The sequence below is a fragment of the Fistularia commersonii genome, chromosome 12, assembly GCF_037954325.1.
Source record: "Fistularia commersonii isolate RoL2024-O1a breed Wild chromosome 12, RoL_Fcom_v1.0, whole genome shotgun sequence".
In the NCBI taxonomy this organism is placed as follows: Eukaryota; Metazoa; Chordata; class Actinopteri; order Syngnathiformes; family Fistulariidae; genus Fistularia; species Fistularia commersonii.
The window spans coordinates 3563517-3706652 of NC_141295.1; the positions used below are offsets into that span (position 1 = coordinate 3563517).

Sequence of the window (143136 nt, forward strand, 5' to 3'; positions counted from 1 at the left end):
GATTTATTTTCTTGCAAACCTGGTTTGGGTGTATGGGTTTGTTTTTTTTTTTTTTTGTCCGGATTAATTTATGCTTTTTCAAGCAAAACCAGCCGCTTAATATGCAGAACCTGTTTTGGCCACAAAACAAATACGCGCCTTTTTATTTGTTTCTCATCCTCGGTCGACTTGCCGACGCTCGGCTCTTGCAGATTATTATTGTTAGGATTTTTTTTTTTTTTTTTTTTTTTTTTGCCTGCATCGGTGTAATCTTGCTAAAATCTGCGATTCTTCTAACAAGATTTTATGGCGACGGTCGCGATCAATTTGTTCGCTTGTGATCGGCATTGCTGATAAAGAGAGAAAACCTTTGAACTTGACCCGACTGATAAACGAGACCTTTGATTTATAATTTGAACTTCACGCGACACACATGCAGACGGGGTTGCTGGTCATTTGGTTTTATTGAAATATTCCCAATTTTAATACGGCTATAGTTTTTAATTTTAGTTAGTGGATGAGGCAGCGCCCTAAGTGTTTGGTATTTGATCATGTATTTTTTTTTTTTATTTTTTTTTTTTTGTAATTTCACCCCTGTAAACAATCAATATAATATAGCTTTGAATCTGCACAACAGCACTTTCATTACACGGTAATTCATCTTTACGTTCAATGGAGATTCAACCATTTCCTCTGTTTTCTGGCTTTTCAATGAACCCATACAGATACGTATCAATATACAAAAGACCTTTGCCTGATTGTCACTTTGACTGGGCCTCTTATCACAAAGAAGACCTTTCCACTGTCTATACAGATGAAATAAACGACTCAGATAGGAACATATACACTTATCTGTAGCACAATTATACTCCTGGTTTTTGTTGCAACAGGTATATTACATTCAACATGATAAGACCAGTTGAAGCTGCAGTGATGTAATAGTAACTGGTGTAGGCGTATGCATGAAAGCATGTTAGATTTTTTTTAAAGAGGCAATTCTGCTCTATGAATTCATTTTTTGAATCTTTTGTTTTTATCGTTGGGATTTCGTTTCTAGTGTGTGTGGCGCGCTTGACGACCAGAACTGGATCACCAACCCTCTAGTTGGGGGGGGATGCCAATCTACCAACTCAGCCTCAGACGGCATACAAGTCACGAACGGGTCATTATTTTTTCAATTTACAATTCTTATTATTGTAACTGTTTTTGTCGTTGTTGTAATTGTTGTTCCACCAGTTTCTGGTTGAGCACCTCGGATTTGGAGGCGACGTTCCAGTGAGAGCTGGAGATCATGGCCTGATGAAGCCACGTCATCTGCAAAAAGCAGGGACTCGATCTTGCAGCTACCAAACCGGATCCCCTCGGCGTCCCTGGCTGCTCCCAGAAATTCTGTCCATAAAAGTTATGACTAGAATTGGTGACAAAGGGCAGCCTTGGCGGAGTCCAACTCTCGCCGGAAACAACACATGTAGACTGGTCTGGCAAACTCCAATGCCCCCTCGAGGAGCCTGCCTAGAGCTAGAGCTAGAAACTTCCACAACCAAGACAAAAACCACATTGCTCCTCCTGGAACCGAGGTTCAACAACCCGGCGGACCCTCTTCTCCTGCACCGCTGAACAAACCCGACCAGGGAGGCTGAGGAGTGTGATCCCCCTGTAGTTGGAGCACACCTTCTGATCCCCGTTTTTGGAAAGGTGGATCACCAACCCGGTCTGCCAGACAGCATCCAGAGCCTTGAGGAACCCAGGGCGGTCCTCATCCACCCCCTGGTCCTGAAGAGCTTTTTGACTGCTTCGGCAACTTCAGCCCTGGAAAAAGGTGTGTCCTCTCCAGAGTCCCCCTGCTCTGCCTCCTCATAGGAAGGTGTTTAAACTGGGTCGAAGGAGGTCTCGGAAATATTCCTGCCACCGATCTACCTCGAGTTGAGGTCAGTGGCGCCCCGCCCCAACTGTACGGTGTTGACGGAACACTGTTTCCCCCTCTTGAGCCGCCGGATGGTGGACCAGATTCTCCTTGACCCCTGAGTTTTTGCCTCGGTAGCCACCGAAGCCGCATGCCGCATGACCTGTCAGCTGCCTCCGGAGTCCCGAAGGCCAGAAAGGCCCGACAGGACTCCTCCTTTTGTTTGACGGCATCCCTCATCGCTGGAATCCACAAGCGGGTTCGGAGGTTGCCGCCTCGACAAGCGGCAACTGCCTTCTTGCCCGCAGATTCGGTCTGCAGCCGCAAGTGCGACGGCACAATCACAAGGTCGATCATAACTGTGGCCTAAGGTACGTTGGTGCCAAGTGCACATATGGACACTCTTATGCCTGAGCATGGTGTTTGTTATGGACAAACCGTGATGAGCACAGAAGTCCAATAACAAAACACAGCTCAGATTCAGATCTGGGGGCCGTTCCTCCCGATCTCACCCTTCCGAGCTGTACTGTCGTTGCTCACGCGAGCGTTGGAGTCTCCAAGTAGAACGAGGGAGTCCCCTGTAGGAGTGATCTCTTACAGCCCGTCTGGGGACCCCAAGAACATTCGGAAAACTGAGCTGTTGCTTGGTGTACCTGGAGGCGGAGGGAGGCTACCCTCTCATCTAACGGGTTGAACCCCAACGGCAGGTGCCGAGAAGGGGGGAGGATCAACACACCTGCCCTCTCACCGAGGGCAACTCCGGTAAGAGAGCAAAAAAGAGTCGAGCCCCTCCCGAGAGGCCCGGTTCCAGACCCCAAGCTGGGCGTCCAGGTGAGTCCAACTGCATCTCTCAGCCTCGCGCACCAGCTCGGGCTTTTTCCCCGCCAGAGAGGTGACATTCCATGTTCCAAGAGCAAGCTTCTGCTGTCGAGGATCGGACTACCAAAGTCCCCCTCTCCGGCCGCCGCCCGGCTCACACCTTTCCTGACCCCTTAGCCCTGAGGAGGAGGGACCCATGTAAATCCGTAGGGCTGTGCCCGGCCGAGCCCCATGGGTGAAGGCCAAGCCACCAAAGAGGAACCTCGGTAACCCACGTCCGGGCAAGGGAAAACTGGGTCCAATGGTTTTCTTCTTCATGAGGGTGACCCTTCGTTGTGACCCTTCCAGGGCCACAAAGCCCCTAACAATTTAGCATCCAGGGTTGCTAGGATGCGCAAACCCCTCCATCACGGTAAGGTGGCAGCTCATGGAGGGGCATTTCAGTTCCACACATTGTCACGTTTTCCGGTTTGATTTTGGATGTCTTACTTGTACGCAGGAGTGCAGTCATCGTACCGGCCACTAGAGGGAGCGCTCGGTACGAGGCCGCAGTTCAACATCATGTGGAACAGGGAACTAAAATTAGGTTTGTCGCAGATAATGCAAATAACTCTTTCAAGTCTTCATCGCCACTGTTTAAAGTCATGAAATGAACAGAAATAGTCGAAATCTGAATTTCTTCTCATCTTGCGGTTTAGTAGTGGCAACATTTCTATGTGCGTTGATCATAAATATCATGAAGCCATATGTTTTTTCTGTAATACATAAAGTTTATTGTTTTCTCACAATAGATTCTTTTTTTCTCATAGGTCACATCTGACAACATCCTTAGAACAAAGAGAAACATGATGTTAACACGAATAGTAAAATCTAAAACATCACCTGGAAAAGTGCTCTTTATAAAAAAGTATCTATAATGGGAGTGCTTAAATAATTTATAGATAAATACACATTTCTTTTTTTTTTTTTCTGGTGATGAAAATAAATCTAATGAGACATCTGTAATTCTCAATATGTCAAACTAGTTGGCACGGTACACTTTGTGACAAAGGACTTTTGGACAAAGCGGTAAACGGTAAATCTGTGGAAATACCGAAAGCTCTAATTTCTAAATTCATGTTTCCGAACAACAAACTCACTGTACGCCAAATATATCTCACATCCACTAAAGCCAAAGATACCTTTCGGACACTTGCTCTCACATAATATCAAAAATGTAATTTCAGCTTCTACGGATACGGGACGGATCGTCTTACCTGCCGACGTTTCGGCCTTTCAAATGCTCATATGACATTTTTTTTTTTTAAATATTATCTATGTATTTTTACAATCATTACTTTTCACACATATAGTAATGTTTTTTTTTTTTTTTTGTTCGTTTGCTCACGGGGCGATTCAACGTGTTCATTATCAAAATCCTAATCAGTGAAATACGATAAGACTATCAGTAATATATAGATCATTACTTTTATATAGATCTATATATATATATATAATATATATATAGATCTATATATCTATAATATATAGATCATTACTTTTATATAGATCTATATATATATATATAATATATATGATATATATATAGATCTATATATCTATAATATATAGATCATTACTTTTTATATAGATCTATATATATAATATATATATAGATCTATATATCTATAATATATAGATCATTACTTTTATATAGATCTATATATATATAATATATATGATATATATAGATCTATATATCTATAATATATAGATCATTACTTTTTATATAGATCTATATATATATAATATATATATATAGATCTATATATATATATATCTATAATATATAGATCATTACTTTTATATAGATCTATATATATATATATAGATCTATATATCTATATAGATTTATATAGATCTATATAGATCTATATATCTATATATCTATAATATATAGATCATTACTTTTATATATATGTATATATATATATATATTTATATAGATCTATATATACTTTTATATATAGATCATTATAATCATTACTTTTCACACATATAGTAATGTTTTTTTTGTTTGTTTGCTCACGGGGCGATTCAACGTGTTCATTATCAAAATCCTAATCAGTGAAATACGATAAGACTGTCAGTAATATATAGATATATAGATATATATCTATGTAGTTAAAAATCATATCATTTAAACACATCTTTCATCGCTCGCTGGATCTAGTCAAGAGAAAAAAAAAAAAACACCGCGCTTAACACGGGTCTTAAGATTCGACGTGGCCGTGACAAATCGCAGCCAGGCGGAGCGACGACGGCGCAGCTTTTGGATAAACAACTCTTGGTCGTATTAAAAATATCCGCGCGGCTGTGGATTGCGTTATCACTTTTTCCTTTCGTTCACCCCGATCCCGCCGTCGAACCGCGGCTGGCGGAGACCCACACTCGGCTTCCGTTTTCGTCACACGTCGGCGTTGAAGAGGTGGCGAGTGTGAATTTTATGAAGCCCTGGCTGCGGCGGGCTCCCGGTCGGTGGGCTTCCTGGACAGAAACCACACCTTCATCGGCTCCTTCTTTCCTTTCATGGAGATGGGACCGCGGTACTCCAGGCGGAACTGGGGATCGGCGTTCTCGGCCGACTGCAGACACCTGGAACATGACGCCGATGTCACAAGAAACTCCGCATTTTGAAATGATCATTTATAGCGCGATGAAATCGGTCATTTTTGGGCGGATTTGATCCATTTCCTGGCAGTTGGAAAGTCTTAGCTGAGCGCGACCTGATGGTCTTACGGTCTTAGCGCAGTCTTGGGGCTAACGACGCTAAGATAAGATAAGAACAACTTTATTTATCCCGAAGGAAATTGTTGTGCCAGAGTTACAGAAAATATAACAGTAATAGACAATAAAAAGAAAAAGGCAGAATTAGAAATAAAAATAAACTATAGACTATAAAGTGTCTCAGTGAAAATATACCGCTCAAAAAAATAAAGGGAACACTTGAACAACACAATGTAACTCCAAGTCGATCACACTTGTGTGAAATCATAGTGTCCACTCAGGAAGCAACACAGATTCATTTTGACTTGTTTTAAGGACATTACATCAAAGTTGGATCCGCCTGGAGTTTGTTTTTACACTTTAATTTGGAGTGTGATTCCTAATCCAGACCTCCATGGGTTGATACAATTGATTTCCATGGATCATTTTTGTGTGATTTTGTTGTCAGCACATTCAACTGTGTAAAAGAGCAAAGTATTTCATAAGAATATTTCATTCATTTAGATCTAGGGTGTGTTTTTTTTAAGTGTTCCCTTTGTGTCTATCGAAGGTCCTCGGGTTACGTTACCGTATAGGCTTGATCAACAACCAATAGATGAGCTCCGACGAAACCGTAAAAGGAAACCCGTTGGACAAACATTCGCCAGAGCGGTATTGGCGTTACAGACGGTATTTGTTTGCTGTACGGATGAACAGGGACGGTGAGGGGCGAGAGAGAGGAGCAAATGTTGGGAGCTGTGGGCAGAACAGCCACGTTTGTACCACGTCAATTCTCCACGCATCATGACCGAATGGAGAAGGAAAAGGGATAGTAGTAATAATAATAACAATCCATTTTTTTACATTACATTACATTGCATTTGGCAGACGCTTTTATCCAAAGCGACTTACAATAGAGGACATAGGAAATACACGATGCACATTTTATATTAAGGTGCCTCATTGATATTGGACTTTGCTTTCTTTTATCTAATTCCTATTTTATCTTTATTTTATATATTCAGTGGTGGGCAGCGGTTAGCATTTCGTGTTTTCTCCGGGTTTCTCCCAAAGTCCAAAAACATGCAGAATTTGCCCCGGAAAAATTCTGATAATCGGGCTGAGCTAGCATAGGCTACGCAAATACTCGCTGAAAACACTGAATGCATTCTTAAGTCTTAGCGTAGTCATACGACGCTTAAAACTAGCTTTAAGCTGTGAGCTGATAGTCTTGCACGGGTCTTTTCGAAACCTTGAGTCTCTAGACTAAATAGCGCTTGCAAACCGGCGCAAACCAAAGTCGTATCCGACGCTAGGTGTTAGCGTCGGTGCCCAAGTACGCTTCAAACAAGGGGAGCCGGGAATCGAGCCGCCGACCTTTCGATCGGTGATAGACTATAAAACCGACAAGAGCAGCGAAAACCTCCCCTTACCTGTAAGTATATTCCGAAACATTAATTTTCCCCTTTTCTCCGGTGGTTTCCGTACGACTTGTGAGGTTGACCGTGTTCCCAAAAAGGCAGTATCTGGGCATCCTCTGGCCGATCACCCCGGTCACCACTTCGCCGGTGTGGATCCCGATAGTAATCTGGAAGGGAAAGTAGGAAAAAAACAAAAAAAAAAAAAAAAAAAAGAGACTTTGTGTTTCGACAAGGGTGTAACAGCAGCTGACCTTTGACCCCTGCGGAGATTGTGCTTCAACACACACTGAGAAGATATTTACCCCTAAATCAAGGACTTAACAAATGAGTATTATCAATAACAAAGTAAACACAAAGTATTATCAGCTTGGCTATAGATACATTCACTAAGGTTCACCCAGTTCTTTTGTTAAAATAGTAATATGTAATAATGTAATGTAATAATCGGATGCCGCCGCACTCGACGATACTTAAAAATTGATTACATGTTAATGTCAAGTCAGATTTTATTTACATAGTTTTACACCAGGGGTGGGCAATTATTTCGTCAAGCGGGCCACATTTTATATTTAACTTCTATATCATGTAAATTGAACGATATAAAAACTGTAATTTCAATATTTACATTTTTCGGCATTTTATTTCAACTTAATCGTTAATGATCATATAAACGCACCGACACTCTTTTGAATGCAATCATCCATACAAAATCAAACAAAAGGAAAAATATAGGGAGTTTCTGAATTTACCATTGATTGAAAATATTTGTTAAAAATATTCAAAGAAAATTGTTTGGCGGGCCGTAAAGTGCCCAGGTCTGTTGTACACCGTTGTCTCACGACACTTTCCACTCTTTAAAACTATTTACGAAAACATGACGAAATAAAAAGCACCCTTTATCGGGCAGAAACGTCGGATTCAGCTTTCTGTCTCGACCAGAACGCCGCAAACCAAACGCTGTGATTTCTGCGGGGTTTCTGCAGGTATCGGCTACTTTAAATGCAACTTGAAACAAATTTAATGCCCGTGTCCGACTGCGGATACAATTATTTCTAATTATGCAATCTGGATATGTACACGCGACCTTCTTAGTGATAATGGAACTTTAAATTGTGTATGATTTTTAGTGCATATTTCTTAGGTTTGTTTCCTTTTTTGCTGCAACTGCGGTGTCGTAATTAAAGGGTTAACGGGTTCCGCTTGTCGATCATCACACTATTCCTATCAGAATTATAAAATGTTGATATCGCCTGATCAAAATAAATGGCAAAAAAAAAAATGTTTTTTTCCCCATTTAGTGTATTTAGACATGGAATTTCTTTAACGTTATTTAAAGGCCTTAATTTTGGCAACATCTTTTTAATGACGGAAACATAAACACACCCTACGCAGGATTTTGCTCGCAGTAAAAGTACCCTAACCCCAACTTTAACTTTAAAAAATATCATTATCGAATATCCACAGCTCTGATCATGACCAGAATGAAGATTTCTGCTCTCGGATCTGTATTTTTATCGTCAGAGAGAGAGAGAGAGACGGTCGTCGTGTTGAGAATTCTTGTGTTAAACAGCAGACACTCTCCGGCTGAGCGCTTCACTTCGACTTGGCACAAAATCTTCCAGCTTTCAACTGAGAAGGTGCAACTTTCAGTGGGTGGATATAAAAGCAGAGCTTTTGCCAGGAATCCTTAGGAGTACCAAATTAGATTTTTTTTTTTTTAATTCCCAATAAATTCCCGTTCAATCTACAGACCAATATTTGCACTTGTAGGCACTTCGGTGGCTTTTCGTCTCCGGAGCGCGAACACACTGTGAGTGTCGAGGACAAATGAGAATCTATTTTTAGCCGCGGGACCGTGAGATGATTCGAGTCTGTTTCTTGCTACTAATCTGAACTCTTCAGCCTGTGCCACGGCCCAAAATAAACAACCTTTTGTTAACCAGACGTGAATTTCCAAAGTTAGGTCTTAACAGTCATTGATACAATAACAATCTCATGCGGTCAGTTAAACAAAAGTCGGCTGTTTTTTATCGAACTTTTCACTACTTATTACTTAGGCATGGAAATATGTCCGGACGCGCGGGTATAACTATAATCAATGGGCCAAATCCCCGCGTTTAAAGTCATGAGTTTGAGCGCTTTTTAATACTATTTGTCAGCTACAGACGTCTAATTGTTAAAATGATATCAAACCTTGTACAAAGAGAATAAATCCCTACATTTTTTGACAGACGCGTCGCCAAAAAAAAGCAAAATAATTTGGTAGGCTAAAATCCAGATGGCGGGTGGAAAACAAAGCTGAGACTGAGCTCGAAATCAGGAAAACAAAAAATAAAGAAAATCCATTGTGGTTTTTATGATATACTCATATACGTCACCATAAAGTGCATTCATTTCAATTGAGGTTTCACAGAAAGCACTCAAGATTACTAGCTTATTTAGTGGACAAAACATTGATATGTGACTTTTAAAGTAGGCAATGAAAACTTACATTTCTAAAAAAAAAAAAAAAAGGCTAAATTTGGGCTATTTTTTTTTTTTTTTTTGGAATGACCGGGCAGTTTGATCATACGCTAATTTTTGCTTTCAGTTAATATCAAGCTGATATTAGACGTGATGCCGTGGCAGCAGAGCGGCAAAGCGGTTTCGAAAGCGATTCGATTCCGACGGGAACGGAGTTTGCGTGGGTTTCCTCCGGGTTTTTCCACTCCGAACCCGTTCGGTACGTTTCCCGGACACTCCCCAGATGTGTGAATGAGGGAGTGACTGGTTGTATGTGTCTAAACAAAGTGTGAATGGTCGTGTTTGTTTACGCTCGGCTCAACCAGTCGAACCACGAAGGCGCCGGTTTCCAAGCAACCCCGAGCGCGAGAAAAGCAGTATAGATAATGAATAATAGATATGAATGTAATATAGGAAAGTATGACCTAAATACTAAACAGAAATAATTTGTTATTCCATCTGGAAAATCTGATTAAAAATGCTTTATTAATTTATCCCTTATCCTGTGAAGAACGTAATCAAGCGCCTGTGTGTGATATAAACCCGAGACGTACGATTATATACATCGGGGGCATAAAGCTAATTTTTTCCGGAAAGGAATATTTCTGTTACCGTTTACCCGGATCGCCTGATTGTAAATAAATCCGAATTGTCTAAAATGAGTATAACACATTATTAAATTGTAATAACTTGTAAAGCGTCTTTGAGTACCATGAAAAGCGCTGTACGAATCCTATGTATTATTATTATTATTATTGACAACAGATTCACGTCGCACCTGCACGGGCTCGCCGTCCACTTTGACTTGTCCCGCGATCTCCAACATATCCAGGGCGAGATGGCAGATGGACTTGGCGTGGTGGGTGCACGGCTCCGGCAAGCCGCTCACCGTCATGTATTTATCTCCCACTGTTTCCACCTGCGTATAGAAACCACGCCGTCATTCCATCGCGCCGTCACGCGACCGATGTGATTTATTTGATTTGCGTCGAAGCGTGCCATCCTACTGTGCTGTGCGCCGGAGGGAGTTTTCTTTTTTTTTTTTTTTTTTTTTTTTTTTTTTTAAATACTAAAGCACGGCCAGAAATAAAGCGAAGCACCCTGAGATAAACACTTAAACACTTACATCAGCTTCAAGACATTCGGGGGCCTCCTCGAGCTCGGCTAAAACACCGGGACCACCTAGCCATTCAGCTTGTAGAGTAAATATTACTTCTTTTGGTGACCCAGTGCCTGAAGCCGATCCCCTGGAAGTACCGAGGTCTGTTTGACATCTCAAAGTGCATTCTTGTCTGAAAGCCTGGAGTGTAAATCTGCGGCAGGAGGCCTATAAATTGGTGTAGCCCATCTGTAAAACTACACTGTGTTTGGAACTTACTACAAGCCTCATGGTGAAAAACTCGTCGGTGGATATAAATACACTCTTACGTACTTGTATGGGCATAATTGCATAACATTATTCACCAAGAGAGTCAAGACGCTTCACTTGTGCGTTTAACCAGAGGCCAAGATGGCAGTTTCCAGAAGTCACGGTCCATATCGAGGACCGTTGAATCGTTTTGGGTTTGTTTGTTTTTGATATTACCTCCCGTTTTGTTTTTTTGCCGCTAAACGCGCAAATCCCGACCTTGTAAACGTAAGGGTTCTTCCGAGAGTCCGTCAAGATGTCGAAGCGGGTGTAAACGTCGTTGAGCAGGTTGACTATCTTGATGGCGCCTTCGGCCGACGCGTGCTTGCTGCAGAAGGCGTTGAATCCCACGATGCCGCTGAAGAGGATGGTCACGTTGTCGTAGCGTTTGGCCGGAACGGGCCGTTTGTGACGCAGCTCGTTGGCGACAGATGGCGGCAGGACGGAATAGAGCAATCTGAAAGCAAAGGATGGCGTTGACATTTTCGGGGGAAAAAAAAAAAAATACAGCCGTACGGCGCTCGAGCGGCGGAGCGATGGGCTGTAGCCGTAAGTCCATCGTTTGGATAAGCGTTAAATCCGCTCACCCACCACCTTTTGGTCATTTCGCTATGCAGGCTGCTCCCGGATGGGAGAGGTGGTGTTTCTATGGTTACTAGTTAGATCATGGTAGCCAGTTAAAAGCATAAAAACCTTGTTTGATGCACGTTACCGGAGGACAAATAATACGTACGGACAGATGTCACCGGACGAAAAAAAAAAACCCGTTTATGCAAAATTCGACACGCTTTACCCCGGAGGTACCTTTTTGTCGCCTCGACGGGGATTTTACGGGCGCCCGTTTTTATTTTCCGAACAACGGCGGTGAAAGAAAAAAAAAAAAAAAGAAAACAACATGAAAAAGGGCTATTTTCAGTCTCATTTTGTAAATCCCAGAACACCGATGCGGCGGCGGCTCTCTTAAATATTTAGAGAGGAGACATGAATTCTAATCAATGTTCACAGCCTGAGGCAGGGCTCAGACGAGAGAATGGCAAGAATAATAAAATAGACGGCGGAGTGAAAGTCCTCTCCTATGAGAACGGCAGTTTTAAAGAAAACTGTGCATCATTTCTGTGATCCTTGACAGAAGTTAGCCAGTGATCTGCCAAATTATTATTACAGGCACTTTTTGCATGAAAGACAAATTGCAGCAGCGTCTGAAGAGTAGCTTTGACAGATATTGAAATAGATGTTAAAACCAAGGTGGTCTGACATTTACTGAGCTTGGACGTCATTTTTTTTTTTTTTTCTTTTTAGAGCTGTTAGCGTCAATAGTTCTTAAGATCATTTAAAAGCCGCGCATGGCTATAAAAAAATCAGCAAGTATATCAAAACAAGTAAAGCCACACTGTTCCGCCGAAGAGAAACACAATGCTGTGCCAAAGCGATTTGGCTGCGCTCGGTATAGATCAGCGTCTCTACAGAGAAATGTAATCTTCCTCCAAATGTTCCGCCTCCTCATCAGCCAAGAAGCGGCGGCTCGAAGCAGTCGGTCTAACTGAGAAAATTCGGCTGATTTTACCAAAATCTTTAGCGTGCGTGTGACGGGACGGAGTAGATTCCCCCTCGTTTTGCAGGTTCATCCCAGGGGGTGTGGCTTGGTTTACTGCAGCTGTTCTGCCAGGTGTCCACGATTATGTGTTTTATGAATAATAAAGCTATCAGAACAGTTAGTACCATGTAAATCTCATAAGTCTCCCTTTATCGTACTCTTGCTTTCTATCTCAATCCTTGTCGCTAGCGCTGTCTCGGCGGAGACAGAAGGCCGCCCGTATTGGGCTCGGATCCGTCCGACGTTTCTTGTTTTTTCTGAAAATCATTTAAGAGCGCACGAAAAGTGTCACGAGACAACTCGGTTGTAATTTGGCGAATCTGTCCTGACTTGAGTAAATGGTGAGAACGCGGGACCGAGCGCTAAGGAAGTTAGCGTCGACATTTAGCAAAACACGCTACCAGTTCCTGATTTCTGAAAATCATTTAAGAGCGCACGAAAAGTGTCACGAGACAACTCGGTTGTAATTTGGCGAATCTGTCCTGACTTGAGTAAATGGTGAGAACGCGGGACCGAGCGCTAAGGAAGTTAGCGTCGACCTTTAGCAAAACACGCTACCAGTTCCTGATTTCTGAAAATCATTTAAGAGCGCATGAAAAGTGTCACGAGACAACTCGGTTGTAATTTGGCGAATCTGTCCTGACTTGAAAAAATGGTGAGAACGCGGGACCGAGCGCTAAGGAAGTTAGCGTCGACATTTAGCAAAACACGCTACCAGTTCCTGATTTCTGAAAATGATTTAAGAGCGCATGAAAAGTGTCACGAGACAACTCGGTTGTAATTTGGCGAATCTGTCCTGACTTGAGTAAATGGTGAGAACGCGGGACCGAGCGCTAAGGAAGTTAGCGTCGACCTTTAGCAAAACACGCTACCAGTTCCTGATTTCTGAAAATTATTTAAGAGCGCATGAAAAGTGTCACGAGACAACTCGGTTGCAATTTGGCGAATCTGTCCTGACTTGAAAAAATGGTGAGAACGCGGGACCGAGCGCGAAGGAAGTTAGCATTGACCTTTAGCATAACACGCTACCAGTTCCTGGCCCCGGTCCGACTTAAGGCGTAATCCCGACGCTAATTCCGCGATTCTTTCACTGACCGTCTCTGACGGTTGTGTTTGTTGCCGATACCATCCGACGCCTCGCCTTTCGCTTCAAACATTCTCCCACCGACACGCGGCCGATTTCTCAGCGACATCGATGTTCAGAGGCGTTTGAACATCTAAAGGGAGCAGGCGAGGAACGGAGACTTGACGGCCGACAGGCGGCATGTGTCAGCTCCGACAGAAACAAGGTCGTCGGCTAAGTTCACGGATGATGTCATCACGCTGCATAATATATGGGGAGAGGTCGCGAGAAAAGGAGGGGTGGGGTATTTATGAGCAGCTTTATTATGACGTGTCTGGGCTCAAACTATTCGGAATGCTCAAAAAGCGGCGTTATCGCAGATGCATTAAGTTAAGGTTCAGTTTCCACGACTGGGATGCACTTTGGACAGTTTGAGAATGAACGCATTAGCGCCATAAACATTCCTTTCTTCTTCTTCTTCTCTTTTCGGCTTTTCCCTTCAGCGGTCGCCGCGGCGAATCAACCTTCTCCATCTGACCCTTTTCTCCGTATCCTCCTCTCTCACACCAGCAGCGCCATAAACATTCCTTTGTCGTATTGATTTACTCAATAACCGGCTTCTGTCACACATAGGCGGGATTCGGTTCTGTCGAATCGCGACGAAAACGTTTTGAAGCGATGATAAAAACGACCTCGCAATGTTGCGTAATCTTCTGCGGCAAATGCGGTGAATTATACACTGCTCAAAAAAATAAAGGGAACACTTAAAAAACACATCCTGGATCTAAATGAATGAAATATTCTTATGAAATACTTTGCTCTATTACACAGTTGAATGTGCTGACAACAAAATCACACAAAAATGATCCATGGAAATCAATTGTATCAACCCATGGAGGTCTGGATTAGGAATCACACTCAAAATTAAAGTGTAAAAACAAACTCCAGGCGGATCCAACTTTGATGTAATGTCCTTAAAACAAGTCAAAATGAATCTGTGTTGCTTCCTGAGTGGACACTATGATTTCACACAAGTGTGATCGACTTGGAGTTACATTGTGTTGTTCAAGTGTTCCCTTTATTTTTTTTGAGCAGTGTATTAACCGAATATATTTGTCGCGTTTTGACTTGGATCAACTTATAATTAGGACATGCTTGTGCGCGTCTATTATCGGCTCAGCTACTTTTATCCGTCAAAACCCGGGAAACGACGAGAAGCCGCGGTTCGGATCGCTCTCGATAGCTGCGGTTTTGTTCGGTTGCATATTTTGTTGTGGATAAATAAAAAAAAAAAGCACCAAAACAAAGTCCTGGATTTGGCTTGTTGTCACCGTTGCGACTGACGATCGAAAGAATACTTTGGAAAAGACGATCCCACCTGTCCGTTTTCTTCTTCTCGTCTTCGAGGGCGCGAAGCGTATGTTGCAGGCGGTCTGTCAAGATTTCCAGCTCTTGAGTCAGCTTGTACTCCTCGCGAAACTGCTCGCCCAGCAGGACCAGGTCCCGCGTGGCGTCGTGCAGCGGGATGTCGCTCAGGTACAGACCCCTTCGCGTAAGATCGTCTAGGTTCATAACACTGGAGGGAGGAAAAAAGAAAACAAAAGCGGGAAGCTGCCGGTGTTGAATATCTGACGCGTGTCTGTGTGAAAGAGGAAAAGTGATGACTTGTTCTTGCTCATGTCGGGATTAAGATAAGCTAAACATAGCATTAGGACCGAGCCTCCGGCGGCAAGATCACAATCCTCCCGACGTTGCCGAGCCTTCCGCCTCAAGATAAATATTCCTCTGCTGGTGTGAAGTCACTGCGTCGGCTCTGCGAGGCTCCTCCGGTCACACCAGAGCGGCCTTCGCTGATTTAGTTATTTCCTGTTCGGCGGCGAACTTACATAAAAACACTTATCCTGTCTTCTGCAGCGTGTCTTCGATATGTAGGACAAGCACTCTGTTCCCTGTATCCAGCTTTTTCTCAAGAAATGTATCATCAGTTATACAACGGTTACAAAGGATTATACATTACTTGGGGGTCAATAGAATCACCAGCTTGCTGTGCTTTCTTGCGTTTTCAAAGGCTGCCGGCAAAAAAAATGCATCACGATTTACTCGCTAACCGCGTGAAAGCGGCGATCGGACGACCCTTATTTGGATTTCGGGCGAATTCCGCACGACAAACAAAATGGAGGAGGGTGTCACGTTATCATATCGCCGCTTCTTCTCTGCCGGAGATCGTCGTTTAGATACTCAAATGGAAAAGATATCCACGTAAAATACACAGCCGAAAAAAGAAATACCACCACATATTTCGGCCAACTGAGCCACTACTAATTTACACTACTAGCTACTAGTTTTGGAGGAAACATTAGATTTTGAGGAAATTAGATTTTTAGATTATTATTTAGATTATTATTATTATTTAGATTATTATTATTTTTAGATTATTATTATTTAGATTATTATTATTTTTAGATTATTATTATTTAGATTATTAGATTTGGAGGAAACATTTACTTTCATAAAGAAAGTAAATGTATTTTGTTATAAATATGATAAATACAATAAAAAAAAAAAAACTTTTTTTTTTTTTTTAAAGAATTCATGGTGTTTGCCATAACATATGCATGTGTTATTAATGTACCATAAACAAAAACTGACAAAGTGTTTTTGAGCAAGAAAATTACAACACCTACATATTGGTATATGTATATATTGGAAAAAAAAAAAAAAAAAAAAATCTTACATTAACACAGTTTTCTGTATCCTCTTCCTTCCGTTTTCACGTTAAAAATCATCATTTTAGGAATTGATACATCAGAATTTTGATACATTTTGATACATTTTGATACATTTTGATACAATTTTGATACATGCGCTCTACATCCCTGCACAAGATTCGGTGACGGAGAGCGATTCTCACGGTTTCTCACCTGGGCGAGCAAAGGAAAAGAATGTTCTCCGCCTCCGGCAGGTAAATCATCTGTCCTTTCAGTCTCAGACAGCTGATCTCCACCCCCGTCAGCTCATCTTCGTTCTCCACGGTCTCCACGTTCAGCAGGCCCTCCTGCCAGGATCACATCGCATTTAACGAATTCATCGCGCGTTCTCCCCTGAACACGCGTTTAAAAAGCACCCGTTCGGATCGCTCGTCCCTTTTTTTTTTTTTTGAAATCTCTGCGTTTCTTCTGCTTATCCCTTTTTGAAGAAAAGTTTTTTTCCGCATCCCTCGTTCATTTGTGAGACTCGTCTTTTCGTAGGACGACCCGGATCTACAAGCCGCTGTCGATTTTACGTCATTATTATTGTGTTTTTCCTTCATTTTCCACAAACACAATTGTCCCGCTCTCGATTATTTATCGCGTCGGGCGCGATAAGGAGACCTTTCGATCGTCCGTGTGTGTGTGTGTTCTGCGTCTACCTTGCTTCGCAGGACAAAGACGGTGTTGATGTGCGACAGGATGCCGTGAAAACTGAAGTCGATATGCGGGCGGACCAACGAGAAAACCGAAGGTAGGATGCAGGTGCCGGGCTGGAGCTGTGGTGAAAAACGCACAATATGGTCAGGTAGGCAGTTTATATGGTAAGAATGACTTCATTTTTTGTTGTAACAAGAGGTCAAAATAAGCAGCCGCCCTCTTAAAGAGACGAAAAAAAATCGGGGCCAGACCGAGTCAGATGTCAAAGTGTGTGATCGGCACCTGGGGAAGAACTCGATAGATGGCGTTCCCGCACTGCGTGAGCATCAGGTCTTTGTCGAACATGAGGTGGAACGGAAAGGCCTTGCAGAACGTGTACGGGCTGATGCGCGTCTCCTGAGTGCTGTTCTCCTCGAAGCCGTCCAGGTCCTCGTAGAACGCCTCCTCCTCCGAGTCCTTCTCCTCGATCAGAAACTTGATGTGGTCGCACTCCTCGCTTTTCGGTTGTATCATCTGCGACGGCGTTACAAAAATAAAGCGCGCCGTTACGTAACCCACAAAACGCGGTCGCTCTCCCCGACTTTGTTATCCGTTTTGCATTTTGCGCTATTCGTTTGATTCATATTATCGCGACGGCGACACTGTTAAACCCGAGTACGTTATTACAGAATTACGAGCGTGCAAAATAACCCTGTTCAGTTTGGTCTATGGCCATAAGGCATGCTGACGTCAGGCAGCTGTCTCTGCACCCTGTTTCCACAGCAACCCTGGCTAATATATCCAGAAATTGGGTGTCACATTTAGAGCGTCTGCCATTTTCTTTTTCTTTCATTACACTCATAGTCACTGCAAAAATATTATCCCCTATGTACAATACGACAATATGATTAGATTTGGAGGAAAACGTCACCCAAGAGAGAATCCCCCAGCACAAATAGTTCGTGGAACTGTTTAGCATCCCTTTAAAATGGACAGATCGTGAGCGTAAAATGGAAATGAAAATACAGTTGTCGGCCCCTAGCTGTATTGTCCACTTTAAATAAAGTGATTTTATTAGCTATAATGTTGCCTTTTATTGCTGTTTTTCTCAGGAACAATCTGAAAAGGAAGATGGTAATGGACATATTTTAACTCGGCGGATTAACGCTGGAAGGAATAAGAAAGACTCCCAACATTTCAGAGCAGGAGACTCTATAACTTAGATCTAAAAATATCCTCTGACTCAGAGACATTAGCCAAAAAACTCACCGCCGAACTGCCGTTGTCACAGTGCAGAGCACTTTTCACTGAGCTATTCTAGTAACTTTGTGTTGTTGAACCATTTCAACTATACAAGACGAGAGTATTAAACGGATTTACGGACGTCGGTGAAATGACGAAGGGGACGGGGGGGGGGAAAAATGGCTTCGCGGCGTTCGAAACAATAAAAAAAACAACGAAAACAGCAAAGCAGACCTTCATCTCTATCTCCGTCCCGTGGATTTGCTGAGCGACGGTTTTAATGATGCCGATCACAATGTCTTGCAGGCCTTCCCTCTCTGAGTAATAGTGCAGAATCAGATTGTTCCCTTTCTCTGCATCGGTGCAGCGAAATGACGGCGCCCTCATCCCGGGATAAATAGTCCCGAGGTGGTCATGAAGAGCGTCCAAATTCTGGAGATCGGCATAAAAAAAAACAGGCGGGGACATGAAGAGGATATAAGTCGGGAAGTTTGCAGAGAGTTTTTCCAGTGGAAAAAATAAAAATACAAACAGAATCGTGTTCACCCGCTCGCATCCTCGTCCTCTTACCTGGAGGAATTCGCGAACGTTTGACCCCAGCACTCGCAGGATGGTGTCGTAGCCCGACTCCTGGCAAAATTCGAAGAACATCTTCCCGAACATCTGCAAGATGTCGCCGGCATCGATCTCTGGAACGTGCGAGAGGAGGATCTCCTTTTAACACTGATCGATGAGGAATGTTTGACAGGCGCGTGTGTGTGTGAGTCGGTGTGAGTATCTAACCGCTGCGGTTGCTACGAACGGGTTTATGTATCGCGCGATAGCGTAGCGATAGTGATCGATAGATTTGGGGCAGGTGGCTCAGAAAGTTGGCATTTTCAGCCTCCTTCCGTGTGCTTGTCGGAGCGTCTCTGGACGAGACGCCGAGCCCCAAGTTGCTCCAGATGGTCCAGTTAGCGCCTTGTATGGCAGCTCTGCTGCCATTTGCGTGGGAGTGTGTGTTTGTGTGAACGGGTAAATGCTTTTTAAAAGGGGGGGGAAGCCCTCTATAAGCTCGGATCATTCGCTATCCATTGAAACGTTTCGGTCAATTCCTCTCAGCGGAGGTTTTACACTGAGGAATATACACTGCTCAAAAAAATAAAGGGAACACTTAAAAAAACACATCCTGGATCTAAATGAATGAAATATTCTTATGAAATACTTTGCTCTTTACACAGTTGAATGTGCTGACAACAAAATCACACAAAAATGATCCATGGAAATCAATTGTATCAACCCATGGAGGTCTGGATTAGGAATCACACTCAAAATTAAAGTGTAAAAACAAACTCCAGGCGGATCCAACTTTGATGTAATGTCCTTAAAACAAGTCAAAATGAATCTGTGTTGCTTCCTGAGTGGACACTATGATTTCACACAAGTGTGATTGACTTGGAGTTACATTGTGTTGTTCAAGTGTTCCCTCTATTTTTTTGAGCAGTATATAAATCCAATCCATGTATGAAATCCAACAAAGGATCTTTAACTCACTTAGAAGAACAAACAATATGAGATAATGAATGATGTAAAAAAAAAATCAAAAAGGAAGCAGGGAAAAAACATGACGACACAAACACGCACATAAATATATTACATTAACCCTCGTGTGATCTTAATATTGTGTTTACTCCCCTTGTCCTACGGGTCAATATGACCCATAAGACAATCTTTGTACCCTGGTGGTGTACAGCCCACATGGAAACATAAACAAAAAAGAAGTATCACTTTTTCTAATTATGGGGTCTCTTTAGGAAAAGTCATAAAATTTCAAGTTGGAAAAAAAATAGGTTAAGGTGCTTTTTCTAAAGCTAAACATGGTAGTGGGTCACTTTTGACCCGCGAGACAACACAAGGGTTGAATATTGAGCAATTTTCATCTTGCGGATTCTCCTATGATGCATATAATGTATAGTAATCTACATAAAGACTCCATTACATTGTCGTGTCACATACAAATATCATGTGACAGTGAAACCCTTGCAATATGGCGCACGACAATTTTATTTATTTCGATTCATTTGGGGGGGGGGGGGGGGGGGGGGGGGCGGTCACTTACTGAGAACTTTACTTGCGGCGGCGACCAGATCGTATGTTTTGGCGTCTTCATAAATGATTCTCACGAGGAACTGACCCTCAATATCGAGCTGAGCCTCCCTCCTGAAAACAAAGCGGAGCTGTTACTCATGAGACACAGCAAATGTCACAGCAGAAGTAAACAGTCACTGTGGACTCAGGCGGCTGAGAGCTTCTCCGTTGCAGCCTAAATTACAGAATGTCTGTTTGGAGGAAACAAATCGGCCAAAAGGAGCCTTATGTGTAACATAATTATTAGTATTATTATTATTATTGTTATTATTAAACGTTTTCCACGTTACTTTGAAGCGGTTGCGTAACCATTACTGACGTTCTCTATTTAGAAATGTGACAGTGTATTTAGCGCCGGCTCTTATTATATCGTAATGAGGTTCTGATTCACATAATTTATCGAAGAAAACAAACAAAAAAGATTTTCGAGGAGGGCCGGCAATCGCCGTTTGAGTAGAACGAGACAAAGCTGTAAAAACATACCAAGCCACATGCTGAGAGCATAACAATTTCACAAAATAAATGAGAAATGGCGAAGTTGATCCGGGTTTTTTTTTCTTTATAACTGATAAACTCTGCATTAAATAGCACTGACTTTCAGAAACCCTCCAGAGTGCATGGTATGATTTCTGTTTGTTTTTGTGTTTTTGATGGCCGGCGAATGACCACTTCGAAAACATTTACACAAGACAGCTGATGTTTTTTTTTCCGTTCTGTTCTCTCTTGTGCGTCGGCGCAGGTTCAGGCCATTTAGGCCTTTGGGGGAAAATAAAATAAACTGAGGCGCATATTTCAACATGTTAAAAAAACTTTCATGTTACTGTTAACATATTGTTGGACCGATAAAGGCTGACACGTTTACATTAATCACGACCAAAAGGAAAATAAGAAAATCAAGTTATTTGAGAAAAACACATTTTAAAGCTTTTCTTCTACCTAAGTTCTCGTGTAAAATGCTTCTTATTATGTTTGGCAGCAATAACTCTGCTATAAGCTTTGCCACAGTGCATCCTTCAGAAAGCAGCGTGCTCTCACATTGTTGTCTCGACGAAGCATATGAAGCTAAATTCCCCGTAACTTCAAATTATTTGCACCAGCCATATGCTTATCTGGAGCACCAAATAAGGACGTGCTTTCCCTGAACAGCGGCAAAAAAGCAGCAGCACACTGCGTTACATAATATCTTTATGACCCCACAAAGAGTCAGCCGGTAATGGCGCAACACAGATGAGTAAATTTTATTCATAATTCAGTGTGACTGCATCTTAACAAGTGGTAATTTAAAATTGGGGGTATTTACCCTATTTCCCTTTTTCCTTTTCCAAACCCAAGCCTGTGTTTTATTGTGCATTGCACTGATTTTATAAATGTTTTGCTTACAGCAGGCGCATAAGATAATGTAAGATACTTTAGACAGTTGATTACTACTAACAAAGAGGTCGCAGAATATAAATGTGAAGGTATTTGGTGTGAGAGAGGAGGATACAGAGAATAGGGTTATATGGAGAAGGTTGATTTGCTTTCCCCTGAAGGGAAAAGCCCAAAGGAGAAGAAGATTGCTACGAACTAAAAATGCTTTTTATAACAGTTTATCTAAAATCGAATCAGTACGAGCCAACTCCCGGTCTCACCACATTAAAACAAAAATGAAACGACAATCAATTTGGGATAAGAATAATGAAATAAGAGCATAAAAGGATAAATATAACAGCTATTTGTAACTAAATATGTTAACAATTATTGGAAACGTACTCAAATGGCATTTAGTTACTAAGTGCTATTAGTCATCATTAGTTAATCACTGTTACAAGTAGTCCTATTAAGGGTTTTTGAACTTTAAATGGTATGCTTTTGAAAAAAATAATTTATGTATTTAGATATATGAGTTGAAGGAGACATAAAGAATCATATTTTGAATAACATGAGACTGCAAGACCTGTATGGGGGGGTGGATACCAAAAATATTGCTGCAACCTGCGCAAACTGTAGGAAATGTTTTAACACTTAAGTGCTAATCCCTGTTCTGACATGAGCCTTTTTGTTCAACTGGTACGAAGGCTCCTGAAAAGCACCTATTTGAAATAATATGAGGTAGTTTCAGGATAATGTGCTCACTTTTAAATTGCAGAGAAGTGCATATGCATGAAAGTTTTATGACTGAGTTCTTTAAAGAAACAGGAAATCAAATATCATGGATAACCTGACAGCCCATTTGTTTCAGTATCAGTGTCTGTATTTGGCCTACAAGTACAAAAAAAAAATCCATTTAACAATTTACTGGGCAACCTAACCAGTGCAATTTACTACAATACTGAATTTTAAATGTGATTTTTGGTAATAGTTTCAATGTGGCACCTCAGAGAGATGAGGTTAATTATTGATAAAGCAGCAGTAGTCTGCTACTGTGTGTGTGTGTGTGTGTGTGTGTGTGTGTGTGTGTGTGTGTGTGTGTGTGTTGGAAAGAGAGAAAGAGAGAGAGAGAGCTGTGCTGTGTGTGCATTACACTATTAATAACACTATTTTTCCTTCTGTTTGGAAACAAAAACAATGTAAACACAAGATAGAGAAACTCACTTGATGTCTTCCCACACTTCCGGTCCGTAGTTCCTCAAAACAAGGAGCTCCAGAGCGTGATTTACAAAACCATACTGAAAATATATAGGGGAACAGAACACATGGATGTTTAGCAGATATTTATTTTTAAAAGCTTGTACCGGGAAACTCACCTTTCGGCGTAATAACTGCGGGTTTTATTTGTGCCGAATGTCAACATGTAAAAATTGAGTTCACCTGTTCATACGCTGATTAGAATGTGATAACTAATATTGTATAACAGCCGGGGCAGCGGTCTCCGAGCAGGAAACGTCAAAAACACATCGTCGCCAACCGAAAAGCTTATTTTACCGGCACGAAAGCATAAAGAAGAATCTATAGTTACATACCATGGTGTCGGCTGTTCTCCGTTGCACCTCTTTTTAAGCGAAATCCCTCGATTCTGACACAACCGCCATCGTTTGGTACAGATGCTGACAGCCTCTGCTACCGTACCACCTTTTTTTCATCGGTACGTGATTGACAACAAGCTCGACCAATGGCGTGCGAGATGTTGCATTACGTCAGATATTCTCGACCATAACAAGGCTGACGCTCTGGAACCTGAACTCTCAATTAGCTGCAGAGGGAATTCTTCAACAAATTTAACTGCAAAACATGGAATTTTCAATGTCTTTTGCAAATAAACTGTCACATTATGGTGTGTTATAATATTTAGCATATAGCGTAATGTGTTTTTCACCCTTTAGTGGTTCCTGAGGGGCAGTTTCATTACACCTCTGTCAAAATAACCCAACCCTATTGCGTGATTGCATTCATACATGGTCATATATTTGGAGAAATAATGAAGAGTAAAGGTGATTTCTAAATTAAAAGAAAATGCACTTTAAACATAATTGCATCGTTTTGTATTTGGCAACTCCAATTTTGTTCAAACAATGTTTTTCAAGTAATACAGCTACCGAGTACCCCGCCACATGACGACTGGAAATTATGATTATAATGATCATTATCATCATCATAGCAACCATTAGGTTACAAGTCATACTCCCATCTCCATGGAATTATTATTTTAATAAGATATATGAAACAAATTTTGGTCCTCAAAATTGACGTCTTTTAAAACCATAAGTCCACGCCACATAATCAGCTCTAAATCCATCTCTATGCTAGATTCAGACCTGCAAGTCGGTTTAAATTCATATTTATTGAGCTTTGAACTTGTTACATTAACAATTGAAGCACATCATTATGAGTGACAATAGAACATTCATTGTATTCTCGTGTCGTATTCCCAGTCTATGGGAAATAGGTGATATGAAACCGATGTAATAAATATAGTATAAATATGTGCACAGTGAAAAAAAAAGTAAAAATGCATTACCTATGTAAGGAGAACATGATTATGGAATGCATCATGTCTAAAGATGTCCAAGTTATATATAATTGCAAATACATACTGAGCTGGAATCACAAAACCCAGAAAGCATTTTTAGTCTTTTTTTTTTTTTTTTTTTTTCTAGTGTCTGGAAGAAATTCTCGACAAATACTTACTATTAATGAATGAGAATCAAAATTAAAAACAGGTGATTACAAAATTTACATAAATGGATACTTTGACAACCAGCATCCAGCCAGTATTGTTCTCATAAGGCACCAACATTTGTGCTCCATTTTTTGGGGGGGAAAAGAGTGACTGGTAGGCTGAAGATCCGTCTCCGCTCTTCGTTGCTTATTTCACCCTTCATAAAATGTCAAATTTGCGGCAGAAATGCACAATTGCAATTTAGTTTTGACATCTAGATTTTCCCAAATTAGAAAGTCGAGGTTTTTTTTACAGGTGTCCACCCAATTATGGAAGCATATAAAATGGACCGCCCCAATATTTACAAAAATAAAATGGAAATAGCGTCACATTGGAACATCAAATGCCTGAATGAAATTCTGTATCACGTCTCCATGACGCATGGTGATGTAATAAAATGCAAACTGCTAGTGTCTTTTTTTTTTTTTTTGTATCCATTGCCTCTTAAATATTCAAAATAAATGGATACTTCATAATCCTTCAGCGGTGATGTATGAACATATCAATACAAGGGCTACAAAGTATGTCGCTGTTATTTTTCACTTTACAGGGATGTCTCATTCTGTGAGGTAAACGGAAGAACTGATTATTTTTCCCGACTACAGCAGTACAAATGGACAATTGCACATGTACACGAATCATCATGTTGACAAAGTGACATCTCTGTAGTTAAAAATACAATTTACACAAATCCAAACAAGCTAATGCTGGTTCATCTGATGACAAAACTTTCTGCAGGGGTCAAGCACACAGGGAACATCTGTGACCTCCGCCCTTTACCCCAAAGAGCCGATGACAGCATCAGAGGTCTGGAAATGAAGTGACTTTTTCGTAACTATGGAGTTCTTCCCCTTCCAGGTTATTGTATTTGTTCCTTATTGCCTTCCGTCGGTTGGAAGGGGGAATTTTCGAGTAACGATTGGCTACATGCGTGGAAAAAGGGACTTTAGGGGTTGACAAAATAACCCCCGTTTCTGTTAAAATGCTACCGTTGCATTCGTATGCAATATTTTGAGCCCAAATCATCGACGCGGCGTCGCTGCCGCAACTCCCCGAGATTTTTTTAATGTGTATTTAGAGTTAAGCTACGGTATAAAATGCTAACAGGCCATCCCTACTGAGGATGCTGGAATAATGGATTACACAGTGTATCACTAAAAGTGTAACAACGTACTATTACTGCGATTTAACCGTTTCCTTCTTGTAACCACTGCTTTTTTTATTCTTTTTTTTTTTTTTGCTAACAAAAAAATTGTCTTAGCAGCAATGAGCATTCCCGTTCGGATTGTGGAAGATGGCTTGTTAGCTTGTTTTGATTCGCATAAATCGCAAGATAGACAGACACCCACAGACATCAGTTAAAACAACCTCAAGTAAAGAAGGTTTTTTTTTTGTTTTTTTTTTTAAATCGCTAAGCTTCTTCATATGTAACATTTAAGGGCTCGGCAGCAGCTTGACTTCATTTTGGATTTAGTTGGGAAGTTTTGAATGATGCCTCCAAAAAGTAACAAACACCAGGGACGTCTTCTGGGAAGTTGGCCGGAAGCTCTTGTCGGCTCCTGGGAACGAACACAAACTCCGGCCGATCCTTCAGCAATCTGGGACAGGGAGCGCACAAATAAAACATTAATTTAACAACAATGTGGCAAATTATTTGACACGAGAGGAAACACAGCGCCGCTCTAAAACAGAAGTTTCCTGTCCAGAACACTCGTCTCTCTGAACCTCGGAAAATGACTCGGTTCAGATCAGCGGGGTGAGAGTACTGCATATTGTAAATGAACAACATGTCCTTATCCTTCGTTTTTTTTCCGTCTGCAAGAGGTTAGCGCGGCGCTGCTTCGAAAATTAGCAGCATTATATCACCTGTGAGTTGTGGGACTAATGTTGATTTTTCTCGGTTGGCTGCAGGACTCAAACCTATTGGCCAACGTGACGTTATTCCCAAACAGGCAGTATCGTGGCATCTTCACACCGACAACGCCTGCCAACACCGAACCGGTATGCAGGCCGATACGCATCTGGAAGAAAAAAAAAAGAGGAATATAGTGGTTAAAAAAAAAAAAAAAAAAATGCAAATCTGTATTTTTTGCTATTTCACGTAAATGCGAGTTGCTATTCTTATTTTTTCAGGTCAATAGCACAAACCGGTGCAAATGTACTAATGTGCAAAAGTTAATTCAGACCGCTCATCGGATTTATTTATACCATTGGTCCCCAAACTACGGCCCGGGGGCCGGATACGGCCCGCCTCCGCATTTTGCCCGGCCCCTGAACAATACCAGAGATGCCTTATGATTTTATAATCATAATGCCAATAATAATACAAATATAATCATAATGAAATCTACTGGGATAAAATCCGTTGAAATGTGTTGTGTTGGTATCAGTTTGGTTTCATAGCCTGCTTGCTTTCTGGATTTCACAGTGAATGTTAATGTTCCTTGTTTTGTTTTTTTTCTGTGAAATACTTGAAATGGGTTATTTGGTTATTGTTTATATCATTAATAATGTTATTTTTTATTTTCTGATTTTTTTTTTTCCTGTCAAGATCCCAGAAAGGGTTCATTTGTGGTGGCTTTCTGGAAAATGATAAATGTTTACGTTTAGACACCTATGCGATCGTCACACTTTTTGTCACAAACTGGCCTCCCGTCAGAGAAGGGAAAAGTTATTTGGCCCTTGCAGGAAAAAGTTTGGGGACCCCTGATTTATACACTTATTCATTTTGATATTTTGTCCAAATTTGGATGCCATTGAATTTGGCATTTGTATACATACATATAAATTATATTTGTATTACGGCTCAAAGAGCCACAAACCAATGATGCAAACATCGATGAGTTGTCAATAATAAACCAGCAATGAGCAATTTCACACATTTTTCCAGTCTAATAAACAACACGGTGCGTTGTTAAACGTTAAAAGTTATACATTTCTTTCCATTTGGTTCTTAGTTGAGTAGATCTACATGAATCGTTCTCACCATTGAAGCTCTGAGCCTCAATGTCAACATCTTTCATTCACTTTCATTCATTATTTCGCTTCTTCGCTTACTAAACTACCTCTTCTATGTTACTAATGCATTGTCGTATCGTGTTTGCTTGCTGCGCGTATGACAATAAACGCTTTGAATTGAAATAGAGGTCGATTCGACCGATAAGGAAAAAATTGCAAGAGCAGAAACGAAGCAATTCACTTACCTTACATGGTCGCAACTCTTTTAATGTTAGTAGTTTGAGTAATTCATTTCAGAATAGGAGATACTTCCCTGCGAATGACTAATCCCTATACACGAGACCTATTAATATCGTTTATTTCGAACTTTTTTTAACTTCATCATCGAGTTAACGGCAGTAAATAGCGATTGACCTGTATCGGTTCTCCAGTTGGCGTCGTCACTTCGTCCGAAAGCTCCATCATCTTTAAGGCCATTAATGCAATTTGGACGGCGTGAGTCTCGCTTTCCTTATGTAATCCGCCGGCTACGCAATAAGCGTCCCCAATGGTCTCCACCTGTAGCGGAGAGTCACAAAAAATATCAATAAAAAAGGCTTCCAGTGACTTTTTGTACCTCCTCCCTTCTAAACCCAAGGCGTTACCAAATAATCTGACCGAAGATCGTCGTTTGACCTAAATGATGAAATATGAATATTCAACAAAATGATAAATACGGGCTTACATCCATCTGACAGTGGAGGACAAACGTGCAAAAAAAAAAAAAAAATTGCACGACAGCGTCATCCCTTGCCATTTTCGAAAGTTTGGTGGTACTTTTCTAAATCCAAGACGTAAATCTGGAGTCGAGAGCCCTCGGCGGCTTTTTGGCGGAGACTATTTTTAGGGGCCTTTACATGTGGAGTGGAAACAGGGTCCCGTTGGAACTTCCTCGCGTTTTACGAGATATTTGTCAAACACGCCGCTCTCTCTTTGTAATACTTCGGTGACACTTTGATTATATTATCCAACTTCCCCGCAGATTAGGGACCTCTGGCAGACATTATGGTAGCCGCATGATCTACAGTACAAAGTTATTCGTCGAGAACCCCCTCCTCGCCACCTCCGCGTTAATCTTACACAACTCGCCGAGGTACTTGACGGTTCATATGTTGACAAAAAGAAGAGTGTCATTTTAAATTTCTGTTAGCTACTGTAAATGTTTCAATAATTTCCTCTCAAAATGTTCATTACCCGAGAAGGGTTGGCGATTATACTCAAGACGCAGAAAAATGCTGAGTGTCTAAAATCAAAATGCTGTGTTTACATGATGAAGTTGAAGTGAGCATCTTCTATTTATCATCCATTTAATTTTTCATGATTTATAAAGAACCCGGGGGCTGACTGATACACACTGCTACGGGTTCAAGAATAAGAATAAGATAAGAATAAGAGCAACTTTATTAATCCCGAAGGAAATTGCTGTGCCAGAGTTACAGAAAATATAACAGTAATAAATAATAAAAGAAAAGGCAGAATTAGAAAAAAAAATAAACTATAAACTATAAAGTGTCTCAGTGAAACTATAAAGTGTCTTAGTAAACAGTGATAAAACTATAAGTGTCTTAGTAACAAGTGAGGTAAGGAGTGCACAATAGTATGATAAAAGGGAAAATTGTCGTGTAGCTGTTATGAGATGAGATGAAATATTGCACAGTTTCTGAAAATTACACAGTTCAATAGTTCAAGTTTAAAAAAATATAGCTTTTAAATCTGCAGAGAAAAAGCAATGCACTGAGGCGCAACAAATACAAAATGAATTGAAATCCCAAACTGGCGAAAATGTAATTTTCTTACAGCGTGTAGGTGCTGTATTTATTCAAGACCCGATGCATGTCAAATATCATTTAAATAAGATATTGTGGCAACCACATCCTGCCTACACAGGCTTAAGAGACATATCGGATCGGTCGTGATTCGCGGAAAAATTCCACTATAATCCCGTCGATACGAAATTTCCGAACCCACCTTGTAAACATCCAGCTCTCCGCACTGATGGTCAAACCTGGTGTAGAGCTCATTGAGCATGGTGATCACTTGCATCGGGGTGCAAAGCGAGCAGACCGCCGTGAAGCCGACCAGGTCCGAAAAGAGCATCGTGACTCGGTCGAACTTCTTGGCCTGAACCGTTTGGCCCTGCCACAGCTGCTGAGCCACGGTTCCGGGGAAAATGGAAAACAGGAGGTCCACCGTCTTCTTCTTCTCCTCCTCCAGCGCTTGGTGAGCGTGCTCCAGGGCCGCTTTGGCTTTTCCCAACCGCTTCTTCAAACCGTCCTGCGCTTTGGCCTGTTCGCCGACCAGGACGACGTCGCGAAGAGCGTTGTGAATAGGGATGTCTGACAAATACAGGCCGCGGCCCGTCAGCTCCTCCAGCTTGTCGACGCGCGGGGAGCCCAGGAACAAGATGACGTTGGACTCGGAAACGTAGATCATTTGGCCCTTGAGGTCCATGAGCTGAGAAACAAAGCGGCGGAGGGTCAATTCCCATGGAAACGGGACCAAATTTTACCTAAAATCCTCATCGCTAACTGACCGAAATGTATCGATCGCCGTACGAGACGATCGTTGCGGTTGTTTTTTTTTTTTTAATAATATGAGAAAAGAAATACACATTCAGTCAGAACATGCAGATCTTTGCACTTAAGACCTTAAAACACTTTATAGCCTTGACTTTGACACTTTATAGTGTTTTTTGTATTTCTTATTCCCCCCCCCTTTGTTTTTTTTTTTTTGTTTTTTTTTTTTTACTGTTTATAAAATCTCCTACTATTATTTATTATTGTTATGTTTCACTTAAAACTCTGGCACAACAATTTCCTTCGCGATAAATAAAGTTGTTCTTATTCTTATTCTTATTCTTATTCTTATTCTTATTCTTATTCTTATTCTTATTCTTATTCTTATTCTTATTCTTATTCTTATGAGAGTCAGACACTTAAAACTCTGGCACAACAATTTCCTTCGCGATAAATAAAGTTGTTCTTATTCTTATTCTTATTCTTATTCTTATTCTTATTCTTATTCTTATTCTTATTCTTATTCTTATTCTTATTCTTATTCTTATGAGTCAGACACTTAAAACTCTGGCACAACAATTTCCTTTGCGATAAATAAAGTTGTTCTTATTCTTATTCTTATTCTTATTCTTATTCTTATTCTTATTCTTATTCTTATTCTTATTCTTATTCTTATTCTTATTCTTATTCTTATTCTTGTGAGAGTCAGACTGAGATATCAATATACATAATACTGGCAAGAGAAAATGACTTTAAAAAAAAGGAAAATTTGCAATTATAGCAATATAGGAAAAATCCCATGGGTACATGTTAATTTGCCTTACTCAGGGGCGAAACTATTTTCGGCGCAGACTAAAATACCTCGACAAATATGGAAAAAATGTCAAGAAAGCGCATAGGTTTTTATGGCGATATGTTCTAACGGCGATACCCTTTTCATTCGGGTCAAAACAGGTTCTACGTTTTACTCTAAACGGTCAAATAGTCTCAAAATCAACAGCGTTCCGATCAAATGCACATTATATCACCGCAATAAATGTTTAAGGAAAACATTTGCAAAGTCATAACAAAATAAATCGTGCCGAGCTTTTACGATTTCCAAATTCATACCCGGCGTTTTTTTAATTTGTACACAAGCTAACAGATCTATAAAAACGTTTATTCGCTTATTTCGTAGATCGGCTCGCGTGAAAGGGATTTATTTACATCGTCGTCGCTTAAAATATACTGCTCGAAAAAATAAAGGGAACACTTGAACAACACAATGTAACTCCAAGTCAATCACACTTGTGTGAAATCATAGTGTCCACTCAGGAAGCAACACAGATTCATTTTGACTTGTTTTAAGGACATTACATCAAAGTTGGATCAGCCTGGAGTTTGTTTTTACACTTTAATTTGGAGTGTGATTCCTAATCCAGACCTCCATGGGTTGATACAATTGATTTCCATGGATCATTTTTGTGTGATTTTGTTGTCAGCACATTCAACTGTGTAAAAGAGCAAAGTATTTCATAAGAATATTTCATTCATTTAGATCCAGGATGTGTTTTTTAAGTGTTCCCTTTATTTTTTTTTTGAGCGGCGTATACACCTCCGACCGTAAAGCTAGTCGTAAACGTCGTTAGTCATTATACCGCTGACGTGTTTACTCTCCGAGACTCTTCTTTGCTCGTCATGGCGACTCGTTACATAAATAGCACGAGCACGGCTGCGCCGCTGACGGATAAAACGATGTGACATTTGCTTCTGATCGCCACTGGGGGGGTCCAACGTTGATCTCCACCTCGGGCACCACAAGTAAAGGCGGTAATAAGCTCGGCTGCTCGGCACGTTTTCTCCGTTTTACTCGATTCGATATCAAAAACCGTCGAGCGGAAGACCTTTTCCGTCACGGGAGTCGTTTTTAAATGACGTACCTTCCCGGTGCGATCGGCGCCGGACGCTCCGTGCTTGATCCGGATGATGAACTGGGTGTTGAGCATGGTCAGGATACCTTGAAAGGTACATTTGATCTGAGGGGAGACGATCGAGAAGTGTTCTTGAAAGGTAGCCGACCGCCGAGGTCCGTCCTTCCTCGTCAGTCTCTTCCTGAGCCCGTGTCCGATTTGTACCAGAACCAAATCCTGGTCCAGGATCAGATGGAAAGGGAAGATGGTGGAGAACAGAGAGGTAGGAAGCGTCCCGGTCGAGGTCGCCCGTAGAGGACTGGGACTCAGGTTTTTATCGTCCTTCACCACGACCGTGTACAGAAGACTGGGCTGCGGACCGGATTGCAAGATGCTGTCTTTGGCGCCGGGCGGGTCCGTCAACACGTCCACCGTGGTGCGATACAGCAGACGGGCGGCCGCTTTGATAACTCCCGGGAAAAAGAGCTCGGTGGTCAGGCGGGGGTTGAAGAAGTAGACAGTGAGCAGACCCGGATCCTTGTCGAAGCAAAGCACCGACGGTTCGTTTACGCAATCGTCCCCGTCCGGTTTGCTCAGCGCGCTGCTCTGTTTCAACAAGACGTTGAAGCTGTTGAGGAAGTTGTGGAGCGCGCCCCCCACCACCCTCAAAATGTGTCCGTCCTCCTCGTAGCACATGTTGAAAAGCTCCTCGCCGAGGGAGATCTTCAGAGCCTCCAAGGGTACAGCTGCGGGAGTCACGACGACAAACAGGCGGAGGTTTTGTTTTTTTTTTTCCAGAGCCGAATTCGCCATTTTAAACGCGCGATCGGGTTCTACGTACCTGTTTCGGTCGAATAGATGTTCATCATCTCCACTAGATGTTCCGGTTTATCGCTACAAGGCTGATGATCCGCGCAGCATCGGACCAAACTAGAAATACAACGCATAAACCACGGATCAGCAGTCCATATTTTACGATTCGACCCGTAACATAAATCTAGACGGACTCGGAACGGATTGACGCGACAACCAAGATTTTACATCTCGACGGCGATAAAAGTTGAATCCTTAACAAAATACAAAAAGTACCGTCCAAGAGTTCTTTAAGCACCCACCGGCACACCTCTTGTTTGGCTTTTCGTTGAAGTCGTGGCGACATATGTACCGTCATTTCCCCGACGATTGAGCGAACCCCAATATTAGCCGCACCGGCTAGCCGGTCGCTATCTTGGGCTTCCTCCTCCGCACGAAAACCGCCAAAATCGGAGTCGAACGGACTCAGAATTTCCTTTCATCGGTCCGACGTGAGGAGGATAAATGTTTTAGCGGCGTGAAGCAAAAAAAAAAAAAAACCATCCATATATCAGCCGTATCGTTGTTCAAGTGAGAAAAGTACTTTTCGGAGGTTTTCTTAATCTTCTATCACCCGATAGAATCCGACAAAACGGTAAAACAAGCTGACGGATTCATCCCGACTTGCGGATCCTTTTCTATTTTTCTTATTCTTTCCGCACAGATCCGTCCGAAACGCTTTAAAAAACGATTTTTTGATCATTAAATCAATCCCCGGATTAACCCGGCTATTCGACTAATCATTTACCGGTGGTTCGTCACACCGAGGGCGCTTGAGAGAAACAAATGCTCGATTATTCTTTGTCTACTTGCGGTTGCGCGGGTTTTTTTAGACGAGTACCTCATCTCTGTCTGGGAGGGTAGGAGACGTGAAGGCCATGTGAATAAAATTCAGAGCTACGCTGCCGCTCTAGGTGTCGTCGTTGCTAAGGCGGCGTAGTGACAAAATAAATACATAAATAAATAAAGCAAAGGTAGACGGAACGGGTGGGAGGTCAGGAGGGTACCTCGCCGAATCCCTGGCTTGGACCGACAGCCTGATCATCCTCTGGAAGGCAGCGTGCAGCCTGTGGAACTGAGCGATAAAAAAGTGTCCGGTGAGTCTGACTGGAATTGAAAGCATCTTGAATTACAGGGACGTCCATAAATGTGAGGGGAAAACAGAATAGGAATAAAATTAAATTAAAAAAAAAAAGAAAAGGGGGAGAAATTTTTTTCACTTAATTTTTTTTTTTTTTTTTTTTTTTACATATCTGCACATGAATGCAGAGAGTGACAGATGCCAAAATAAAAACATTAAAAAATAAATAAGATTAGATTAAAAAAAAAAAAGGGGGAGCAATTTTGAGTGGAAAAGGGAGGCAAGGGGGGTCTTTTTTTTTTTTTTTTTTTTTTTTTTTTACATATCTGCACATGAATGCAGAGAGTGACAGACGCCAAAATAAAAACATTAAAAAATAAATTAAATTAAATTAAAAAAAAAAAGGGGGAGCAATTTTGAGTGGAAAAGGGAGGCAAGGGGGGTCTTTTTTTTTTTTTTTTTTTTTTTTTACATATCTGCACATGAATGCAGAGAGCGACAGACGCCAAAAAAAAAACATTTAAAAAAAATAAAATAAAATAAAATAAAAAAAAAACGCATGTTCCCTCTCACTCTTTCTCTCACCTTAGGGCACGCCAGTTTGCGGATGCTTTCCCCGAGTGTGTGCAGATTAACTTTGGCTCTGCTCGCCTTGAACCGAGGCGGTTCCCCTCCGTCTCTCTTTCGATGCACGTCCTTAAAAACGGGTGAAAAATCCCCGGCGTCCTCCTCGTCCTCCTCCTCCTCCTCCTCCTCCTTCTCCTTCTTCTCCACCGCTGCAGCTGCAGCCGCGGTGCGCTCCAAAAAGTCCCCTTGCTCGCTTCTCCTACCGGAGAACGGACACTCTCCAGATATCTTAAGTTCTTTGAGCTTTGCGCAGAACATCTTGATAATACTCTCAATTTTTTTTTTAATTTTTTTATCTAATTTCAGAGGGAGACAGTCGTGCAGCCGTGCTCTCAGAGAGAAATTCCATCATCTGGAGCTGCTCATCCACTATATTTACCTTCCTCCTCCTCTTCCTCCTCCTCCTCCTCCTCCTCCTCCTCCTCCTCGTCGTCGATTCCAACGCTTCAGCACCAAAAACGAGACTGCATGCAATATTCACCCAACCTGCATGGGCAAACGATGGCTGGGAACTATCATCAAACCAAAAGCCAATGAGAAACTAAGGTGGGGGAGAGAGAGAAAAAGCACCAATCCATGCACAAGTAGGGCTGGTGTAGCTCGACGACCTATCAGAGATGAGAAATTATTTCCAGTCGACTCCACGCATGCAATGGACTGGTTTATTTTTATTTATTTTTTTTTTGTTTTAGTGCAGGGTTTAGACTGAATAAACTGGTCCTTTTTTATTTTTTTGTATTTTTTTTTCTTCACTACACATACAACCCCTGCTGCTTGGAAACACTGCCATGAACCTGCATGTTTTATTCCTGCTGCAGCCGTTTGGTTTTAGGTCATCGCATATGTGTGTGTGTGTGTGTGTGTGTGTGTGTGTGTTGCGTTGCAAGAACTTGAGAAGTTACCAAGTGTCACAGGAAGCGATCCGTCAGGATGAGGACACGCCGATGATTGGATGTCATTTATAAAAATGGGGCTGCGGCGTTGCAGAAGAAGAAAAATATATAATTGTTTAACATAGTAAACCCATTTCAGAGCTTTAAATAATAAATCGTGTTGTCACGTGGGAGGCGTCGCACCTCTTTCGGAGATATCTCCGGACCGGAAAACTGCTTTTATTGGCCGATGTTGCTCTCAAAGAACAACTGAGGGTTTGTTTATTGGGTAGAAAGATTTTCTTAAACTCGCCCCTTAAGAAGGGACGGTTTTGCGTTGAAAAAAGACACGAGGCCTCTGGTCGAACTCGCGCACTTGACATTCTTTTCCACCCTCATTTGTTTCTTTGACAGCATCTCTTTTTTTTAATCATAGTGACCCGATTTGCAAAAAAACGTAATCGAGATATTACAAACTCTCCCGGCGGGTGTTGAAAATACCACCAAAAAAAACCCTCTCGATGAAAATGCAGCAAAAAAAACACTAAACTAAATCCATTAAATCCTATAAAATCCTACAAAATTGTAAAGAAACCCCATACAAACTCGTCGAGACATTGCTTTTTTTTTTAATGGTCACTTAAATAGCCTCGGAAATAACGTCCGATCGTCCAAGATGGGTGAGAAATCTTTAAAAAGAATAAGAAAAATGAAAGAATTCTTTTTGGTGTCGAACAAAATGCAACGATGTCTCCAAGCAGATCTTGCAGGAAAACCCATCGTGCATCCGCTGTGGGGAGAAACAGATGTTCCTGCCGCTTCTAACCGGAACCCGGAGGAGGCAACGCCAGCTGCGGTGATGCTACCGACTTATTTGTCGTGATTATCTACGACATGGATTCTCAGGGAAAAGACGAATCAATCTCAGAGCGGTTCGCTTTGGATTGCCGGACGTCACGGCTCTACTTTTGGTCAACGCTGCTGCAAAAACTGGGAAAATTGGAAAAAAAAAATGTCGTTTGCAGGGAAAAGCGTAAAATCGAGAAAGTATGCTTTCGGCAACGCCTTCTGAAACGCTTTGTTAATCCTACTCGTTATTTTGCATGATCGTAATGTTTTCTGACATTCCTATTCACCCATATCTTTTTTTACCGTTATCTACTTGCAATAAAAAAAATAAAAAAAATTGAAAAAAACATCAGGAACTCCAAGAAAGATATACACCGTGAGATATCGTAAATATATTAGACCTTGGACTGTCGGACCCTGTTTTCAGACAGAATCGAACATCCAAGAGCAAAAAGACGTTTAATAGATAAGAAGAGTGCATTTTCTCTGACGGAATTTCGCAGTATTTGTGTTCTTTCCAGCTTTTGAGCTCATTTGATGTAATAAAACCACTGTAATTACAAGAAGCTATTTTCCAAGTTAATATATTGGATGATGCTAGGTTTTAATCCCCATGTCAAGCAATGAACAGTGAACATGGTGTACGGTGAGGTTTTTTTTTTTTTTTTCTAATTATTTTTCTTCCCTGACTAAACACTTAATTCGGGGGATCGCAGACGAATGGCGAGGCAGAAATGAAAAACTCCATCTCGCCCTCCTTTTTCATGGGATACAAAGCAGCTCTGAAATGCTTTCTTTGGAAACAAGAGCTCAAACTGACCTCATTTTTAGCTCTGCCGTCTTTGTATTTTATGTGACTTTGTCATGATTACGAATAGTTAATATGGTCGTTTGAGATTAAAAGGTCATCTGATAAGCAAATTCTGTTACGTGCAGATGTTCAATTGCTCTAAATCGACAATCAGATGCAAGAGATGTGGATGCATATATAGTTTTGTGACAGCAAATACATAAAATATATCGCAATGTATGAAAATTCAGTTTGCCTGACATCCATCGTGAGGAGGCGGTGTAAAGGCCACAAGAAATCAATGACCGCATTTCATCGATCCGCTTCCTATCAATAACTGCACAGCATGCTGCTATTTGTCCCTGTGGAAGACGGGTGAAATATAGAAAAAAAAACATGATATAACAATGCTGATGCATGTTTTTCAATGTTGCATAAGATGAGCCACATGGGCACTGATGCTAAAATAATTAGATATATCATGCCTCATTCCACCCTAGTAGACAGCAAATTGAAATTGCAGATACACTTGATTGACATTGCAATGCTTAAGTGTGTTCTGTCTCCGTTTTCTTATACAATGCATTCTCTGGTAGGCTATTCCCCCCGGGGCCAGAACTTTAATAAACATTGTTGCAACAGATCGTTATAGAGTGTGTTGCAATTTGAGCCAAATAACTCTGGGTGTGCAAATGAAAAAAAGGGAGATGTATATTGTATGCATCTAACAGCACATAATTCATAGTTTTAAAAGTAGCAGTAAAAGACCCAAACTTAGCAATGACAGCAAAGTAATCCCCTTCATATTTCACATGTTGATATTCACAAACTACAAATAACAACAACAAAAAATAGTCATTTATTCATCCATTGTTCAATGGATCTACAGCTGCAAAAAAAAAGGTTAATGGATTATAAAATGAATCACAAATACTTCAAATGTAAATAAAAAATTAAGGTGTTAGATAAGAAGGAACATATATATGGGACTTTAGTTGATAATTTAGACACAGCGAGCATATGTTAAAATACACATTTTAATTTTCATGCGAGAATAAACAATATAACGCACAGGCGGATGTGTTTAAAAATTGAAGTTAAAAAAAGAAACAGATTGTCTAAAATCCGAGGTACAGTGAACGCCACAAAAAGCACGTGATCAGTTTTGACCAATAGGATGATGAAGAATGAGACACGTGGATTGTTTTCGGAAACAGACATGTCAGCCTCCTGGTGTTCAGCGGATGTTTAGTCTGCAATATTATACGCCCAAGGATTTAACGTAAAGATGGTACATTTTTGGATTTATATAAATAATAATATAATATAATATATATCAACTTTGTTTTCCATTCAGCTTGATTTAGACTATGGTGCTGGTTGTCACTAGGCAATTGCCAACTCCACCATATATCAACAATATCTGTACCTTGCCAACACTGTAGATACATTGCATTAATGTGACGCCTTTTGCAGCAAATTACTTGATTTTTTATTTTCTTTTGTTTATAGTTTGGAGACTCGAATCCCTCCGACACCTTGGGACTCCTTCGTGTCAGAGGGCTGCTGGAGTTCAAGTGTCTCCTGGACAACACGGATGGTAATGTTATGTCCGTGCTCACAGACATAATGCCTTCCAGTTGGTAGACAGCCGATTTAATTAAAAAGGGTTAGATTCAATTTACAAAAGTTTAGTTCCTCTCTTTGTGATGTCTTAGTCATTGTACCGCAGCAAATCTTCAGTGCAAGAGAATTATGTTGTAAGAAAAACAACCCAACACTACCTATTTATAGAACAAGATACTCAAACTAGTGATTAGCAGTGTATGCTAATCTTTTTCATACATTGTGGTATAGCAGCCTTGTACATTCATGTTGCTTCTTATTATTTATACATTTTCATGTCAAATATGTACAGCAGGGTTCGAAAGCAGTTGATATTATTTCTGTGAATATGCCTTGGGGATTTTCACACTTCTTCCCTTAGTGTGAGTTTCTCCACTTCTGATTGGTCAGTTCGTGGAGCTGTGGTTTGTAAACAAGGAAGTAAGTTTGTTATGAAGTTGCGGAAGGATGGACATTGACGTTCAGTGCTGCTGACGATATCTATCTCTCCAACTTGTATTTCTCCGACCGCAACACATCAAGGCCGCACGTTGCAATTAAAAACAAGAAGAACAGTGTTTTTTAATATATGATGCAAAGCAATGAGATTATTTACTGTCCGCTTAATCATATCACTAACTCACGCCACACAGCTTTCACATCACTCTGAAAGCGATCTGAAAGGTGAAAGGTCAAAAGGTGATCTTTTTCTCAGATTTCAAGTGTTGCTATCAACAATCCTATCTTGCTTTATAGTAAAATTGTATTGTATGAAGGCAAACATACTCAAACCACGGCAACAGAAAGCAATTACAGTGTAGTGATTGTCAAAATGTTTAATAATCTGTCATCTTACAGAGGCTCTGATGAAAAATGTGATCTCCAGAACATTTGAGGCCCTCCGCACTCAGGTTCAGTCTGACTCCTGTGTCCTCGCTGTGTGTGACAGTCCAGTCATAATTTGGCCAAATAAAAGTGTTTATGTAACACCAAAAGAAATAACCCCCAATACACCCTGTGAAGATTTACATCAGTGGATACAGTAAGTTGCATTGATAAATGTATCTAAGACAATTATTTTTGTTTCTCTCACTTAGTTTAAAGTCACTTAGTGAAATCTGTTTCTGTCTTTCAGGGCGGAAGATCAAGACGGTGTCGGGAAGAGATTGTCAAAAAAGAAAAATGTGAAATGTTCTGCACCAGTACGTACACAGCTTGCATTATTTTGTGCACGTTTAGGAAATTCAAAACATGAGCACAATATACAGAAATATAATTTCTTATTAATCTTGTACACTAGAATTTGTATCACGCTAGTCAGAGGGCTTCTTTTTTTAATTTTACATGTATCATTATACCTACCTAGGCGTAAAATTGAATTAATAAACTAAATTGTTTCCAGTCTAGTGAAAATATGTTAATTCTCCATCTATTAAAATACTTTTGAAAAAATGTCAACTTGTTTTCATCACACAGATTTGACCATTTCATTCAACATTTATAATTGACACTTATTTTCTGATACAATCTGTTGTCTCGTTCTTCTAACTGTTTATCAATTTCTTTATGGTTTTAAAGCCGCTTATTTGTTTTTAAGTAAGTTAGCACTAAAACTGAAATACAAATACTAATCTCGGTTCGTTTTTTGAGTTATTTTTAGGTTGAGTCATGGCAGTACTCGGAAAGACGTGAAAGTAGTAAGAATAATAAAAATCAAACCTGCAAGGACTTATGGTATAAAAAGATTAGATAATACAGGTGTGCATTGCAACTTTCAATATTAAGAAGAATCCATGATACAAAATAAAAATTATATTCTATTTATTTCCCTAGTTCTGCCATGCATTGCAATTTTTCAATACACACTGAGGATATTAACAATAACACACATGTGGTGTGTTTGTATGTTTAGAGAGTCATAAACCTTCGCCTGATGATGGAGGCAACAAGGCCGGGTCCTCTCTCAGCCCCAGTTCTCTGCACGACCCTTCAGAGATCCCATTTCCTGTCGACGACTCTTCCCATGGATTGCGTTGTTCGTACACGTTCCACAAACACCCTGGAAGAGTACGCCTCAACGTCAAGAGCGTTTCGCAACGCCCTAAGGAACAAATAGACTCGTGTACAGATGCACTCTCTGGGGTTGCAGGGCCTGCGGACACCTGTTGGAGGCACTAACTCGGCAGCTGTCAGAGATGGAGAAAGTGACCTTGCGCTACATGGAGGGAACCATTGTGCCGGTTCCCCAATCGCTTCACTTCCTCCTCCCGGAGCCGAAGGGACTGGTGACTGCGGTCTTTCCTTCCGGGTTGCCCGATGGTCAGCTAGAGACTCAGCGCAAGGTTTGTGCAGAAAAATGTGTTGGAAATTTCACCTGCGCATTTAAACCCCCCCCACACACACACACACACACACACTCGGCTGAGACTGAAAGTGTCACCGGTCAGAAGTTGTACACAAATACAGAAATTTAAAAAATACAATAGTTCAAAAGCATTATGCAATTTTTATCAGATTTCTATCCATTGCTATTGTCCATTGGAACTGATTTCTGCAGTTACTTAGTTAACTACGATCGGCATCACTTAACTAGCCACAGGTGCCGGTTTTATAAACTTTTTTTTTTTTTTTTTGAAAAGTGTCTCTTGCCCTTTTCCAACATTTTTTTTAAGAATTTTAAGGACGGGGTTTCTCAAAACCAGTCTTCAGGAAATAATCTCATTTTGACTGAAATTATTTTTATTTATTTTTTTGTATTTTCTTGTAGGTTATGCAACTGCACCATTAATTTTTGCCACTTTTTAAGCCTTTACTCTCCCAATTTTGAGGCTTTACATAACAGTTTTTCCGAGAATTGATTTCCCTTAGTCTGAAATTATTTTCATTTATTTTTTGTATTTTTTTTTTGGTAGGTTATGCAACTGTACCGTTAATTTTTGCTACTTTTTCACCCATTTCTCTCCCAATTTGAGGCTTTACATAACAGTTTTTCAGAGAAATGATTCTCCTCAATCTGAAGGATTTGATTTAAATGCACTAAACCGACATCTGTTCAATGCAAACTGGATGTTTTCATCTGCTGTTCGTAACAAATAAACTCCCGAGCATGACCGCACCGTGTCGCACTTCCACGATAAATGACGATAAGTTCAAAAATTGGCATGTTTGGTTCAGATATGATTTCTCACCAACTAGGAGTTGCATCAACGCTACGACCTGCCGGACGACAGGCCCTTTTTTAGAAGGGCAAACGCGTACCGCTTTCCCAATGAGCCCTACAAAGACGGATACCTCCGCAACCCTCACCTGGTTCTCACCCACCCAACTCTGGAAAACGGAAAGGTAGAAACGACTTCAGCTTTGCATGAACTTGTCAAAGGATATACATGTTAAAATGATGAATACTCGCACATGTGTGTTCTCCAGGTGTATCTAGTCCAGGGGACCTACAGTTATCACCACTACATGCAGGACCGCATGGAGGACAACGGCTGGGGCTGCGCATATCGCTCCCTCCAGACCATCTGCTCCTGGTTCCGGCAGCAAGGCTACGTTGAGCGCCTCGTGCCGACGCACAAGGAGATCCAACAGGTAGTGCAAATGTAATATTTGGTATGTATCGTAATGCTAAAATTTCGATCTATCCCGTCTAGGCTTTAGTGGATGTCGGAGACAAACAACCGGCCTTTGTCGGATCTCGCCAGTGGATCGGATCCATTGAGGTTCAGGCTGTTCTGAACCAACTGCTCGGAATCACTTCCAAGATCATGTTTGTGAGGTTTGTAGTCCAGAGCCCGCTTGACTTACGATTCAGATTTGTCGGCGCTGTTTGTTGTTTATGTTCGACCAACAATAAATGGTTGTCGTCTTCAGCCGGGGTTCGGAGTTGGTGTCCAAAGGCAGAGAGCTGGCGAATCACTTCCTTTCTGAGGGAACTCCCGTGATGATCGGTGAGCTGAGACTTCCGGGCATTTTTGCCTGTTTTTATCCATTTTTTTTTTTATTCCTTACAGGATTATTTACTTAAAAAAAAAACACTCCTACAATTTGATAGAAACACAATGTGTTTTACAGTGTAAAAAAAATACATTTCAAATTCACCAAAAGTGTAGTAGGGTTTCTTTTTGAAGCATTTCAGCTAACTTGAACCTTGTCGGCAACCCGTGGCTCCGAGTGGCTTAGGAAAATTAATTCTAAATATTTAATTGAAGTGTATTTTATTTGTTTTAGTTCCTTTTTTTAATATTAGTTCTAAGTTGGAAGATTATTGTGATCTTGAAATATTATTATATTACAAATATTATTATAAATATTATATAAATATCCTTCGGGATTAATAAAGTTGTTCTCATCTCATCTCATTAAAATAAAATTATATTTATTATTTTTCGCCGCTCGAAATGAACGTCACATTCCCAGAAGCCGGTATACCCGCCAGCCGCTATAGTCCCGATTTGAAATGCAGGAGTAGAAGTCCCATTAACCAGGTTAAGATAAATATTTATGAAGATATTTTCCAAATATTTATTTTTTATTGTTTACTGACACTGTGTTTTTTTTTTTCCCAATTTATTTTTAAAATCCAGGTCAAGGCTACGCTACACACTCTGAAAGCCCAAAGCTAAAATTTAATTTTCCCTGGAGCACTTTTATGGATTTCATAAGCAACACACTACACACTTGTTTATACAAAGTGTAAAGGTAATAAAAAGCAATATATACAGTGGTACCTTTATTTTAGACGTCAAAAAATTATTTGCGGCTCCCAGTTGTTTTCTTTTCCTTGGAAACTATGTCCAAATGGCTCTTTGGGTGTTGAACTAGGCTCACTGCAGAGTATCTTTAACAATTTAACATCTTCTACAATTTGAGGAGTGATTTAAATCTTTATTATTTTTATCCCAGGAGGTGGAGTTTTAGCTCACACGATCCTCGGGGTGGCATGGAGTGAGACCACCGGCCAGATCCGCTTTCTCATCCTCGATCCGCATTACACCGGAGCGGAGGATTTACAAGTTATCACAGAAAAGGTGGGCTTCAACATTAAGAGTGTGAGTTCTGGTGTGTGTGTGTGTGTGTGTGTGTGTTGATGAGATGTGCTACGGACAATGTTTGAGTTTGAGTGTCATGTCCCACAGGGCTGGTGTGGATGGAAAGGACCAGAGTTCTGGGATCAAACTGCGTATTATAATCTTTGTTTGCCTCAAAGGCCAAAGATGCTGTGAGTTTTCTCTTCTGGGTCAAACTGAGTGAAATCTGATATTCGTCGACAACTTGGGATCCTTCAGTTTTCAACGTTTTTCACAAAGTCCGAAATAAATGGAACGTCTTCTGATTTGAGTATTCGTTTTTTTTTTGTTTTTGTTTTTTTTAAGTATACCACACAACAGAATCATAGCACTCGCACACACACACACACTTTAAACGCGTATTACACCACGTCTGCTTTTACAATTGAGCCTCTGAACAGGTGACGAATTGAAATTTCAGGGGACGCGCCTTTAGATTATTAACCCTCTGCAGGTTTTATTTCCTAATGTTGTATTTTTGTTTGACAAAAATTACAGTCACTGTATAAGCTTTACAAAATTGATATTATACTAATAAACAATATGTCTTCCTGTTCTTTTTTTCAACACAACAAACATTTTTTTTTAGAATTTTAGTTTACAAGAGCTCTTAAAAAGAGCTGAGCTCTGATTTTTTTTTTTTTTTTCAAAATTAATTTTAATTTAACATCAAGCATTCAGATGAAGGGATGTCATTAAGCGAAACACAGCTTCTTTCGTACAGTATTTGCATACATATCGACCATTTTTACTGTGGTTTTTACCTTTTTTTTCCTTTACGGCTAATATTTGCATGAATATAAGACAGGTGTCTCAGACTTGTTGCCCTCGGAACAATATTTTGTGACCCCCTGCCTGAAATCAAATCTTTGTGTTTTTTTCTCACACGCATCGGGAGGTTTTATACAGTGGGTTTAAAAAAAAAAAAAAAAAAAAACAATGTATTTGCAATATATTTTTTGCTTCAAAATTTGAAAACAATGATTTTTTGATGAAAAAAAAAAGGCCAGTGACATTGTTAAAACAATCTTTTCTTTTCTCTATAAAAAAACACAAAAACAATAGCAAAAAAAACAGCAAAATTAAAAATATTTATTAAATAATCAGAATAGCCACCATTAGCCTTGTAAACATCATCTTTATACATACTACCAATCAATTTTCTAATAAATTCTAGTGGTAAATTATGCCATTAGATATTAATTTTTAATGTTAATTTGTCATTATTTTTTAGAGGAACAGTTCATTGCATATAAAGATTTTTATAATTTACCTGTTAACTTTCTTTACACTAAAACAAAGGAAAAATTTGGACTTAGTGTTACTTCTAGGTAATTATTTTACTGGTCCGGCCCCCTTGACGTCATATTAGGCCGTATGTGGCCCCCAGACCAAAATAAGATATAATCAATAAGATATAATCAATTATAAGCACATACAATACATAATAATTTTAGTATTATCACAAAGCCTGTCGTAACTCGGGTCGGCGATAACCGAGTACTTAGGTAAGTGAGGACCACCGCTTTTCAGTAAAGCCATAGGCGGGTATTATGGGATGTTGCTTTTCGTTTGTCGGGACGTGAAGCAATGATGGCTTTTTGATTTGAATTAGCAGGTATATTTACCAACATTCCACAAAACGAATGGGATGTTTCCAGACATCACACACACACACACACACACACAGTCCTCAATACACATCTTTGTACAGCAGGACTCCAGTACAGGAATAAAAGAGGGCACTATCTTTCCCACCAGGTTATGAGAAGATTGATATCAGGCCATATTTAATGAAAAGTACAGCCAGGAATTAGATCGACTTCCTAGATTAGCGGCGCAAACTACTTCCTGGCTCCGTAACTTGGTATATTTTAACACCCGCACACTGGCTTCAGTTTTTTGTCCAAACATGCATCATCATCATCATCATCACCACCTGCTATTTTTATTTTCTTCTACCTAGATAAATGCTAATTCTAAGCGGTGAAGAATTTACTAAGATGTCCTGAAAACCATCGTAAAATTTTTACAATAATAAAAGCTACGAGATATAAATATTTTCAAAAAAACGCGGGATAATGCAAAGACAGTGAGATGACAGCGAGTGAACCTTTCCTGAACACCAGCTTTATTGTTGACGATTTTTCACAGACATCACAAACCCCTTCTGTAAAAAGCAGGAAGTAGTGTCCACGTCCAGCGGCGGCGTCCGTCCGAAGGAACCGCCCGTGGCCGAAAGAAGGGTTTCCTCAACGTAAAAACGTTCGATCGGGGTCGAGGAAAATCAAACGGCAACCGTTGTCACTGTGTGAAAGTGTTGCGTGCCTCCGCCGCGGAACTGCGAATTATTTACAGGAAGCCATCGATCCCCCCCCGCCCCCACTCCCCGCTTTGCGTCTGACTCGTCCATAATTATTATTAAAACAAGTGTCACATCAAGAGCAGAAAGGTAAAAACCAAAAGCAGACAAATGCAAGAGTCACGGAGGTCACTTCCTGGGCCCGGAGTGGCGGCGGCGGCGGCGGCGCCCGGGGGGGGGGGGGAGAAGGTCGCCGCTTGACCTTGAGACGATCCCGAAAAAAAACGTCCCCTGGATCACAAGCGCTTAGTTACAGACGCGTTCTGTTTGTGACTGTTAGCGGAGCCTCTGTCATCTCTCCGACAAAAAAAATAAAATAAAATAAAAATACAGTAATACTGAAATAGAACATCTCGATAAGCAATAAGCAAATATATTCAACTATACAACCGCTGACGTGTTTCCATTTACAAATCAAATCAGAAAAACGTGACACCGTGATGACCCACGCGCTGCCCGAAAATTCCTGGGGATTGAAAAAAAAAAAACATAAAAATAAAAAAAAAAAAAAAAAAAAGTTTGCGTCATCTGATCTCTCTCACGTGCGCGCACGAAGAGAGACAGAAAGAAGGTACAGCTGATCCAGAAGTACCATTTTTAAATATCTTATATTAACACACCCCAAAAAGCTAAAATTATAATTATCTTTGGAGAGAGAGAGAAAGAGAGATGATAAAGAACATGGGCCTTCTCCTCCTCCATCCATCCATCCATCCGTCCGTCCGTCTTGTCCTCCCGGCCGAAGCGGGCCCGTCCCCGGCCCGGGGATGGGGGTGGGGGGTTCGTTTCCCGGGAAACGCGGGGCCTCAAGGGTCGAGTCAGGTTTGGGTCGTTGCATAGGCGGACAGTGGGCAGGACCACTGCAACCACTTCAGTTCCAAAGGGACCAGCTGTGTGGGGGTTCGGGGGGGGGGGTGTCTGCTGTGTGTGTGTGTGTGTGTGTGTGTGTGTGTGTGTGGGGGGGGGGGGGTTGTCTTGGTCCATGTCCAATCCCTTTGCGCCGGTCGGGCCGGGGATGCTGCTGCGCTGGTCGAAAGCCTCCCGCTCACAAGGTGGACTTCTGGCGTTCGCGTCCGTTTGACGTCTTCTTGACTTTGGAGATGCCCTCCAGCGCCCCCGACTCCGTGACTCTGGACGGCGGAAAGACAAGAGGAGAGGCGTGGGAACGCAAACCGGGAACAACACTTCCCCGGACCTGCGTGACACCGGAGGACGCTAAGAAACTTTTTTGCGGTTCCTTGGATCTTTTCAAGAGCTAGACCGTCCGTGAAGCGGCGCACTTCAACCCATTATTGTTCTCTCCATGCACGGCACGGGTGAACTTCTCTCCAGACGCGCATTTTACGGCGCGTTTCCCTTTTTTATACGGCCCGCCAAACTATTTTCTTTTAATACCGTATTTTCACGGCCATAAGGCGCACCTTACTTAACCCTTGTGAGGTCTTGCGGGTCAAAAGTGACCCACGATCATGTTTAGCTGTAAAAAAAAAACACATTAACCAATTTTTTTTCCAACTTGAAATTTTATGACTTTTCCTAGAGATCCCATAATTAGAAAAAGTGATACTTCTTTTTTGTTTATATTTCCATGTGGGCCGTACACCGCTAGGGTACAAAAATTGTCTTATGGGTCATTTTTGACCCGTAGGACAAGGGGAGTAAACACAATATTAAGATCGCATTTAAAAATAGAGCGGGAGCAAAACTGAGTTTGGTTGTGCTTTATTTAAGTATTGATTACAAAGTAGTAACTCATCAATCAAACCCATCGAAGTCTTCATCCTCGGTTTCTGATTTGAACATCTGCGCTAAATCTCCATCAAACATACTTTGTTCACCGTCAAGAGTCACTTTCCGTGCCGGAAACGGTGCCGGCTTTTGCAAAAGCTCGAACAGCGCCGGTGGACACGTTAAGCCCGAGCATCTACAATCCATTCGCAAATTGTGGCGTAACTCAACACACACACACACACACACACACACAAGGCGCACCGTACGTTTTGAAGAAAATCTTTGACTTTTATGTGCGCCTTATGGTCGTGAAAATACGGTATTTTAAGAAGTATTTTCAATCAATATTGAATTTAGAAACTCCTTATTTTTTCCCCTTTGTTTCAATTTTGTATGGATGATTACATATAAAATAATATCGGTACATTTATACGATCATTCATGATTTTAAAGTAAAAAAAAGAAATAAAATGCCAAAAAAATGTAAGGAAATTTTCATTTTGTTCGATTTACATGGTACCGAGTTGGCCCGTGCATAAAAATGAAATAAGACATGCGGCCCACTAGCCAAAATAATTGCCCACCCCTGCTCCAGACTGTCCGTGCCGTCTTCCTATTCTTGTTTTAGAGCCGCGGCCCTTCACTTCCGGCGGGAATGCGGCGCCAAAAGCTTCCTCCGCAGGACGCTAAATCCCGGAAGAGCATTTGAGCCGGACGGTTCTTGGACCTTTTCGTCCGAAAAATGTCTTATCTCTTCATTTGAAAGCAGGAAGCCCGATCGGGTGTGAAACACGGGATGCCGGAACCCCGACGTGCGCGCCTTCCCGTTAACCACGGAGGACGAGAAGACTGCCTTACACTTCGTCGGCCTCCACGTCGTCCTCGTCCAAGGGCAGCTGCAAGTAGGGGTTGTTGGACGCCGGCCGGAACTTGTAGCCCGTCAGCACGAAAAAGATCAGGGTCGACACCTCCACCAAAAACTGCGGGACACACACACACACACTCAATTCCAGCACCTTCTCCTGGTGGTCATTGCAGGGCGAAGGATGTCTACTCAGCATGTGTGTGTGTGTGGTCTTACCTCATAGCACCACTGCCACTGGAAAGGCATGGTAACCTTGAGCAGAATGGCGATGATCCTGGTGAAGTAGATGTAGCACACGATCTGAGGGGGGGGGGGGGACGCAAAACGCCCGCATTAGCAACGGGTGCCGCTTGGGACGTTGGACGTGTTCACGGTCAACGTGCGCTTTCGCCAGATAGAAGAGAAGAACCGACGACGCTCACCATCACGTAATAGTGCCGGAAGAGCTTGAGCTTCTCCAGATTCACGGCGGCTGGGAGGAGAAAAGTGCAACGTTTAAAAACCCGTGACCCGCAGAACTCTCGAAAAACCATCTGCAGGTCGGGACCTTCACCTTTGCCGTCGGTGTTGGAAGCCTCTTGGAGATGACGGATGGACCTGGAGGGGGGGGGGGGGACATGATTGATCGGTTCAGGCTCAACATGCATGCACGCAAACACACACACACACACACACACACACTGACCAGACAACAGGGAAGAGGATGGCTCCGCAGCAGATGAGGTCCACCAGGAAGAGGATCTCCTTCCACATGGCGTACTCGCTGGAGCCTTCCTCCGTGGACTCGATGATGATGTAGGCAACGTTGGCCAGGACCTGCGGGGGGGTCCAGCTGGTCAACCAGGAAATGAACCGTCCCGGTACACACGCACGCACACACACACCTGCAGCGGTATGACAATCATGAAGATCTTCTTTTCCTTGTCGGATAGGATGTATTTGACGAAGGCCCAGCCGGTGCCGATCAGAGCCAGCGTGATGAACAGCAGCGCCCCCTTCAGCCTGGAAGTCACGTAACAGGAGACTCAAGACACTACCATGGCAACGCTCCCCCCCCCCCACACACACACACGGGTCAAACTTACAGGTGTGTGATGTAATACATGACAGCCCAGCCCTCGATGGGATGGCCGTACGTGTTGATGAAGTGATAGTTGATCTGAAACGCAGGAAGTCAGGCGACACTTCAGGTTATTACATCGCAACTTTTTGCAGCACTCGGGACCTTTTTCAGGAACTAAACCAATCAGATGGCACCGGAACCAGGAACGCCGCTCCCACCCTGAGGCAGGGCCTTTTCATTGGTCCATTGCTGCGGATACTTCTCGCCGACTGCGGAGCGCCATGTTGCAGACAATATTGTATCGCTGGTCAGATGCTTTCGTAAACATGGACATAAGTAACAAGAAATGGACCTTCAAAGCTCTTCTGACCTGCTGTGCTGCTGAGGGGCTCATAGAGAGAAGTCAATATTTTAATCTGGCGTTAGCTAACGGCTAGCGGGGTTTTTCACGTGGCGAAGCTGCGCCGGGACACAGAGGATAGCCCGTGGTTATCGTTCCCGCCGCGCAGAACACGGATGAACTTTGCTCCGACTGTGGGAATGGAAAACTAAAAAAGGTTTCTGGAACAGAATTGGGAGCTGTGACATCACTTGGAGGTGAACAGATATGCTTTGTATTTTACATACTGGAATTACCTGCGAGGTCTAAATGCGGAAGTTCCGAAACTCACGTACAAATCATCAAATGCACGGTCAATCGATCCGTGTGTGTGTGTGTGAGAGAGAGGCGGGGGTGCACGGCGACACACTCACACTGTGGAAAACCAGGGAGGCCGACTTGGTGAAGGCCAGTGCCGCCATCAGCCAGTGGATTTTAAAGACGCTGTACCTGCAAACACACACGATGGTGATCACAGACGCCGCTTTCAGCCCGTGAAATTCATTCCCGCGTTCAGTCCTGTGTGTGTGTGTGTGTGTGTGTACCTGTGCTTCATGAGTGTGTACAACCACACCATGGCGGCGATGAAGAACACGCCAGCCATGCCCAGGTAGAGGCGCGACAGGGGGATTTCTGCTGCCGACAAGTAGCCGCCAACATTGTGCTCGGTCATTTCCACCTGCAGAACACATGCAAGTGAGTGCACGCAAACACACACACACACACACGCACACACACACACACACACACACACTCACAGTGACAGAGTAAGAGAGGTCGATTCCAGGCTCAATGTTCTGGCAGTAGTAGAAGTTGAAGTTGTACAGCCCCTCGGCCAGCGAGCCAATCACCAGCTGGAACTGCGGGGGGGGAGAAGTGGAAGGACGTCACTGATTGGCTGCCCGTCCCTGCCGGCGGCGGCGGTTCTGCGCCGGCCGTACTCACGTGGAAGCCGTAGGTGCGGTTGACTTTCTGCAGGGCCAGAGTCACCTGCTTGGTCTTCAGGAGCTGCAGGAGAGCAGGATGTCAGATGGCGACGTTCCAGAGCACAGACTGAAAACTGGAAAGGCGAGGAGAAGACGCCGTCTCACCTGGATCTCGCTCTCCTCCGGTTTGGTCGCTTCCACGGCGGGCTTGGTCTTGTCTTGGGTCTGACCTTCCTGCTTGGGGTCGCCGCTCTCTCCATCTTTGCCCGCTGTGTCGACGGGTTTGTTGGCGGTCTCGTCATCCACCGCCTCCTTCTTCGTGTCCGCCACGACGGCACCGTCGGCCGGAGCCTCCCTGCTTTGCCTCGGACCTGGGAAAGAAATGGAGAAACTTCAATTATATCGAGAAAGATGATTAAACCCTGGAGTTCCCAAATGGAGGGGCGGCAGTTAATGATACACACTGACCTTTGTCTTTGGCCGCCGTCTCCTCCTTTAGCTTCACTATCAAGATGTTGTCCTGGGCTCCGAGGGCCGTCACATTGACGCTACAAAAACAACACGGTTAATGGCCCGAACGCTACATATACAGGACTGACTCCGAAAATTAGAATATTGTGATAAAGTTCAATTACAAAAACAAAAAAGTCATACATTCTGGATTCATTACAAATCAACTGAAATATTGCACGCCTTTTATTATTTCAATATTGCTGATTATGGCTTTACTCAAAAATCATGAAAAGGTCATTTTTGGGTTTTTTTTTTCATTTTTTTTTCTGAGACAGTCCTGTATAAAACATCTCAACTCGAGCGCGAAGCGCGCACACACACACCTCTCGTGCTCGATGTCGATCAGAAAGAGGATCAGCGGCTCGTTGTCAGTTGAATTCTTGAGGGAAAGCGGGCAGGTGTTGGTCTCCTCTGCCTGGAGCAGAGGAAAGAGGACGGTCGGTCAGGTTTCCAACGAGGTTGCCGAAACCTATCTGACCTCGATCTCAAATCACGAAGCCGTGTGCCGGGAGGGCGGCGTCCATCGTCACACCCCAGCTCCACTCACCGTGTAGGACAGGACTCCGCTCACACGGGACCTGGAGAGGGTGAAGCCCACCTGAACACAGGGGTGATAATGGGTTAGAAAGTAGGTGAATACATGATACACACGTTCATAAATGAGAGGTGTGTGCGCGTCTGTCCGATATTTGCTCGGGTTTGCTACTGATGGATAAACTGAGTGTGTCCAGTTAGTGGTCTCGCTGTCGTTTCGGTGACAAATTTCGCCAGATGGTTTCTCTCTCGTGCTGCTCGAAGTGCAAAGCGACAACCAGCCAAACAAACAAACAACAAAAATCGATCCCCTTTAGCTGAGAAACCGGGTTTCTCAAGATCTCCAGAGCCTCACTGTGAGCCCTTCCATGTGAACAGGTAAGGACAAAGTTCAGCTGAAAGGAGAAAATGATGAATAAAAAGAACCTCAAGCAACAGGAAAAATATGTTTGTCTGTGCTTTTGATATGATCGGCCCTGAGACTATTACGGGATGGTGGTAAATAATAACTGTGTTGTGATGAATACGTGATTCCCCGACGCTGGCTTTCAGGGCCAAACGCTCCAAGCAGGATTTTAGAGCTTGGAATGTCAATTTATATACAGGAACTCATTTGTGATGTCTAAATAGCCCCTTATTATATCAGACGATTGAGTAATTCAGACACAATGAATGAAGCAAGTCCGAATTACTCTTTCCAGGAAATGGCGGACAATAACTACGGCGTTAGACGCCCGTCACTGACGGCAGATCAGCAAGACAGCCAGAGGATGGAGCGGTGGAGATGATGCAGTGAACACTCTGAGAACTGTCAATGGAGAGTGCTGAAAATCAGTATCGGAGCCTTCTGTTAAATAGTTACAAGTTAAATCTATGGGTCATTCAGAGTTTATGGATTTTGAGGGGAAAATGTAGCAATCTCAGTGGCGTACATGAGTGTAAACAATCTTTCTTGACTGCAACAGTGACTGCTAACACCGGGACAAAGTTTTGTTAGTGATAAAATGTGACACAACTTCCTTCTTCAAAGAAACACGTTTTTTTTTTGTCGGCATTATCTGATTTCAAAATACTTCTTCAACTGAAACACATTCTTCAATTAAAATAGTTGTGGGCGGCCTCTGCTCTAATGACAACCACAGTAGAGGTCTTTGCCTCCACCTGTTGGCACAGACCTCAACATAACTAGCGGCTATCTCAAAAATACACCGGAGCACAAGAATACTCATGCGAAGAAAAAACAAAAGAAAGTAGAAACAAAGAGGGTTAACAACAAATGTCTTACGGGGTAGGCGCTGTAGTTCACCACCTGATCGGGCAGCCGAAGGGAATGCAGGCTAACATCCAGAGTCCCGTTAGCATAAAAGCCGAAGGTGTTGAGGTGGACCACGTAGCGGATCTCATTCTGAGGATTGGAGGAATTAGTCAATTTTGAGTTGGTAGAAGAGCCCTAAAAAGCTACGGTGAATTAAATGCATAAAATGGCCATTCATGACAAGAAACACAATGACAACATTGAATGTTAGCCAGCCCCCGGTTACTGGGATACGTAGCAAGCTAGCTATACATAACTCAAGCTTGATAGCATTGCTGCTAGCTAGCTAAAAATCGGCTTTTTCGCCCGGGACATCTCGCCTTACCGCCAGGGTTAGCTTGTGTCTCCTCGCCCCGCATCCAGCCAGCAGGATCAGGAGGAGGAAACCGGCCACAACGCCGCCCCTCCGCGCCGCCGCCATCGTCGAGCAGCAACCGACTTGCTAACGGTAACAAAACTGCGAACGTTAGCAGGCGGCCGTTCTTATCCGGGCGGCTCGCAGTCTCCCGGGGACGTCTCACAAGGCGACGCGGATCCTCTAAGTCGTCAGAATGCACCGTTTAACCGCAACTGAATCGTAAAATCGCGGTCGTTAACTCGATTTCACGCCTCCGTGTTCGCCCGGGGGCTCATCGCAGATGGTAACAACTCGCTGACTGTTAGCCGACGGTCGCTTCCTGGTGTCGGGGAGGCAAACAGTCGGCGAGGAGCGGAAGCGCGGGACGTCATACGCCGCGCACTTCCGGGCGTTAAAAATGGACGTTTGTAGTTTTTGACTGAAAGCGCATGACAAGTCAACAGCCGAATTTTCTCTTTTTTTTTAACGAAGAGCAAATCATCAGGAGCGGTGCTGTTCTTAACTCCGCTTCCGAAAGGACGATTTATCAATAATTTCGCTATTAAATTTTTTATTTTATTTTTTAAAGCAGCTGTGTCAGGTGATCCGGCGTCGCACTGCCAACTTCCGGCACAAAGTGTCGCTACGTTGACCCTCCACGTCATCTTGTCACATGACACGTGGAAACTCGGCCAGTTTACGTTATATGTTTACGACCCTTTTCATCTGCGGAAATACGACAAAAAAATTCACAACGTGTATTTAAAAAAAAAAACATTTTATTATTGCACACTTTTTCAAACAATATAAGTGAAATATATTAAAAAATAAGAATTGTTTATTAAATCTTTATTACACAGGGAGTTAAGCTTATTCACCAATTAAAAGTATGGGAGTTGAGTAAGTAAAAAAAAGTTTGCTTGGTGTTTCCTCCTTCACTTTCAAAAATCTTTCTCATTTATTTTTCTATTTTTCTCATTTAGATTTCTTCTTTAAACCCCGCAATGTCACAATTTTCTGCAGGTGGATTAAAAACTCGTAATCTGAAAAGGGAGGAGTGTTGCATGGTTTTCAGGGAGGAATTGAGAAAGGGTCTGGGTGGTCAGGGTGAGCTTCCAGATGATTGGACAACAACAGCTAGTGTTATCAGGGAGACAGGTAGAAGAGTACTTGGTGTGTCATCTGGAAGGAAAGTAGATAAGGAGACTTGGTGGTGGAATGAGGAAGTGCAGGAGTGTATACAGAGAAAGCGGTTAGCGAAAAAGAAGTGGGATACTGAGAGGACTGAAGAGAACAGACAGGAGTTCAGGGAGGTGCGGCGAAAGGTAAAGATAGAGGTAGCAAAGGCAAAACAAAGGGCTTATGATGACCTGTATGCTCGGTTGGATAGTAAGGAGGGTGAGAATGATCTATACAGGTTGGCGAAACAGAGAGATAAAGATGGAAAGGATATACAACAGGTCCGGGTGATAAAGGACAGAGAGGGAAATGTATTGACAGATGCTAGAAGAGTGATGGGAAGATGGAAGGAGTACTTTGAAGAACTGATGAATGTGGAAAATGAAAGAGAGGCAAGGGTAGAAGAGGTGATTATCGTAGACCACAAAGTAGCAAAAATTAGTAAAAGTGAAGTGAGGAAGGCATTGAAGAGGATGAAGAGCGGAAAAGCAGTTGGTCCTGATGATATACCTGTGGAGGTGTGGAAGTGTCTAGGAGAGGCAGCGGTAGATTTTCTGACTAGATTATTCAACAGGATCTTAGAGAGTGAGAAGATGCCTGAAGAATGGAGACAAAGTGTGATGGTGCCTATTTTTAAGAATAAAGGGGATGTGCAGAATTGTGGCAACTACAGAGGGATAAAGTTGATGAGCCATACAATGAAGTTATGGGAAAGAGTAGTGGAAACTAGACTGAGAGCAGAAGTCAGCATTTGTGAACAGCAGTATGGCTTCATGCCTAGGAAGAGTACTACAGATGCAGTATTTGCATTGAGAATGCTAATAGAAAAGTACAGAGAAGGCCAGAGGGAGTTACATTGCGTTTTTGTAGACCTAGAAAAAGCATATGACAGGGTGCCAAGAGAGGAGCTCTGGTATTGTTTGAGGAAGTCTGGAGTGGCAGAGAAGTATGTTAGACTGGTGCAGGACATGTATGCTAGCTGTGAGACACTGGTACGGTGTGCTGTAGGGGTAACAGAGAAGTTCAAGGTGGAGGTGGGACTCCATCAGGGATCAGCTCTGAGCCCCTTCTTGTTCGCAATGGTGATGGATAGGCTGACAGATGAGGTTAGACAGGAATCCCCATGGACCATGATGTTTGCGGATGACATTGTGATCTGTAGTGAGAGCAGACAACAGGTAGAGGAAAATCTTGAGAGGTGGAGGTATGCTCTGGAAAGGAGAGGAATGAAAGTTAGTCGCAGCAAGACAGAATATATGTGTGTGAACGAGAGGAACTCGGGTGGAGCGGTGAGGCTACAGGGAGTGGAGATCAAGAAGCTGGAGGATTTCAGGTACTTAGGGTCAACAGTCCAGAGCAACGGAGAGTGCGGAAAAGAGGTGAAGAGACGGGTCCAAGCAGGTTGGAATGGGTGGAGAAAAGTGTCAGGGGTTCTATGTGATAGAAGACTATCGGCCAGAATAAAAGGAAAAGTGTACAAGACAGTGGTGAGACCAGCGATAATGTATGGACTAGAAACTGTTACAATGACCAAAAGACAGCAGGCAGAACTAGAGGTTGCAGAGATGAAGATGTTGAGGTTCTCTTTGGGAGTGACCAGGATGGATAGGATCAGGAATGAGTCTATCAGAGGGACGGCACATGTTAGATGTTTTGGAGAGAAGGTCAGAGAAGCCAGACTGAGATGGTTCGGTCATGTACAGAGAAGAGACAGTGAATATATTGGTAGACGGATGCTGGAATTGGAGCTGCCGGGCAAGAGGTCTCGAGGAAGACCAAAGAGAAGATTTATGGACGTAGTGAGAGAGGATATGAAGGTAGCTGGTGTGAGAGAGGAAGATACAGAGAATAGGGTTAGATGGAGAAAGTTGACTCGTTGTGGCGAACCCTAACGGGAAAAGCCAAAAGAAGAAGAAGAAGAAGAAGAATCTCATAGTCGGACTCTGTCCGTTTTTGTGGCTCCTGCCACGGGACCGGACTTTGTTGTTCAGATTATCATTCAGGGAAAAACGTCACAACGGCCAGGAACTAATCAAGCAAGAATGGTTTATTCAAAGTCAGGAAAATGCATTTACGAGATATCCCGGGCCAGAATGAATGTCACCCCGCGACGATCGTTGGGCTCCTCTAGACACCCGCTGAGACGCGTCCAGTCCAATGTGTAGATGAAGAAGTTCTGGCCCCGATCCAAAGGATCAGGCTCATTTTATACCTTTTGGCCAAAAGGGTCGGAGGGAGTCCTGACAATGGCTTCCCCGACCCCCCCGGTTTTACGCTCTCTAGGAGTGCGGCCATCTGGGGTGCGGGGCCTCGTAAACTGCGCTTCGATCAGAGCTGTTGGTCGGAGGAAGTTTTGATAAACTAAACTTGGTTTACGCTCTCTTGGACTGTGAGCACCTGGGTTGTGTAAAACCGCGCTTTGATCGAAGTCGTGGTTCGGAAGAAGTCCTGATAATGACTTCCTCCGACCCCCTGGCTCTAGTCGATTATCCCGCGGGGTGTTATTGGAACAGCAGGGTAGCGCATTCCTTCACCTTACATGATGGGGTCTCGCAGTTACATTTTAACAGTCTTTGTAATTGATAGTGAAATAATGGTGTGAGGTTGGAGACTCTATAATTTGACGTAGGAGATTTTGCAAGTCCCTCTCTTGACGTGAGCGTCCCCACATCACACAAGGACCACAATCAAAATAAGTAAATACAATGAACGTATGCAAACACAAGGTATTATAACGGAATCTTCTAACAACTCCCTTGGAGGGAGCAAATACAACACTTTTAAGGTTTTTAGGTGATAAATTTAAGAACTGTGACTTACACCACTCACACAATTTATGGTAAAGTCATAATTATTCTTCAATTTTCCAACTTCCCGGTTGGCTATTTGTGGATGTTTATATTCCAGGTGCCTGTGGAACTTCCAGTCACATTTGGGGCGAAGACCAAACCTCCTTCCTGAGCAACGACTGAAGCAGCAGGGGGCGTTGGAGTGGTGGTGGAAACTGCGGTGGCTCCTGGTCTTGCAGCTGAAGACAGGGAGACGTGTTCAGAAACTAAGAGAGGAACGGGCAACGAGATAAATCCACCTACCGTTGACTCACATTCTGCTTTGTACTTGCTCTCCAGCGTCTCTGCAGAGGCCTTCAAGTTCATGATCTTCAGAATGTCGACGGTGTTCGTCAACGCCTCTGCCTTGCCGCATCGCTCCAGCAGCTTACTGATGGTCTCCATCCGCGAGGCGCCGTCCAGGTGGGCCCTGGGAATCACCCCCGTCAATTGCAGGTGCCACTTGAAGGTCTTGAAGTCATCTTCAGAGAGGTCCTCCAGTGTGGAGAGGAGCAGGAGTGGGACTTCCATTTCCCTGCAACACAAACAAGGAATTCCTTCAAAATAATCCAGAAATTAACTACTTAAAGGCACAAATCAGGAAATCAACAACAAAATCTACACATATAATCTTGCAGGTAATGAGTCCCATTGAATCTGACAGAAGCGATTGAGGAAATATGAAATTATAGAAAATATAGAAAATTATATTATATTATATTATAATTACTTATAATTATTAATTATATTTATTAATTATAATTATATTATATTATATTATATTATAATTATATTAATTACATTTATATATTATCATTATATATATTATTATTTATATATCATTAATTATAATTATTATAATTAATTATGTTATATATATTATATATATATATATATATATAATTATATTATATAGAAAATTATAGAAAATATGAAATTAATATGACATTATATTTGGAAGGTGTCGAAGAAGGGGTGCACTCCCAATCACATGCCATACAATCACTCGCTTTATGTGAGGTAAATATGTAAATATTTCGATTATACTTTTATACTTTAAAACTTTTTATTCTAATTACATTTTTATTTCATTTTATTCTAAGCTTGTCACTTTCTGTTCTATGCAAGTTATGCTGCAGATGTGTGAATGAGAGGGTGAATAGTTGTACGTCTCTATATGTGGCCCTGTGATTGGTCCAGGGTGAATCCCGCCTCTCGTCCAATCACAGCTGGGATTAGATGTACTTTATCAATCCAAGGATTGTAAAATGATTGGGCAGGATAAAGTCCAGTATATTGAGCAGTAGAGATAATGAATGAATAATTATTACAATAATAAAGTTACATGGCAGAATTCCAGTTTAACCCTCCTCCTGTGTTAGGTTTCTGGTAGCATTCTGGTAGTATTAACGGGTCGGTTTCGACCCGTGTCTTAAATCAGCTTTAAAATACACTAAAAATAAAAACTTAAATTCCAATTCTTTTTCTAATCTCTTGGTTACCTTGTTTAGGCTTCCTTATCCATGAAAATATTGGATTTAAAATTTTTTGTTGTGGTTCTCTGGGCCTTTTTATTGTTATTAGTATACTTCTCGATTTCAATAAAAAACAGAAGAATTAACCTCCAGAGAATAATATAAATAAATTAAAGGATGTTGTGTTACCAGAATATTGGTAAGGGGTATAGAACACATCTCTGAAATGAATTTGTTGATTTATTTTTTTCATTTTAAAATTTTTAACTATAGTAACATCTATGGTGTTATGGGTCATTTTCGACCCATATATATTTTCTTCAAGAAAATGCAAAGAAACAAAAAAATGTCAGCAATAGGACTTTAAAATGAACACACTGAAACACAGGACAGGTCATAACACAAAATATCATTGGCCATCTTCTGGTCATACGCTGGCAAGCGTAGGTGGCTGTCAGCTCGTCCAGGTTGTCCACTCCTCCTTTGTTTTTATTATAGTCAAGGATTATTGTGGGCTTTTTATCACTTCCTGATGACACAACTGCAGCTTTGTGAAGAGCAGACAGAAGTATCACATTCTGTCTTCTTTTTGGACAATATGAGACAACAGTGATGGTGTCTGTAAATGCAAACTTGGAGGAAAGTGGAACCCTGTCTTTCACCTGCACGATTTCAGCAGGCTGTCATCGTGTTGGCTGACAATGCATTTATGATTTAAATTTTGGCTATAATTATTGATTTGTAATCTTATTTTTATACCCGGGTCGAAACCGACTCTAACACTACAAAGGACATAATTTTAACTAGAGCATTTTATATTGCAGTGAAAAAAAATGTTTTTGCTGAATTTTGTTGAAATCAAGGTTCCTGACAAAGTCAAGAAGCCTTGATGCAATAAAAAAATTTTAAGTGATTATTTTATGCATTTAACCCTCTCAGGCTCAAATTAAGTTGTGGCGTAATTAGCTAAGTAGCATTTAGCTGTCGCATTTAGCTGGCAACCCTATCACTCCTGTGATAGGGTCGCCAGCGACCCGTTTTAGTTTTTAATGATTTTTTTTCCTATAACGGTAATAATGTGGGTGCGAGATTATCATGGGGTGAATGGCGGTGGCGGAATGAGGCACTACTGCAACTCTTTTGAAAGCTCTCTTGTCCTATTAGCTGCTCGGCTAACGTTAGCTTGCTAATGTGCTAGCTGGGGAAGGTCCACGTAGACGGAAATGCCTTTGCAGCCTAGGTATCCTGGGATTCATTGGAGAATGATGTCCCAGATGAGTTGATCCCCAATGGTGGAGTTATTAAAAACAGTAAAAGCTCTATTAAAGTGCTTATTATGCATTAATACATACTTTCATAATTGTTTGAGGAGTTTCTCAGTCATCCAGGCCATGGTGAACGCTCGTCGAAATCTTCTTGTCTCGGCAACTGGGCTTGAATTTCTTCGCTTGAAGATATTTCACCCCTCATCCGAGACGCTTCTTCAGCTAATTTTTCCGTCAAGAACACACACACACACATACGCTTGCGGCCCACTTACCTCGATGCGGGTTCGACTGCTGCTTGGCGAGGCAACAACAGGAAGCTCCCCTCCAGATAAGTTGCAAGTACCAAATTACTCTTCTTCCTCTTCTTGGTCCAACCCATTCGTACATGCGCAGAGGCTTGCTTCCTCCATATCATGCACGTATGTTTGTGTGTGTGGAGATAAACCCGTTGCCTTCACCCTGCCGTTGGTGTTGTTTGTTTACGATCTATGGAGTTGTGATTTAAAATCAATAATCAGTGTATTTCCTCTGTTATTGACCTGTGCAATTATGGACAGGTACAAATACCTTTTTGGAAGACTTGCACTTTTCTAAGGTAATGTTTTATTTAGGTTTTATTAATGCTTTATGTAGGCGTAACACCTTTTCATTGTTAAACTCCAGCATTAGAAAACAATCAAATGACACAACTTTTGTACCGAGACGCCTCTTGACTTTTCAAACAAAAAATGAAATTCCAGTAGCAAATACTTGGCGGTTGTTGTTTTTTTTTTTTTTAGGGTTGGGGTCCTCATGAACGTTCCGGTTGGAATAAAGAGGCTGAAAATAGCTCCATATGTCAATATGTGGAAGGGAGTAACAATGAGAGACATTCAGATACATTTCCAGCAGAGCGGTGACCATCAGCAAATAACATCTCACGTCCAGACACTCTATTGTTACACAGCTTTCACCTGGCAACGTCTTTTCATACATCTGCACGTATAAATATATTTATATGATATTAATGATCTGATGATTGATCGGTGACCTGATGACTTAGTGTCTCCCTTCCTTTCCGCTGACTGGGCGATGGTGACGTAGCACCACTTGGGATTTAATATCTATTGTGCTGATAATGTGGGCTTTTCTGACAATACACACACACACACACACACACACACACACACACACACATCGTATGCCTTCTTGCCCTCTGTGTTGTAGGACGACGCCGCATTATTCTTGACCCTGCCTTCCTTCCTCTCTCTATTTGCCAATGGAGAACGCCCATGGTGGATTTTACAGGCCGGAGCCAAAGGAATCGCTTGATCATCAGCTTCAAAACACACACACCCACACATGCGCGCACACACAGGCTCATAAAGCGAGGAGGTTCCGTGTGTTTTCACAGAAGTCTCAGGCCGTCGTCACAGGCGGTTTGGTTTTTCTGTGGCTGGGTTGTGTTTTTTTTTTTTTTCTCCTCTGGAGACAGGTGAAGGGATGTGTCCTCCAGGATGGACGGCGCCGCCGCTAATGCTGGCGATGCTGTTTTTTCGCCTGCTCAGCTCAGGTGAGTGAAGCGGTGACTCGACCTGGCGGGATGGACGGACAGTCATTTTCAGTCCCATTTATCACTTTTCAAGACGCCCCTCTAAAACACTTACCACCTGTGTTTATTTTACCACATGGTTAGTACGATGCGTTCAGGGACCTTTTCAGATCGCGGGAAATCTGGATTCTATTACTCTTTAAAAGTATTTGCGACGCGGCTGGGGGTGAAAGTTGGACAGGGAGGTAGACGATTGCACCTGTTTTTCAAGTGGGAGCTGAACCCCCTATACATGTATGTATATTATAATATTATATGTTCAGGAAGATAGCTCTGGCTTGCATTTACCTGCGAGACAATTTCCTCGCTTCGATTGTTGACGTATCAGCTGATACGTGGAGACACCTTGCTCATCCATACGCGGCATTCCACACTGCGAAAAGCAATATGGATGAGTTTATTTACCGTTTATGAATGACAAATATAGTTCCCCGCAAATAATTGATTGACAACCAACCATGTCATACATCTCCGGTGCTGCGCATCGCGACCTCCGACCCCAGCCCATGCAGCAAATCAACCCGCCCATCTGTAGCATCTAGGCCAGGGTTGTCAAACTTTTACCGATCCCACCAGGGGGTCCAATCCGGCCCATGGAATAAATCTACAATTTGAAAAAATACATAAGAATCGTGAAATACTTTTTAAATAAAAATGCAGTTCCTATATTGTCTGCTAGCAGTGCAATGTGTTAGCAACACGGCACAACTCTATGTGACTCACAACTCCCAGCAGATGGCAACAATGCGGTTTCCAGGTCTGTAAATAGCATTTTTATTTATTGTTCGAAATTGACCTGCTTACACGCTCATCAGCAAGATGTCGTTGTCAGAAAAGAGAAAAGTGGACATGGAGCGTAGGATTTTCCACTTCTTATTTGTTGGTCGAGGCTCATAAGAAGGACGTATGCTCGGTGTGGATGCAGCGAGTTTCGGTGCCACGATGAGACTCGCCGTGGAGAAAAATACAACGAAATGAAGTGAGAAGACAGAAGCGAAGCATAGCGTTCATGAATCTCTGGTTGTTCATCATGTATTTTTTAAAGGAACAGTTAGTTACATTAATTACAAAATTTTTATCATTTACCTGTTCTCTTTTACACCAAAACAAAGGAAACATTTGGGCTCTGATTTTTGACACCCCTGGTTTAGGCTGAAGAGACGATGAAAAGGTGCTTTTTGTTTTTTTAGTCAGCGAAAGGGCCAGAGCCAGAATACGCATTGCATACAGAAAGTGTCCGTACAAACATCTAACTGAATGTTTACCAATGCTTGTTTACATAAATACAAACATCTGCGATGGCGGGGTTGACTCTGCAAGGCGGGGCTGGATCCGTGGGTGAGATCATCCGATAGGCAGAAGGAGCTGGGAGGAACAATGGTGGCGGAGAAAAGAGCAGGGAATCCTCTGGACTTGGGCAGGGTGTCCTTCCTTCCTCAGAGGAACACGCTGGGTGGACTCGGCGTGCCGTCGAACAATGGTCCGCAATGGATCAGCGAAAAACAGTATTATTTCAAGAGATGGCAAAATCCACTTGACCCCGACCCCCTGCCCACTTCTTCTGCGACCCTGTTTTTGGGAAGAAACAGAAAGTGACTCCCGGCTCCGGCGGGGCCAAACCTTGGAGCCATCCATCCGGGATCTAGCGGGGGTCAAAGGTCATTGGTGCCGTCATCCGTTTGTTTTGGATTTGTTTCCACGGCGTTGTGGCTTCAGTAGTATTCATTCATTCTTTAAACAGCTTATCCTGCAATCAGGTTCTGAGTGACATTGATCGCCCGATATTTTCCATTAATGTATGATCTCTGTCCCCGCTTTCCATGCGCACGCCAGCTCCGTCCCTCCCGCTGCAGATCTCACCGTCCTCTTCTTTCCCGCTCCTGTCGCACGGCGGCGCCAGCTCCCAAAGATCAGTCTGCAGCAAGCTGAGGATCTCCCCCTCCGCCCTGGTGGTCAGGTATGGGAGCGTACCGGTGTACAGTCAAATCCTCCGTCATTTCCGCGACCCCCTTCTTGTAACCCGCATGAACTCTCTCGTCGAAAAGGTTCGGGGATCCGGCCGAGGTGAACTGCTCCTCATTGAGTGGGGACTTCAGCCGCCTGGGATGGGAGGTTTCGTCGGTAGGACGCTTCATGATCACTCCGATTTCTCTGCGCCGTGAATAACTACAGCTGCTGCGTTTACAATGAATTATCCACGGCTTTAATGCTAGCAAAGCTAAAGGAGTTGACCAGCCGGCGTGATCATTGCTAACCAAGTGCAGGCAGAGAACGACATCGTACTCTAAAAGAGATGTTTGCAGGGGGATCCGCCCCCCTGGATCCACCATGACAACCCAGGTTCAGTCCACGTTGTCAACAAACGCTGTCCAAAAGCATACCGAATTGACAAATTAAGAGATACTCATTGTGTGAGATTGCTTTTAGCCAAAATGGCTGTCAGAACCAACTGTATGTACAGCAATTTAATCTCCACTTTGCAATCAGGTGACCTACAATGGGAAATACGCTAATGGTTACCAGGGCAACCAGGTCTATAACATCAACTGCGAGCAGCCTTGCGTAGAACCGTTATCGGGACCACGCTAACATTAGCATCCTGCTAAAAAGTATTCTCGCCGACCACTCCAGGGTGTTCCCTACATCACGGAGGAACCCTTCCTGGTCTGGAGGGTGGAGGAGATGACCGACTGGAACATCCAGCTCATCTGCTACACGCTTTCCGACCTGTCCGACCAGTGCTATCACAACCTCTCCGTCGTCATCTACAGTGAGCGCACCTCCATTTTTATTTCTCACGTCCTGGTGAAATGGTCTGTAGGAACTGTCTCACGTCAACGTCCGCCATTCGTCCGTAGAGCCTCCCGACAGCGTGTCCATCAGCTTCGTCAACCACACCGGGCCAATGTTGGAGGGCCATCAGTACATGCTGGAGTGCACCGTCAGGGGCGCCGCCCCCGCCCAAAGCCTAGTGGTGACCTTCTACGGGGGGCAGAAGCCACTGGGCGTCCTCAACTCCGACAGCATAGAGAAGATGCCGGTGAACGAGAGCTTCAGTCTCAACATCTACCCGAGTAAGGAGGACGACGGGGTGCAGTACTGGTGCGAGGCCAAGCTACAACTGGGACCGGCCGGACCGCAGCCCCCCCTGGAGGTGAAGTCCCAGAAGGTCACTGCGACAGTCCTACGTGAGTGACCCTTCCTATTTATGGGGCTCTTCAGGGGCCACCACTTACTCCGTCCCCATCTCTCCTCTGCTCTCACACCAACTAGCTTCATGTCCTCTTTCTTGTCCTTAGTGGTCTTCCTCCAGGCCTCCTCTGACCTCAGCACCCTTCTTGTAATGCCCAAACCAGCACAGCCTGACTTGTATCTCCAGAACGACTAACTTGTGCCCTCCCTCTCATGGACTCACTCCTGATCTTCTCCATCCTCTCCACTCCCAAAGAGGAACCTCCACATTGTCTCTGCCTCCTATCTTCTCCTCCCTGTCTCCGAGGCACTACTTTATCATCCATTCCAACCTGCTTGCATTCGTTTCTCCACCCCTTCCATGGCTCAGGACGGTAAATTCTCCACCTTCAACTTCACCCTTGTAGCCTCACTGTTCCCCCAGGGTCCTTCTTGTTCACGTAGACGACCTTCATTCCTTTCCTTTCCAGAAGCATACCTCCACCTCTCTAGATTATCCTCGACTGAAAAAGTTTTTTGTCTTTTTTTAACCCGCCCACTATGAAGAGGTTAGTCAGCCATCCATGCGTATGCTGGACGACATCCAGCAAACGCATAGCGTACGCGAAGAGACCGTACAAACATTTGTCTAATTGTTCACCAATGCTTGTTTACAAACATACAAACATCTGCGATGGCGGGGTTGACTCTGCAAGGCGGGGCTGGATCCGTGGGTGAGGTCATCCGAAAGGCAGAAGGAGCTGGGAGGAACAATGGTGGCGGAGAAAAGAGCAGGGAGTCCTCTGGACTTGGGCAGGGTGTCCTTCCTTCCTCAGAGGAACACGCTGGGTGGACTCGGCGTGCCGTCGAACAATGGTCCACAATAGATCAACTAAAAACAGTATTATTTCAAGGGATGGCAAAAGCCACTTGACCCTGACCCCCCGCCCACTTCCTCCACGCCCCCTTTATGGGAAGAAACAGAAAGTGACTCACGGCTCCGGCGGGGCCAAACCTTGGTGCCATCCATCCGGGATCTAGCGGGGGTCAAAGGTCACTGGTGCCGTCATCCGTTTGTTTTGGATTTGTTTTCACTGCGTTGTGGCTTCTGTAGTATTCATTCATTCTTTAAACAGCTTATCCTGCAATCAGGTTCTGAGTGACATTGATCGCCCGATATTTTCCATTAATGTATGATCTCTGTCCCCGCTTTCCATGCACATGCCAGCTCCGTCCCTCCCGCTGCAGATCTCACCGCCCTCTTCCGTCCCGCTCATGTCACCCGCCGTCGGCGGCTCCCCAAGATCGGGCTGCAGCAAGCTGAGGATCTCCCCCTCCGCCCTGGTGGTCAGGTATGGGAGCGAACCGACGGACAGTCCGATCCACCGTCGTCTCCGCGACCCCCTTCTTGTAACCCGCATGAACTCTCTCGTCGAGAAGGTTCGGGGATCCGGCCGAGGTGAACTGCTCCTCATTGAGTGAGGACTTCGGCTACCTGGGATGGGAGGTCCCGTCGGTAAGACACTTCATGGTCACTACAATTTCTCTGCGTCATGAATAACTACAGCTGCTGCGTTTACAATGCATTATTTACGCCTTTCATGGAGTGGCGGAATGCTAGCAAAGCTAAAGGAATGTGAATTGGAGGTGATTAGCCAGCGTGATCATTGCTAACCAAGTGCAGGCGCAGAACGACATCGTACTCTAAAAGAGATGTTTGCAGGGGATCGACCAAGACAAACCAGGTTCAGTCCATGTTGTCAACAAATGCTGTCCAAAAGCATACCGTATTGACAAATTAAGAGATACTCATTGTGTGAGATTGCTTTTAGCCAAAACAGCTGTCAGAACCAACCGTTTGTACAGCAGCTTGATCTCCACTTTGCAATCAAGTGACTTACGATGGGATATATGCCATCAGTTACCAGGGCAACAAGGTCTAAAACGTCAACGCCTTGCGTAGAACTATCCATCTGGGTTGGCATGCAAAAAGGACGGGCTAGTTGTTAGCAGTGTTATCGGGACCAGCATCCTGCTGAAAGTATTCTCGCCTACCACTCCAGGGTGATCCCCTCATCACAGCGGAACCCTTCCTGGTCTGGAGGGTGGAGGAGATGACCGACTGGAACATCCAGCTCATCTGCTACACGCTTTCCGACCTGTCCGACCAGTGCTATCACACGCTCTCCGTCGTCATCTACAGTGAGCGCACCTCCATTTTTATTTCTCACGTCCTGGTGAAATGGTCGGGTAGGAACTGTCTCACGTCAACGTCCGCCATTCGTCCGTAGAGCCTCCCGACAGCGTGTCCATCAGCTTCGTCAACCACACCGGGCCAATGTTGGAGGGCCATCAGTACACGCTGGAGTGCACCGTCAGGGGCGCCGCCCCCGCCCAGAGCCTAGTGGTGACCTTCTATAGGGGGCAGAAGCCACTGGGCGTCTTCACCTCCGACAGCATAGAGAAGATGCCGGTGAACGAGAGCTTCAGTCTCAACATCTACCCGAGTAAGGAGGACGACGGGGTGCAGTACTGGTGCGAGGCCAAGCTACAACTGGGACCGGCCGGACCGCAGCCCCCCCTGGAGGTGAAGTCCCAGAAGGTCACTGCTTCAGTCCTGTGTGAGTGACCCTTCCATTTTATAGGGCTCTTCAGGGGCCACCACTTACTCCGTCCCCATCTCTCCTCTGCTCTCACACCAACTAGCTTCATGTCCTCTTTCTTGTCCTCAGTGGTCTTCCTCCAGGCCTCCTCTGACATCAGCACCCTTCTTCTAATGCCCAAACCAGCACAGTCTGACTTGTATCTCCAGAACGACTAACTTGTACCCTCCCTCTCATGGACTCACTCCTGATCTTCTCCATCCTCTCCACTCCCAAAGAGGAACCTCCACATCGTCTCTGCCTCCTATCTTCTCCTCCGTGTCTCCGAGGCACTTCTTCATCCATTCCAACCTGTTTGCATTCGTAACTCCACCTCTTCTCCTCTCTCCATGGATCTGAACGGTACAGTCTCCACCTTCATCTTCACCCCGTAGCCTCACTGTTCCCCCGGGGTCCTTCTTGTTCACGTGGCCGACCTTCATTCCTTTACTCTCCAGGAGCATACCTCCACCCCTCTTATCCTCTACCTCCACCTCTCTTATCCCCTACCTGCTCCCACTACAGATCACAAGGCCATCTGCAAATACCATAGTCCACAGGGATTGGACTGCTTGGGAGCCATAATGAAGGGCAAAAGGGTGTCCCCAAAAGAAGGCAAATGTAGTGCAATCCAATATTGCGTACAACCGGCACACATAAACAAAGCTGCTAACATGCTGCACGATAGCGTATTCATCTGCTAACTAGTTCCTGCGCAAAATTAGTTTCATCACAAATGTTTTTGTGAACTTTGATGGCCCTCTCAGAGCCAAAGACCCTAAGTCTGATTGGTGACAGAAATGGTATGCTTGGCAAGGTCCAATTGGGCAAAAGGCAAACACCTTTGAGGGGTTTGTTAGTTGTGTCTAAACAACTTGTGGTGGCATCTAGTAGAGTGCAAGAGAGCAGCAACAACAAAAAATATAGGTTCAGTCCTGTGACACCAACCCAACCCTGACCACCTTCTGTCTCGCCCACAGACGGCCCGCTGCTTCTGTGCCCTAAGAAGCTCCATTTGAGGGTGGGGCAGCGCCTGGGCTGCAACATCAGGGGGAACCCCCGCCCCAAAGTCACCTGGATCAGAGACGGGCAGCCGTTCATCCCGTCCACCAATGTGAGCCAGGAACACGCCGGGAAATACACGGTGGTGGCCGAGGGGCTCATCGGGCTGACGAACTGCACGGTGGAGGTGGAGGTCCTCAACGATGGCGGTGAGTTCACGCAAAGCGGATAAAACGGCGTTTACTCCGCTAAAATTCAGACACCTGGTATCCATGGAGATAATCTCTCTCCTCTCTCTAGGAAACACGAGCAGCATACACTTCCTGGTGCCACTGCTGCTTCTCCAGACTCTGCACTTCCTGTAGAAACGTTCTCCAGTCAGGGACAATCCTCAGATTGTGTAAATCTTGCTGTACAGTAAAAGAAATAATCCCAATTTTGGGGCTTCTGCCCAGGTACTTGTTGCGCCCAAAGTCCACGAAACATCTCCGCGTCTTGAAAAAAAAGTAAAAATGTGCGCAGAGAAGCTCCTGAACGTCTTGTCGGTGCGTTCACGTCCGGTTCCAGAAGCTCCTAAGCTGCAGGTCGACAGACATCGAAAGCAAAAAGCGTCACGTAATGCAAGAATCTTTATTTTAATCCATTCATAAAGTAAACAACTGGAACCGTGGGGAGGGCTTTCTCTTCTCCAGGGGTCAGCGCCTCACCCTGAGGAGACCAAACCGCCATGGCTCATCTCACTGGTCTCCACAAGAAACAAAATTCGCCAGATGTCCAACGCCACCTTCGGGGGAGCAGGTGTTGGTCCAAGAAGTGCACGTTTCTGACGGAGAGGACAAAGGAAATGTGAAGAAAAAAAAATATATAATAGCCGGACTCTGGACGGGCAGCCTGCAGTTGCACTGTCTGACCACAAGGGGGCGCCGCTCTGGTTTCCAGTGTTGAAATTCCTTTTTTTATGCTTTGTGTCAAACGATTCTATCACGTCTTTGTATGAATCGAAACATTAAAAGCGACGTACGTGTCGGAGTTGATCTCAAACGGCGGTCAGTGCGTGACGAGGTCCTCGCCGCCGCCATCGTTGGAAACGATGTGCGCGTCGCCGCTCGGACCGGGTCCGGCGAGGAGCTGCGGCAGGACGACCCGACACCCGCGGATCTCCGGTAAGCTGACCGGGCTGGACTGTGGCGGCGGCGGCGGCAGGGGGGGGCTCATGGCGTCGCTCCACTGTAGAAGAGAGTGTTTATACTTTGCGACCGACGCTGCCGCCAGGAGCTGCTGGGAGAAGTAGAAGGGCTGCTCCGGGGCCTGAGCCCCGTCGCCGAGGGCGCTCGGAGGGGAGGGCGAGCCGGGCCGGCCCGGCGCCGTCTCGGGTTTCCCCTCCTTTTTCGACGGGACAAAATCCCTGCTTCCACCGCTAGGAGGCAGGACGGCACTGAAATCCGAACCCGGGTTCTCCTTTTCCAGTGGGGCTTCTGCCGCCGGCGGCGCGTGGAGACCGCGGCCGCTGGCCTCACCAGGTGATTCGCCGACAGGCGGCGCCTTCTTCTCCGACCGCGGCCTCTTCACTCTGTTCACAAATACGGGTGAGTCGGAAACGGCTGGTCGCTCGCCGCATTTTCCGTTCTCTGTACTCACAGCAGCGACGTGAAGAGACCCAGCATCTTCCTGCTCTCCCTGATCAGAACCCTGAAAAGATAAGAACAACTTTATTATCAAACTAGATCTGGAGTGTCTCCAGATGTCCAACGCCACCTTCGGGGGAGCAGGTGTTGGTCCAAGAAGTGCACGTTTCTGACGGAGAGGACAAAGGAAATGTGGAGAAAAAAAATATATAATAGGACGGGCAGCCTGCAGTTGCACTGTCTGACCACAAGGGGGCGCCGCTCTGGTTTTCAGTGTTGAAATTCCTCTTTTTTTGCTTTGTGTCAAACGATTCTATCACGCCTTTGTATAAATCGAAACATTAAAAGCGCCAGAGATATTGTTGTGCCAGAGTTACAGAAAATATAACAGTAATAAATAATAAAAATTATGGCAGAATTAGAAATAAAATAAACTATAAAGTGTCTCAGTGAAACTATAAAGTGTCTTAGTAAACAAGTGATAAAACTATAAGTGTCTTAGTAACAAGGGAGGTAAGGAGTGCACAATAGTATGATAAAGGAAAAATTGTTGTGTACTGTTATGAAATGAAATATTGCACAGTTCTGAATATTGCACAGTGAAATGAAATATTGCACAGTTTTTGTTTTTTTAGGTTAAAGATAGGTTTTTTTATGGTTGCCGGCGGCTGAATGGAGAGGAATTAAAAAGTCTGATCGCCTCAGGGAGGAAAGACCTCCTGTGGCGTTCAGTGGAGCTCCTCGGTGGTCTGGCAGGACGTCAGTGTGGCATGCAGGGGGTGATGGACACACGACACCTGATGTTGGCGTCCGGTGAAACGGCGGCGGCGAAGCGTTTCACGGCGTCACCTACCGAGACTGCATCCACCCTTTGGGCCAAAGCGACTTGACCTCTGTTTCCAGCCAGGTCTTCAGGTGCTCCTCCGCCTCCCGGCTCCCCTTCCCGTCCTTCTCGCACCCGGCCATTTTGGCTCTCAGCGCCCGGCATAGACTCTCCCTGCAGGCGACGGGACATTTCAACGCCTGCAGATCTGCGGACCGAAGGAGCGCCTTCGGCGACTCAGACCTGATCTCCGAGTTCCACTTGAACGCCTTCCTCGGACCGCCTCCTCTTTTCCCCGCCTTCTCCTCCGCGCCGTCCTCTGGGCCAGGGTTGACCTTCTGTCTGCAGTCTCCGCAGTCATCGACCGCCCTGGCAAAGAACGAGGTAACCTCTGCAACAAGGGGGGGGGACCCGAGAACCTCCTCCAGAACCTACCTGGACGACTTTGTTTGCTCGTACGCCTGCGAGGCTTCTTGGAAATGCGCGACCTGCTCGGGCATGGCGCGCTCGATGGCAACCCTGAGCTCCTGAATTGGGTCGTCGGCGTCGGGGGGCTCCTACCGGGCCGGTGTTGCGCGGGGATAAACGACATGAGCGTTTCGTGGGAAGACACGGCGAAACCACGACGGGGAAGCACTCACCGCGTGAGCGAGCAGCAGCTTCCTCACGCGTTTGAGGAGCGTGTCTTTACTGCACGGCAGGAAGGACGACAGGTGGGTGAAGACCTTGGAGCGCAGAGGGCCGCCCTGCTCCCGGCACTGGAACTCAATGCTGCCGAACACGACCAATGCGAGTTACCAGGCTAATCCTTACACCCGGCTAGCATTGCTCTCTTTGGTCAACACAACATGAAGGATTTTATTCCTCTGACACTGGAAACTATACGCAGCAGTGCCGAGTAAACTTCTGGCAGCTGAACAGGCACCCATGTCGGCATGTGGTGGAATTACAATCAACTTCCTCCATGATTCAACAACATTGTTCAGTGGAGCTTTGCTAGCATCATGGCTCCTAGCACCCTGGCTCCTAGCATCACGGCTCCTAGCATCACGGCTCCTAGCATCACGGCTCCTCGTACCCTGGCTCCTCGCACCCTGGCTACTCGCACCCTGGCTACTAGCATCACGGCTCCTAGCACCCTGGCTCCTAGCACCATGGCTCCTAGCATCACGTCTCCTAGCATCACAGCTCCTCGCACCCTGGCTCCTAGCATCATGGCTCCTAGCATCATGGCTCCTAGCACCCTGGCTCCTAGCATCATGGCTCCTAGCATCACGGCTCCTAGCATCACGGCTCCTAGCATCACGGCTCCTAGCATCACGGCTCCTAGCACCCTGGCTCCTAGCATCACGGCTCCTCGCACCCTGGCTACTAGCACCCTGGCTACTAGCACCCTGGCTACTAGCACCACGGCTCCTAGCATCACGGCTCCTAGCATCACGGCTCCTAGCATCACGGCTCCTAGCGTCATGGTTGTTCACACACTAGGTACTAGCACCCTGGCTACTAGCACCCTGGCTACTAGCACCACGGCTCCCAGCACCACGGCTCCTAGCATCACGGCTCCTCGCATCACGGCTCCTCGCATCACGGCTCTTCGCACCCTGGCTCCTCGCACCCTGGCTACTAGCACCCTGGCTCCTAGCATCATGGCTCCTAGCATCATGGCTCCTAGCACCCTGGCTCCTAGCATCACGGCTCCTAGCATCACGGCTCCTAGCACCCTGGCTCCTAGCATCACGGCTCCTAGCATCACGGCTCCTAGCATCACGGCTCCTAGCATCATGGTTGCTCACACACTAGGCACTAGCATCCTGGCGGCTCACATCATAACGGTCACATGATGCGATCATTATAATATCTAGCTAGCTTGACTCAGAGAGCGGAAGAAGAAGAGGAAGGCGGGGGGACTCACTCCAGAAGGGCCGAGTTGATTTCTGGAGTGAAGAACTTCAGTTTCGACTCCCCCTCCGAGGTCTTGGCCACCTGGGGAGAGACTGGGTTGGCCACGTCGCCATGGCAACGCTACGGCGGCCACATTCTCCTGCGTCGGGTCTCACCGTCATGAGCTTCCTGATGCTGCCCTCCAGGGCCGGGGGAAGCCCCCCCGGTAGGAGCTGGCACCCGGGGGCCGAGGTGTTCTGGACCTCCGGGGGTTGGCTGTTCCTCCTACTCGGAGGTTGTTCCTGGCCGGTCGGCTGATTGGCCGCCGTCGCCTCGGCCGCGGGTTGGGTTTTGGGCGACAGCGGCTCCTCGCCGACGTCTAGCAGAGACTCCAGGTCGATGTCGAAGTCGGCGGTGCTGGCCGCCTGGATCAGCGCCTGGTCGTTGGTCGAACCAATCAGGCTGAGCAGGGGGTCGGCCAATCCCGAGCCGCCCCCGCCGGCCGCGTCGGCGGGGCAAGCGGCGGGCGTGGCCAGGAGTGCGGCGTGCCGTTGGTTGGCCTCCAGGATCTTCTGGCGCTCCAGCTCCTTTTCCCGGTGGAACTTCCTCAGCATGCTGGTGACACTCAGCGTGACGCTCTTCCGCTTCTTCTTCTTTTTCGTTACGATCTCGTCATCCGCGCTGAGGGAGACGGCCAATCGGAGGGCTGAGCGGCATGGAGGCGGAGCCTAGAAGTTCAAGGGGGGGGGGGGGGGGTTCTTACCTGAGCTGAGACTCCACGCCGTTCCCGGCCTCTCCGCCCTCGCCGCTCCGTTTCTTTTTGGGCTTCTCCTGTCCGTTCAGTTTGCGTCTCTGCACACAAATAAACATCCGAAGGCGGTCGGAGCTTCGGGTTTGTCTTCCCAAGTGCGATCTGGACCCCTACCTTTACCGGCTCCTCCGCCGCCAAGCCGTCGCTGTCCGCATCGGAGGCCCCGCGGAACTGCAGCACGCCGGCATTCACGTAGAAGCCGCCGAATTTGGTGGAGATGGAGGACGGGACAAACTCGTCGTACTGCAGAGAGGTACCGAGATTACGGATTTCATCTCGCATCAACTGGGATTCACGTTTCCTGCGTTAAAACCCGACCATAAAGACCTTGATTTTCCAAATGAAATGTATGTAAATGCTATTAATCCATTCTGGCCCCCCCGTTTAATTACGTTTTTAAAAAAGAAAATTGTACTTCATTAACAAATACTGTTCACATTCATAGCTATAATCATATTTATAATAATGTTTACACTCTTCTACCGGTACATACCCCAATGCACAGCAAAGTAGGAATTTCGCTAGGAATAAACACTTTGAATCTTGAATCTTGAAATTTGGGAAGGCGAATGCATGAATATGCTTGTGCTTCATGGAGAAAAAGCGGTATGTCTTTTGTGTTATGAGGCAGTGTCGGTTGTCGAAAAGTGCAATCTACATCTGCATCTCGACACCAACCACGGAACTAGGTATGCTAATGTTAGCCTTCCAGAAAAGCAATAAATTGTCCAAGAATTAAAAGTCAAACTACGACGGCAGCAGAATGTGTTCACGAAAGCCGCATCCAAAAGCACTGCAGCAGAGAAAGCTAACTTTGTAACAGAGCAAGTAGTAAACAAATGTTGTTACATCTACGCAAATGCATATGTACCATTTTGGATTTGAAAAAGTAATAAATTCAGAGTTATTTAACATTAAGGAGTAGTTACTTGTATTCTACATTTGGTTACATTTATATGGTTACATGTGGCCCTTTGAGGGCAACCATTATGCTGATGTGGCCCTCTGTTAAAACAAGTTTGACACCCCTGGATTACGGGAATAAAAAAGGTCGACGTCGGGACTCACGGCCTCAGAGTTGTCGATGAAGGAATCGTCCTCGTCGTAGCCGAAGCCGATGTCGATCAGGTCCTGCACGCGGTCCTTCTTCCTGCCGGCCTTGTTTCCCTGCGGTCAGGACGGCAGCCATTTTTACACGGGGTTCCCGCGCCGCCTTCCACCCGAAGTCCGGGGTAAAACAAAAACAGGGGGTCAAAATAGAAAGGAGGGTTTCTGTTGACGTTTGACTGAACCCACGTATTTCTCCTCCATCCTCCTGGCGGCGGCGGCCAGCTCCTCGCTCTCCCGCCAGTCGTAGTCCTTGGCGGGATGGCTCGCCAGGTTTCCTCTTGGCACCGCAGGGCCCACCTGCAACGGGTCGGTTATTCTCGGAAATCCCAAAAACTCAAGCGACGCTTGAGTTTACCAATCATCACATCAAACGGACGGCTGATCTTTCCAAAGTTGGAGCGATGAGGCCAAGACCTCCCTCCCCCCGCCCCCCGCCACATGGTCCAGCTCTTCTGGGGGGACCCCGAGGCGTTCCCAGGCCAGCCTGGAGACATAGTCTCTCCAGCCTCTCCTGGGTTCTTCCCCTGGTTTCCTCCCAGATGGACATGGCCGGAACATCTCCCCCGAGTCACCTCATCTGACTCCTTTCTATGTGGAGGAGCAGTGATTCTACTCCAAGCTCCTGCTGGCTGACTTCTCACCCTATCACTAAGGGAGCGCTTGGCCACCCTGCGGAGAAAACACATTTCGACCACTTGTATCTGCGATCTTGTTCTTTCGGTCACTACCCACAGCTCCTGACCATAGGTGAGGGTAAGAACCTTCAAGTTCAGCTCGCTCTTCACCACAAAAGACCGGTACGGAGTCGGCATCACTGCAGATTCTGCGACGATCCACCTTTCGGTCTCCCGCCCCAACCTTCCCTCACTCGTGAACAAGATCCCAAGTACTTGAACTCCTCCACTTGGGGCAGGACCTCCTCCCGGGGTTTGAGCACCATTGTCTCGGATTTGAAGGTGCCGATCTTCAACCCCGCCGCCACCAAACCGGATGCCCTCAACGGCCTGGCCGCGCCTAGAAATTCTGTCCATAAAAGTTAAGACCAGAACTGGTTACAAAGGGTAGCCCTGGTGGAGTCCAACTGTCACTGGAAATGTGTCCAACTTACAACCAGCAATGTGGACCAAGCGCCGACACCAATCATACAGGGGCCGAAAAGCCCGCATGGGTTTGGTACCCCCATATTCCCGGAGCACCCCGCACAGGATTGCCCACAGGACACGGTCGACTGCCTTCTCCAGATCCACAAAACACATGTAGACTGGTAGACTAATCTTTCAAGTTGATGCAAAATAATCTACGCCACATTTTCACTGATTTGTGGAACTTGTTAGTGGATCAAATACTTGTAGTAGTACAAATATTTGATGATATAAATACTTTTTTTTTTTTTAAATGTATGACATAAACAAGGACTGTGTGACTTTACTAAATTTGGGGTCTGATTTAAAATAAGTAAATTCCGTTAATTACAAACAATCAAATAAATGTCATGTTTGTCCTGACATGCAATAACTTCTCTCGATCTCTATCAGTTAATTTTGCAGACGGAATCCTGGCCCAATGTTTTATAGATTCCGATTGAACTTTCTACCAATTTAAATAACTTACGTTTTTATTTTTTTTTAAGTCTTGGTTTTGAGCTCGATAATTAAATAAGCGATTTTCTATTAATAAAATAATTTTTTGAAAAGAAGTTTTTTCTCTCTTCGATTGTAAAATGAATCTGGGCTTAGACCTAAAGATTTTCACGGTCACAGACTAAAAACTGAAAGTCGGAAGGAAATTTTGGGAGTCTTTTAGGAATCACGGCGTCAAGTACAAGGTGATAATCTGAGCTGCTTTCGATCAGTCTTTACCTTGTTGCTGGCTTATAACAATGTCAAATGTATTTGATATTTTCGCACATCTTTCAGTCTTTCCGGTGACGTGGCACAAGCAGCAACAATAGAGGATCTCTTAACAAAACCAGAAACCTGGAGGACAAACAATCACCAGAGCGGTATTGGCAGCAGAGATGCTATTTGATGGCGGTATGGATGAACGAAGGACGTATGGAGCGTCCAGAAAGAGGAGTGGATGATAAAGTCCGGCTGTGAGACATCCCCGGCCTGTACCATGTCAACTCTCCAATGTATAAGATGGCAGATACCTGCTAAAAACTTTGTACGGTGGCGGCAGAATTGCTGAAACAGTCTTGTTGTAGTCTTGTAAACGGTGACTCTTGATGTTTCATAGTCTTTGTAAAATATAATCCTGACACTGAAAACTCTCAATACTAGTCTTTAGATGTGGGCAGGTTTGAGACAATAGTCTTCCATGAGTCTTTTTTCAATCTTGGATGCTAACAGGGTCACTATTTACAAAACTGCAACTGGATTCTTCCAGCAACTTCGATAATAACTGAAAGATTTCCTAAACCCAAGACTAGGAAAGGACTGATCTAGGACCGCTCTAAGACTGTAAGATTACAACCTTACACTTAACGACAGGGATGACGGGTGCGTGTTGCTGCTAAAAAGATTCCGGTAAGACTCTTGAGATTCCCTTCTGACTTTTTTTTAACTTTTAAATCTGTACCTGGGAAAATCCTTAGACGTAAACCAAGCATTAGATACACAGTCTTTGTAAAGTCTCAGTCTGAGACCAGGCTGTGACTAAAAACTTGATGTGAAATGATAGTTTTTCATGAGTCTTTTCCAAATCTCTTCAAGGATGTATGGCTAATTTAAAGGTTAAAAGTTAAAAATAAAATAAAAAAAAAGAAAAATATATATATAAAAAAAATAAAAAATACAGCATCGCGAGGGCGGAAGTGGATGTTTGTTTCCGTGTTGTGGAGGTCGCGAGCCCACCTCATCCTCCATCAGCTGACCGTAGTTGAACTCCGGGCACTTCCGGTCGTCGGGCTCAAACAGCGTTAGGACGAACCGGACCGTATGGCGCGGACGCGGGCCCTCCGCCGCCGGTGCCGATTCCGGTGCCTCCGGTATTTCCGGTGCGTCACGGGTCAAGGTGGTGATCTGGACTCTGCGCGGTTCCGCCATTGCGTCCTCGCGCCGACGCGCCTGCGCTGTAGAGTGCCTAACGAGGCGGAATTGGACGCAGGTGTGAGCGCGCGCGGGGACCCCCCTCCAGCCTTTTAAACCGCATAATTCCGAAAAAAAAGACGGAAACAAAAAAAAAATAAAACTCTGGATTACCGGATGAGTAAATCCCGAATCTAATTCTCAAAGGCGGGAAACGACGTCTTTTTTTTCTTCTTCTCAGGCATGCGGGAAGCGGGGATGATGTCACAAAGGACGGTGATGTCAAATAGTCGTGGGTGTGACGTCATCGTTCATGTCAGGTTTTCGTTGCAAATATATAAGAGTGGGGAAAAATAACGAGTGTTGTTATTTTATTGGTGTATTTCGTGTATTTTCCTCCACTTTACAAGCAAATTTACCCCCTTTTGTGTTTTTAAATACTTAAAGTGTACTCACGTGGATACTTTGTGGGCCCCATTCACCATGACCTTTGACCTCAGAGGTCCAACGTTGAAGAAAACACATTAAAACTGATGAATCAATTACAAGTAGACTATCAATCATATATCCCATGATAAATAAAAATTAATATGTACAAATATACAGGACTGTCTCAGAAGATAAGAATATTGTGATAAAATTCTTTACCTGCTGTAATGCAATTAAAACAACAAAAACTACTTTTCCATGATCTTCTAATATTTTGAGATGGGATTTTTGAGTTTTCTTAAGATGTAAGCCATAATCAGCAATATCAAAATAATTAAAGGCTTGCAATATTTCAGTTGATTTGTAATGAATCCAGAATGTATGACATTTTTGTTTTTGTAATTGCATTAGAGAAGATAAAGGACTTTATCACAATACTCTAATTTTCTAAGACAGTCCTGTAAATGGATCGTGATAATCATTTCGATCAGAAAATAGATTTTTTTTATGTGACAGGGTCCCAAGAGAGGAACTCTGGTATTGTATGAGAAAATGTGGAGTGGCAGAGAAGTATGTTACACTGGTGCAGGACATGTATGCTCACTGTGAGACAGCGGTGCGGTGTGCTGTAGGGTTACAGAAAAGTTCAAGGTGGAGGTGGGACTCCATTGGGGATCAGCTTCGAGCCCCTTCTTGTTTGCAGTGCTGATGGACAGGCTGACAGATGAGGTTAGACAGGAATTTCCTTGGACCATGATGTTTGCAGATGACATCGTGATCTGTAGTGAGAGAAGGGAACAGGTTGAGGAAAATCTAGAGAGGAGAGGAATGAAAGTTAGTCACAGCAAGACAGATTATATGTGTGTGAATGAGAGGAACCCGGGTGGCACGATGAGGCTACAGGGAGGGGAGATCAAGAAGATGGAGGATTTCAGGTACTTCAGATGAATATGTAGCTCAGTGGTAGAGCGTCACATGTATGAAGTCCTGGTTTCAATCCCCGGCATCTCCACTCTGAGTCGCTGTGAATAAAAGTGTCTGCCTAATGATTGTATTCTATTCTACTTGGAGCCAACAGTCCAGAGCAACGTAGGGTGTGGAAAAGAGGTAAAGAGACAGGTTCAAGTAGGTTGGAATGGCTGGAGAAAAGAGTCAGGGGTTTTACGTGATAGAAGACTATCAGCCAGAATGAAAGGAAAGGTGTACAAGACATTGGTGAGACCAGCGATGCTGTATGGACTAGAAACAGTTACAATGACGAAAAGACAGGAGGCAGAACTAGAGGTTGCAGAGATAAAGATGTTGAGGTTCTCTTTGGAAGTGACCAGGATGGATAGGATGAGAAATGAGTCTATGTTAGATGTTTTGGAGAGAAGGTCAGAGAAGCCAGACTGAGATGGTTCAGTCATGTACAGAGGAGGGGGAGTGAATATATAAGTAGACGGATGCTGGAATTGGAGCTCCCACGCTGGAGGTCTCGAGGAAGACCAAAGAGAAGATTTATGGATGTAGTGAGAGAGGAGGATACAGAGAATAATGGTTGGATGGAGAAGGTTGATTCGCTGTGGCGACCCCTGAAGGGAAAAATTGAAAGAAGAAGAAGAAGAATTTTGATTGATCAAATTGCTAATATATTTTCAGCTATATATTTAATAATAAATAAAAAAAATCTGAACATACAAATCTATTATGTGAATCAACAAATTTGATCACTTTCTTTATCAATCAGAAAACTGATTTTTTTCAAACGTATCAATTTTTTTCATCAATTGAAAATTGATCAATCACAAATATAATTTCAGTTATTTATCCAATGATAAATAAAAATATTTATACATCTTCATCCATATTGTGAATCAATGAATTCAATCAATCACAAAATTGATTTTTTAATGTATCAATTTTTTCATTAATTTAATCAAAAATGGATGATAAATAACTAATATATTTTCAGTCATATATTTAATAATAAAAAATCTGAACATATAAATCTATTATGTGAATCAACAAATTTGATCACTTTCTTTAGGAATCAGAAGATGGATTTTTTTGAACATATCAATTTTTTTCATCAATTGAAAATTGATCAATCACAAATATAATTTCATGTGTTTCTCCAATGATAACTAAAAATATTTATACATCTTCATCCATACTGTGAATCAATGAATTCGATCAATCACAAAATTGATTTTTTAATGTGTCAATATTTTTTCATTAATTCAATCAAAAATGGATGATAAATTACTGTTATATTTTCAGTTATATATCCACTAGTAAATAAAAATTAATCTAAATTTCAAATGTATGGTTTTTTTGATTATCGCGAGATTTTACGTGAAGCTCTAGAGTGCAGTCAAACCGACTTGCACTTACGGCTTCTCGCCACAAGGGGGCGCCAGAGACACTTAAGCAGCATCGAGCAGCTATTGAGACGGTGTGTGTGTGTGTGTGTGTGTGTGTGTGTGCGTGTGTGTGTGTGTGTGTGTGTGTGTCCCGATCCTGCACCCCCTTTTTGTAATTAGAAACGAATTTCACGGTGTTAGGCCTTTAATGCAAATAATATGACCAGACACACTCTCATTGCGTATCAGTGTGTGTGTGTGTGTGTGTGTGTGTGTGTGTGTGTGTGTGTGTGTGTGTGTGTGTGTGTGCGAAGTCTCCCTTCTCCAACGAGTTAATTGCACGGAAATTATTTGCACCCCCCTCCCCCCATTTTGGACCAGGTCGAAAACAATAAACACGCCAGAAACAATGAAGTGACATACACACACACACACACTCACACACACACACACACACACACACAGAGGGACAGATGGAGTGTGTGTGTGTGTGTGTGTGTGTGTGTGTGTGTGTGTGTGTGTGTGTGTGTCGGTCCCAGAGGTGCATAATTCACTCATTCATTAGCAAAACCAAACAAGAGGCGGCATTAATTAAGTCGTTACCGGTGTCGGCACGTGCTCGATCGTTAAAACGTGCGTGTGCGCGCGACCACCGCACGCTCGTCTCACGCGTAGGCACGATTAACGGTGACATCATCCAATCATCGCCGATCGCCGATCGATTGGTGTCACAACCCCCACTTCTCTCCCCCCGCCCCTCCCTTTGTTTTCGATCGATGTTTATCGGATCGATTAAAACCCGCGCACGCCCACACACACACACACACACACACACACACACACACACACACACACACACACACACACCGTTTTACGTGTCACGTGGTCGGACCGAGTGACGCGCGAGTTGGCGCGGGAAAATAGTAAATGGAAATGTGCGTACATGAATTACAAAATATTACTTTTGCTTGCGTGTACGTGATTTATGTGTCATTGTAATTTTTATTAAAATCCCATTTTATCCTGAATTGTATCGTACATCACAAAGTTTCTTGTACTCGGAATAGTAGGTACTTTTACTAAAGTACTCCACAATACGCGTCTAATGTATACAAATAAAACAAATGTATACAAATAAATTCAAAAGTAGTATTCAAAATTAGAATTACAACCTTAAATTTCATGAAATCTTTGATTTTCTTTGTAAAAATGAATTTGTGTATTCAGTGGAACTGACACACACACACACACACACACACACACACACACACACGAGTTACAGGCTCCCCTTGGTGATATTTACATCTGGTACTGTACTTGTTACAAATTGATATATTTATGGTAAAATACTTTGAGCAACCAAAGTCGACTACATGGAAACATATTGTCAGTACCATGACTACTACTATAGTAAAAACAACAACAATAATAAAAACAATAATACAATAAATAAATGATAATTCTATTATCATTATTGCTGTTGTTGTTTTTGTTGCTGTTGGATTGATAATAATGAAAATAGTATTATTTGTCATTATATTTTTGTTATTATAATATTGTTAAGCTGATTATAGTACTTTTAAAATCAATTTCAAAATTAGTTTGGGAAAAATGTCTTCCTTAATCAATAAAAAAACATGTGGTTTGACATCACGGTTATAAATTACAGTTAATAGTATTGCAATTACATAAAATAGGGAGCGGGCCTTTCAACTGTTGGAAAAAATGTTTTTTTCTAAAAGGATCGCAAATAAGAATCTGAAGATATTCAGTTAAATAATAAAAAGAAAAACAGGATGGATGTGATGATTCAACTCCTTTGATCAGTTTGTATCTAAAAATATACTTATATTAATTCCCCTGATTTGACACTTGACCTCATAATTTCATTTATTTTCATCCACTTATTATATATTATTCCGTTTAGGATATGAAATTAAGATTAGCTGGGGTGATATTGGATTAAATGACTGAGGTGACATTTAACCTGCAGCTGTCAATCAAACATATTGATCACAAATATTATCACATTTGAGCACTCTGTTCTACTGTGAAGAAGTAGTACTCCGCTCGCCAAAAACTTGTAGTATTAGTAGTACAGATCCTGAATTGGTAATGCAGAACTTCTGTCAGCAAATAGTACTTAGAGTATATAAAGTAAGAGTACTACTTGTAGCTTAATATTATTTTATGATATAATGTACTATAATAATGGTATTGAAAGACATACAATAAAGTATAAGCTTATTACAGTACATTATATACTCTTATCATTAAAAACAAGAATGAGAGCATTAAAATGTATTCATAATCTCAATTCATTGATCCTACTATATATTACATGTATATTTTTTTTGTCTAATAAACTTAACACTGCGTGTCTCATAAAAAGTATACGAAATATCCCCTTTTTTATGAACGGACAGAATATTAAAATTGACAACATTATGTGAGACGTATGAAGGAACTTGGATGATTGTAGTTAGTTCGAAGTACAGAACAGTACCAGAAGTAAGTACTCTGAGTACTTTTTAAGTATTTTTTGCAGGAGCAAGCAAGTAAAAAAACCCCAGTTTCTACTCTTAGGCAGCGTTTATGTGTTAAAATAGAAAGTGACAGAGAAAAAGTTGTTCTAACTTGAACTTCCCCTCTTTCGCTCTATCTCTCTCTCACACACACACACACACACACACACACGCACGCACGCTTACACACATGCACGCACCCGGTGTCGTCCACCGGGGGGCGCCCCGGCCCCCACCCGGCCCCTGCTCCTCTGTCAGGCCCTGCTAGCTTTGATTAAGGTTTAATTTGCCTGAATTTAATGAACGTTGCCTAATTAGGCAGGATAACAGCTTTAATTGATAAGTAATTATCTGCCACATATTTTATTAATTTTCCAGCTCTGCCTTGCAGACTCGAAACATCCCCCTCTCCCACCGCCCCCCCCCCCCCTCCATCCACCCCCCCCCTGCAGCAGTTTGTATTTATGTAAACAAGCGTTGGTAAACAATTAGGCAGATGTTTATACGGTTTCGTTCCGCGATGCGTTCGCCGGCCGTCGTCACCGCCGCTCTTTCGCTGACTAACCTCTTCAGAGTGGGCGGGTTAAAAAAAAAAACAAACAAAAAAAACACCTTTTTATTGTCTCTACGACCTACAGATGGACGGGTTGGTTTGCTGCAATGGGTTGGGGTCAAAGGTCACGGTGCGTTCAAGGCGCAACACCAAAGCTGGATGGCACAGTTGGCTGTCAATCAGTTATTCGAAACTGTATTTGTCATTTTTAAAAAGTAAATAAACACATCCGTAGTGCTTTCCTGTCATAGTGTGGAAAGATGTGTGTGTGTGTGTGTGTGTGTGTTGTCTGTGGAAAACACTGTCCGAAAAAACGTTTCCCGCATCAGGTTTTTAAAAGCCGAGGTTGAATCGTCAACAAAAAAAAACAAAAACCTTGGAAAAACATAATCAATAAGGCCTGTGATCAATAAGGCAAATATCAGTGGATAATAATGATGTCGTGTGTGTATGTGTGTATGTGTGTGTGTGTGTGTGTGTGTGTGTGTGCGGTTGCACAGCCAGCCCCTACAGTTCTGCAGGTACTGAAATGATCAGCGCCCCTCAGCGCAGCCTCTGGTCTTTTCAAAATAAAAGCACGGGCTGGCTAAGTACATTAAAAGATACGCGGCTGCAGGGGTGGATACGTCTGGGGAAGGTCGTCGAAGGTCGATGAAGGTCGATGAAGGTCGTAGAAGGTCGTAGGGGGTGGTGGTGATGATCTAAACCGTGCCCAATGTCCTCTCTGACGGGGCTGCTGTGACGGAGGCTTTCATTAAAATCATTCAAATGATGTGCGCGTGGCTCTAATTAAACCATCGCTCCTCGCTTACAGGGCCTTGTAGGGGTGTGTGTGTGTGTGTGTGTGTGTGTGTGTGTGTGTGTGTGAGGGGTTTTCCTCCCTTTTCCAACCCCACCATGGTTTCACCCCCAGGCAGATTTTTTTTTCTTCTTTGGAGCTGATCTATGATTCCTGCAAGTACCTCTTGTCTGACACACACACACACACACACACACACACACATCGGACGTCCGGTATGGACTCAAAACAAAGTGGCCACTCCCCAAATAATATCATGATTATATTTTGAAAATGTTAATTTGCATAGTGGGTTATCCCACTATGGGGGGTCGGGGTGGGTTAATTAGGTCTATTTCCTTGCGGCCAAGACAGCCAAGGAGGAGTGTGTGTGTATGTGTGTGTGTGTGTGTGTGTGTGTTGGGGGGAGGTCAGCATACATGTTCGATTGGACTCGCTGATAATACTTAAAATAGCATTTCATCCTCTTTTGGCGCTGTGTTCGGGGAAAATCCGACCAGCGCCTTCCGGTGCGGCGTCTCAACACCACACACACACACACACACACACACACACGCAAACACACACACATGCACACACATCAGGCCGGTGACGAGGGCGGGGGAAGCGATTAAAAATGGCCGCCCTCCTCTTCCAAAGCCAGCAGGATCGAAACGCCGCCTCGCAACAATTAATTTAGATGAGTCTGTTAATTATCAACCAATCGACTAAATAGTCACTTCATTCCGGGTAGTTAGAAATTAACTTGCGCAGAGCTGACGAGTAATTAGCTCTCCACCTTAGTTGTCTAATTAAAAAGTAAATATGACTTTATTCCTCTTCTGGAGAGGCGGCGAGGGCTTTGCGGAGTGAGAGGGATCCGCGTTTATCCTCTTCTGCGGGCGCTGCGCTTTTCAAAAGTTAAAAAAATATAAGGAAAGCTTTTTTTTTTTTTTTTTTTTTTTTTTGCATCTGGAGGTCCCGCGGGTTCGTCCCCACCCGGGAGGGTTCGACCCGAAATCAAACACGCCCGGACCAAAAACGACCTCGGATGACCTTTGAGTGACTCGCGGGGAGAATCGAGGCCCGGACGGAGGTCGGATGTTCTTGGTTTCCATGGAGACGTGTCAGTAATAAGGAGCGGCGGAGAGACGCCAGCTGCCGGTTTTTGTTTTTGTTGTAGCTAACCTGCTAGTCCAGACTACGACCACCGACTTCCTGCCCAAGCGTCCAATCCGGATGCGTCTTGTTCGATGCCCCGCCCCCTATGGCAAGTTTGCTTCCTGTTCCAATCCAACAACTATGCTGGATTATGGATTTTTATCCGAGGTCGCAGCTTCCCCCCCGAAAGCTTTAGCTCAGAGCTAGCATGAATGTTTGTTTGTATTCCAGACTTGAAGGTAAAGGTGCCCAAAGAATATTCTGAAAATACAGTAATAACTTGACTTGGGAGTTAAATCTGTTTAATGCACTTGTATATTAAATTCAATTTCCCCCTTGAATGAATGGAAACGCTATTAATCCATTCAAGTTACGTTGCTTTTGTTATGTGTTTTTAAATAAAATGTCCATTAGAAATCACAAATACTGTCTGAAATCAATAACAATATACTACATAAAATACAAAATATACAAATACTGTATGAAAAATAACAATATAAAAGAGAATGTTCATACTGCTATCATTTTTTTGCAACTGCACCTTAGCGCACCTCAGCATAAATTCTCGTTGTTCCCCCTGACAAAATACATATAATTTTTTGTACTTTTGCACCGTTGGTCTTACAGACTATTTCAGTGCTCTGTATGTGTGAACATATGGCAGTATTGACGATAACGTTGACTTTGACTCAAGAAATAAAACGTTTGACTTAGCTCTAGCGCTTAACATACTGGCTCCACACTTAATGCTACAATGCGTTGCTAAATGTAACCTGCACGCTTTGCTACACTTTACTGCTAAACTTCCTTTAGCAAGGGAGTGAAGCCGTAACCGTGTTTATCACAGTGGTTATCACAGCGGCGATGAATAAAAATCCGGACAGTAACGACCACATTTTGTATTTTATTATTCATTCATGTTGTAGTTAGCATAGTTTAGTTAGCATCTTTCTCCGGCGCTTAGCTTCTGTGCCAAACACCTTAGAAGGCGCAGGAATGTTTGGGTGTCACATTAAGGGTTGAAATAAATTAAAAACTTTAATAAATTAAAAATTCACACAAACATACCGTGGACTAACACTGCAAGTAGCAATCGCACGTGCACGTGATGCTGAATGCGCGCCAAGCACAGAACAATGCAACGGTCACTAAGCCAATCACAGCCCAGGATACTGAATACTGTGCTCGGGTTGGTCGCCACCCTAGAAAATACTTATTTTGCCATAAAAGTAATTGAAATAATAAATCCGTATAAATTCATTGACGCCGCAAAACCTGAGGTATAAGTAGAATTTCTCAATATAAAATTAGATAAAAATCCGCGATAAAGTGAAACCGCGAAAGGTGATATAAATATATATATATATATATTGCTAAAAAAATAAAGGTAACAATTAAACAACACAACTCAATCTCACTTCTGTGAAATTAAACTGTCCACTTAGGAAGCAACACTGATTCATTTTGACTTGTTTTAAGGACATTACATCAGAGTTGGATCAAAGTTGTCGTGTATTTTTCCACTTTGAGTGTAACTCCAAATCCAGACCTTCACGGGTTTATAAATTTAATTCCCATTAATAATTTTTATGTGATTTTGTTGTCAGCACATTCAACTATGTCAAGAACAAAGTATTTAATAAGAATATTTCATTAATTCAGATCTTGGATTTGTTATTTTAGTGTTCCCTATATTATTTTGAGCAGGATATATATGTATCAATAAAAAAAAAATTATAAATAACACATACACACACACACACACACACACACATATATATACTGCTCAAAAAAATAAAGGGAACACTTGAACAACACAATGTAACTCCAAGTCAATCACACTTGTGTGAAATCATAGTGTCCACTCAGGAAGCAACACGGATTCATTTTGACTTGTTTTAAGGACATGACATCAAAGTTGGATCCGCCTGGAGTTTGTTTTTACACTTTAATTTTGAGTGTGATTCCTAATCCAGACCTCCATGGGTTGATACATTTGATTTCCATGGATCATTTTTGTGTGATTTTGTTGTCAGCACATTCAACTGTGTAAAGAGCAAAGTATTTCATAAGAATATTTCATTCATTTAGATCTAGGATGTGTTTTTTAAGTGTTCCCTTCATTTTTTTGAGCAGTGTACATACACACATAAGCAAATATAAACATAAATACATATATATTATATCTATCTATCTAATTATTTATTAGAGATGAGATGAGATGAGAACAACTTTATTAATCCCGCCCGAAGGAAATTGTTGTGCCAGAGTTTCAAGTACAAAAACATAACAGTACTAGATAAAGAAGAATAAGAAATATAATGAAATATGAATTGTCTAACTGTGAGCAGTAACTACAAAGATTGATTAGATAAATATCATATTTATATGTTTATGTGTATATATTATGTATTATATATTATATAAATCAGCATCGGCCTTCCACGCGTTTTCCTCACGGACGCCATTTTTTTTTCCCCCCCCTTATTTTTTGCAGCGGATGCAACCGTGGCTGCAGGCTAGCAGGCGAGCAGAACACCGGCCTGTATTTGAGTCGCCCATCTTATTATCAAGTTAATTAAAGCGAGCATCTGACAATGTCACTCGTGCGCTGCGAAGAAAAAAAAGGGGGGGCGGAGGAGAAGGAGGAGGGAAGGAAGAAAAGGGGAATTTAAAATGCCGCGGTCTCTCAGGGCCTCATGTCAAGGGCTGCTTTTCATCGAGCGCCGCGTGCATTTGGCTTGCGCGGCGGCGAGCCGGGCAAGGCAGGGGAGGGGCTTAGCCAAGGGGGAGGGAGGGGAAAAAAAAAAAAAAAAAAAATAGGCTTTTGTAGGCAAATGACGACAAGGAGGAAAATAAATACACATCAGACGGAACGGCGGGGAAATTAAAAAAAAAAAAAAAAAAAGGAATAAGAAGGGGGGGGGGCGAGATGGGACGACATCAAAGTTGAGATTTAAGGAACGCGGGGGGGGGGGGGTTAAAGTGGGGGTCGGACGAGGGCTTAGAGCGTCCCCGACAACAACGGCGACATTAAAGAGTCCCTTTTCCAAAAAAAAAAAAAAAGTCGACATTGAGATGCGGGGAGCGACGCTCGCCCGGCCGACCGGCGGGGTCAAGTAACGGAGGGATTATATGGCTCTTCATAATAATATTAATTAAACAATTTACATGCTAATAAGGTAACAATTATCTGAGCTTCTGGTGAAAGATTCAGGTTATTACAACACGCCAATCCCGGGGCGGGGGGGTGGCGGGGGAGGAGGGGAAGGGGTCACGGGCGGAGCGGCGGGCGAGAAATCTCGACTCAAATTAACATTCTGTCAGCTCCAGAAATTGGATAAATAAAGTCGAATTAATTCACAGTAATGGAAGAGAGGGGGTTGGGATGGAAGGGGGGGGGGGCACTTATTCAACCAGCTCTGATTACCATTCAGTATTCAGCAGCACGCCGGTGTCTCTCTGTCAAGAAATTTAACACAGAATGAAGCAGTCAGCGCCCGGGGCCACATTTGGCCCCGCCGACACCGTTTACAATTTATATGTATAATCTCTACCCCCGCCGACCAACACCCGCACACCCCCCTCCCCAAAAGACGTCCACCTGGACGCCCGGTGGCTCCCGGCCTGATTCTACAATTCAGACCCCCCCCCTACAACACACACACACACACACCTCCATCTTAAAAGCAATAAATACAGGGAAGGACAGGACCTTCAGCTTCAGGATGGTTGCGACTTCTAATTGCGTTTATCTGTTTTTGGGCTGAATCCGCTCCGGAAACGGCGTCCGGGATTCATTCGTTCATCTGTGCCCCCGGGGTTGGACCTATCCCGGCTGTCATTGGGCGAGAGAGAAGGCGGTCATCCTGGACCAATCACGGAGCTGCATATAGAGACATTCAACCTCTCATTCACTCAAGTGTCTTATAGAGACCATTCATTCATTCACATCATATATAAACATACAACCATTCATTCACACATCATATATACATATTTACAACAATTCATGCATCATATAGACAATAATTCACTCATTCATTCATATATTATGTAGAGACATATCACCGTTCACGTGCACATATGGACATAAAACCGTTCACTCACTCACGTGTCTTATAGAGACCATTCACTCATTCACATCATATATACATATTTATAACAATTCATGCATCATATAGACAATAATTCACTCATTCATTCATATATTATGTAGAGACATATCACCGTTCACGTGCACATATGGACATAAAACCGTTCACTCACTCACGTGTCTTATAGAGACCATTCACTCATTCACATCATATATACATATTTACAACAATTCATGCATCATATAGACAATAATTCACTCATTCATTCATATATTATGTAGAGACATATCACCGTTCACGTGCACATATGGACATAAAACCGTTCACTCACTCACGTGTCTTATAGAAACCATTCACTCATTCATTCACATGTCATACAGACATATAACCATTCATTTATTCACACATTATTTACATACTACCATGCATGCATCATATAGACATGAACACATTCATTCATCCATTCACGTCAGACGGAGACATACAGTCATTTACTCTTTCGTTTACATGTTATGTAGACATACGACCGTTCGCCCTCTCATTCACGCGTCGTAAACTTACGACTATTCATTCATTCATTCATTCACGCCAACAGGAACATAGAACTATCTCATTCATGCGTCGTATGTACATAAAAATATTCATCCATTCACATATCAGATAGAGACATACAACCATTCGCTCTTTCGTTTACACGTTATACAAACACACAACCGTTCACCCTCTCATTCATATGGACATAAAACCATTCACTATCGCATTCACACTTCATTTGACATAAAACCATTCATTAATTCACATATAAGAGACAAACAACCGTTTATTTATACACATTATATTGACATTTAACTATTCAATCATTCATTCGCACGTCAAATACGGACTATTGAACGCCACAGGAGGTCTTTTCTACCTGAGGCTATCAGACTTTTTAATTCCTCTTCCTTCAGCCGAAGGGAATATTCAAATCTTTGTACTTTTTAAGACCTTAAAACACTTGTAGCTTTGACTTTGACACTTTATAGTTTTATTTGTATTTCTTATTCTCCCTCCTTCCTACTATTATTTATCATTGTTATGTTTTACATGAAACTCTGGCACAAAAATTTCCTTCGGGATGAATAAAGTCGTTCTTACTCTTATTCTTATTTATCGTCTCATTCATGTGTCACATGGAAATAAAACCGCGTCTTCTAGAGACGTCCAACCATTCGCACATCTGGATCTCCAGTGAACCTCCTGCATGTGTTTGGACTGCAGGAGGAACCTGGAGAACCCTGAGGAACCCCAAGAACCCCTCTTTTTGGGAGTCCAAGCAGGGACCCGGTGGAATCTGCGAAATTTTAAAAAGGAAGTCATTTCAGGGTTTGGGGGGAAAAAAAAAAAAGACAAACGGCGCGACTCTCCTCCTCCTCCAGCTTCGCTTCGCGATGCCGGCCGAGATCTGCGTCACCTCTGCGTCGCCTTTCCCACAAAGACGCCACAGGACAGCTCAGCTGACTGGGGAATTTTCCTCCCCCCCCCAAATCCCAAGGGTGCGCAGACAGTCCCGCTGCCTATCGTCCTCGATAATCTGCGGCTCCTTCAAAAGGCGTCGTAAATCGCGCTTTTATGAGGACAAATGTGTCAAAGCAACGCCGTTCCAGCTGCCAATCGTCAACCCGCGTCCCACTGAACATCTAGTTTCTAGCTTTGAGGGCCCTTGTAAAACACCATGACGGGATATCACGTTGCACTTTTTGCTAATTTTTATTTCCTTTTAGTTTTTTTTTTTTTTTTTTTTTTTTTTGAGCAAACGTCTGCTGATGCCCCGCTTTCACCCCGCCGACGTCACTGGAAGCCCTTCCACCGCGTGTCGCGGGAAAGACGGGAATTTTCGGGTCGTCTCTGTTGCAGAAACCCGTAAACTACGTGACCAAACCCCGTCGACGCTCGCATGAAAAACTGAGTAATGCAATCATTCATAAATTCGTTCACCTGTTATCTGTAGCCAATCCGAGCTTTCTCAGAAAATTAGAACATTTTGATACACTTCTTTACCTTCTGTAATGCAATTAAAAAAAAAACAACTTTTTAATGATATTCTAAAATTTTGAGATAGGATTTCTTTAAGTTGTCTTAAGATGTAAGCCATAATCAGACATATTAAAGTAATAAAAGGTTGATTTGTAATGAATCCAGAATGTATGACATTTTTGTTTTTTGCATAATGGTTGCCCTCAAAGGGCCACGTGTAACGGTAACAGTGTAAATGTAACCAAATAAATGTAACTACTCCTTAATGTTAAATAACTGTGAATGAATTACTCATTCGAATCCAAAAAGATACATACGCATTCCCATCTTTCTTGAAACAGCCTTCCATCTGCATCAACTTTTCTCTTCCTGGACATTTGGGGATCGTTTGTATTTTCCATTTCCATCGATGCATTTGAAAATTGCATCGATGTGGACACACTGCAATTTCATGCCATCACTTCGCAAGTAACACGAATTATGGGAAATACAGTTTGTGGTCAATGCGCATGTTTGACTTATTTATTTCAACACGATCAGACCTCTTAAAGCGTTCTCGCGGGCCACATAAAATGCCATGGCGGGCCACATTTGGCCCGCGAGCCTTGAGTTTGACACACGCGATCTAGAGCCGCACATCACATCAGTTCAAGAAAGGGGCAACCATTCACTTTCTTATCCATGTCCCATATAAACATTCATTCACTCATTCATATAGATGTTCAAGCATTCACCCTCTCAGTGTCATATTCAAGCACTCACATGTCTGCATTCACCTCCTGCATATTTTTGGACTGCAGGAGGAACCACACGGGGTGAACAAGGTGACTCAACATCGAAAAAACCCGTGATCGGAATCCAACCTTCTTGCATGGAGGCGCGGCAAAAAATGAGTTGAAAAAGGAAACAAAACATAAATATAACCCGATACAACACACCTAGATTTGGTACGGTTTGTTGCCGTTCACTGCCGTCGGTGAGTCTGTCATTTCGCGCCACAGGAACTTCCTGTTTAGGAGGAAGCCAAACAAGACACATCTGATAAACGGCGCTTCGGACATGATGGTTCAACCACGAAGAAGAAGCAAAACAAAACAGAATGAATATCAGTTCGCCCGACGTGACAAGTGTTATGGCTAACATCGCCGCTAAATTCACGGCGTGTCTGTTTACAGATTTATCTCCACGCAGACGGAGACCCAGGAATTACTGGACACAATCGGACGACGTGAATCGTCTTGAGCCGAAAAGGAAGCGCGGGCTCCAATTACCGCCGGCGCTACAGTTAGCGGTTAGCAGCTAGCCGACAAGCAGCAGAGGATTTCATGATTGCACCTGGATGTTGAGCTAGCGGACATTTTCCAAATTTTTTGCTTGGTTTTTGTTTTCCCCAGGAATAATAGCGATGATGAAGCGTAGCCATCTCGCTCTACGGGCGGCTGGGCCATTTCTCAAACGATTATTTACATATTTTTTCTAAATAAACGTGTTCGGAAGGATGGAGGAAGGCCGAAGGAAGGGAATCCACGTGCGTCTTCCGGTTCGTCTGGTGCCGTCGGGCTTCTTCGCCGTGGCGGCGCGGGAGAAGCTAACTAAACGGCGTGCACGTCACACCCAGACAGCAGAGAGAGGGCCTTGTAGTTTGAAATGGGATGTGACAGCAGAGGAAATGGGTGGAGGAGGTTGGGGGATAAAGGTGCTGTTATTGGATCAATCTGTCCCAGGATGCCCTTGTAAAACATGACGCTGGATAGATAGATAATAAGAATAATAATACTTTTTAAGGCGCCTGTACAGACAAACACACATGCAGACAATACAGATTTAAAAGCAACAATAAAAATAGGAAAAGTGACAAAGTGATCGAAGTAGAAAAAAATAGAGTGATACACAGAAAGGTAATAATAATACATTTCATTTAAGGTGGCTTACTCTCAGGACTCATGGACGCCAAACAGACACATACACAAAATACAGATTTAAAAGAAACCATAACAATATAAACAATAAAAGTGCCAAGGTGGTAAAAGTAAAAAAAATAGGTGAATGGGTAGAAAGAGAGAAGTAAAGAGAGACTTTTTAAAAGTAGGGGTATGAAAAAACGTGCATTATCGTTGATAGCACTAAATAATATCATGAATGAAACGGAAGCCCGTTTCCACACCGGAGTCCGCGACGTAAATTAGACGCATCCCCGGCTAGAATGGAAAAATAAAAATAAACCAATAAATAAATGAAAAAAAAAAAAACAAAAACAAAACACACACTCCCTTTGACTCCATTCAGCGCGCCTCTGACGTCACAAAGCGATTAAGGCTTCTGATTGGCTGCTCGCGAAAAACGCTCGTCAGTCAGTCAGTCATTCAGTCAAGTCGTCTTCGGCCGGAGAGCAGCTCGGCGTCTCCCTCCTCCTCCTCCTCCATCTCCGCTTCCTCCTCCCCGCCTCTCTCGGAGCGGCCCGGGTCCCCCTCCTCCTCTTCCCCCGCTCCTCCTCCGCCTCCTCCTCACCTCACCTCCGCCTCCTCCGCGGCTGCATGTTCAGCCACACCGCCTCCCTGCGCATCCTCACTTCGGCCCCGCCGCAGCCCCGGCGATGGACAGCCGGGTCCTCGAGCATCCCCACGCCCAGTTCGGAGGCTCCCTGGGCGGGCTGGTGGGCTTCCCCTACCCGCTCGGCCCCCACCACCACCACCATCACCACCACCAGCACCAGCACGTCTACGAGCTCGCCGCCGGCGCGCACCAGCTGCAGTCCGCGGCCGCCGTGCCCTTCTCCATAGACGGATTACTCGGCGGCTCCTGCCCGGCCTCGGTGGTCGGCTCCGGCGGGCTGCTCTCCGCCGACAGCCCGCAGTTCAAGCTCGCAGGTAGGCGTGCGGGGGGTCCACCGCAAGTGTCTCCAAAATAAGGGGTGGAAAAAAAAAACCAAACAAACAAAAAAAAAAAAAAAACGCAGGTCAATTACAGCTGTAATGAACATCATATTGTTAAAAGTAGATGTTTTGAGGGTGGGTTGGGGTTAAAATGTGCATCAAAAAACTTTTTAATTTCTCATATATATGTGTGTGTGTGAGAGAGAGAGAGAGATAAAACTTAAATAAATTTAAATATATTTAGCTTCATTTAAAAAGTGTGACAAATAGTGTTCTAAATCAATAATTGTTTGATAAGTCATGATATATATATATATATATATATGTTTAAAAAAAAAAAAAACAACCCCCCAAAAAAAAAACATCTGAATGATCTTTTTCTCTGCCTCTCGCACGCGCGCGCGCACGCGCAGATCCCGGGGACCCGGAGAAGGAAAGCCCCGGATGTAAGCGGAGGCGCACGCGGACCAACTTCACCGGCTGGCAGCTCGAGGAGCTCGAGAAGGCGTTCAACGAGAGCCATTACCCGGATGTGTTCATGCGCGAGGCGCTCGCGCTGCGCCTCGACCTCGTGGAGTCCCGGGTGCAGGTGGGGCGCGCGTGCCACGCTTTTCTGCTCGCCACTTCCGCCTTTCCGAATTTGTAGTTTTTTTACATCCTTTTTTTTTTTGAGTCCGTGAAATCTTGTTTTGTTTTTTTTTTTTTGTTGTTTTTTTTTTTTTTTTTAACGGGAAGGTGTTTGTTTTGAGGCGATTTATCAATTGTCAGGGTTTCCAATCAAGTCGGGCCTGTGAATTATGCAGGGCCGCAACCTATTGATTTATGGCTTAATAAAAACCCCGGCTGTTTGCTGAGCCGTCCGCGGCCGGAGACGTGCTTTCCCGCCACCCTCGGCCTTTAAACCGCCTCCGTCCTCCGACAGCCTCCCATCGCTCATCTCAAATCCTCCCGGATCATTATTTTTATCATTATTATTATTATTTTTCTCCGGCTTGTTTTTACGGATGACTTTATTCGCCATTTCCACCTCGCTATTATTTCAAGTCGATTCCATTTTTTATTTTTTATATATATTCCACATGATTTATATTTATTATATATAATTGTTATTTTTTATTTCAACAATACGCTTTCCAGTTGTTTTTTTAATTTCATAAACAAACCGGCTACTATACAGCGACAGTATCTAATACAGACATCAACAGTCACGTGACAGGCATGGAAAATAAACATAAACATGTAAAATTGAATACATTTTATCATTATTATTTCATCGTGTTATACCTATCGTTATGCATGTTTTGGATGAATTATCAGTTGTGGGATAAATGATAAAAGCTAGTTCGGTTTTCCAGATCATCCATGCAATTCTGCAATAAATAATAATAATAATAATAATAATAATAATAATAATATGGAGATGTGGTGAATTTGAAAGCTAAGCTGGCTTCCCCCCCGCGCTTTTTCTTTTTTTTTAATGCTCCTAACCCCTCAGATTATTGCTCCCTCAATCCGATTAGCGCTCTCTTATCTGCAGGTTTTCGGGGCCCGAGATAGAACCGGTATTAACGATTCCTCACAAGCGCCATTGTGGCGCGTCGTGTCGGGAGCCGCGTGCTATATTGTGCGCCGTGCGCGGGATTCGTGCACGGCGTTATCAGCGGCGAACACGCGGCCGTGAGCGCGCCCCCGAGGCCCGCTCCCGCTCCCGGGTCCGAACCCCGGATGAAGGAGGGGGGAGTCGGTTTAACATAGGTGGAGGACACACACACACACACACACACACATGCATAGGCACATCCGTGCTCGTGAAAATAGGAACTTAAAAAATAAACTCTTTTTTTTTTTTTTCCCAAAATTTCATTTTTTTTGTCATTTGATTTATGTTTTTTTTTTTTTTCCCGGATGGTCTAATGTCCACACACACACACACACACACACACACACACACACATAGACATTCACACAGTGACGTTTAGTGTATTATGGCCCGTGTGATCAATACCTCGAGGGTGTTTATTGTTTATTGTGTTTTGTTTTTTGATAATTGAATAGAATATAAAGGTCCAGGTCTTAATCCCAGATAAAGACCCGAAGGGGCCCGAGGAGACGCTCCTCAGAAATTAGCCGGGATTTTATCATAATCTCCTCTGTGATGCTGCGTAAACAAGATTATGGACATTTAATAAACATCACGGGCGCGGATTTTGTTCCCCCCCCCCCCCCAAAAAAAAATAGGTGCTTAGCTTGAATAAACATGACATCTGACATTTTTAAAATTGGATTTCATTTTCTTTCATATTGCATTCAAATGGTAGATTTAAATCAGGTAAATATAAATCAGATTTGAATATCTTGAAATTCTTAAACGCCTTCAAAAATATTCGGTTTTGCTCTCGTTATCTATTTTTTTTTTTCCGCACACGATTTAAACTCACGGCGAAATTAATTTTTTTAATCCCGTCCGGTCTGTTTTGCGGTGGAAATGAATCTGACGCGGGTGGTTTTTCCACGCAGGTCTGGTTCCAGAACAGACGCGCCAAATGGAGGAAGAAGGAAAACACGAAGAAAGGTCCGGGCCGGCCCGCTCACAACTCCCACCCGACCACCTGCAGCGGCGAGCCCATGGACCCCGAGGAGATCGCGCGCAGGGAGCGCGAGCGTGCCGAGAAGAAGAAGCGGAAGCAGGAGAGGAAGCTGCTGAAGTCGCAGGGGAAACTTCTCCACACGCCCGGCGGCTCGGAGAGCGACAGCGGCGTCTCCCAGTTCACCGACAGCGAGCAGCAGCCGTCGGGCGTCGCCGGGACGCCGCACGCGGAGCTGCCGGCCGCCAAGGGAGCGGCGGGACACCAAACGGAGACCGGCTGCGACCAAACCAAGCACGACTTCAGCAAACTGCAAAATCACCCAGACCAAAGAACCGGAGAGGCGGAGCAGGTTTCCCCGGGGAGCACGCACGGCTCGGGCCCCGGGGGGCCGCGGGCCTCCGCCCTGCAGAAGCGCAACCCTTTCAGCGTGGAGAGCCTCCTCTCGGACGCCACGCCTCGACGTAAAGCCCAGCCGGACTTCCCCTCGCTGCCCAATCAGAGGACGCTGGTGGGTAAAGGCCACTTCCTGCTTTACCCCATTACCCATCAGCCCCTGGGCTTTCTGGTGCCGCAAACAGCCCTGAAGGCCGCGCAGTATCAGGACAACGCCGGACGCCCGCGCTCGAGCCCGGAGCCCAGCCCCGCGCCCTTTGACCTCTCCAAGCCGGCTGACGCGGATGCTACGGGGCGTCGCCGCGACCGCGCGGACGGAAGGGCGGACGCCGGCGACTCGTCGCCTCAGACGGAGGCGAAGGAGGAAGGAGGCTCCCCGGGGCTCTGCGAGCATCTCGCGGAGAACACGGACTGCGGAGACGCGGAGGAGACGGACGGAGAGGACGTGGACATGGACTGACGGAGGCCTGGACTGTTCAAACATTCCCAAAGCTCTGCTGAGACTCTTGGAAAAAGGAAAACGCATATCAGGAATCAGGAGACTTAATTCCCATCTATTTTTTAATCACGCGCGCTCGATCCGGGCGCCGCCGAAAGCTGCGGCCGTCTTCGCTTTCGGGGCTTCGGGGCCGGAGGCAGGTTTCTCTCTCAACCTTCCTTTCCGTTTTTTTTTTTTTTTCTTAATTTTATTTTTTTACTTTTATTCGAGGTGAGCCGACTTGTTAGAAAAACAAAACAAAAAAAATCCCTAGGATAATGACAACCATCTCACACAACAAAAAATCCTCAGATATTGTAAAAAAAAAAAAAAAAAAAAAAAAAGAACAAAACAAAACAACAAAAAAAAAAAAAAAAAAAAACAGAAAACGATATTTATATGTAAACATTTTGATAATAAAGTTATTGTTTAAATTGAACGGCTGTCTTCAAGGGGGGGGGGCCATGTTCACTTCTGGCATGATGTGCGGCGGCACTTCCGGTGATGGCGGCCGTAGCCGTTGTTGTTCGGCGTTAGCGCGGATAAATCCCCCCCCACCCCCACCCCCACCCCGCACCTCTCTGGAGCTCCGCTCCGTCCGGCTGTTTGTATTTATTGCTTTAACAATTTTATTCATTCGAAAGGCCGAGCCGGAATGAGGTTAGCGGCCCGGCGGGCTAAAGGACCCCGCGCCTCCTGCCGAGTTTTGATATGAAAGTAATTATTTTCCCACCGGCTGCTGCGGGTCTCCGGGCGGTTTCCCCTCCTCCTCCTCCTCCTCTTCCCTCTCCTCTCGGCCCAAAGGGTTATTAGACGTCGTCCGATTTCCACCGATACGGAATCGCATAAACTTCCCCCTGCAATAATAGAATTAGCATGGCGGGGCAGGGGTGTCAAATTGAGACGCGAGGAGGGGGCGAGGGCGGAATAATGGCGGACGCCAGCTGCGCGCGTGCCGCCCGCGAGGGGCCCCGGGCGCCGCGGCGCAGGCGCGATGCGGCCCCAGCGGGGAGGGGGCGGGGGCCCGCGGCCCCCTCGGCCGTCAGGCGGCTCTTGTCGCCGCTGTATTAAGATGGATGTTCGATGATATCCCTCATTGTTCCGTCGCTTATATTGATGTTTGCGCCGTTATCGCCCTATTGATCATGTGTCGCGCATAATGGGACAGGCGCGCCGGCGCCTCCTCACAAAAGCCCCCTCCGTCCCTGCGTCCCCCCGCCTCCTCATTTGTTCTAATAGGACTTTGGGGCCTCCGGGAAGGGTGTAGATAAAGATGGGCTGCATTTAATATTTCTCTGACCCGTTGTTGGTTTAGCTTTTTAAAAAAAAAAAAAAAAAAAAAAAAAAGCGGGGGGGGGGGGGGGGGAAGGGATGCAGCCTTCCATGCAGGTGTGTTATTTTTTTTTTTCCACCCCGCCTCCCTTCCCTCCTCCCACGCCTCCATGTTTGTTTCTCTCCGCAGGAAGCGCGATTCCTCCCGGAAACCCCCCCCCCCCCCCCCCCCCTTCCCGAAATCCCCGATTATTAAAACCCATTAATTCCGGCGCGCCGTCGGGAGCCGTGTTTTCCGACGGGCCCCGGCTAAACATCCCACGGTCCCTCCCGGTCACCTCGCCCTTCTTTGCAAGTAAATTGGGGTTTGTGGGCGGAGGCGTTCGTGCTTGCATGTATGTGTGTGTGTGTGTGTGTGTGTGTGGACGCAGACGTGGCTTTACTTTGCTTCGACGAGCTAAAATGAATTTCCGTGCCGGGTCCCTTTAATAATATTTACATAATTTTCGCCCGGTGACTCTGCTATTTGCACGACGGGGGGGGGCGGAGGGGGGCTTATAGGAAAATAATTAGACAAGAAGAGGAGGTGGGGGGGGAAGAGGAGAACCAGCGGGAGGAAGAGGAGGAGGAGGAGGAGAAGGAGGGCCGGGAGCTCGGCACTAAATTCCCAGACAGCTGAAATCAATGAAAGTAATAACCCTATTATTTAATTCATAAGGACATTATTTTCCCATAAGGCCCCGGGAAACGTCCCCGTCCGCCGAAACAATCACATTAAATCGCTCATTCCGCCTGCGCTCTGTGAAATCTTCACTTCCTCCCTCCTCCTCCCGCCCGCCCTTTCACTTTTCTTTTTTTTTTTTTTTTTTTTTTTAACCTAACCAGTTGGATTGTGGATTAATTAAAAAAAATAAATAAAATAAAGATTTAACCCCCCCCGCGCCCTTTACGTAGATGACGGCCTCGAATGAAAACCAAGCGGTTAATAAAGCGATAATAAAGCAGTAAAAGATCCCTCAAAAGGCCGATATGTAATGTTTTAAGATCCGACGGACTTCGGCTTGATTTAATTGAACAAGAAACAGAAAGAAAGGGTTGAACCGCATTTAAAGTTGAATATGCTCGCAGATTTTACTTTATCCCATTTGATCTTAAATGGTTTAATCCTCCCGCGGGCCTGTTTTATCTGCAGCCTGTATCTGTGCAGGCCCGAGGCGAGGGCGGGGGGGGGGGGGGGGCGATTGGGGGGGACGCAAACGATCAATCGATCAATCGGCCCGATCCAGGATGCCCCCCAAAAAATCCCCCCCCCCCCCCCCCCGCCACCAAACCCCTGCCTCTCATGCATCTCACTTTATGAATTCAATTTCGAGCGAGGAGAAATTTTCAATTTGAACACGCGATCATTACGGTGTGTGTGTGTGTGTGTGTGTAGGTAGAGGTGGTTCTGGAGCGGGGAGAGGAAAAAGAGGGGGGGGTTGAAGTTGGTGGTGGTGGGGGGGGGGGGGGGGGGGGCGTAAATTGTTTTTGCTCTATTATGCATTCGGACGCCATCATTTTTCTTTCTAATTACCGAGGGTGTCAGCGCGGTCTGTCACCCGGGCGCTGATTTTCAATTTAACTGATCATCATACATTCATTTTCCCATTTGATAAATCTGCTATCTAGACGCCAGCGCCATGCCGGAATATTAAGCGGCGCCGGGGCGAGGTAATGGGAGGATGTGTATGCGGCAATGAGCGCGGATCAGCCAGCTAATTTAGCACCTTCCACATTCCCCATCTCCATCCGACCCCCACCGCTAACCCTCCTCCGCCCGCCGCCACCATTTCCAATTCTCAAGAGGTGGTGAGAAAAAAAAAAAAAAAAAAGCAGATCGGAGGAGTCCAATGGCTGCTGCTGCTGCTGCTGCTGCCGGCGGAAGAGAAAAGAAAACCCGGGCGGATCTGGAGGGAAATATCACCTCAATCCGGGTTCATTCTCGCCCCCTCCTCCATCCCCCGGTTTAAATCCGGAGCGGGATTAATTAACTCCAATCTGGGGTCCTCCGTATTAAAATTGAAGACGGGTGGTTTTACGCGATTAATTACCCGGCGTCAACGCGAGAAGCCGCTCGTCACCGAAGAGTCGGTCTTCGGGTTTGAGCTTCTGGTCCAATCCGGCAGGGGGCGAAGGGTCAGGGGTTACACACTCTGGAATAGTATGCCCAAAGAAATGGACCCCAAGAAATACGACCCCAACATTAGACACCGATAAAAACAGTGGAGAAAAAGAGTCCAAGAAACATACCTGAAGTATTAGACACCAAGAAATAACAGAGTATTAGACCCCCAGAAATGTACCCCTACATTAGACCCCAGGTTGTGGGTTCGATCCCGACACCCCGAGAAGCTGAGTAGAAGACCCAGAGAAACACACTTGAGTATTAAGCCCCAAGAAATGTACCACAACATTACATGCCAAGAAATATACCCTGACATTTGAGCCCCAGAAATATACTGGAAAATTAGAGCCAAAGAAATGGAGCCCGAGAAACATACCCCAACATTAGACATCCAGAAATATATCGGAGAATTTAACCCCAACAGATAAACCTCGATATTAGACACAGAGAAATATACACTGACATTAGAGCACTTGAAACATACCCCAACGTTACATGCCAGCAAATATACCCTGACATCAGACCCCCAGAAAAACACAGGAGCATCAGACCCTTTAGAGATATACCAGAGGATTAGACCCCAACTTTAGACACTAAGTAATATACGGGAGTATTGAACCCTAAGAAATGTACACCGACACTTAACACCCAGAAATATACCCTGATATTAGATTCCCAGAAAAATACTGGAATAATAGACCCATAATAAATGGAGACCAAGAAATATACCCCGACATTAGACCCGCAGAACTGGAGTATTGGATGGCAACAAATATAATCAAACATTAGACATTAAGAAACTTATGGGAGTATTGGACCCTAAAGAAATATACCCCGACATTACGCACCAAGAAATATACCCTGACATTAGACCTCAGGAAACATACCGCAATATTAGAGCCAAAGCAACTGACCCCGAGAAATAAACCCCAACATTAGGTCCTCAGGAATACAGTGGAGCGTTAGACCCCCAGAGATACATGAGAGATGCCAAAGAGTATGCCCCAACATTAGACGCAAAAAAAAATTGGGGTACTGGACTCCAGAGGACTTGAGAAGAAGAGTCTCTGCAATATACCTGGCGTATTTGACCCTAAGAAATGTACCCCTACATTAGACCGCTGATATATTACCTATTGTAGAACCCCAGAAATGCAACCCAACATCAGACCCCAGGAAATGTACTCCACTATTAGTCCCCGGAAGCAATACCCATGTGGAACACCCAGAAATATACCCCGACACTGAACCCCAAAGCATACAGCAAAAGATTAGGCTCAAAAAATATCCCATTACAAACCTCAAGACTTTGAATTCGAACCCCCAACACACTCCAAAATATACCCCAATATCAGAATCCTATCACCGGGCCCAAACATTAGACCCCAAAAAATATACCCCAAAATTAGATCCCAAAATATGACCCCAACCTGCCATACCAACATCGGACCCCAACCCCAGAACTCCACATTAGATCCCGGCTTTAGAACCCAACATCGGAACCCGAGTGAGTCTAAACCCTGCGCAGAACCATCAGCCTGAGTCCAATGGTGTGTAGAACATATGCTAGCAAATGTGCATCATAAAATATATATGGAATATATATCATTTTTGTTACCAACCAATTATTTCCAAGAGCTGCTGAATTGTTGAGACAAACCGCCAGGAGGGTTCTCTCTCTCTCTCTCTCACACACACACACACACACACACACACACACACACACACACACACACACACACACACCTTAATATCCCACCTTGTTCAAATGCCAATAAGTACAGTAGAGTTACAGTCGTGTGCGTGTTGGCCTTTAAAATGTTTATGGCCACACCATTGCTTTGGATTTTTGTATGTGTGTGTGTGTGTGTGTGTGTGTGTGCGCGTGTGTGTTTTCACCCTCGTCATTTTCTTTGTTTCATTAGCCCAGTGGTTGTAATAAACGCCAACGAGCCAACGGGATAGATTTTAATTAAGTCGGTGAAAGATGAGTGGAGTGACGCGGAGAAGCGAGGCCCGGGCGGAGGGATGGAAGTGGAGGGGGACAGCTTTTCAATAAATCGGTTCGCTCAGGGGTTAGTCGGTGATTTCCTCGGCAAAGTGCCGGGGCCGGGCGAGAACTCGCAGTAATTTGGTTGATAAATCAGCGGCGTTAGGGGCACGGCGCTCGCTGCTCCGCCGGTCGGTTCCGCCTGTGATTTATGCGTTACCCGGGGGTCGTACACAAACCCGTGACAGGCCGGGATGAATTAACCGGGAGCCGGAGCGAGCCTTAATGAGTGGGTATTATTTTTGCACACACCCCTTTCCAAAAAAAAAAAAAAAAAAAAGTGTGAAGAATGATCCTGGCATACGACCCCCTGTCCATCCCCCCCCCCCCCCCCCCCCCCCCTCGCTAAAAACTCCCTCCGCCGTCCCATCCCCAAGGTGTCTCATTGATTCAGCGTCGCCGTCAAACACACACACACACACACACATCCGCGGTGTGTGAGCGGCTGGTTCGATAGAGGTCTAGCACCGACTGATGGAGGTTAACTGGACCGGAGAAGTGGCAGACACAGATTATTCCCGATTCCGGAAACATGGAACGCCACAATCGGCCATTGATCGCCGCCCCCGTTTTTTTTTTTTTTTTATGCTTGAGAAAACCACACACACACACCGAAGTAATCGATTACCTTTCTAACTAGTGGAGCCGGTACCCTGTGGTGTTTCCTCGGGACGAAGTGCGGCAGGAAGTCTCGTTATTCTCCGACATCCAGAAGCTAGCAGGGAGGAAGCTGACGGGAAGTGACACCTTGAACCTTGATTTAGCTGCCGTCTGGTTTTTTTCGGGCGCCACGAGTGAGGGTGGGGACGCCGATCACCACGGCAACCCGATACAGAGTTCCGAATCGGCCGGCGTACCGTTCCGGTAAGGGTCAAAGGACACATCCGGGTGCAACAGAGAGAAACATATCGTCTGCAAAGAAGCAGATTCGCTCATGAGGCCTCCAAACTGGATCCCCTGGAAGTTGTATCCATGAAGGTTATGAGTAGGAACTTTGTCTTCTGGAGATCAGGTGAGAAGCTCTGCCACGCCGGAGCCGGCGCTTCTCCAGAAGAGCCAGATAAGTCCTCTCAGGACATCCGGTCAGGTTGCCTCGTGGTCCCACCGGAAGGAGGTTCCCCTGGAGGGACAACACCTCTCGGCATGGAAGAACTGGACCATGGGAGATGTCGGGGTCTCTCCGCTTCGGCAACCCGGGTTTGGGAAGCTCGGATGGAAAATAAGCGGCGCGGCGGGGAAAAGAAGGTAGCTGTAAAAGGTGTCGACTGAGTGAACCCTCTCTGGAGGAAAACCCGGCGCCGGCGCTTTCGCCTTCGCTCCAAGGCCTTCCTCCCCTCCCTTCAAAATGCTCTTTCGGCAAAACTGACTCGCGGGCTTGTGATGAACCCACCTGCCCTGCAGGGGGAGATGGTGAGTTGTCCAAGAGCTACTGCTAATTCCAAAAAAAAAAGAGGAAGAAAAGCGCATTTACAGACCACTTTTTCTCGGCAATGCAGTGGATCTTGATCTGGGTCTTGATGAAGATGCGCTGGGAAGTTCACAGGAAGTTGACCTTTGACCCCGGGGGCACCGGGACGAAACCCTGCACGGAGAACGGGAGTCCTTGTCGCCGCCCTGCTGGAACCTGGAGGAACCCCATGGAGACAACAGACAATCCAGATATGGACCTTCTTGTCCTGAGGAGGAATTTCTCAGGATAAATTAATGAAAATAAATGATGGACTTCACGGACTAAATCTATAAAACTGTTGGGATTTTATTCTTATCTCTGACAGACGATCGAACGGAAAGCCTACCAGCTTCCGGTGGCGTTCAAGTGCTGCTCACACATGCTTAAAAAACATGCTTTCACCTTTTTGGAGTACAGCGATCCCTCGCTATAACGCGGTTTACTTTTCACGGTTTCGCTACTTCACGGATTTGCATCGTGCATCGTGTTCTGCATTCTGATTGGCTAAAAAGTCACTCCGCTTCTTCTCTACCTGTGCGTCGATAACGTTGCAGTTTAATATGCACACGTACGTAAAGCAGCTTGCCAAATTTACATTACGTACGGGCAAATTCTCTCGCAATTGCGAGTTTCTCTAAAACCCATCATGTTGACAAAACGCTCTGGACCGACAAAAGCACCAAAAATAAAAAAACTTCTGGACATGCTAAGGGAAGCTAAAAGCTAAGCGGCTGTAGGTCGGCATTACGGAATTAATGAATCTTTCGTTCGTTCCATAAAGAAGGAAGAAAAAAACCATAAGGACGACAGCAGCGATGTATAATAGAGTATTTAATTGTATAATAATTGTAAAAAAAAAATAAAGGTTTCTACTTCACAGATTTTGCCTATCGCGGGTTCTTTTTGGAACGTAACCCCCGCGAAAAACAAGGGTTTACTGTAATTAAAAGGTCATGGTTAGCACGGTGGCGCAGAGGTTAGCGCTTCAGCCTCCCAGCAAGGAGGTCCCTGATTGGTTTGCGGCAGGGGGGCCTTTTCTGAGTGGAGTCTCCATGTGCCTGCATGTGGTTCCTCCAGGTTCTCCAGGTTCCCCTACAGTCCAAAAACATGCAGGATTTATCGCAGACCCTAAATTGCCCAGTCGTGTGAATGAAACGGTGAACGGTTGTATGAGACGCCGTACATGTGGCCCTGTGATTGGTCCAGAGTGAACCCCGCCTCTCGCCCAATAACAGCTGGGATAGGTTCAGACACCTCTATGACCCTGTGCAGGATTAGCGCGATAGCTAATTAATGAAAGGCCAGTGCTAGTAGCGAGCATCAGCATCCAGCACAGAAGCGACTCCGCTATTATCCGTGATCAAACAAAACAATACAAAACGTAGCATATCCGTGCACTGCTGAGCACGTGCGTGCGTGTGTGTGCATTTGTGCACGCCCACGTGCTCATGCAGCACAGAAAAGTCACCTCACCTTGCCCAGGTTGCGGCCAAAACAAGATAGCTAGTGAGTTGGATGCTAGCGCGAGTAAGGTAAAGGCTGTCGGGACTACAAGTCCCAAAACTCCTTGCGGCGCCATTTTTGTTCCTCCCGCTCCCACACACTCCTCAAGCAGTTTAGCCACAGATTAGATTAGATTAGATTATATTTCCATCCTGGAAGCTAAGGCTCTAACTGTTAGCAAAACCTTTTTTTTTTTTTCTCTGCCTGGAAAATCAGGAAAATCTATGAAGGGATTAAACACTTCCTTCAGCTCCCGGGGTGTGTGTGTGTGTGTGTGTGTGTGCAGGGAGTTTGCTCTACAAACACCCCGGTAGTTTAAACTTCTACTTTAACGCCCCGGGCCTGCTGATCTCCGCTCCTCCGCCGCCTCGGGAATAATTCCATCGGACTGTTTCATATTTATTTAATAAACGCCAGGAAAGCAAAATGGTGACTTTGTGTGCGGAGGATTAATGGGAAAGGCCCCGACTGTTAAATCGTAAAAAAATTTGAATTAGGAGGTTCCCGGCGTGACGCATATCAAACATTTATTAAAGCAGCGCCGAATAATTGAATCGGATTCGTCGGGATAAATTTTCCGGGCGTCCGACGGAGATACGAGACGGCGGGGCGAATCCCGTGAAAGACGCAGGTGTCTTTATTTTGCATGTGTGTGTGTGTAAGTGTGTGTGTGAGGAAACACGCAAAGGAAATTATTGTACCCCCTCTCCGTGTCTAAGTCCCTGCTCCGTCGCCGCTTATTCACATCTGTGCCGCTTATCTGCGGCGAGCCCCTCGGCGAGCCTCCAGCCACCGTGACGTGCGACGAAAGCGGCGCCACAGATCGGAATCGGCGGCGGCGGCGGCGTTTTTTTTTTTTTTTTTTTTTTCTTTGACCCACCCATCCTGTGACGCATGTCAGCGGGCGTGTTTCGACGGAGGAAAAAGCGCCACCGCTGGGGTTATTATTGAGCCTAGACCATCAGGAGGCCCTCCAACACACACACACACACACACACACACACACATCCGCGCTGGAAGTTTGTGTTTTAGTAAACTAAGTTTCACACGTGGGCCGGAGGTGTCCTTGCCTTGGACTGGTGTAATTATCACTCCGGGAAAAGTGTTTCATTAGGAAAGATCCTCTTTCAGACACATTACTCACACTGGGATGGACACACACACACACACACACACACACACACAGGCACGTGCACGCACATGGGCGCGCAGGCCGAGACCGAATCCTCGGACTCCCTCGTGCTCCGAAAGTTTTTTCCAGAATGGACGGCGGTGTAAATCCGCCCTCCTCCTCTTCCCTCTCGCCGTCCGATCTCCTCGCTTGGTAGGCCCTTCCTCGTCCACCCCCGCCGCCGCCGCCGCCGCCGCCATCGCCGCCGCCGCCCCCTCCTGCCTGGGAGGCCTTCGGGTTAATGAGTCATGAAGTGTGAAAACTTCCTGAGACTGGACCAGAACGAAATGGCGTTTCCAGATGTGGAGCTACGAGCAGCCCTGCATGGAGGAGGAAAGCGGTGGCATCCCGGGCAGAGAGGGGGGGGGGAGGGCTCCAAAAAAGAAAATAAAATAAAATTCAAGTAAAGCACATTAACTTGAAATCTTCCAAGTTAAGGTGTGAAACCCAGGGGCTTTAACGGATTAAAAAAAAAAAAAAAAAAAATTAATAAAGACGGTTCTTAATCCGATGTTGTCAATCCAACCAGAGGAAAAATAAATGAATAAAATAAATCTGGATTTTTGTTTAATATGTTAAAAAATGGCCGCGTGGGTCAAATGATAAAAACAAAATCGGGTCGGCACGACTTACCGTTACCATGGAAACCCTAAGGGTGACGGGGAGCGCACTCGTCACGTCCTCGTTGTTATTTTGTTTCGCACCGTTTTTGCAGGGAGTCGACGACAGAGTGAACGCTTGGACGTCCCTGTATGCACATCTCAATATGAGGCCCTGTGATTGGTCCAGGTGATAATCGGTCCGCCTCTCGCCCAATGACAGCCTGGATTGGCTCCAGCATCCCCACAACCACGAATGCAGAAAATGAATGGATGAATGAATGAATTTCCCGATGATAATCTCCTCGATCTGGCGCCGGGAGAGGAGAGGCCGCCAAAACCGTGAGCTTTGCAAACAGCAGACGGGGATTCTCCAATCAATCCTCCAGAATTAGAAGGGATTTAATTGGAAGGGTTTTTATTCCAGCGAGCAGCAATAATCTGTTTCAAATGACAGGGAAAAAAAAAAAGCACGTTAATCAATTTATAATATGAAACGGGGCCAAATAAAAAGCTAATCACCACCCGCAGTACATCTGCAAGTGTGTGTGTGTGCATGTGTGTGTGTGTGTGTGTGTATGTGCCCATAATCTGGCGGAAATAATGACATCTCTGTCGCACGTCTCCTCCGGGGCCAACTCCACTAATTATTTATTTTTTGGACGCCGCAAGGTGTCAAAGCTCACACTCCTCTTAACCCCCCCCCCCACACACACACACACGCACACACACACACACACACAATCCCCTCCCCCGCCAGGGTCGCCCACTCCTCACTGACTCTGCCGGCCGCCAGGGGTGTGTGTTTGTGTGTTTGTGTGTCACCGAGTCTTTACGATAGTAACTTCACAAAACTGGTTCCCTAGCTTAGCTTTAGCAGCGTTAGCATGCTAATGCTAACAGCGACCGAAATGATGTTCCGGAGGGATGTTCTTGAAGGTTCCACATAAACAAAGGAATAGTAAAACCCAGAAAGTAAACTAGGGGGTACAGGAAGTACAGCACCTCCATTAGAAGTACTCTGTCAGTAGTACTGTTCAAAGTATTTCTGTCACACGGAGTTATTGAAGACATGACGACGACAGAAAGTATCCAAGTAGAACAGCTGAAACCAAACCGGCAGCTAGCAATAAAGGTACGAGAGCGATGAGTTCCTTCCTCCCATCCGTGGATTCCTAGGACCCAATGCTACAGGTTAGCTCATGCATTTACCGTAAATTCCGGCATACGAGTCGCTACCTTGAGAGCTGATGTGACTAATTTATAGTATTTTCGAAGGGTAATTGTCGTAGCTTCTTTCCACCAATACCGTCACAGTGGACGAATTAAACTGTTTTGGCAAACCCACTCGCATTTACGATCATATCGAAAGCTATTTTGCGCTTTTTGCATAGCCCCCCTCATTAAAAAGACATGCAGAAATGCATTTGATGGGGCTTTCAAAGTGAAAGCGAGCTGTCTGGCTGTCAAAAAAAAAAACGAGAGCTGGTGCACATAAGTTCGGCATCTGTTCTGAAAAAAACGTATTCGCATTATTAACCGATAGTTGTCGATAATAGTACTACAGATGCAGTATTTGCTTTGAGAATGCTAATAGAGAAGTACAGAGAAGACCAGAGGGAGCTGCATTGTGTTTTTGTAGAAAAAGCATATGACAGGGTGCCAAGAGAGGAACTCTGATATTGTATGAGGAAATCTGGAAATCTGTATGTTTGACTGGTGCAGGACATGTATGCTCGTTGTGAGACAGCGGTGTGGTGTGCTGTTGGGGTAACAGAGAAGTTCAAGGTGGAGGTGGGACTCCATAAGGGATCAGCTCCGAGCCCCTTCTTGTTTGCAGTGACGATGTTTGCAGGGTGACAGATGATGTTAGACAGGGATCTCCATGGAACATGATATTTGCAGGTGACATTGTGATCTATAGCGAGAGCAGGGAACAGGTGGAGGAAAATCAGAGAAGTGGAGGTATGTGCTGGAAAGGAGAGGAATGAAAGTTAGTTGTAGCAAGACAGAGTATATGTTTGTGAATGAGAGAAACTTGGATGGAACGGTGAGGCTACAGGGAGTGGAGATCAAGACGTTGGAGGATTCCAGGTGCTTGGGGTCAACAGTCCAGAGCAACGGAGAGTGTGGAAAAGAGGTGAAGAGACGAGTTCAAGCAGGTTGGAATGGATGGAGAAAAGTGTCAGGGCTACAATGCAATGGAAGACTATCAGCCAGAATAAAAGGAAAGGTGTACAAGACAGTGGTGAGACCAGCGATGCTGTATCGCCTAGAAACAGTAACGATAACAAAAAGAAAGAAGGCAGAGCTAGAGGTCGTAGAGATGAAGATGTTGAGGTTCTCTTTGGGAGTGACCAGGATGGAAAGGATCAGAAATGAATCAGTCAGAGGAACAGCACATGTTAGATGTTTTGGAGAGAAGGTCAGAGAAGCCAGACTGAGATGGTTCGGACATGTACAGAGAAGAGATAGTGAATATATTGGTAGACGGATGCTAGAATTGGAGCTGCCAGGCAAGAGGTCTCGAGGAAGACCAAAGAGAAGATTTATGGATGTAGTGAGAGAGGATATGAAGGTAGTTGGTGTTAAAGAGGAGGACACGGAGAATAGAGTTAGATGTAGAGGATTGATTTGCTGTAGCGACCCCTGAAGAGCAAAGCCAAAAGGAATAGAAGAAGAAGAACCGGTAGTTGTAGATGTTACCATCATTTATTTAAGTAAAATTTTTCAAAAAAATCTCTCCTGCAACATCTTGCAGCATTAATATCTAATTTTTCAACGAGGACACCTGCGGCTTATATATACAAACATCAGTTATTTCTGTACAATTTCTTCTCTTTTTAAAATAAGTGCTTGCAGCCTATATAAAGGTGCTCTATGTAGGCCAGAATTTATAGTATATGTAAAAAAAAAAAAAAAGGTACATATATTTATTTATATATATATTTTACTTTACAATATAATATCTGTCTGTTAGCTAAGTTAGCTAAGTAGCTAAGCTTTTAAGCGAACGCTGCTGATGATAGCCGTGTGTGTTGTTATGGTTGTTATTACTCCAACTTGTCCAGTGGTCAAGCTAGCACGGCGCAGACCAGGCAAAACAGGAAGTTGGGCACAAAACATTTTTCAAAATAAAAGTCCTTGGGAGACGCTAGGTAGGGTCCGTTTTTTTTCACATCACCAGTTTGTTTGTTTTGTTGAACGTCTGCGTGAAACGTGGTCACAGCTGATCTAAAGCATCGCCACGGTAACAGGAAATTGGAGCGGCTCCAGACTCTAAAGCAATTAAACGCGGCCGACTCGCCGATCGACCCGCGAGCGAGGACACCGCATCGAGCGGGGAACAAAGTAAATAATTCAAGTCGTCAGCGGGAAATTTCCCCTCATCGCCGGTCGATGGGCGGGTCTTTGTTGGCGGCGGTGGCGGCGCCGGGGCCCCGGCGGCGTGAGCGCTTCCCAGGAAGCGCTTGTTTGTGTTTGCACGCGTCTGTTGATTTAAGAGACGGCGAGCGCCATCGAGCTCCGAAGGGTTACGAGGAGAAAATAAGTTGAAAACAGGACGGGATCAATAGCATTTACCCGCTAGCCTCGTATCTGTGTGTGTGTGTGTGTGTATTTACTTGCAAGTGTGACTGCATTTAACGTGTCAAGCTGAGGAAAAACAACCAATTGCCTCTTAGCACACACTTTATTGACCAGCGGAACACACACACACACACACACACTGCAGGCTTATTGACTGTTCGGGGGGAGAAACTGGTTTAAGGCAATTAGAAGGCTGTACTTTCTGCCAGAAACCCGCGTTGATCGTTTCCCCCGCCGCTAGCAAGAAGTCCGAAAAAAAACAAAACAAAAATAAACAAAAAAAACCAAAAAACAACAAGACCGGGCGCCAAGAATGAATGGGGGCGGATGATCCCGACCGGTTCCCACGGAAACGCCCCCTCCGCATTCTCATCACCACGGTAACTTGGAAAGCCGCTCCTCGGGTCCAGTTTTGGAGATGATAGATTTTTAAAAAGTTTTTTAACGCAACGCTGCCGGGAGGGGCGCGGTTGATATCTGTTGCCGCGGTAACCGGTCCCGGGGTGACGATGTCAAGCATCTGCCGGGTTTTTTGGGAGTAACCGCGTGTTTTTTTTTTTTTGCCTCCTGCTCCTCATGGAGGGGGTGATGAGGGAGGAGGGAGGGGCGTAGGCGTGGGGAAGGGGGGGTCCACGATCAAATACAGTACTTTTTGAGGTACTTGACATGAAGCGGTTTGGGGGGCCCTCCACGCCGAGTGCCGCGGGCGCCGCACAATCATCCCACTTTTATTTTTTTTTTTTTATTTCCATCCGTCCCAGCGTTCAAGTAGCTTGATATTAGCGGCGCAATGAGGGTGGAGGAGGAGGGGGGTGGAGTGTGTGTGTGTGTGTGTGTGTGTGGGGGGGGTGTTGGTGGCTATTGACAGCTTCACACAAAATACAAGTGCTTACTGGTGTAATCCTATCAGACAGGGCTTGTTGGCTCGGCGCGTCCTGCCAGGGGTCAGGGGGAAACTGTGAACAGGAAGAGGAGGCCCGCGGTGCTTCTCCGTGCACGCAGGCAGGACAAAAAACTACTTTAAAATGTCAACACCTAAAATAAAAAAAAACACACATTCGCTTCGACGGGGGTGTTTGTTCAGTGCGTTCTTCAGCGCCGCGCTGTCCGGATGGATGTGAACTCAACTGTTACAGCAGGCTTGGACGCGAGGTTTTATTACTTTTTTTTTTTTTTTTTTTTTTACATTTTTTTTTTTTTTTTTCTATATTTAATTTTTCAAAGATGTAATACTTTTTAGAAATTTTATTTAATCTTTTTTTTTATGTTCCTTTCCCAGTAAGGTGCTGTAAAAAAAAAAAAAAAAAAAAAAATGCTGCATTTCTACTGGGGGTCTGACACTTTATTTGAGAAAAAAATGATCCAGAAAATTCATGCAAAACCAACTTACTGTTGCAAAAAAAATGCGTAAATAAAAAAAAAATTGAGATAAATAACGGATTCCGGAGGGGACATTTTTTGGAAATGTGTCGAAAAATCCCAGGGCTTTGGGTTCAAAATTCGCTTTGCGGTGGGGGGAGGTGGGCCCACGTACGAGTGAGCCAATCAGCATCTAGTTTCAGGCGTGACGACGGCGAGACGGTGGTGATGTCGTGTTTGGCGAGGCGGGCGAAAAAAAACTTTGCATTTCTTGTCCTAAACATGTAATTACACGTTCGTTACCACTCCGATGCAATTTCAGCCAAACGGGACGTTCGCTCCATTGGACCGCGGGCCCTCAACTTTCCAGTGTGTGCGTGTGTGTGTGTGTGTGTGTGTGTGTGTGTGTGTGTGACACAGGGGCGGGAAGGGGGGCCTCCGGCATCAAGGTGCAACCAGGCTCAACTTTTGCCGCAACATAACTCAGCGGCACGCTACATTTGCAATTCAATGACACGCCTGCACACACACACACACACACACACACACACACACACACACACACACACACACACATACATGCGCGCGCACGCACACACAGGTTGGTGTGTAATAAGAGCGGTACCATTTCACCTTATACTTGTCTCAGTGGAGGATAAAATGATTATTACCACGCTACAATAACGTTCCAGGGTTTATTATGTCTCATAATATTAGGAGTCGCTGTGAGGTGTTTTTGTGTCGGGAAAAAAACAACAAAAAAAAAAAAAAACTTTTACTTTCTGCATGATGGTGGGATTTATTTTTGATTTTTATTCTTTTTATCAGGTCCAGGCAGTGTTACTTCTGGACGATGGGAGAGTTTCAACTTTTTAATACCTCAGAATAAGTTTATTACATTATTATTATGTCTTTATTACATAATTGAATTTATGCAGTTTTAAACTATATTTTACACGTGGCACTATTTACAGTGAGCTGTATGTTTCTAGTAATTGTCTGTCTGCTTAAATTGAATAAAATGTTACGAGGTTTCACATTTATAGATTTTCTATGCACTATTTGCTTTTTTGAATCATCCGTTTTTTGTTTTTAATTTTAGTTTGGTTTGGGTTTTTTTACTTAAACTCTTTTTTTTAACTATTATTCTGTGTTTTTATATATTTATTTTTCTCGAGAAAAAATTTGAAAAATTCAGATCTTATAGTTCAAGTCAAGTTTCCTAATAAATCTAGAATTCTTTTAAAAAACAAAAAAATAAAGAGAGTGAAAAGTTTAAAAAATGTCAGATGATAAAGTTGCAAGAGACGGGTTTGGAAAACCAACCAACAATATCTGGGGGAAACATCTGCGCCGCCATCCCATAATAAATAACGGCAGATGCACTTGATGTTGTTTTATTACCCGAATTTATATTTCGCGTGCGGAAACAAGCGGGCGGGTTGAAATCTGACCCTCGCGGTTGCCTAGGCGACGAACACCGTCATGGCCACCGCTTGTAGTTTTCTCATAAATAAACACGATCACGTTCCCGCCTCTGAAAGTGTGACTCGTATTTTGCGTGCCTTTATTTTGAAAGGTAAAGTGCTATTGTTATTACACGGTAATAAACAATACTAGTACTCAAATTGTGTAATTAACAAGGTATAACTAGTGAAGGTTGCAGAGGTGTGTAATTCCCCAGCTGATGACGACACGCCTTTTATTTTGAAAATCTTAACTTGACAACGCGTGAATGTTTGCATCCGTTTCTTTGCTCAATTATTAATAAGTCTCAAAAAAAATAAAAAATGGCGGCGTAAACAAACGCCATCCGTCAGGAGTGGCAGTTATTTCCTCCGTCTCTTTCCCTACTCCCTCCGTCCCTGCCGGCGTGCAACGTGCACTCCGGAGGGAGCGCTTGGTTCACTTTGTGTTTTATAAACATTTAAAAACGCCCACAGCTACGACGTGGAGGCGGGTCCCTCATGCCACTCCGTAGACGTCTCTATATCAACACACACACACACACACACACACACGCACCTAACCTGTCAGCCGTCAGGAGGAAAGAACAGCCGACTGAGACGTGGAAGTGAGGGAAAACATTTCATTGTTATTACACTGTTATTACACTGTTATTACACCGTTATTACACACACACACACACACACACACACACACACTTTGTTTCCGCATGCAGGTTTTATCATCCTCACCTTTTCTCATATTTTCCCGGGCCTCCCACACCTCCCCATTTCAACTTAATCTTCCGTCTCCTCTTCCTCCCTCTCCTCTTCCTCAGCCTCTCCTCCCTCAAGGTGTCTAAGCTGTGAAACATTTAATCGCCGCGGTAACGGTTTCATATCTGGAAAGGAATCAAATAATGCCAGATGATTTACTCCCCATAGCAACCGGGGTGCACAGCCCTAGCAACCGACCCAGCCGGCAGGCCAGACCTAATCAGGTTGAAATATTTCAATTATTGTGTTGATTCCAGGAAGTGTGCGTGCACGCGGGTGCGTGCACGTGCAGAGAAGTCCGGCCCCCGGTGCCGCATTGAAAGATATCATGGTCTGGCGATCAGACAGCTCCGTCTGTGTGTGTGTGTATGTGTGTGTGTGTGTGTGTGTTAGCTCACGTGATCAAGCGCCGCTGTTATGATGGAGACATTAGGAAAGACACAACAACACATGGTCAATCTGGCCCGGGTAGCGTAACAGTTGGCATGCACTGTGCGTGCACGTGCATGCATATGTGTGTGTGTGTGTGTGTGTGTGTGTGTGTGTGTGTGTGTGTCCGGAGCTGGCAAGGCAGGAGAAACAGAGGACGGAGGCGACGGGATCCCAACTTCGGGGTGCCGAAGTCTTCCTCGCTCGGCTTCTTTGTAAGACCTGCTCTCACTGCGGATGGTGTGTGTGTGTGTGTGTGTGTGTGTGTGTGTGTGCGCGCGTGTGTGTGCGCATGTGGAGTAAACGGCTACACAATCAATGCTTCTGGTGGTGTCAGAAGGTAGAGGGCCTGCTTTTTTGAAGGTTTTCCCAGTTGGTCGATAAACGAGTGTGTGTTTACCCCTGTGTTTGTGTGTGTGTGTCTGAACCAGATCAATTTTTTTTTTTCTTTTAATTCTTTAATTGCGTCACAATGGGAAGAACAGAGTGCGGTGAGGAAGAGGAAGGAAAGAAATGAAAGTCACACTGTAATCTGCTTCCCCTTCTCTCTCTGATGGTAATTACGCCAGACAATTGGCCTTCGGGGACGAGACGAGCCTCCGGGCGCCGCTCGCCGTTTGGCGTGGGGGCGGGGGGGTGACGGAGCAGAAAAAAAAAAAAAAACAGCTTTTGAATGACGGCAAGAAATGGATGTTAAAAAATGGGCTTTTAAGAGATTATGAATTTACATATCTTAATAGAGAAATAAATGCAACGGTTGTACCGTTAAGGGGGGGGGGGGAGAAAAAATGGCCGCCGCGCTCGTCTGTGTGTGTGTGTGTGTGTGAGAGGGGAAACGGCGGGCTGCTTTCAGGGGTCGTCGCTGTTAATCTCTGCTGGAGAAACGGTTTGGAGTGATTTTGCTCCACGCGTGGCTCCGTGGAGGGTTCTCCACTCGCGGGTCCCGGGCGAAATGGCGTCGGCCGGCTGGAGGGTTCGTCCGCCGCAGTTGACATTTAACAAAAAAAAAAAAAAAAAAAAGGTTTTATCGAAAAAGCTGAACCTCTCATTTGCTGCCCGACCCCCTCGAAACAAAAATATTATATTTTGAAAAGGGGTCAAAAGGTACGCTTCTGATTTTTAAGCTTTGTTTTGCTTCCCTTGAAAAAAACTACAAAAATGGAGGACAAGCAAAAAAAATAATAAGAAGAAGAATTCCCTTTGATTCATGGATTCATTCCCTCACTCGGACAGGTTGTGTCTTTCCTTTAGATCACACACACACACACACACATATGATAACACACACACATATCATATGCGTTCAGGGCCCATTTTGGGCCACTACAGTTAGCCAAAGTTGACATTTAAAAAATAAAAAAAGAAAAAGAAAAAGGGCATTTTGAAGAACCTGAACCTCTCGTTTGCTGCCCGACCCCCTCGAAACAAAAATATTTTATTTTGAAAAGGGGTCAGAAGGTGCACTTCTGATTTTCAAGCTTTATTTGGCTTCCCTTGAAAAAAGAAAAAAAAAAAAACTACAAAAATGGAGGACGAGTTAAAAAAGAAATGCATTTTTCATGCATGCATTCAGTTTTGAGTCATGCATTCATTCACTCATTTAGACAGGTTTTTCTTTTTGCATGTGGAGCGCACACACACACACACACACACACACACACACACACACACACACACACACACACACACACACATCGTGCAACCCTTTAATTCGGACATGATGCATTCAGGGTCCCTTTTGGGCCACCAATGTTAGGAGCAGCCACAGTTGACATTTAAAAAAAAGAAATAAATAAAGGGGTGTTTTGAAAAACCTGAACCTCTCATTTGCTGCGCGACCCCCTTGAAAGAAAAATATTTTATTTTGAAAATGGAACTAAAAGCCACTCTGCCCCAACACGGACTGATGCTCTTCTGATTTCAAGCTTTATTGAGCTTCCCATGAAAAAAACTACAAAAATGGAGGACAAGTGAAAAAAAGGGAACTCTCCATCACCATTCATGTATTCATTCACTCACACAGAAGGGTTGTATTTCTGTAAGGGCACACACACACACACACACACACACACACACACACACACACACACACACACACACACACACACACACACACACATCCAGCAACCCTTTTCCGACAGACGGGGTGTGTTCAAGGCCCCTTTTGACCCTCCAAAGTCAGAAAGAGGCACATCTAATCCTCGGGCTTTATTTAGCTTCCCTTCCAAAAAAAACTACAAAAATGGAGGACGAGGTAACAAATGAAAACAAGCAGACTTCAATTATGATTCATGCATTCATTCGCTCACTCTGGGATTGAATTTCTCCAGAGTGCGCACACACGCACACACACACACACGCACACACACACACACACGTCTCCTGTGTTCAGGGCCCCTTTTGGGGCCCCGAATTTCAGAAAAGTATTCCATATGCTTGTATTCATTATTCTCTCCCATCACACACTTCCCGGAAACTTTCACACACACACACACACACACACACACACACACACACACACACACACTATACTTCTCCCCACAATATTGTGAAGCTTGTTGGGTTTGCGGAGTGTGTGTGTGTGTGTGTGTGTGTGTGAATAAAGTTTCGTGGTAGATGTGGATGTGGGAACAACGATCAGCTTTTTAATCACGCTCTTTCCTTTACAAACGCCGGCACCCGGCTGCAGGTACGACGTGTGCGCGCGCGCGTGTGTGTGTGTGTGTGTGTGTGTGTGTGTGTGTGTGTGTGTGTGTGTAAGGGCAGCTGGGCGTAAAATTGAGTCCAGATTCATTAGTTTGAGCCGTGGTGGGTTTAAGTGATACATTTCCCCTGGAAGTGGAGGTGTGGGCGTGTGTGTGTGTGTGTGTTTTTTCTATTTTTGGGGAGTGGGGAGGGGGTCAGCTCTCTTTGTCTCACACCTGCACACACACACACACACACACGCACACACACACACACACATACACACACACGCAGAGACAACGGAGGGGCCTTTATTCTATTTCCTGCCTCCTCCGACTCCGACACTGTAAATCTGAGCCAATTTCCTCCTTTAATCATCATTAAAAAGCGCAAATGACTCCACTCTCCATTAAACACACCCACACGCCCGCCGCCATTAGCCGCCGCCGCCACCCTCCTCTTCCCTCTCTCTCTCGGAGGCCCGGCCTTCTGCTCCTCTCACTCTAATCCCACTTTGTCCGCTCAGCATATGCCGAGCAGAAAACACGACCCGCTGCGCCGCCGGGGCCGAGGGAGGGGTTTATTTATTTATCTCCCTGTTTTGTTTTTTTTTGTTTTTTTTTTCTGAGTATGTGTTTTTTTTTTTGGGGGGGGGGGGGGCGGCTGCTGCTTGTTCTCCAGATGTCACGGCGTCTAATCTGGTCTAATCTACTGTCTCGGCGCGTCTTCTGCCTAATCACCGGGATCTGACGTCCTCGGAGGCATTTCTGAGGGGAAAAAAAAAAAAAAAAATTATAAATAGAAAAGGTGATGAGGCTTAAAAAATTAGATGGGGAGGGATAAAAAAAAGAAAAAAAAAAGGTTTTTTTAATGCGGCGGCCTGTCGTAATGTGGCATTCACGGATCTTATGGCAGAAGGAATACATCTCAATTTCCCCCCTGTAATAACACCCACATTGCGTAATTAACGGTGTGAATAAAGAAGCAATAAATGTGTAATAGGGTCATTGTCGTTCTAAAAATAAATTAAAAAACCCCGGAAGGTTTTTTTATTTTTAGATAGCTGGTGAAAAAATATTATCCTTATATAGTCCTCCGCATCTATAGCTTTTTTTTTTTTTTTTTATTTTCTACCAATAAAGCAAAACCTTAAATATTAACGAACGCCTGTGTTTTTACCATTCCAAAACTTTCACTCTGTTATTAATAATTCACGTGCCAAGCAGGACGCCGGGGACAGGAGTTATTAATTGTTTACGACGTGTTTATTACAACATGGGAAGTGTTATTACATCATAGGGAGGGGGTTGGTTATTTATATATTTTTGCAACATTTCTGGCGAGCAATCAAACGCTGCGGTGTTACGGCTAACACCTTCCCCCGAGCCAATCAGGGCAGGTTGTATAGAAAGTTAGCACACACACACACACACACACACACACACCAAGTGAATCCTAATGTTTCTTATGTCTTTATAGACTTCACGTCAGGCTGATCCCTTCGCCGATGAGTGTGTGTGTGTATGTGTGTGTGTGTCTCTGCGGCCTTCCCTGGAGCAGATGGAGAGCTGACCAGCGCCATATTGAAGTCGAAGCATGGAGGGCGCCGCTCCCCCCCCCCCCCCGCCGCCGCCGCAGCTGTCCCCGCCGTCGTATCCGCGTTTGTTTTCACAGCTTGTTTGTTTGTTTTGTTTTGTTTTTGCACCTGCGGGGCGGGACTGGGGGTCACCGGCGGGGTCGCAGGGGAGGATCCGGTCACGATCGGTGACGGGATACTCTGATCGACGTGATTGACGGATAAAAATATACCTAAAAGGACCTGATCCTCGGGATCGGCGCATTTATTACTTTTCCCGGGAAGCGGTTTGTTGCTATGGTAACCCCCCCTCCCCTCGCCAAAAACAAGTTCAACACAAATTTACAATAATGAGATTTCTGCAAGGATGGGGGCGCCGGATGTTACTGTCCAGATTTTTCCACGACCGGCGTGCGCACCCTCCCCTCGCCGCCCACGAGCATTAGCATGCAACGCTAATTAATGCTAAATTAGCGCTAAATTCCAAAGGTACCGCCGCGCAGGAAGTCCGTCTGACTCCGCCCCTCTGGGCGCTCTTGGTGTGAAAATGCAATGCTCCAAAAAGAGCTTCAGAAAGAACAGTTTCACGCGGTGCTGCATGATAGGGGGCGCTGTTCCCGAAACAGGAAGCAGGAAACAAGAAACAGGAAGTGAGGCGGCGACGTCCCCGGATTTAAGTCTCCGCACTTTCACACGATACGACGACAGCAGAAGGTCACATACAGGGGAGTACAGAGTAGTGTGTGTGTGTGTGTGTGTGTGTGCGCACGTGTTGCGTGCCTTCCACTCGACGCCATCCGTTCCTTCTATTTTTTTTCCCGAGGACGGTCTTGAAACGCCGCGGTGCGTTCGAGTGTCTGCACCTGTTTGTACAGGTTTGAGAGAAGATAAATAAGTTCTAATCTCCCACGCGTTCGTAGCGGGGCCTGACACGTGCGTGTGTGTGTGTGTGTGTGTGTGTGTGAATAGTGCAATGATAACAGCGGCTACCTGATAAGCAGCGCAGGGTTTGCTGACGGCGTGCAGTGGACAGGCGGCGCTACACGCCATGGCATGCTGCAAGGACGACGGCGGACGGCGGGTAGAACATCTGGCACGGCAGGCTCATGATGCGGAGCAACGCACTACAGCTGATGGATCACACACACACACACACACACACACTTCCTGTTTGCATCTCCTCCCTCTCTGGCCTGTAATCACTCCCCTCTGAACATGACGTATATAATTCAGTAGCAATCCTGTACCTCTATTCCCCGCAGCCCCGCTCCCTGCACCCCCTTCCACCTCCTGCACCCCACACACACACACACACACACACACACACAAACCTCCTCACGGGGGGAGACACAATGAGATATGACATTTCATTTGAGTTCCTCGCCACCCGGCGCCCCTCGCTTCCAGAAATAAATAAATATTTCATTAGGAGGCTGGAGGAGAGGGGTGGGGTGGGGTGGGGGGGTGACGTGGACGTGCACGTGCACGTGCAAAGATGGCGGAGGCGACGACGCCTCTTCGGGCTTACATCGTCCACACACACACACACTGGGAACCTGATAGAGTAATCTCTGCATAGAAAGAGACAAGATAGATAAGTAATGAAGATACTGTATCTCCCTCTGTAGCGCCCATCATCCCGCTCTCCTTGGACTGCTTTATCGCCGCGCCTCCTCCTCTTCCTCCTCTTCCTCCTCTTCCTCCCCTCCTCCTGCCGGGTCTCACCTAGAGACTCCCAGCTTTATTGTCTTAATTAAAACAGAGCCTGTTTAATTATTTTAATCCACACTACTGTACAACAGGGACTCCTGAGAAGGGGGGGGGGGGGGGGGTTGGCGGCTACCGTGGACATGTGTGTGTGTGTGTGTGTGTGTGTGTGTGTTTCGGGTGGTGGTGGTGGTGGGGGCCCAGACATTTCAAATTAAGCTCTTCAAGTTCAAAAGCAAGAGTTCTTATCGCTTTTCCTCTCGTTCATTTTCCCATTTCGGCCCCCGCCCACCCCACCTTCCTCACTGATCTCCTCCTCCTCTTTCTCCTCCGCTCATCTCTTTCTTCCTCCTCCTCCTCCTCCTCCACCTTTGAGAGATTAGCGGTTTGAAGCGCGGCCCAGTCGAGGGCCTCATTCAAGTCTGGGACATCAAACGGATCTGCGATTATTACGAAACCGCGTCGAGTCCCGTCTGCATCTAGAGAGGGAGAGATTTTCTTATCGGAATGCGCCCCCTCCCGCTCCCCTGCCCGCCCCCCCCCCCCGCCCGTGCGGCACACTGACATTCCACGCCGCGCCTCGACGTTCGCCAATCAATCCGCCGGTGCTTCTAGAGGCTCCGACGGCGTGCTCTGGTTCGTTAGGCTAACGGCGCTCCAACGGCGTCCCGATCCCTCGGCCCATCTGACGGCGCCCAGGTGAGGCCCCGACAACGCCGTGATGATTCTCTGGCAACGGCCTGACCACGCTTCAACGACGACCTGACGATTCCATAAGATTTCCCGAAATATTTCCTGAAGACGCCCTTACAACGCGCTGACGACACCATGACAACACCCTGATGCTGCCCTTACAACTCCCAGACAATTCCCGGACAATACCTTGACGACACCCTGACGTTTCCCTGACAACGCCCTGACAACGCCCTTACAACTCCCTGACGACGTCCTGACGACGCCCAGCCATTTCCCTGACAACGCCCTGACAACACCCTTACAACTCCCTGACAACAACCAGACAACTTCCTGACAACACCCTAAAAACGCCCTTACAACTTCCTGACAACGCCCTGACGTTTCCCTGACAACGCCCTGACGACGCCCTTACAACTCCCTAACAACCAGACAATTTCCTGACAACACCCTTACAACTTCCTGACAACGCCCTGACAATGCCCTTACAACTCCCTGACGACGCCCAGCCATGTCCCTGACAACACCCTGACAACACCCTTACAACTCCCTGACAACAACCAGACAACTTCCTGACAACACCCTAAAAACGCCCTTACAACTCCCTGACGACGCCCAGCCATTTCCCTGACAACGCCCTGACAACACCCTTACAACTCCCTGACAACAACCAGACAACTTCCTGACAACACCCTAAAAACGCCCTTACAACTCCCTGACGACGCCCAGCCATTTCCCTGACAACGCCCTGACAACACCCTTACAACTCCCTGACAACAACCAGACAACTTCCTGACAACACCCTAAAAACGCCCTTACAACTTCCTGACAACGCTCTGACGTTTCCCTGATGACACCCTGACAACTCCCTGATATTTCCCTGCCATTTCCCTGACAACACCCTGAAAATTCCCTGAGGACGCCCTTACAACTCCTTGACGACGCCTTGCCATTTCCCTGACGACACCCTGACGACATCCTAACAACGCCCTTACAACTCCTGGACAACTCCCAGCCGACAACGCCCTGACGACACCCTGGAGACGCCCCGATGTGGGGATCATTCCCCGGGGAGCTAACTCCACAGCTAGCCTGCTTTCCTTGCTTCCTGTCTGCACCAATGCCGCTGCTAGGTCACCACTCGTCACAATAACGCAGCCCGGGATTGGTCGGTTCAACCCGGGATTGTCATCAAGCTTTCCCTGCGCTCATTATGTCTATATATTTTCTATAGCTGAGAAATAAATATAGGGAGGTCCTCCACTTATGTTAACGTAACGCGATTTTAGCTGTTCGTCGTGTGGAAGTGGAAGCTGTAATGAAGTGCGACACAAACGAAAGAAAGCGAACGCCACACCATCTAAGGTGTTGTACAACTGGCGAATGTAAACGAAGCCACCTTCCTCGTACGGCGCCACGTGACGACTTATTCCTCCAACTAGTTGACGCAAATGCCGACATCGGGATGACAAAAAAGGACTATCAAGAAATTTACGAGCGACGGTGACAGGAAATAGCGTTGGCGGAGGACGTCACAAAGCGAGTACTTCCTGTATGCAGTGTGTGCACAGCAACAGCTACCTGTAGCTAGAAATGCTAGCGGCTACCAAACACACGGCGTCCTCCTACGTCAACCTCCATCATTCGGAGGAGGTTCTGGTCTGGTGGTGTGTGTGTGTGGGGGGGGGGGGATTACATAATTTGCCTCCCCTTCCTCCATCTGATTGGTGTGACCTTGACGCCGCCGCCGCCGCCGCCGTCGCCGCCGCTCCTGTTGAACCCTGGGTAATGAGCCCGGCGCTCACAAACAGAGAAACAAACACCCGTCTCCGCGGGAACAGTAATAAGCTCCTTCTCTGTATCTTTATCTCCCTCGCCCCCTCCACACACACACCTCCTTGCTCACTTATCACAACAAACACACACACTTGCAGCAGGTGTGTGTGTCTTTCAGCGGGGGGAGTCTAAACTCTCCAGATTTCCAGTTTACCTCCTGATTAAGGGGCGAGTTGAGCGATTCCGCCCGCCCTCCACCACCTCCTCCTCCTCCTCCTCCGCCCCCCCACACCTCCGTCCCCATCCCTCATTCACGCGCCGCCACGGTAACTAGCCTATTATCTGACAGTTCCACTCCACTGACCTGTCCAATAACAGCTTTCACATCCCTGTAAATGCCCTGGAGAGAGAGAGAGAGAGAAAAAGAGGGAGGGGGAGTGCATGAGTGGGTGTGCACGTGCACGCGTGCACCCCTGAGATTGCCCCCCCCCCCCCAATCCCCAGCCCTCCCCCGTGTTATAAACATTTACGCCGGGCTAACAGATCGTCTCCGAGATCACTGATTGGTCCGACGCCCCCCCCCCCCCCATACACACACACACACACGCACACACACACACCTGCAGCCCCCCCACCCCCAGCGAATTGAAAGCCTGAGATTACAGCGATGATAGCTTCTCGCGCCGGTGAGGAAACACAGGGATGAGTTTGCCGAGGTTTGAGCGGGGCGGTTACACCGTCGATAAATGGATGCCCGCCTCATTATTTCCCCGCCGGCGCCACCGGTGAATCTATTATCCGTCGACAACCTGTTTCCTCGGTGACGGAAGGGAGACCCGGCGGTTTGCGGATCCCTCTACGCTCGTTTTCGGAGCTTAATTGTCGATTTCAAAAGCTCTGGAATTAAAGAGCCCTCTGCGGCGCGCTAACCCGCTAACCTGCTAGCCACGGATGGCCGCGCTCCGCTTCCTGCAAGCACCCCCCCCCCCCCTCCTAAAAAAGGACATCTATTTAGCAACATTCATTAACTGGACTTCTCTTCCTGCTCACCAGGTCGTGAAGGGCTGAGCCAATCACAGCTGACACTGGATCAGGAGGCGGGGCTTAACCCGCACCACCACCTGTCAATCACAGGGGTCACATACACACACGTCCATCCAGAACCTTCGTAAATGACGATTTTTGGGGGGGGAAACGCACACTTTTAAATCCGTGGGGGAAAAAAAAAGAACATTTTCCAAGTTTTATCATACAATTACGACCGACACACACGCACACACACACACACACCAACACAGCTAATCCTTGTTGGAGAATGAATTGCGTCACAAATCGTGGTCGCGGAGGAAAGTTGATAAATTGCATTTGATAAAGGGCTGGGTCAACGCGTTGAGTCCGTTCGTGTGTGTGAGTGTGTGTGCACGCAAAGTCCAATGCAATGCTAACAGCGGCGCTCGGACAACAACACCGGGCTTTGATGGAGGAGCTTCTTCCTTCTCTTCCTCCTCATCCTCCTCTTCCTCAACACCTTGGTATTCTAAAGGTCGCAGAGGTCATTGTGGCGCCAACACAACGAGAAAACGGAGAGATGCGGAACCTACAGGTTTGACATTAAATGAACTAATTATTATAATTGAAATTATTTAAATGGTTAATTTAATAATCAATAGCCCCCCCCCCCCCAACCACCCACCCACCCAACCATCCTGCAGCTTCCACGGATTTAATTAGAAAGTTTTTAATTAGCGGCCGAACGGAGGCCAAACCCTGAGACGTCTCGTCACGCGATGGCCGGTAATTCAATTATGATGATTATTAACGTCTCCCGACGATACGGCGGCGGAGGCGGAGCTACTGGTAGGAATGCGTAGGAACTCTTATGACTGGTTTCGAAAAGCATCGATCCACCGGCTAAAAGTAAATACACTGCTCAAAAAAATAAAGGGAACACTTAAAAAACACATCCTAGATCTAAATGAATGAAATATTCTTATGAAATACTTTGCTCTTTACACAGTTGAATGTGCTGACAACAAAATCCCACAAAAATTATCCGTGGAAATCAAATGTATCAACCCATGGAGGTCTGGATTAGGAATCACACTCAAAATTAAAATGTAAAAACAAACTCCAGGCTGATCCAACTTTGATGTAATGTCCTTAAAACAAGTCAAAATGAATCCGTGTTGCTTCCTGAGTGAACACTATGATTTCACAGAAGTGCGATCGACTTGGAGTTACATTGTGTTGTTCAAGTGTTCCCCCATATTTTTTTGAGCAGTATATATGTGTGCATTTATAAGTCGCACTTGTCTACAAGCCACAGGTGTACAGGTTGTAACGTAAGATATTTACAAAGAAACATTTTTTTAAACATTTCATTAAATACAGACCGGTAACATTCACAGATACATACCGGAAATGCTTTTTTTTTTTTCCCCCCAAAACAGCACCTGTGACACGGCTGATAGAAAAGATTGATAATAAATAACACAAGGAAAAGTCCATCCATCCATCCATTTTCCATCCCCGCTTTGTCCTCCTCCAGCTGATCGCTATCTTGGTTTTCCTCCCGCGTACTAAAAGCGTTAAACTCATCTTCTTCGGTGTCAGAATTGAACGGCCTCAGGATTTCACGGTAATTTCATTGGTCCGATGTGACAAGACTAAATGTTTCGCCGGCATGAAGCTCATTATCCTCCAAAAAAAATCCATAAATTAGCCGCATCGTTGAAGCCGCAGTGTTCAAAACGTGTGAAAACAGGAGCGGCTTATAGCCCGGAATAATATTGTTAAATTAAAGCACCTTACTCAACACTGTACAGACGTATACATATACACGAAGTACAAATTTAAAAGGTTTAAGATTCAAAATAACAATAAGATATAAACGCAGAGAGCATTGCACAAATGTAGTTTTTCTTTCTGCCCTTTGTGCAGATGTACAGATATTTATAAATGTACAGCCATTTGAACCCATCAACAGTTTAATTGCAGATGCTGACTTTTACATCACTTTTATTTTTTACTTTAACCTCTTATTATATTATTTGTATAAGAATAATTCTTTTATTATTTGATATATCTATAAAAGTTGGTTCTGCTCAAGGATGCTGTGCCCCATTTGCCCGCTGATTCCTCGGGAACAAATTAAGATTCTGATTAAAAATACGAAGTGTCAATGTGGTAAAATACAAAATAATATATATACATCTCTCTCTCTCTATATATATATATATATATATATATGTATAGGTTTTCATTTTATTTTTACGGCAAAGCAGTGACCTTATTGCTGTGAGACTGAAGCGCTAACAACAAATAACAACAACATGCGGTAGCTAGCATGTAGCGGGGATTCGCCTAAGCGCCGCTGACACACACACACAAACACACACACACACACACACACACACACACACACACACACACAAATACTCACATATTTGGTTTAGTATTCAGCAATTTTTTTTCAAGGAGCCTGAAATTTAAGCCTCATTGGATTTACAGAAATTTAAAGCAACACTTAATCTGACTCTAAAGAAGTAAGTGGGATTGAGATTAGAGAATGTTTGACTCGGGAAGATGACACCAGTTTGTGTGTGTGTGTGTGTGTGTGTGTGTGTGTGTGTGTGGTGCTCACCCGGCTTGGTGTCTGGGATGTTTTTGAGACGCTCCGAGATGAAAAAGGTGAGAAGGGCCACGGGAACGGTTTCCCATGATCCCGCTTGACCTGACCTGGGCCAAGCTACACCCATGTGGTGTGTGTGTGTGTGTGTGTGTGTGTGCGTGCAAAGGCCTGGGATGATTTTGGTCCAGCTCACTTTTACAAACACCATTTCTCAAGGCGACAGCACAGTGTCAGCATCGAGAATCTGCAGTTCAATCAGCTGGTGGCGCCAGGACCAATCACCTATCAGGTTGATGGCGGGGTAACCAGCATCCCTCACTGTGATTGGCTATCATGTTATTCAATGTCCCCACCGATTTCTGTCCCCTTTTTTCTATTTACCCCTGCGCCCCCTCGCTCCTACATCAGCTGTGTGTGTGTGTGTGTGTGTGTGTCGGGGGGGTGTTGAATAAAAGGGGGAGTAAAAGGGGGGGTCCTGCCTGCCCCTTTTACTCCTCCTTTCATTGGACTCCCCCCGCTTTTAACCACTGTCTCTTTTTCAAAATCTTCATCTCCGCCAGCCAAGGGATGAAAAGGTCCACCTTCCGATATCCTACGCTTTTACAGTAAGTGATCCTCCTCCTCCTCCTCCATCCCATCCCTCCATCGCTCTCCTCTCACCCCTCCTCCCTCCTTTCCTCTCTCTCTTCAGGGGGAGTCATTGAGTGTGTAATCACTTGGTTACGGTGTGTCAGTCTGCGTCTGAACCCACCATCTGTCCTATGGGCTTCCGTCTGGGACTGCAGACACACACACACACACTAACGCACACACACACACACACACAAGCGGACTCACACAAGCGAGCCAAGCTCATTCACACCACAATCCGATGACAGCTGTATCAACCACCTATTGACATGAGCTGTCAGAGGAGCAGGGACTAACATAACACATTATGACATGTTCCACTCACCCAGGTGGCGCTGACACACACACACTCACACACACACATTGTAGTGCCCGTGTTCCCGCCGCCGATACACTGATTTGTCTGATCAAAGCATCAGAAGCTCCTTCTATTTTCCAGGATTTGGGTTGGATGGATTGGATGAACTTGTATAGGAAGGAGTGAGGAACGAACGGACATTGTGATTCGAATCTGTTTGCTGAGTCGTGACTCGTTTGAACAACCAACCGCCTCCAAACTCGACCGTCTGGGATGGAAAAACGACTGTGGCAGGAAAAGGAGGCTCTGCAGGCTCCCGTCGGACTCTCTCTCTCACACACACACACACACACACACACACACACACACACACTTGAATACAGGTACTTGGATTCACTTCATGGCGTGTTTTCGTTTTTTGGGTTCGGAGAAACAAATCTATGAACGCGCGCGGATGTGTGTGTGTGTGTGTGTGTCGGGGAAAACCAAAAAAAAAAAAAAAGTGGGTCAGCACGGCTGCATCAACGGGGGTGAAATCACGGAAGCAAAAGAAACAGGAAAAAAAAAAAGAGAGAATTTTGTCAGCGAATCAGATCCGAGCACGACGAACCAATTACACCTCATCGCCGCAACAAGGCGCCGGTGCATGAAATAGTCCATTATGATAAGAATTAAAATAGTCTATCAGCAGCATATCAGGGGGAGCGTGACGCGATAAGGATGCCGATGCGCTGTGCGGCCACGTCCTCCGACGGCGGCGGCGATGCTGCTGCTCGCCACCGCCACTTTGATCACGCTAACGTAGGGAGAAGAGGCATAACTTTCCCCCGCTGGGTTTTGTTTTGTCAAGAAAAACAGGACGATGGGAGGGGACGATCTAATATTCACGGGCAAACGCTGAGCGAGGTGCAAGGAAACATTACGCAACGTGGGCGGCCTTCTGCCTCAACCGGCAGAGCGAAAGAAGGACGGAAAAGTAGAGCGCAAGAGAGGGAGGCCTATGAGCGCTAACAGCTAAATGCTAATCGTGTCAATATTAATTTGGATGCTAACGGGTAAGAGAGGCTCGTTCACCATTCAGCTACTTAACAGGTGGTAATAAATCATCTCGCTGCTCAACGTGCGGATTGGGAAACACGTTTAGTTAGCGTAAAGAGCAGCTAGCATAGGATTCAATGCTAAGACAACATGGATGCAGCCACTAATAGTACTAATAATATCACAACAATATCACTTTCAACTTGGGTCGCCTGTTTATATATTGTATAGTTATTTTATTGCCTATTTGTATATTTTATATATATATTGTCTATTTGTACAGTTTTATATTTGTATTGTCTTACCTGGGCTACAGATGGAAATTAGCTATGAGCTGCAATCTGGTACAAACATCTCTGCCTCTGTGCTTAATGTAATTGTACACTGCTCTAGTAAACTTTTTAAACTAAACTAAACTAGCTGGTTACCCATTAGCCGCGTTGAATCCATTGAATTACCCAGTAAAGTTAAACATGTCATAGCAAAGATGATGATGTATTTCTGGTCCAGGGTGGTTTGACTAAACACACACACACACCCGAGATGTGTAGCAGCTATCAGTCAGATAGCATATGTCACTTCTTTCCAGTGTGTGTTAGCATCATAGTCCTGTTAGCGTTGAGCAAACGACAAGTACGCGAGAAAAACGGACTCCGGACATGCGGCGCCTTCGAATGGAAGAAGGCAAACCTGCCATGAGGGTGAGAACGGGCATAAACACACACACACACACACACACACACACACACACACACCTCAAGGATTGGATTTATGGAACGACAAACGGCACGGCGATTTCCTGGTTTGATGCAAATCATTAACGTCTTTTAAACAAACAAGTCAATCATTTGCCCCCCGTTGAGGCCCCGCCCCCCCAACTACCACCACCACCCTGCGACACGAAGTGGGATAATAGACGCCGACATCGCCGCGACAATCAGGCCTTCGATGTGTGTGTGTGTGTGTGTTTTGCGCGCGCGTGATGGATGGCGTCTCTTAACTCTGACAGATGCTGCGGAATCACTCAGCCACGCCAACCCCCGGCTGGTTACCGGGGGCAACCCTGTAAATCTGACATTATGGGCTGCTGACAGGAGAAACGGTTGTTATCATAACCCGCGATGAGTTACAGGAAACACACACACGCACGCACACACACACACCTCGGGGTTTCCAGTGTGACAGGAATATAACACGACGCGCACAGATAGATGAGAGGAAGAAGTATCTGGAGATAATTTGGATTTACAGCTCGGGAGCATGTGAAGGTGCAGGCCGGTGTGTGTGTGTGAGTGTGTGTGTGTGTGTGTGTGTGTGTTGGGGGGGGCAATGTCTATATGTTTTATATGTCAGCAAGGGGGGACCTGATATAGCTAGGTGATGAGTGTGGGAAACATCGCGATGAGCAGGTCACAGGAAACAAGATATCATACCTGGCCCTCTTTTATCCACACCGTGAAAATGATTGCTCACACACACACTCACACACACACACACGGAAGCCAGTTCTCGATTCATCTCTCGATTATTTTTGAACTCCCTCCTCCTCGCTCTCCATCTGGGTGTTCCAGTCGTAATGGCGCGAGCTGTGGGAGCAGCAGGAAGGACCATTACCATCCCTGGATCAGTGGCAGGGGCCCGGCACCTAGCGGGCCCCGCAGGGGAGGCAACGGCAGGATCCTTTTCCTGTTTCATACTTTGATGAAGACATTTCAGGGCGCTCTGTCAGACAAAGCTGTGTTAAACCACTGGACTGACTGGATGCAAATATAGTCTCACACACACACACGCCAAAAATAGGGATTGTGAATTCCCGACGAGACGCCGGCGGCGTATCCGGGGCTCCAAGACGGACCCACACCGTTATCGTCACGCATTAATCCGTGATAATAACATCGCGATAACCGTGGTTTTAGGGACGAAGCACAAATATGAGGAACCGCGGTGTCAAACTAAATTTCCCCGAGGGCCACATCAGCCAACTAAATGTAATGTAAAATAAAAGTAACTGAATGTATTACTCATTCAAAACGTGACACATGTATTTGCATGGATGTAAAAAAAAAACGTATGTTTATTAGTTTCTCTGTTACAACATGAATCCTTTTGTATATTCAGGTTAGAAACCTACATTGCTCAATCGATCAATGATCAAATTAACTTTGCTCAAAACCATCAGCTTTTCTCTTTTTGGACATCATTTGTATTTTTCAATTCCACTTGTTGAAAATAACATTGATGTGAATTCGCCGCGATCTTATAACGGGATGCCGTCACTTTGCGGGTGACGTTAAATGTTAAATTTGAAACATTAAATGTATCGGATATTTTAAGATGTTCTCGGGCCTTGAGTTTGACACGTGTGGCTTCGAGGCCTTCAACCTCCGGGCCGATCGCGGAGCAGTTGTCATGGCGACAAGCGGGACAGTCGGGGAAAGTAGCGAACGCGCTAAGGTGGAAGCTAGCGACTGTTAGCCTGCGTGGGCTCGGCGTCAGCGGAGGAAGAAGGGGATGACGGTGAGCGAACGCGAGGTTGGGGGGGGGGGGGTGGACGCACCACCTCGAGGGGACGAGCGGAGCCGGAATGGCGGCGCGGCGGGCTGTTTCGGGGCGCCTGACCCCTGTGTCGTCCCCCCCGCCCCTGTATAAAAGGAAGTGCCACACAAAGAGATCTATTAACACAGAAAGCAGATATAATGGGGAAACAAGATGGGCCTTTAATGGGGACAGGCAGGGCTGTCAGCATGCATAATGTAACAGTCATGTTAAAACAACACACACACACACACACACGCGTGCACGCGCACAAGCCGAGCGGAGAGGCCCGACTTATTAATTCGCACCCCGGTCTCCGTGCACGGCGCACGTTCCTCCTGCAAGGATGGGAATCATTGTTGTGTGTAATTATGAAGACAATGTTCAGAGGGATTATCAAAGAAGTAGAGGGGGGGGGGGAGATAAGGAGGCAGCAGATGAAGAGGGACGAGAAGAAAGGGAGGAGGACGGAGGGAAAGAGCAGAGGGAGAAGATTACCTCTGGTGTGTTTGCAGAGCTATCCTTCCCTCTCTTCTCCCTCCTCTGCTCCCTCGCTCCCTGCATTAGCATGATAAAGACGTGGAGGAGCAGGGCAGCCGGCAGGTCTGTGGACACCCAGACAATGCTATCGCCCGAACAGGCGGCTACACACACACACACACACTGACGGACACGCATGCAACATACATGAACACACATGTAGCGGATAATGCAAACCCATGCACGCATGCATGTGTTGGTGTGTGTGTGTGTGTGTGCAGGATGGGATGTGGATTAAAATGCCCAGGAGGGTGTAAACAATGAGAGGTAGCAACTAGAGGCAGAGGGGTTTTCCAACTGCAGGGGGAGAGAGTGTGTGTGTGTGTGTGTGTGTGTGTGTGTGTGTGTGTGTGTGTGAGAGGGAGAAGAAGAAACAGACAGAGACAAGCAGACTGATGGTGAGATTGAGACAAATGGACGGAGAGAGAGACAGAAAATGAGACGGAGAGAAAGCAATTTTATCCTTTTTTTTGCGGCGTTCGACATCGGAGGAAGTGGATTGATAAAATCTGTACTCATCAATAATCAGTCATCGATAATCAATCCATCACCACAGTGTGTGTGTGTGTGCTGCGGACAAACATTCCCGCCAGTACTCTGATGAAGTAGTATTTTATTACCTCTAAAGGTAGTATTACTCGTAATACTTTGATAAACTGCAGTTTTCCCAGTGAGTCTGCCCCCTCTTCCTCACCACCGCCTTCTGGGAACGCCATTAACCAGAACATCAATAAGCAGCTTGTCAAGCTAATCAGTGGGACGCGAAAACACACACACACACACACTCACACACAAACACACTCACACACACACACGGTGGTGCGTCTTCACAGATCTGGAACAGTCTCTCCAGGTCAGAGCCGGAGCCATGGGCCCTGCGGGACGCCGAGCCACCCCGCCGGGGCCCCACCGGGGGGGAGGGTGAGGGGGCTCGTAACGAGTGTGTACGCACACACACACACACACACACACACACACATTTACGCCGACACGCATTTGCAATCACACACTGTACCGTGTGTAAACACACTGTACGCACCAGTATGGATCACAGCCAGCTCATGAGCCTGTGACGGCCGTCCAGCCGGAACGCACACACACACACACACACACACACACACACACACACACACACACACACATGCGCGCACACACACACACACACACGAGCTCTCTGTAAAAACAGAGAGAACTGTACAAACACGGGCAGCTCATGAGCGGGAACGAAGGCACACAGTGCAAATTTCCACCGTTGTGTTTTCCAGGGCGCTCCTCTTCCTCGCCCTCGGCGGCGCCCCGCCGGGGGCCCTGCGGCGCCGGCGCCATCCCCGCTCACCTCAACCCGCGGTGGACGGTATCCCGGACACAGAAGGTCAAACGCGGCGAGCGGACGGAAATCAGATTGTTCCCGCTCGCTGCAAACGGCACGACAATCACATTTTCCCCCTCCGGTGTTTAAAAAACTACATCCAACATGGCCGCCGAGGATTACGCACATGATTGTTTAGCATGAACACACAGATTACCGGAGTTGAGCTGGTAATACGGGTGACATTTGCGGTTTGATTATAACGTTGTCTTTCATTTATTCATTCATTCGGGGGTCACGAGGGTTCTGGAGATGATCCCAGCTGTCAGTCATAAATCATATAGACATAAAAACATTCATCCTCTTATTCAAATGTCGCAAAGAAAATATTCACTATTATTCACACGTCAAGTGGAGACGTACAAACATCTCTTATTTATTCACACATCTTATAGGACATTCACTCATTCATTCGTTCAGACATGTAGGGACATAAAACCATTCATTTATTCACTTGTCATATAGAGATACAACAGTTCACCTAGTCATTCATATTTATATATATAGAGAGAGATGATATATAGCTATATAGAGAAATCATTAATTTGTCTCAGAAAATTAAAATATTGTGATTAAGTTCATTATCTTCTGTGATGCAATTAAAAAAACAAAAATGACTTTTTCATGATATTCTAATATTTTGAGATAGGATTTTTGACTTTTCTTAAGATGTAAGCCATAATCAGCAATATTAAAATAACAAAAACTTGCAATATTGCAGTTGATTTGTAATGAATCCAGAATGTAAGAACTTTATCACAATATTCTAATTTTCTGAGACAGTCCTGTGCAACCATTCCGACATAAACGTAAACATAAAACCGTACATTTGTTCATTCAAACATCGTATACACATTCAACACTCACCCTCTCATATAGACATAAAAACATTCACTTATTTATTCACATGACACTCATTCATGCAAAAATATATAGACAAAGAACCATTCATTCATTCAATCACATTTCATCTAGAGACAAACATTCACCTCATATACATTTACAAACATACACTCACTCATTCATATTATTTAGATATATATAATTCACCCTCTCATTCACATGTCCCACAGAGACAATCAGTCACCCAGTTATTCACATGTCACCTAGAGACATACAAGTCGCCCTCTCATCCGTGTGTCATACAGACACACAACCGTTCACACGTCATCGAGAGACATTCAACCATTGACACGTCACACACGTGCAACCGTTCACGTCATATAAGACACACGGGAGCGTTTACTCCTTCACCTCCGTGTGTAACGCGTAGCAGAATTCCCCTGCTGTCCTGCAAAGATAAACGCTAGCGTTTCTCAGGAGAAAGCCGAATCTGCGTCAACGACTCCGGCCTTTTGTAAAAGGTTTGTCTCAATTGGAGGAGTGTGTAACACATCGAGTGTAGCGCGCACACACACACACACACACACACACACACCTGTCCGTCAGCCAGTCACAGCTGCAGATAAACAGGGCCTTCGCGGAGGGCGGCGGTGATGATGATTGACAGGCGGAGGACGGCATGGGCCTCCTGCGCTGCCTCCGCTAAACGATGTCGTTGTGCCGTCTGGCACCTCGCTGATGCTGCAGATACGGAGCCGTCAAAGGACGAGCGGGGAAATCGGCGGCGGGGAGGGTTGGGGGAAGCGGCGGGAAGCGGCTTCGGAGGCCGGGACCTTGATGGCGGTCTGCGTTTGCGTTTGTTTGGGTTTTTTTTTTTCCCCGTACATACGGTTTCACCCGTCCCATCTGTGCAAATGTTTGAGTGAGTGCTAGCTGGGATCAGCGCGTCGGCATGTTTGCCTCCGATACACACACACACACACACACACACACACACACACGACAGATTATCGGTTTGATTGGTTTTGATCGGGGTGTGTCGCGACCTCCATCGTGCTCGCTTGCAGCTCGAGTGTGTGTTAGCATCACGCTGGCTGCAGACTGACGTGCTAATTGAGATGCTAGCAGGAAATGCTCGCTGCTACTGCTAGTTAGTACCTTGTTTTGTAACCTTTTATCGATGGATAACAATCGCAAAAATACGACAGGAAGTGATCTATAAACCGTACTTCTCTCCTCCGTCTCTTCTTCTTCTTCTTCGGTGGATACTTCCTGGTGCTCTCGAGGTGTGCACTCCACGTGTGAACAGGAAGAAAGGTATTAAAGTGTGATAATTGAAGATCTCATCCCAAACACCTTGCATGGGCCAGTCATCTCACACACACACACACACGCTCACTCACTGAAGATTATCCCTCTCTGATATGTCACCGTTCACACGGCAAGCGTTTAACGCGTGTCTATCCCAGGTGCATGTTTCACGTGCATGCGTGGCGTGGACACACACACACACACACACACACACACACACACACACACACACACACACACACACAAACATGCAACTAAAGTCCCAGAGCTGAGTAGATACGAGACAGGCATTACAGCTGTCATTATCACATGTAAGGGGTTTGTACAAACACACACACATATACACACACACACACACACACACAGACACACACGCGCTAACACACACTTGCACAGATAAGCGTGCTGGCACAGGGGCTTTCTCCCTCTGAGACGGGAACGCCAGGCAGCCGGGAAGATGCCGCTACAACTAAAGCGGCGCGTCTCCCAGCTTACTGTTAGTGCTAAACACGTGCATATTAAACACACACACACACACACACACAGATGCACACACTGCATGGAAAAACCACTCCTGCCAATCTGACACACAACCTTAATCCATTTTTTTTTATCCTTTCACACATCTTTTGCTTTCCTTCAAACCTCCTCCGAGGATCTCCCTCCTCCAGCTTCGTGCTGACGGATCTATTTCACTCGGCGGGCCCGTCGCCATGGCGAGGCCTCCCGCCCGACAGACCAGGAGAAATCCTTATGAACAACATGATCCGTCTTTCCTTTCTTTCAAATTGTGTTATTTTACGCAACAAGGTGCTAAAATTGAATAAAACCTCCATCACTGGAGCTCACTGGTAGAAGGTGAGAGCGGGGACCATCTTGTCCTCCCCCTCCAAATATTTGTCTGACCTTTGACCCTGCCGACCTCCCGCTGCAGATGCTAGGTTAGCGTTGGGAGCGAAGAGAGGGACGGGTCGGAGGCGGAAGTGAGTGAATGAAAAACCAAAAAAATTTAAAAAAAAAGGAAAGGAGCAGCTGTTCTTCGGAGTCCCCGCGAGAAGCTAATCAATTGTTTCCACCTGGGGAGCAATAAGTCAGGAGTGGAAGGGCTGGAACCGGACCAGGAGATGGAGAGGTTCCTGTTTTTAATTCTTATTTAACACGTCGGAAGCGGCGTCCCTCGACGTTCCACCGGCGCCGTTCTCCCCGAGCTTCTCCACCTGTTCGACGTTCGGTTCTCCGCATCACCGGCGCTTCTCTGCACCTTCGGCGCTAAGTGCTAAGCTACCGTGACGGTTCCTCCCCCTCCTCAACCTCTTCTCTTCCCCCCCGTGTCTCCCACAAGGTGAGAGGTCAGCGGGTCTTCGGAAGCATCTTGTGCGGTGATGTTGGAGGGCCGTGTTCCGCTCCCCCGGCGGGATGAAACACACACACACACACACACACAGACGCTAACCTGGCTGCTTGGTCAGTCTGCTTGGGGGAACTAATTGTTTTTAGATGAGGCAACTTGAGAGCGCCTCCGGAAGACAGGATGGGAGCTAAAAAGGAGTGAAGAGGAAGACGAGGGCCTATAAATTAACGACGTGCCGGATATTCAGTTTCCACATGGGACGAGAAAACTCCGGACATGTTATCTGTTTACTTGGGGGTCTGCCGGCGCTCCACACACACACAGACACGGGAGGTATTGTAATGCTTTCTCTAAAGGGTCCAGTTGTCTGTCTAGCAAAAACTTCAATGATACCCGCTTCTGAGAGCCACTTTGCAAAACAAACCACTCAATAAGCTGGAGGTAATGGTGGCCGCGGGTCAGGCTTTACAGCAATATCATTACCATACGCATACTCACATGTGCGCGCGCGCCGCCGCCATTGTCTGCCCGGCACTTATTAGCGCCCGTGCTAACAGAGTTTGTCCATAAGTGACCTTAATTAAGTGGCTAGCGCCATTAGCTGGCGAGCTAAGAGGCTAAGAGCCGGCCCATCTGCATGTGAATGTGAGTTTTTATGATAATGGCGCCCGTCGAGGCGTGCGCCGGAATACTAACGACGGGCGGCGCGCCGGCGGGGGCTCGCAAACAGGCGGCCGCGGTCCGGTGCTGAAGAGGGGATAGTTTAGATAAGTTACTCATTGTGGGGAAAGACAAAAACAGGGGGCAGCGATAGAGGGCTGCTTTAAATGCGCGTTGGCCCCACTTACGCGCTCGTACGTGCACGTGCGCCATTCAGCTTTTTTTTTTCCCCGAGTGCCATTCAGGTTGCCCTATCAATTTTCATCACTTGTGAAAAAAGACAAAACAGACAAAGCCGTACGCGTCTCAGAACATGGAAATAACACAGGCTGTTTTTATTTGCTTATTTTAGCTGTTTTTAAATGAGCTTTTTCTCCTTTCAAAGTTGTATCTCTGCTGACCATCACTGGTTTACATCATAACACCTTGTTTATAAATAATAAAAATAGGTTGTTTTTAACATTATCACTATTTTTTTTCAATCATTATCATCAAATATCATGGCGAGGATACTTCACGAGTGAATAAATTAATAATGATCTAATAATAATAATACTAATAATGACAATAATAATTATAGGTGGTGTGAAAAGAAATCGAAACTATTTCAAAGTAAGTTAAAAGTTCTCTTATTCACCTCTAGAAACATGGAAATTTTCTTCATCTGTCGCTTTAAAAGTTTCTCTGATGTTTATTTTTTGAAATAAAATATATAAATGTAGTTTATATATAACATTTTTATACACATTTTTATACCTATATGTATACATATAGATATATATGTATATATACATACACACACACACCTTTATATACACGTGTGTATTTGTATACACACATATGTATATATATATATATACACATACATACATATACACACACTTTTATATATATATATAAATATGTATGTGTGTGTTTGTACATACAAATGTACGTATTTATGTCCATATTGATTTCTATGAATGTGATCATAAGGCGATTAGCAGTTGCGCCCCTCGACCCAGTCAAACGATGCTACTGTTATAGCGCGGTAACAACTGTGGCATAAGGTAACGGTAAAATATCTATTAAATGCAATTAAAAGCCTATAAATTCACAGGCCGGGTGTTGCCCCCCCCCGAGCAAACGTTTGCCCTCCCGGTTGTGGTGTTGTTGTTGATGATGATGTCCCTGTAGCTAATGGATTCTTGCCCTGTTGGCTCGTAAAGCTGCGGGGCCCCGGGGTCGCGGGGTCAGAGGGCGCCGCTCCCCCTTTGATGCGACCCTGACATCCTGGAAGGAAGAGGAAATGGAAGTGAGGGGCGGAGGAGGGGGGGAGTGCGAAGACGATTCTTCATGGATTAGTTGTAAAACACTCTCGCGCAAACACACACACATTTGTGACGGGCTTGCGTTCAACACACACATACGCACGCGCAGTTGGCGAGAGTGTCATAATAATCAGTCACTACGGCTTACTTCCATGCACACCCAGGATTTACGGCACACACACACACGTGCACACACACAGAAATTTAATTAGACCGACATCAAGTCGGTGATGACAGTGATAATAAGATAAGGATTTCAGCAAATACAGATGAAATCATCGCCTCAAAGTCCATAAAAACACACCAAAAACATCTAAAATGAGTCTCCGGAGAGGTTTGGATTCAGAAGCAGGGTTTGACTTTTGGACGCTGGAAGTGGAAAACAGGTAGTTGTTTTTGTTTCTCAGGCTGAGAAGTGAGATTAAGATGCACGATATAGATTTATGATGTTTTGATCTCGGCAGCGCTCAGGGGATAAGCTCTAATAATAATAATAATAATAATAATAATAATAATAACTGATGAATAAATTGATGATAATCCGAATCGTAATCAAGCAAATAAAAATCAGAATTTCAACTGCAATAATTATAGTCTAAGTAAATTGTTTACTTTTGAATGAACAAGTGAATAACAACACAAAAACAACATCGAGAGCAACAACAATAATAATTAGAATGACTCCAATAGTCATCAGAATAATGATCAACATATTGTTGTTTGAATTATTGAAAAGCAACAGAATAATAATCGAAATAAAAAGTTTTGTCAAAGAATAAACATAATAATTAAGAATATAATAATAACAATAAAAATAACATTTAGTCTTTGAACTAATGAATACTAACAACAACAATAATAATATTATACTAATAATACTACCACCAATAATAAGGATAATCTAAGAGAACATTTTTGCTCTTTGAGAATACCAAACCTACATTTTCTGATCATTGTAATGAATTAATGAATTTGTAATTAATTTAATATTTCAGCTAATTTCTGTTGTTTTTTACCATTATATATATATATATATATATATATATATATATATATATATATATATATATATATTAGATGTTTCTTTCTTATTTTCAGACAATATTGAATGTCATGATTATATATAAATATATATATAAAATATATGTGTGTGTGTGTGTGTGTGTGTGTATGTATGTATATATATATACAGTTTATATATATATATATATATAAATATATATATAAATATATATTTTTTTTTATATATAATTGCTTCTGGCCACAACCACTAGGGGGGTCCCGTAGGCCGACATGAGCTACATGGTGGCTGCATTAGCTTAGCTTCGCACACCAGAGGCGAAGCCAGGCATCTTTGCCTGTTTGTTTTTTTTTTACATAAAAAAGGAGAGTTTTAGGTGGGAAGGGGAAGAGATCAATAGGGTGATTAGGAGAGGAGGAGGAGGAGGAGGATGGAGTGCAATGTGTTTTTCTCATCTTCTGCAGCGCCGAGAAACACAGATGCAACATCCTGGTCGCACACATGTTTTCCTCTCACCTCTTCACCTCCAGCTTTCAGGGAATCCGGCGTATTTAAATTCATTAGTGGGCCAACAGAAGAAAAGGGTTGGTTTTTAGTGTTAACGTCACACACTGCATTCACACACACTGCAAGGCAGATGACAGCCTCCCCGGGACTTGACTTGCATTAAAGTTTAAATGTGTTCAATTTGGACCGTCCCAATATTGGAGTGGAGTATCATTACCCGACTTATTGGACGAGTCTGAGCAGAATAGATTTCCGCTGATGAGATGAAGAGGCCCCGGGCACGCGCGCACACACACACACACACGTTCGCCCACACTTTAATTCACTCCCCTCGCTGTCTGTCACACACACACACACACACACGTACGCACGTACGTATACTAAGGTGTGAAGAGATTAGTTGGCGGCTTATTTCCCTGTTTACCGCACATTAAAAATGAAAACGACTACATCTAAAGCTAATAATCAACTCAGCTGTTGCTCCAATTCAGTTACTTGCCTATTCATGTTGAATTATATGTTAATTGTAATAAAGCTAGGACGTTTTAATCTCTATGTATATATTTTTAGCTGGGTAAAGATTTTTTTGCTCACAGAATGTGGCAGAATGCCGTCTGATAAGCTGATTTCGCTCAAAGCGTGTTCTAAGTGTGCCATGCGGGACGAAGATGAGCTTTTCGAGCTAATCAGGCTAACACAGATAACTACGCTAATCCTCCCATAGATTTGCATGTGTCGTATGCAAGCAGCTGAGAGGTAGCATCCACTAGCGGACGTGTCCCTGCAGCACAACTAAAGATTCAAGCGGGTCAAAGTTCATTACAGATGGTAAACAAAGTGCAAGGTGGCGGCCATCTTGGATCTGACAGGAAAACAACGCTGTCATTGCTTTTCTCTCTGACCATGTTTTAATTTTTGAACTTTTTAAACTAACTAGGCTAACCAGGCTAATCCCGCCATAAATCTGGCGAAGTTGTGAGCCAGCTAGCAAGCAAAACTTTACCTGCAAAGCTTGGTTCACTATTGGGGGTAAAAACAAACTGCCATGCTGCAGCCATCTTGGGTCCAACTGTAAAACGACATCGTCATTCCTTTTTCTCAGTCGCTCAAAACGCGTACTAAGTTTGAGCTAACCAGGCTAACACAGCTAGGTAGGCTAATCCTGCCACCCAAACCTTAAGATTCAAGCACGATTTGGTTTATTATTAAAGGAAAACAATCTGCCAGGTAGCGGCCGTCTTGGATCTAACAGTAAAACACCTCTCAGCCGTGATTGGACCGTGCTTTGAAATAAGCCCCGCCCCCTTCAGCAAACACCTGCTGGTCGGAGCTCACACGCGATTAGCGGCCCAAAACAGATGTAAACGTAGGGGAAAGTAGAGGAAGAGTGACAGATCAGTACAGACTGCGGTGTCTTTTCTGAAAAAAAATGAACCATTCTTAGCTGTCTTCTTTGCTTCTTATCCACTTAGGACACCAGCCGTGCCTCTTCAACCTCCGCCGCTGCCTCGTCCTTCCCTCCTCATCCTCTCGCCGCCTCACCCTCCACAATAATATCCTCATCGCCTTCCCTGCTCTCCGGCCTTCCTCCTCCTCCTCCTCCTCCTCCCACGTCTCCCCACTCGCTATTATCTACTGGTCTTTCACCCACCCACGCCTCCACCTCCTCTTCCTC

General features: G+C 44.8%; 8 protein-coding genes across 10 annotated transcripts; 3 read left to right on the plus strand and 5 right to left on the minus strand.

Moving 5' to 3' along the window:
- Positions 1-4745: 4745 nt before the first annotated feature.
- On the minus strand, positions 4746-23249 carry LOC147228164 (guanylate cyclase soluble subunit beta-1). The gene is made up of 13 exons (XM_086156410.1): positions 23132-23249; positions 22764-22837; positions 20161-20261; positions 18633-18751; positions 18297-18494; positions 17124-17354; positions 16844-16960; positions 16356-16489; positions 14813-15010; positions 10997-11234; positions 10148-10288; positions 6880-7034; positions 4746-5335 (listed from the first exon to the last, which is right to left on the minus strand). Exons 1-13 carry the CDS (start codon positions 23132-23134, stop codon positions 5185-5187), a joined length of 1860 nt encoding a protein of 619 aa, XP_086012536.1. The 5' UTR covers positions 23135-23249; the 3' UTR covers positions 4746-5184.
- A 2401-nt stretch (positions 23250-25650) lies between these two features.
- Positions 25651-34547, minus strand: LOC147228165 (guanylate cyclase soluble subunit alpha-1-like). 2 transcript variants are annotated; one of them, XM_086156098.1, is made up of 8 exons: positions 34248-34547; positions 33589-33656; positions 32571-32659; positions 31760-32475; positions 29293-29778; positions 27700-27843; positions 26194-26348; positions 25651-25925 (listed from the first exon to the last, which is right to left on the minus strand). In XM_086156098.1, exons 1-8 carry the CDS (start codon positions 34545-34547, stop codon positions 25787-25789), a joined length of 2097 nt encoding a protein of 698 aa, XP_086012224.1. In that variant the 3' UTR covers positions 25651-25786. The 2 variants fall into 2 exon arrangements, with proteins under 2 accessions (XP_086012224.1, XP_086012226.1); XM_086156100.1 differs by lacking the exon at positions 34248-34547 and having other exon boundaries at positions 33423-33636.
- A 3441-nt stretch (positions 34548-37988) lies between these two features.
- LOC147228166 (ufm1-specific protease 2-like) lies at positions 37989-43740 on the plus strand. Its single transcript, XM_086156407.1, has 12 exons — positions 37989-38091; positions 38313-38400; positions 39264-39447; positions 39541-39607; positions 40318-40472; positions 40555-40747; positions 41601-41747; positions 41832-41996; positions 42059-42183; positions 42279-42355; positions 43311-43435; positions 43544-43740. Exons 1-12 carry the CDS (start codon positions 38089-38091, stop codon positions 43628-43630), a joined length of 1416 nt encoding a protein of 471 aa, XP_086012533.1. The 5' UTR covers positions 37989-38088; the 3' UTR covers positions 43631-43740.
- A 1842-nt stretch (positions 43741-45582) lies between these two features.
- Positions 45583-53820, minus strand: gpr108 (G protein-coupled receptor 108). The gene is made up of 18 exons (XM_086156411.1): positions 53488-53820; positions 53133-53252; positions 51861-51911; positions 51637-51728; positions 51269-51348; positions 50966-51171; positions 50820-50882; positions 50633-50734; positions 50420-50553; positions 50249-50324; positions 49518-49591; positions 49317-49434; positions 49118-49248; positions 48986-49029; positions 48855-48904; positions 48649-48732; positions 48426-48547; positions 45583-46966 (listed from the first exon to the last, which is right to left on the minus strand). Exons 1-18 carry the CDS (start codon positions 53581-53583, stop codon positions 46882-46884), a joined length of 1728 nt encoding a protein of 575 aa, XP_086012537.1. The 5' UTR covers positions 53584-53820; the 3' UTR covers positions 45583-46881.
- A 2887-nt stretch (positions 53821-56707) lies between these two features.
- Positions 56708-60576, minus strand: LOC147228168 (interferon-inducible protein AIM2-like). 2 transcript variants are annotated; one of them, XM_086156113.1, is made up of 3 exons: positions 60334-60576; positions 57782-58041; positions 56708-57706 (listed from the first exon to the last, which is right to left on the minus strand). In XM_086156113.1, the coding sequence occupies exons 2-3, from the start codon at positions 58035-58037 to the stop codon at positions 57561-57563; spliced, it is 402 nt and encodes a 133-aa protein (XP_086012239.1). In that variant the 5' UTR covers positions 58038-58041; positions 60334-60576; the 3' UTR covers positions 56708-57560. The 2 variants fall into 2 exon arrangements, with proteins under 2 accessions (XP_086012239.1, XP_086012240.1); XM_086156114.1 differs by having other exon boundaries at positions 60522-60572.
- A 591-nt stretch (positions 60577-61167) lies between these two features.
- LOC147228169 (intercellular adhesion molecule 3-like) lies at positions 61168-69682 on the plus strand. The gene is made up of 11 exons (XM_086156414.1): positions 61168-61801; positions 63674-63797; positions 63886-63961; positions 64472-64610; positions 64699-65028; positions 66240-66363; positions 66452-66527; positions 67075-67213; positions 67303-67632; positions 68634-68864; positions 68956-69682. The coding sequence occupies exons 1-11, from the start codon at positions 61732-61734 to the stop codon at positions 69018-69020; spliced, it is 1704 nt and encodes a 567-aa protein (XP_086012540.1). The 5' UTR covers positions 61168-61731; the 3' UTR covers positions 69021-69682.
- A 20-nt stretch (positions 69683-69702) lies between these two features.
- On the minus strand, positions 69703-77955 carry LOC147228170 (ubinuclein-1-like). Its single transcript, XM_086156115.1, has 13 exons — positions 77764-77955; positions 75095-75205; positions 74867-74956; positions 73913-74041; positions 73763-73839; positions 73164-73698; positions 73019-73089; positions 71745-71874; positions 71539-71657; positions 71347-71472; positions 71134-71277; positions 70294-70344; positions 69703-70225 (listed from the first exon to the last, which is right to left on the minus strand). Exons 1-13 carry the CDS (start codon positions 77953-77955, stop codon positions 69703-69705), a joined length of 2298 nt encoding a protein of 765 aa, XP_086012241.1.
- Positions 77956-94229: 16274 nt separating this feature from the next.
- Positions 94230-98473, plus strand: LOC147228171 (homeobox protein unc-4 homolog). The gene is made up of 3 exons (XM_086156170.1): positions 94230-94708; positions 95128-95303; positions 97232-98473. The coding sequence occupies exons 1-3, from the start codon at positions 94435-94437 to the stop codon at positions 98153-98155; spliced, it is 1374 nt and encodes a 457-aa protein (XP_086012296.1). The 5' UTR covers positions 94230-94434; the 3' UTR covers positions 98156-98473.
- Positions 98474-143136: the final 44663 nt, after the last annotated feature.

Excerpts from the sequence above, each read along its gene's own strand:
- LOC147228164 (XM_086156410.1), bottom strand. Across the intron at positions 17,355-18,296 it reads GGACGGAGATAGAGATGAAG|ATGATACAACCGAAAAGCGA; the intron begins GTCTGCTTTGCT and ends ACGCCGTCGCAG. Across the intron at positions 7,035-10,147 it reads TGGACGGCGAGCCCGTGCAG|ATTACTATCGGGATCCACAC; the intron begins GTGCGACGTGAA and ends TTTCCCTTCCAG.
- LOC147228169 (XM_086156414.1), top strand. The coding sequence starts at position 61,732 with ATGTGTCCTCCAGGATGGACGGCGCCGCCGCTAATGCTGGCGATGCTG. Across the intron at positions 63,798-63,885 it reads CCCTCCGCCCTGGTGGTCAG|GTTCGGGGATCCGGCCGAGG; the intron begins GTATGGGAGCGT and ends CTCGTCGAAAAG. Across the intron at positions 67,214-67,302 it reads GCTCTCCGTCGTCATCTACA|AGCCTCCCGACAGCGTGTCC; the intron begins GTGAGCGCACCT and ends ATTCGTCCGTAG.
- gpr108 (XM_086156411.1), bottom strand. The coding sequence starts at position 53,583 with ATGGCGGCGGCGCGGAGGGGCGGCGTTGTGGCCGGTTTCCTCCTCCTG. Across the intron at positions 53,253-53,487 it reads GACACAAGCTAACCCTGGCG|AATGAGATCCGCTACGTGGT; the intron begins GTAAGGCGAGAT and ends TCCAATCCTCAG. Across the intron at positions 48,548-48,648 it reads AGTGGCAGTGGTGCTATGAG|TTTTTGGTGGAGGTGTCGAC; the intron begins GTAAGACCACAC and ends TGTGTCCCGCAG.
- LOC147228170 (XM_086156115.1), bottom strand. The coding sequence starts at position 77,955 with ATGGCGGAACCGCGCAGAGTCCAGATCACCACCTTGACCCGTGACGCA. Across the intron at positions 71,658-71,744 it reads AGCTGCTGCTCGCTCACGCG|CCCCCCGACGCCGACGACCC; the intron begins GTGAGTGCTTCC and ends GCCCGGTAGGAG. Across the intron at positions 70,226-70,293 it reads GGTCTCTTCACGTCGCTGCT|AGTGAAGAGGCCGCGGTCGG; the intron begins GTGAGTACAGAG and ends ATTTGTGAACAG.
- LOC147228166 (XM_086156407.1), top strand. Across the intron at positions 38,401-39,263 it reads TCTCCTGGACAACACGGATG|AGGCTCTGATGAAAAATGTG; the intron begins GTAATGTTATGT and ends GTCATCTTACAG. Across the intron at positions 42,184-42,278 it reads TCCAAGATCATGTTTGTGAG|CCGGGGTTCGGAGTTGGTGT; the intron begins GTTTGTAGTCCA and ends TGTCGTCTTCAG.
- LOC147228168 (XM_086156113.1), bottom strand. The coding sequence starts at position 58,037 with ATGGAAGTCCCACTCCTGCTCCTCTCCACACTGGAGGACCTCTCTGAA. Across the intron at positions 57,707-57,781 it reads GAGCAAGTACAAAGCAGAAT|CTGCAAGACCAGGAGCCACC; the intron begins GTGAGTCAACGG and ends CCCTGTCTTCAG.
- LOC147228165 (XM_086156098.1), bottom strand. The coding sequence starts at position 34,547 with ATGTTCTGCGCAAAGCTCAAAGAACTTAAGATATCTGGAGAGTGTCCG. Across the intron at positions 33,657-34,247 it reads GCAAACTGGCGTGCCCTAAG|TTCCACAGGCTGCACGCTGC; the intron begins GTGAGAGAAAGA and ends TTTATCGCTCAG. Across the intron at positions 32,476-32,570 it reads CATCTATTCGACCGAAACAG|CTGTACCCTTGGAGGCTCTG; the intron begins GTACGTAGAACC and ends TGACTCCCGCAG.
- LOC147228171 (XM_086156170.1), top strand. The coding sequence starts at position 94,435 with ATGGACAGCCGGGTCCTCGAGCATCCCCACGCCCAGTTCGGAGGCTCC. Across the intron at positions 94,709-95,127 it reads CCCGCAGTTCAAGCTCGCAG|ATCCCGGGGACCCGGAGAAG; the intron begins GTAGGCGTGCGG and ends GCGCACGCGCAG. Across the intron at positions 95,304-97,231 it reads TCGTGGAGTCCCGGGTGCAG|GTCTGGTTCCAGAACAGACG; the intron begins GTGGGGCGCGCG and ends TTTTCCACGCAG.